The sequence below is a fragment of the Oncorhynchus mykiss genome, chromosome 5, assembly GCF_013265735.2.
Source record: "Oncorhynchus mykiss isolate Arlee chromosome 5, USDA_OmykA_1.1, whole genome shotgun sequence".
NCBI lineage: Eukaryota > Metazoa > Chordata > Actinopteri > Salmoniformes > Salmonidae > Oncorhynchus > Oncorhynchus mykiss.
Window position 1 is genome coordinate 72,021,114 of NC_048569.1, and position 114,035 is coordinate 72,135,148.

Below are 114,035 nucleotides of genomic sequence, written 5' to 3' on the forward strand. Positions count from 1 at the left end.
CACAAAGAACTACTGAATTATAGGTTATGGGAGCAGGCATGAAGGGGCAATTGAGAGTATCAGGAGTGAACCATTCATGAATCAATTGCCTTACGTGTCTGCTCACTTGGATACATTACATCAATTCATGAGATTGCTTGATGTCCTTTGTGGTAAGATCATGGCTTCTCTTTGGAGTCATTTAACTAAGTATTGAAGCAGACCTCTATTGTACCAAGTTCAAAATGGCTTTCCAACTTCACCACCAAAAACACACACCCCACAGTGGTCATTACAAACGTGTGTTTATTGGGGTAGTAAGGCACTGTACAATGATACGGACATTAAAGCCCTGCTCCACAGAAGAATGAATGAATGGATGCTTAGTCGAGATGTAAGTATTAGTGATTTTATTTGATTTTATTTGGATCTCTTTTTGTCCCCATTTGGACTAATCTTCCAAGAGTCCTTAAACATTAAAATACAATTTATAATACAAACACACTTTAAAAAAAATATTGATTCTTCATCTACTATAATCCCACAACATTTCTATAAATATATTTAAATTGTTTTCAAATAATGTTTAAATTTATACACTGAAAGGTTTCTAGTTTGCTCAGTTAATTTATTCAATTTCTGTATTGCTCTAAATCGAAATGTTCTTTTGCCTATTTCTCTTTTCTGTCTGGATAACGCATAGATGGTGGACAATCTATTCCTAGTATTTACGGAATGTCTGTCTCTTACCAACTGAATACCATTGTGAATAGAACTTGGCCGTTTTAAATTATGTATATTATAAAATAAAATAAGCATGTTTTTTTTCAATGACCTTGTCGATTGATGACCAACCAAGACCACTGCGCATGACTACAACAGAAGAACCATATCTCCCCCTTAAAACAATCCTTGCTGCTTTATTCTGTGCATTCTGCAGCCTCCTAACTTCACTTGATGATGTATTTCCCCAAACCACCGAACAGTAGTTCACCTGACTCTCAATTAATGCTTGTGTTATTTGCTGAATAATTTTTCCTGGTAAATATTTAGCTATCCTTCTGATTATGCATGCTGTTTTAATATATATTTTTTTACATAGATTAGTTATTTGAGACGACCATGATAAGCAGTTGTCTAGCTGAGACTCCCAATAGTTTGGTTTCTGCCACTTCTTCAATTTGTACTCCTCCCATACTTAATTGTATCCCATGCTGTTTTGGCCTTTTCCCAGTTGAACAGACCAACATAACTTTGGTTTTCTGGGTGTTTAAAACAAATTTGTTTTGGCAAACCCACTTCCTGATATTCTCCAAATCTCCTTGTAAAGCCTGCTGTACCTGTTGAACCGATTGTCTTGCTGCATAAATTGTAGTATCATCTGCAAATATAGTAAATTGTGTTTCAACCAAGGCATAGGGAAGGTCGTTGGTATATATTAAATAAAGAAGTGGCCCAAGGCAGCTGCCCTGCGGTATTCCACAGTTTAACACATTAGGGGAAGAAAATTAACCATTGATATAGGTGGACTGTTTCCTGTCAGTTAGATATGACTGTACCCAATTCAATGCTACCTCCTTAAAACCATAATAGTGAGATACTTTGGTTAGTGCATCTAAAACATACAAGATTGTCAACTATGAAAAGTCACAAAATAACTGGATAAGTAGCAGTGGATACTCTTGCAGTGGGCACCAGAAAGAGCGGGAATAACCATACACTTCTGACCAGGCTGAGCGCGACAAAAGGAGAAATATGAAGTAAAAACCTGTCACACCCTGGTCAAAGTATTTTGTGTTTATCTTTATTTATTTGGTCAGGCCAGGGTGTGGCATGGGTTTTGTATGTGGTGTGTATGTATGGGGATTGTAGCTAGTGGGGTGTTCTAGCTAAGTCTATGGCTGTCTGAAGTGGTTCTCAATCAGAGGCAGGTGTTTATCGTTGTCTCTGATTGGGAACCATATTTAGGCAGCCATATTCTTTGAGTTTGTCGTGGGTGATTGTCCTTAGTGTCCTGATGTCATTGTTCTGTGTTAGGTTACACAAGTATAGGCTGTTTCGGTTTTTGTTAAGTTTATTGTTTTGATAGTGTTTGTGTTTAGTGTGTTACTTCATTAAACATGGATTGCAATAGACACGCCGCATTTTGGTCCGACTCTCCTTCTCATCAAGAAAACCGTTACAGAATCACCCACCACAAAGGGACCAAGCAGCGTGTCAACAGGCAGGAACAGCCCAAAGTGGAGTACAGTATGGACTATACTTCTTGGGAGGAGATAGACAGGTGGGCGGTCGACCCAGGGAGAGTGCCGGAGCCCGCCTGGGATTCGATGGAGCAGTGCGCGGAAGGATATAGGAGAATGGAGTTTGCGAAGCAAGCAAGGCGGCGCGGACGGAGGCCCCAGAGTCAGCCCCAAAAATTTCTTGGGGGGGGGCTCAGGGAGAGTGTGGCAGAGTCAGGAGCCAGACCTGAGCCAACTCTCCCTGTTTATCGTGAGGAGCCAAGGAGGAGACCAGAACCAGAGCCGGTGTTGGAGGTGAGCGAAACAGAGACTGTGAAGGAGTTAATGGGGAAATTGGAGGAGAGAGAAATGAGGGAGTTGCTGTGTTGGTGTTTTAAACATGGAATTCGCCCGACGGAGCGTGTCGGGGATTTGATGGCACCTGGGTCAGCGCTCCATACTCGTCCTGAGGTGCGTGTTAGTCGGCTGGTGAAGATGGTGCCAGTCTCACGTACCAGGCCTCCTGTGCACCTCCCTAGCCTTGCACGTCCTGTGCCAGCACCGCTCTCAAGATCTCCAGTACGCCTTCACGGTCTAACCCATCCTGTGCCACCTCCACACCCCAGCCCTCCGGTAGCAGCTCCCCGCACCAGGCTTCCTGTGCGTGTCCTCGGCCCAGTACCACCAGTGCCAGCACCACGCATCAGGCCTACAGTGCGCCTCGCCTGTCCAGCGCTGTCGGAGCCCTCCTCCTCTCCAGCGCTGTCGGAGTCTCCCGCCTGTTTAGCGCTGTTAGAGCCTTCCTTCTCTACAGCGCTGCCGGAGTCTCCCGCCTGTTCAGAACTGCCAGTTTGCAAGGAGCTGCCAGTTAGCATAGAGCTGCCAGTTAGCATAGAGCTGCCAGTCTGCAAGGAGCTGCCAGTCTGCAAGGAGCTGCCAGTCTGCATAGAGCTGCCAGTCTGCAAGGAGCTGCCAGTCTGCAAGGAGCCGCCAGAGCTGCCTGTCTGCAGGATGCCGCCAAAGCTGCCAGTCTGCAAGGAGCCGCCAAAGCTGCCAGTCTGCAAGGAGCCGCCAGAGCTGCCAGTCTGCAAGGAGCCGCCAGAGCTGCCAGTCTGCAAGGAGCCGCCAGAGCTGCCAGTTAGCATGGAGCAGCCAGGGCCGCCAGTCAGTATGGAGCAGCCAGGGCCGCCAGTCAGTATGGAGCAGCCAGGGCCGCCAGTCAGCATGGAGCAGCCAGGGCCGCCAGTCAGCATGGAGCAGCCAGGGCCGCCAGTCAGCATGGAGCAGCCAGTCAGCATGGAGCAGCCAGAGCAGCCAGTCAGCATGGAGCAGCCAGAGCTGCCAGTCAGCATAGAGCAGCCAGTCAGCATGGAGCAGCCAGAGCTGCCAGTCAGCATAGAGCAGCCAGTCAGCATGGAGCAGCCAGAGGTGCCAGTCATCATGGAGCAGCCAGTCAGCATGGAGCAGCCAGAGCTGCCAGTCGACCAGACTCTTCCAGAGCTGCCAGTCGACCAGACTCTTCCAGAGCTGCCAGTCGACCAGACTCTTCCAGAGCTGCCAGTCGACCAGACTCTTCCAGATCTGCCAGTCGACCAGACTCTTCCAGATCTGCCAGTCGACCAGACTCTTCCAGATCTGCCAGTCGACCAGACTCTTCCAGATCTGCCAGTCGACCAGACTCTTCCAGATCTGCCAGTCAGCCAGGATCTGCCAGTCAGCCAGGATCTGGTAGATTCATCAACCTGCCTGAGCTTCCTCTCACTCCTGAGCTTCCTCTCACTCCTGAGCTTCCCCTCAGTTCCGAGCTGCCTCAGTCCCGAGCTGCCCCTCAGTCCCGATCTGCTCCTCAGTCCAGTGGGGTTCTGGGTGAGGACTACTAGGCCATGGTCGGTGGCGAGGGTGGACTATCCAGGGACGCGAGGAGAAGGGACTAAGACATTGATTGAGTGGGGTCCACGTCCCGCGCCGGAGCCGCCACCATGGACAGACGCCCACCCGGACCCTCCCTATTGTTTTGAGGTGCGTTCGGGAGTCCGCACCTTAGGGGGGGGGTTCTGTCACACCCTGGTCAAAGTATTTTGTGTTTATCTTTATTTATTTGGTCAGGCCAGGGTGTGGCATGGGTTTTGTATGTGGTGTGTATGTATGGAGATTGTAGCTAGTGGGGTGTTCTAGCTAAGTCTATGGCTGTCTGAAGTGGTTCTCAATCAGAGGCAGGTGTTTATCGTTGTCTCTGATTGGGAACCATATTTAGGCAGCCATATTCTTTGAGTTTGTCGTGGGTGATTGTCCTTAGTGTCCTGATGTCATTGTTCTGTGTTAGGTTACACAAGTATAGGCTGTTTCGGTTTTCGTTAAGTTTATTGTTTTGATAGTGTTTTGTGTTTAGTGTGTTACTTCATTAAACATGGATTGCAATAGACACGCCGCATTTTGGTCCGACTCTCCTTCTCATCAAGAAAACCGTTACAAAACCCAAGATGGCACCTATAAAGTTCACTTTTAAAAAATGTGTCATACCTTTTCAAGTTGACCAATATCGAAATGAGATCGAGTGTTTATCTTCCAGTCAACATGTGTACCTTCCAGTCAACAGGTGTGGCCAACTTCTCGAGAGCAGTGAGCTGCAGAGAGTCGATGACACGAAGCAGTTCGTCAAAGTTCCTACCAGTGGTGGCCGGGTACATGATGGACAGCTTCATCTTATCTGGACCAACCACAAACACCTGGGGGAGGGACCAAAGGGGAAGGGTCACAAACACCAATTGGACCTTCATTTTCTTCAGCAAAGATATGTTGCCCTTTACGTCTCATGGGTGTGTGTGTGACCTCACTTACACAGAGCGCGGTGAGGGGCATGCCATCCTTGTCAATCTCATCAGGGTCCAGCATGCCCAGCTGAACAGAGCTCCCTCATCATCAGCGATGATGGGGAAGGGCAGGGGAGAGCACCCACTCTCACTGTTAAACGGCATCACATCCTACAGACAGAGAGAGGTTAGAATTCAGGGGTCAGCAATGAGGGGGAAGGGCAGGGTATCACCTTTAGTGGCACCAATTTTGATCATTGAAATCTTTACAGACTACACCACTGCTAGTAGGGTAAAAGTGTCCTTTCTTTGCTCAGTAACTCACTCATGTAATCATGGTGTGAACTACAAACAGAAACTGACTGTATCTGTAGTATAATCTACAGAACTAGTCTGAAATGTAAACTATAGAACCTGACACTCTGCTCTTTCAGACACATCAACATTAGGGTGAGCAGGTTGTGGCCAGAGTGCATGTTTTTATTTTCAAGTGTTAAAATGGTGGAGAAAGTTCCTGTGTTCACAGCAGCAGTATAAATAGCAGTAGAATGGCTGGACTTCAGATGAAATTAATACTGTTCCTCATTGTGGGAAGGAAGGCTGCCATTAGTCACACGGTTACAGAAATGTATGTGTTGATAGAGGGGGTTGGGGCAAGTGGTTTTCACAGGACAGATTTTCACTACGTAGTTAGTTGACTTTTCTGCCCAAAAACTTGTTGTTGCAAACTTTGGAAGACGGGGGCGGTGTTGCTGTAACCTAGCAACCTATCCATATGGCCCATCACCAATACCCCAGTGTAAGATTTGATAACTTGGCAGGCCAGAGGAACCCTTTCCCTGTTGGACCTGAGAGAGGCTTTGGCGGGAGGAGGTAAAATGTTTAGGACCTTGCAGATAGAAATGTAATGAATAGAGCTAACTGTTCTACATGACAGACAAACATGTTCTACACAATATATTTTTTATAAGAAATGGCCATCTGTGAATGCAGTTGAGCCAGAGTAACAGCTGTGCAGACTAAACCAGTCTCAGGGGATTACACAGGGTTTGTGCATGTAATATTGATTTAGACATGGCTGACAGTGTTACAATATGGTAGTAAATCTGTGAGAGAGTGGCTGCCCATATTGTAGTTAGGCAATGTGCTCTACATTTTAACCACTTAGGCAATGGATGCAGAGAGACAGGTAGAGGCAAACCTTGCTCCAGGCAAGATGGTCAGCCACGCTGTCTATGGACAGAGCGATCATCTTGACGTTGCGTTTCTTAAACTCAAAGCTGATCTTGGCAGCACAGGCCAGTTCTGTGGTACACACTGGAGTAAAGTCCTGGGGATGGGAGAACAGGACTCCCCATCTGGAGGAGAGAAGCTATCAGTAGGTCTCAAAACAGAATAGAGGAAATACCAGTCCAAATGCTCTGCAGCCAGAGAGCAACAAGTGGGTAGGGGTGGGAACAGACTCAGGCCTAAAACATTACACAGTGTTTGTGTTTCACTTTAGCCGTTAACACATCGTACTACGTAAGGACGGGTGGATGGAAAGACTGAAAATTATGTGACCAGTCTTTGGAATATATGGTTGATCAATGATGCAGCAGTGTGTGGAGTGTGTAAGTGTGAAGAAAATAACAGGACAACTTGTGGTACTGGTAACAGATGCTTCATACAACCACACCTTTTTAGTATCATATTACATCAAAACAATAGACTGGGTCATGGGCTATTAAAGCAAGCTCTCTAAACATTGCTCTCCTCCCATCCCTTCACCACTCATTGTGTCAGACTGGGACAGTATGGAGTTTGGAAAAATTGTTCAAAGTAGTGTAACAGGTGTCATTTGGTAGGACAATACAGGTCAAGACAGTAATTGTGACCACTGTCTGATGTTTTTACTGAAGTACCACAATTTACACATCATTCTGTATTCAGTGTTGGAGAGTAGTGACCTACATGTAGTTTAACTAGTAATTGAATTACATTTTGAGGTAACTTGGTAGTTGAATTAAATTTTGGTAGTGTTTTCAGTAGTTAATTGCTTTTTTGCCATGTAGCAAATCAAGTGTTGTGTTGGAGCTAACGTCGTATCCCTCTGTTTGAGCCAAGTGTTTGAGTAACTAAACTAGCCAGCTGCATTTGCTAGCTAAGTAAGTGAAACTTAAAAAAACAAACAGAATATCTAGCTCCTCCTTCATTTTTTAAGAAATTAATACGTTAAAAACTGTTGTCTTTCTCTCTTTGAGTCAACTACTCAGCACATGTTATGCACTGCAGTGCTGGATAGCTGTAGTTTATGCTTTCAGTACTAGATTAATTATCTGATCCTTTGATTTCATGTTCATGGTGTAAGATCTCTGATAGGTTGGAGGACGTCCTGTGTAAGTCTATGGAAGGGGGTGAGAACCAAGAGCCTCCTAGGTTTTGTATTGAAGTCAATGTACCAAGAGGATGGAAGCTAGCTGACCTCCGGCTACATCATGCTGCAGAGTGTTGTTGAGGCTACTGCAGACCTTCATTGCAAAACAGTGTCTTTTAATAAATTATTTGGTGAATATATTTAGTCTAGTTTTCAATGTTTAACCATTTTTAATTTTAAGAAATTCAGTGAGGATGGTCCTCCCCTTCCTCTGAGAAGCCTCCACTGGCCTGTATCTATCCTCAGTATAACATCAAAGATCCTGGAAAGAGTTGACATGAGCAAATTTATGAATGTCAACAAAGTCTAATGTGTGATTTTCAGTCGGGTTTGTCTACTTTACGTGACTGACTTCATCAGGAAAGTGATTGATAAGGGAAATATCTGTGGAATGGTACTGCTTGACCTGCAGAAGGTTAACCACTGTCTCCCAATCTCCAAACTGGAAAGGGAAAGGGGGATAGCAAGTGGTAGAGGTTAATGGTTCATTGTCTAAGGCAAAACCAATGAGTTGTGGCATTCCACAGGGGAGCGTGGTTGGGTCTCTTCTGTTTTTACTGTATACTGTTTTCCTTTATGCAGATGACTCTACTCTTCTGGTGTCTCACAAAAGAAACTCTGTTGGAGAGCATACTTAGCACAGAGCTTACTAACATTAGCAAATGGCTTTGAGCTAATACGCCATCTCTGCACTTAGGTAAACCGGAGGCAATTATTTTTGGGTGTAGGTCCTCTGAAATCAGAGTGGAGTTAGGAGGTGAGCTGCGGACTACTAAAACCTCTGTTAGCTACCTTGTATGTATCCTCTATGGAAACTTGGGAGGTGTGAGCATGGCCACTAAAGTGCTAGGGAAGGTTAATACCAGGACTAAGTTTTGGTCTAGAAAGTCCAAGCTGCATGATAAGAACTCCATTAGAGCGCCAGCCACTGCCCCAATTCAATGCCATTTTGACTACTCTAGTACTTCCTGTTTTGGGGGCTTATCTAAGCTTCTGAAGGGGAAGCTCGAGCTAGCCCAGAATAAGCTGATCGGGGTAGTATTGAAGGTGAGTCTACGTACTCACATAGACAGGAGCTGCTTTCAGGAACTTAACTGGCTGCCTGTTGAGGATGTCTCAGATCTGACTGGGTTAGGTTTACAGGAGTATTTATGGTTCTGCACCGAGATATCTAAGTGATGACTTTCCCCATGCTAAAGATGCACACAATCACAGCACCTGATCAGGTGTTGCTAATGTGTGCTTATACAGTTTCAGGAGTAATGCTGGGAAGGTACTTTCTTGTATACTGGAGCCTCAGAGTGGAATGAGTTGCCTCTGCCCACAAAAACGACATCCTCTCTGCGAAGCGTTAAAAATAAAGTAAAAAAACTGCCCATATGAATGTACCCTACGATGTAACTGCAATGATGAGATAGTTGTTCTTTGTTTTTATGTTTTATTATCTCGCTGTCATACTGTGTTCAACAGTGTTCAATCTTGCCTAGCCATCTTGTTTCAAGAGGACCACATTGGAAATAAGTCCCAGACTTTGTCATATTGTTGATGACTTTGCTTAAGCTTTTTCAAGTTGTGTGTGCTTGTTTTTTTTTTTTTTTTTTAAATGGTCGGATTAATAAACTATACAAAAGAAAAGTACTTTGGATGGTCACCTGGCTCGGAGACAAAAGAGAATTGAAGCACTGAGCCACACACTCCTAAACAATGGCAACCTTGTCTGGTCAGTCACACACTCTCAGTGCAGGCTGGTTTAACACACTGGTGCTACTGTGTTCCTCTAAACGATTGACTGACATTTTAAAAGGGATTGAGGGACAACATCTTTTGCGTGACCTCTAGCCTCCACGGTTTTAGGATCTGATATGGGATCAGCGTTCTCCACTTTCCATATGACCCCGAACCACGGATTTACATGTTAAAAACTGATACTGGTCCTGGGCCGGTGCTTAGCGTCTATGATTAGGCTATCATGATATGACACTTGCTTCTGTGTATTACCAATTTCACACTGATGTCGTGGCAATGAGCATGTAGCCAAGTATATTTGTTTATTGTCTGTATGTCGAATGTTATACAAACGCACCATCAGTGAATTAGGCTACTGATAAAAAATAACAGTTCAAATCAAATCAAATCTATTTTAAAATGTATTTATTTTATTTCAGCCTCCAGTATTTATGCTGCAGTAGTTTGTGTCGGGGGGCTAGGGTCAGTTTGTTATATCTGGAGTACTTCTCCTGTCTTATCCGGTGTCCTGTGTGAATTTAAGTATGCTCTCTCTAATTCTCTCTTTCTCTCTTTGTCTAGGAGGACCTGAGCCCTAGGACCATGCCTCAGTACTACCTGGCATGATGACTCCTTGCTGTCCCCAGTCCACCTGGCCGTGCTGCTGCTCCAGTTTCAACTGTTCTGCCTGCGGCTATGGAACCTGTTCACCGGACGTGCTACCTGTCCCAGACCTGCTGTTTTCAACTCTCTAGAGACAGCAGGAGTGGTAGAGATACTCTTAATGATCGGCTATGAAAAGCCAACTGACATTTACTCCTGAGGTGCTGACTTGCTGTACCCTCGACAACTACTGTGAATATTATTATTTGACCATGCTGGTCATTTATGAACATTTGAACATCTTGGCCATATTCTGTTATAATCTCCACCCGGCACAGCCAGAAGAGGACTGGCCACCCCTCATTGCCTGGTTCCTCTCTAGGTTTCTTCCTAGGTTTTGGCCTTTCTAGGGAGTTTTTCCTAGCCATCGTGCTTCTACACCTGCATTGCTTGCTGTTTGGGGTTTTAGGCTGGGTTTCTGTACAGCACTTTGAGATATCAGCTGATGTACGAAGGGCTATATAAATACATTTGATTTGACAAAATAACAGTTGAGGTACAGGTAGGCTACCGCAGATCATCACACCGACTTGTTTAGCCTACAACAGGTAGCACTATCTAGTTTCCTAGGAAGTCATGGAATTTGATCTTCCCGATGGTTGTCTCGGCTTCGAAGTTGGGGAATTAGTCTCCTAACAGGAGACATAGCAGACATAAAATAGGCTCTGGCTCATATGTGCCATTTACAGCATCAGTGACTGCATGGGCAGCGCCAGTGAGGTAATATTTATTTTGAAGTAGTCTATTTTCTTCACGATTGGTTGATCCCTCCTGATGACCCAGTTGGACATGACTCCAACCAGGTCACTAGAAAGGATCAGTTAATGTTGGTTGGTAGTCCCACTCAGTTGACTACATAAAAATGGTGAAAGCCCTAAATGGCGATGCCGATGCTAATACAGCCTTTTGGCTCTATGTCTAGGCCAGGGTTTCCCAAACTCGGTCCTGGGGCTGCTCCTGGGAGCACGTTTTGTTTTTTGCCTGCGCACTACACCACTGATTCAAATAATTAAAATGAGTTGGTTATTGGAATCAGCTGTGTAGTGCTAGGGCAAAAACCAAAAACGTGCACCCAGGGGGATCCAGGACCGAGTTTGGGAAACCCTGACCTATACACATGGCCCAGAATGAATGGACAACAGAAGAGAGATTTACATGTAAAATCCCCCACCAATCAAAGCAGCGATCTCACTGAGGCAGAGGTGATTAGTGTAAAGTTTAAAATGCTTCCTTTTCATATATAAAGACAGTTTGATTAAGATTACTAGCTAGCCTTAATAGAAAAATGTATTGCAGTCAATGCACTCTAAGCTGAGCCCTTTGGTGTAAGGGTTTTCCTGTGGTGAAGGAGAGGCGGACCAAAATGCAGCGTGGTGGTTATTCATGTTCTTTAATAAAGGAACTATACATGAAATAACTAACAAAACAATAAATGTGCGAAAACCTAAACAGTCCTATCTGGTGCAAACACAGAGACAGGAACAATCACCCACAAAACCCAACACAAAACAGGCTACCTAAATATGGTTCCCAATCAGAGACAATGACTAACACCTGCCTCTGATTGAGAACCATATCAGGCCAAACATAGAAATAGACAAACCAGACACACAACATAGAATGCCCACCCAGCTCACGTCCTGACCAACACTAAAACAAGGAAAACACATACGAACGATGGTCAGAACGTGACATTTGGCATAGCCGTGGGAGGTAGGGGGGTTGCAGTACACCCTGAAAAATCATTTATTGTATCTAATTATAGATAAGTTGACTAACAAATATTCTACCAAAATGTCAGAAATTATAAACAGAAACGTATCTAAATTAAGTATAAAAAAATTAGCCCACACCACCTGTGCAGGATAATGTGCTGTCTCCATCTGTACAGAGCATTTTCTATTGGCCTATTTGCAGGTTAGGGTTGGGTGCAGGACTCAGTTTCACTTCATCACATAGTCAGGCGGTTGCGGATGTGTTATTAACAAATGTGTGTGAACAAACGGCTGACCCGCGCATCACTAGTAAACACGCACACACACTCTTCAGATGCTGGTGCCAGATTCTCTCACACACACACTTAAAACGCTGGTGCCAGATTCTCTCACACACACACTTACAATGCTGATGCTAGAAATACACATCCAGGGGGGATCAGGCAGAGTGTGCCATCTCTTGTCGTCTCAAGTCTTCCAACGCTATGAACAGTCAGACACTAGAAAAGACAGATAATGTCCCCTGTTGGTGTGTAGTGGTGGTGTGGTCCTGGGGTGAAAGAGTGTCTGAATGTCTGCCTGTCTCACAGACAGAAAAATAAACAGACAGAGAGTTACAGAGAGCGAGGGGTCCTCTGTGCAGTTTAAGTATTCACAAGGTTCAGCCTGAGCTAGAATCTACAGTACAGTAGCAGAGTGTGCCGGTACCACTCAGTCGGCAGAAGTCTGTTGCTGTGTGACATAAGCAGACGGGAGAGGCGGTCCCTGTTGTGTGACTGTGTGATGTAGCCAGAAGGGCTGGAGGAGCCAATGACAGCTGCTCCTTTACAGCCCAGATAAGGAGGAAAAGACTGCAGCTCTCTCTGTCTTTGTTTCTTTCTCTTTCCTCACACATCTTCTCTCTGGCAAAAGGCCAAAGCTGTTACTGAGCGCGTGTGTGTTTGTGTGGAGGTTCGGCTCAAACAGGCATAGAGTTTGTTGTCTCATATACTGTGATAACATTATACGTTTGTGTGGGTTTACTGACTGGTCTGTTTGCCAACCATGTAATTGCTCTCATCTCTTTCACCCTTTCTCTCATATCTCCCACCCCATTCTGCGTCTTCTCCCCTCAGCTCTCATTCTTGACCTGATCCTGGTTGGCATCGTGAAAGCGGTCGTCCGTCGGCGCCGCCCATCCCACAACCGCATGGACATGTTCGCCACCTTCTCCGTGGACCGCTACTCCAGCCATGTGTGCCCGTTTCCTGCTGGTCCACTTGGTGCTGGCCGCCCCCCTGCGGGTGCTTGTGTTCCTGTGCTCTGGTCTGGTGGGGCTGAGCCGGGTGCTGCTGGGAAGACACAACATGACCGAGGTGCTGTTTGGCTTCCTGATGGGCTACTGCCAGTACAACCTGGTGGAGATGCTCTGGGTATCATCGCTGGGCATGCAGGGGCTCCTGGGGCTCATCCAGGGGTGAGAGGAGAGGAGGGGATGGGAGGGTGTGGTAGGTGGGAGACAGACGCCCTGTCCCAATATGTATGAAACATTGACCGATCCTGTCCCATACTGACACTGTGGTCACTCATCATTGCCTGTTCAAGACAAACAACTACAACAAAGCCTACCACCAACCAACCATCCACCCATATGTAACTGCAATCAGAAGTACCTAGGAGCAGGGTGCTCTTCCATACTGCGATAAAAGAGAGAGGGAGTGAGAGAAAGTGTGTGTGGACACATCATGTATTGACTTATTTTAAACTTGTATGGTATAGAGCCTCACAGTGGAGGTGTCATAACAGCCATAGAACCTTACGGTCAAACAGGGAAATGGTTCCAATCATTTTTCCCATGGGGAATTTTAGAAACACTTCAAATAAGGGCTGTGTTTCAATCTCTCTAATTATTAACGTTTACATTTTGGGGGCTAAATACAAGGTGACTTTTATCAATGTATTCGGCTCTATTTGAAAATTTGACAATACTAATTAAATCAAATCAAAAATCAAATCAAATCAAATCAAATTGTATTTGTCACATACACATGGTTAGCAGATGTTAATGCGAGTGTAGCGAAATGCTTGTGATTCTAGTTCCGACAATGCAGTAATAATCAACAAGTAATCTAGCTAACAATTCCAAAACTACTACCTTATACACACAAGTGTAAAGGGATAAAGAATATGTACATAAAGATATATGAATGAGTGATGGTACAGAGCGGCATAGGCAAGATGCAGTAGATGGTATCGTGTACAGTATATACATATGAGATGAGTATGTAAACAAAGTGGCATAGTTTAAAGTGGCTAGTGATACATGTATTACATAAAGATGCAGTAGATGATATAGAGTACAGTATATACATATACATATGAGATGAATAATGTAGGGTATGTAAACATTATATTAAGTAGCATTGTTTAAAGTGGCTAGTGATATATTTTACATCAATTCCCATCAATTCCCATTATTAAAGTGGCTGGAGTTGAGTCAGTGTGTTTGTTGGCAGCAGCCACTCAATGTTAGTGGTGTCTGTTTAACAGTCTGATGGCCTTGAGATAGAAGCTGTTTTTCAGTCTCTCGGTCCCAGCTTTGATGCACCTGTACTGACCTCGCCTTCTGGATGATAGCGGGGTAAACAGGCAGTGGCTCGGGTGGTTGTTGTCCTTGATGATCTTTATGGCCTTCCTGGCCTTTATGGCCTTCCAATTTAAAACTTGCACAAGACCATTCACAGAATTGTCAATTTTAAAGAAATGTAGGCAATTTATTCATTACTATATTTAGCTAACATTAGATAGTTAGTTAATCTAGAGACTTACCTTTGCCTTGATTCGGCATTCTCATCCACATCATCATGGCGTTTGTAGTTCTTTAAGATAGTCACATTAGCAGCTAATTATTAACGTTTACATTTTGGGTGGTAAATACAGGCAAATATATTGATAAAAGTCACCTTGTCCTAGAGCGATTTACACGGTTATCAGAATGTCATGCCAAGGTAAGCCTACATGAAACACAGTGAAGTGTTTCTAAAATGTATGGTGGAAAAAGGTTTGGAACAATGAACTTGTTTGACCACTTGGTTTTACGGGTATTATGACTCATACTGTGCTACTCTATGTAAAGTTCACAAAATGAAATGGTTTGTCTTTTTTATTTCTCACTGAAATATAGTCACCCTGAATGTGTTATTGCAGATCTTGAGGAATAATACCAGTTGTCTACAGATGGGTGAATGCTAAAAAATAATTAACATTGATGATGTTTTAACCAGAGACAGGAGGCATGGTTTTCATTCCAAATTAGATTACCCAACAACTTTACAGCTACGCTGACATCAAACATGTAGTTCATTCATTTTATAACCTTTTAATGTGTTAAACGTGATCTCTCCTTATCTATGGCTCTGAGACCTGATCCTGAAGATGGTTCTCATCTTGTGGAGAGTTGATTCCTTATAGTAACTGTCTAAATAGTTTTGCAACAGGTTTGCAGTGGTTGCAGGGAAAACCGGAGAGGCCAGGGCAGGTTTTATAGTTCAGTCCCAGAGATGATAGAAGTAGAATAGCTTTTTGTCTTTCTGATAGCAAGGGAAGGCACCTAGTCAGCTGTACAACTGAATGCCTTCAACTGAAATGTGTCTTCCGCATTTGAGATCACAAGACGGTGAATGTCCAAGACTGGTTGCTCATTCCTGCTGTACTGTTTTGTTACAGGTGTAACTGACACACACACACATTGTAATGTCTGTGTGTAGGTGTAGACAAAGCACCCGTCTGAGGTGCATCATTTAATGTTTGTCCAGGTTAAACCCCTGTGTGACGCCTGCTGTTGTAGCGGTGTAACCTAACGTAGCAGGCGGGTCATTCCATGTCATTTCAGTGAGCCATGACACCCACCATCTCCAATTGTTCTGAAAATGTTTCTGTAGTTAGAAACTGATAAGATTTGCCTTATTGCAACATTATTTAGTTGAAATATAATTTCATCTCTGAGAAATTAAGCTAATTGATTGCACCCAAATTGGCCATTTTTAAATTATAGGATTCTAATATACTACATAACATCTGATTTGGACCCCCCAAAAAAAATTCAAACCATGAGTTAGACATGAGGATTCCAAAGAAATGGTGAAAAGCCACCCACAGACCACCACACCCCACGCCACTCTCAACCCAACAAATATACAGTACCAGTTTTATATGATTGACAAGTGGTATGAAGCTGCGGCTCGGAGTATTGTTTCTTCATCTTATGTAATGTATTCTCAGTGAATTTGGTGATGTTTTTATCCCCCTGTTCAGAGAGATTAGTCTTTGAAGTTGTAATACATTCTGATATTACCAGGTTCTGACCACTAAATAGTGCTGTTCCTGCTCTTGGGTATAAAATACAAATCCCCCTTCAATGTCAAAGGGATACATCTGGTTGTTGGCAACTCCGCTAAGGGTGGTAATGGTGTAACCATGGTGCGTGCCTTAGCTACTAGTTAGCTGTGGGCCGGATCTAGTGGCCAAGTGCTTTCCACCGTGTCCTTAACTGCCCTACTGTTAAACTGCTCTCTGCTCTGACTACTCATGGCCTCCCCTCTATTTGAATGTACATTCTCTGGTGCATGTGAGGCAGGAGTGAGAGACTCAGTCAGAGAGTTCTCAGGTGTCCTGGGTGTTTACAGACAGTGGTCATTTGGCTGTTGTCACATTGTGAAGATCCTGCACACACCCTAATCCTGGCAGACGGAACATTCTTTTGTTGACTCTGATGACTAATATTCCCTCTTCTATCCCCCAGCCACTTTTCTCTATCTCCTCTGAGACCAAAAACACTCTCTCTCCTATCCTCCTCTCAGCTGAGTGGATTCTGCTGTAACTGAGAGAAACCTGGAAGAGGTGTGTGTGAGTGAGGAGGCCACCCACTCAAACACATTCGCCGTGGTTAAATACGGAGGAGCAGCTTATTAGCCACGTCTCTCTCTCTCTCTCTCTCCCTCTCTCTCTTACCGTCTCTCACCCTCACTCTATTACAGCTGTATCTCTCTCTCTCTCTCTCTCCCTCTCTCCATCTCTCACCCTCACTCTATTACAGCTGTCTCTCCCTCTCTCGGCCCCCCATGTCTACTTCTGCTCAGAGAGAAGAGTCAGACTCCCTTAGCGCTCCATTCCTCAGCTGCTCTTCGCCATGCATCTTGTATTCCCCCCAGCTGAATCACTACTTTCCCTTGACTCCCCCTCACTTATCTACTGTTATGTTGCATCCAGCTCAAGTATGACTCCAAACTAAACATTAAGTATTTTGCTGAGAAATATTTTGATGGTGAAGATTTGGTATATGTTACAATGCAGTGAGTGCAGCTACACATGATGAGTTGGTCTTGATTAGTCTTCATGTACTGTTCCCTGAGAGATGGTCTACATCAGTAGGGTCTTTGTCTCTGACTGTTGTAAACAACAGTTTCTCTCTCTCTCAAATATATATATTCATACATGCATACATACAAGCTGTATTTTCTTAGCAATAATGCAGTAGTAGAAATTAGACCTAACCAGTGATTGGTCGAATTGTACCGATTCAAGAACCAATGACATGGCTTCCCCAGAAACTGCATTCTGTTATCTTCTCATGAGAAACAACCAACCAAAGCAGTCATGGTTCTCTTAACATTGCAATAAGGAAGAACGCATCTCATTCTGTTGTGTGTTGTCTATCTACTCACTAACGTATTTCTGAGAATATTATGCCCAATCAAATGTTATTTGTCACATGCTTCGTAATCAACAGGTGTAGACTAACAGTGAAATGCTTACTTATGGGCCCTAACCAACAATGCAAAAAAATATATAATAACACAAGGAATAAATACACAATGAGTAACGATAACTTGGCAGTATATACTGGGCACCTGTACCGAGTTGATGTGCAGGGTACGAGGTAATTGAGGTAGATACAGTGCCTTCAGAAAGTATTCACACCCCTTGATTTTTTCCCCCACATTTTGTTACAAAGTGGGATTAAAATGGTTTTAATTTTAATTTTTTGTCAACAATCTACACAAAATACTCTGTCAAAGTGGAAGAAAAGTTCTAACAATTGTAAAAAAAAAATTTAAAAAGTCATTAATTCAACACTAATATATTTTAATTTAGACAAGTATTCAACACTGAGTTAGAACCACCTTTCTGGGTAAGTCTCTTAAGGGCTTTCCACACCTAGATTGCGCAACATTTTATTATTTTGAAAAATGATTTAAGCTCTGTCAAATTGGTTGTTGATCATTGCTAGACAACCATTTTCAGGTCTTGTTATACATTTTCAAGCAGGTTTAAATCAAAACTGTAACTTGGCCACTCTGGAACATTTCACCGTCTTCTTGGTAAACTATTCCAGTGTAGATTTGGCCTTGTTTTAGGTTACTGTCCTGCTGAACGGTGAATTTATCTCCCAGAGTGTGTGGTGGAAAGCAGACTAAACCAGGTTTTCCTCTAGGATTTTGCCTGTGCTTAGCTCCAGAAACTACAATATTGTTCATCCATCCTCAGTTTTCTCCTATCACAGCCATTAAACTCTGTTTTAGTTACCACTTGCCTCATGGCCATGTGTTATTTCATAGTTTTGATGTATTCACCATTATTCTACAATGTAGAAAATAGTACAAATACAGGAAAATCCTGGAAAGAGTAAGTGTGTCCAAACTTTTGGAGTGGTTGGCTGAAACACAACCAGCCGTGATTGGGAGTCCCGTAGGGCGGTGCACAATGGGCCCAGCGTCGTCCAGGTTTGGTTGGTGTAGGCCGTCATTGTAAATAAGACTTTGTTCTTAACTGGCTTGCCTAGTTAAATAAAGGTTCAATTAAATAAATAAAAATACTGTAGTTAGGGATAAAGTGTCTAGGTGACAGGCTAGCTAAACAGTAGCAGCAGTGTATGTAATGAGTCAAAAGAGTTAGTCCGGGTAGTTATTTAACAAACTGTTCAGCAGTCTTATGGCTTGTGAGTAGGAGCTCCTTTTGGTTCCAGACTACATTGATACTGCTTGCAGAGAGAACTGTCTATGACTTGTGTGACTGGAGTTTTTGACAAATTTTAGTCCCAAACTACTTTTGGCCAGAACCCTATAGGCCCCGGACTTGGAGCTAGTAGTCTGTTTGGAACTGTGCGCTACCAGTTTGGCCATCTCAGCCTCTGTACAGTCAAACAAAGTTTGCTGACACAAACATTGTTATTTTGGGTTGACTTTATACTGTAGCAAATTTGACTTTATTCTATGGATTTTGGAAGCGTACTCCAGAATGATTGCATTAATTCTGTATATATATTTTTTAAATAAATGTGTCAAGTTGTGACATTGACTCATCATGTGGTTTATATTTAGTTATCTGGGACAAAATGACATCAGTTTTATCTTTTGTGGCTTAATAGAAGTAGCTGAAAACTAGAAATGACAAAGTGGAATGTTAAATGGAGCTTGACGCTGCAGAATTGTTTGTTTTAAATCTGATCTAGAATATGTAGTATGGTATAAATCTGATCTAGAATATGTAGTATGGTATAAATCTGATCTAGAATATGTAGTATGGTAGAAATCTGATCTAGAATATGTAGTATGGTATAAATCTGATCTAGAATATGTAGTATGGTAGAAATCTGATCTAGAATATGTAGTATGGTAGAAATCTGATCTAGAATATGTAGTATGGTAGAAATCTGATCTAGAATATGTAGTATGGTAGAAATCTGATCTAGAATATGTAGTATGGTAGAAATCTGATCTAGAATATGTAGTATGGTAGAAATCTGATCTAGAATATGTAGTATGGTAGAAATCTGATCTAGAATATGTAGTATGGTAGAAATCTGATCTAGAATATGTAGTATGGTAGAAATCTGATCTAGAATATGTAGTATGGTAGAAATCTGATCTAGAATATGTAGTATGGTAGAAATCTGATCTAGAATATGTAGTATGGTAGAAATCTGATCTAGAATATGTAGTATGGTAGAAAGCTGATCTAGAATATGTAGTATGGTAGAAATCTGATCTAGAATATGTAGTATGGTAGAAATCTGATCTAGAATATGTAGTATGGTAGAAATCTGATCTAGAATATGTAGTATGGTAGAAATCTGATCTAGAATATGTAGTATGGTAGAAATCTGATCTAGAATATGTAGTATGGTAGAAATCTGATCTAGAATATGTAGTATGGTAGAAATCTGATCTAGAATATGTAGTATGGTAGAAATCTGATCTAGAATATGTAGTATGGTAGAAATCTGATCTAGAATATGTAGTATGGTAGAAATCTGATCTAGAATATGTAGTATGGTAGAAATCTGATCTAGAATATGTAGTATGGTAGAAATCTGATCTAGAATATGTAGTATGGTAGAAATCTGCGTCATGGAAATGTACCAGATGTGGTGCAATGCCAGATATTTGTTTTGACTGTAATATCTAACCTCCACCAATATAACACAGGTCATTGCACTCCTGTCAATGTTAAACATGTTCACTTTGATCCAGGTCTTATTTTGTGATGATTAAAAAAACGTCACTGTGTTTGCTCGGCAATAAAGGCTGTGATGAGCTCTTCCCTTTTGACACACACACACACACAACCCTCACCTGCCGACACTCAACACAAAGGTAAGTCGCATTAGAGAAGACATTACTGCTAGAATCTATGTAGAAATGTCATGTGCTCTGTACACTATTATGCAGAATGTATACTGCAATTACAGTGGAATAAAGAATTCTGTAGATGTTCTGTTATATTTAAGCCTAATGTCTTAATGATGGAAAATCTTTTTGTCTAAATTGAAGTGTTAGAGGTAGGATTATCTTCACGAGGATTAGATTTCATATTTGAATTAAACAATGAATGTCTGTTGAAATCAAAACGTGGGTAAAAAGAGCCTTCAATTCTGTGGTGCATTAAAGAGTGACTGCCCCTAAAAAGCAACTCATCCTTTTCAAAACAGCCTATGTGACATTGATATGAGTCAGAAACATTTATTCTAGTGTTCTAATGTACGTGTAAATAGGATCATTTTAGTCATAAAGAAGGTTGGGTTTGGATTACAATGATGCCCTCTTTTGCCACGCTCCATTTGCAAATCACCCCTCCGCCCACTTCGCTTCCCTTCATTGAACAGGGCTCCATTATTTCTTTGCCCCCAAATGCGTTCAAAGGATCATGTGTCCTATAGCTACAGATTGGCCATGCCTCCACAGCCAAAGTTCTATGGTTTGCATACCCTGCCAAAGGACCCTAGTATGGAGTTCGTCGGTCCTCAAGTCTGGGGCGGCAGGTAGTGGTTAGAGCATTGGGCAAGTAAACAAAAGGTTACTAGATCAAATCCTTGAGCTGACAAGGTAAAAATCTGTTGTTCTGACCCTGAACAAGGCAGTTTACCCACTGTTCCTTGACTGTCTTTGTAAATAAGAATTTGTTCTTAACTGACTTGCCTAGTGAAATGAATGTTCCCTATGAAACTGACTCCTCACAAGTCCCCAACTGGCAGCTTCATTAAATAGTACCTGCAAAACACCGGTCTCAACGTCAACAGTGAAGAGGTGACTCGGATGCTGGCCTAGGCAGAGTTCCTCTGTCCAGTGTGTGTTCTTTTGCCCATCTTAATATTTTATTTTTATTGGCCAGACTGAGATAGGGCTTTTTCTTTGCAACTCTGCCTAGAAGGCCAGTATTCCAGAGTCACCTCTTCACTGTTGACGTTGAGACTGGTGTTTTTTGCGAGTACTACTTAATGAAGCTGCCAGTTGAGGACTTGTGAGGCGTCGGTTTCTCAAACTAGACACTCTAATGTACCTCTTTCTCAGTTGTGTACCGGGGCCTCCCAATTTTTCTATTCTGGTTAGAGACAGGTTGCGCTGTTCTGTCAAGGGAGTAGTACACAGCGTTGTATGAGATCTACAGTTTCTTGGCAATTTCTCACATGGAACAGCCTTCATTTATTAGAAAAATAATAGACTGACAAGTTTCAGAAGAAAGTCTTTGTTTCTGGCCATTTTGAGCCTGTAATCGAACCCACATGCTGATGCTCCACATACTCAACTCGTCTAAAGAAGGACAGTTTTATTGCTTCTTTAATCAAAACAACAGTTTTCAGCTGTGCTAACAATTGTAAAAAGGTTTTCTAATGATCAATTAGCCTTTAAAATTATCAACTTGGATTAGCTAACACAACTTTCCATTGGAACACATGATGGTTGCTGATAATGGACCTCTATACGCCTATGTAGATATTCCATAAAAAATCTGCCGTTTCTAGCTACAATAGTCATTTACAACATTAACAATGTCTATGCTGTATTTATGATCAATTTTATGTTATTTTAATGGAGATTTTTTTTTGCTTTTCATTCAAAAACACAGACATTTCTAAGTGACCCCAAACGTTTGAATGGTAGTGCGTATGTATATTTAAGATTCTTCAATATTCCACCTTCACCCCTCCACTCACCTCAAATTTCTCAGAATCATACTGGACAAAGTCTCCTTTCAGGCCTCCTGGCCTCTCTACAAACGCATTTCCCTCCCGCTATCCAATTACTTGTAATCTCCACACTGCACTAAAAGTCAGCGGCTTTCACTGCTGGGCCACCTGATCTCTGCCATCAGGATCACCCCTTAAGACAGTTCCGTCCTGTCCCACCTTCTCTCCCTGGCCACCTCCGTGCCTTTCCTGCTTCACGCCGTGGTCTTAGATCCCTCGTGCCTCTCGGAGCTCAGGCTTTGGCACCTTCTCCTCAGTCATTGGAACGGTATCACCTTTTTCTATGATGACTGTCTCTTCTCCTGAAGACTTACAGCTTTTCACTGCACTGCCTCTTCCATCGGGTACGGAAGTTTCTACAGAGGTCATTGGTTTGCTGCCGTAGCCGCTTTTCTCTGAGGAAATGAAGGGTCCAGAAGGGCCCTCATTAACCGGGGCCGTTCTGACTCCCTACCTATCATGAGCTTCCGAAGACAGCCAGGTTAGACGTCTGTCAGTTCCTTCTCAGAGCTGGACATGTACCCAGCCAATGTAACCGGCCAATGTTATCTGTCCCGTCTCCAATTTCAGAGATTACGGCACTTGGCCACAGATGCAGAACCCCTACAAACCCCAGTCCCTCCTTATTCCATGATGACCTTAAAAAATATAGAAATGCCTTATTTGCTTTAGTATTCAGACCCTTTGCTATGAGACTCAAAATTGAGCTCAGGAGCATCCTTTTCCATTGATCATCCTTGAGATGTTTCTACAACTTCATTGGAGTCCACCTGTGATAAATTCAATTGATTAGACATGATTTGGAAAGGCACACACCTGTCTATATAAGGTCCAACAGCTGACAATGCATGTCAGAGCAAAAACCAAGCCATGAGGTCGAAGGAATTGTCTGTAGAGCTCCAAGACAGGATTGTGTCGGGGGCACAGATCTTGGGAAGGGTACCAAAAAATGTCTGCAGCACTGTAGGTCCCCAGGAAAACAGTGGCTTCCATCATTCTTAAATGGAGGAAGTTTGAAACCACCAAGACTCTTCCTAGAGCTGGCCGCCTGGCCTAATTAAGCAATCGGGGGAGAAGGGCCTTGGTCAGGGAGGTGACCAAGAACTCTGTCACTCTGACAGAGCTCCAGAGTTCCTCTGTGGAGATGGGAGAAACTTCCGGAAGGACAACCATCTCTGCAGCACTCCACTAATCAGGCCTTTATGGTAGAGTGGCCAGACGGAAGCCACTTCTCAGTAAAAGACACATGACTGCTCTCTTGGAGCTTGCAAAAGGCACCTAAAGGAATCTCAGACCATGAGAAACAAGATTCTCTGGTCTGATGAAACTAAGATTCAACTCTTTGGCCTAGTGTCCCGTCTGGAGGAAACATGGCACCATCCCTACGGTGAGGCATGGTGGTGGCAGTATCATGCTGTGGGGATGTTTTTCAGTGGCAGGGCCTGGGGGACTAGTCAGGATAGAGGGAAAGATTAACAGCGCAAAGTACAGAGAGATCCTTAATGAAAACCTGCTCCAGAGCGCTCAGGACCCCAGACTGGGGCGAAGGTTCATCTTCCAACAGGAAAACGATCCTAATTACACAGCCAAAACAACGCAGGAGTGGCTTCGGGATAAGTCTCTGAATGTCCTTGAGTGGCCCAGCCAGAGCTTGGACTTGAACCCAATCAAACATCTCTGGAGAGACCCTGAAAATAGCTGTGCAGCGACGCTCCCCATCCAACCTGACACAGATTAAGAAGATCTACAGAGAAGAATGTGAGAAACTCCCCAATAAAGGTGTGCCAAGCTTGTAGCATCATACCCAAGAAGACTCAAGGCTGTAATCTCTGTCAAAGGTGCTTCAACAAAGTACTGAGTAAAGGGTCTGAATACTTATGTAAATGTAAATATTTGGCCTCCCGAGTGGTGCAGTGGTCTAAGGCACTGCATCACGGTGCTAGCTGTACCACTAGAGAATCTGGGTTCAAGTCCAGGCTCTGTCGCAGCTGGCCATGACCGGGATACCCATGGGGTGCACAATTGGCCCAGCGTCGTCCGGGTTAGGAGAGGGTTTGGCCAGCAGGGATGTCCTTCTCCCATCGTGCACTAGCAACTCCTGTGGCGGGCCAGATGCAGTGCACGCTGACACGGTCGCCAGGGGCACGGTGTTTCCTCTGACACATTAGTGTTGCTGGCTTCCTGGCATTGTGTCAAGAAACAGTGTGGCTTGGTTGAGTTGTGTTTCGGAGGACACACGGCTCTCGACATTGGCCTCTCCCCAGTCTGTATGGGAGTTGCAGCGGTGAGACAAGACTGTAACTACCAATTGGGGAGAATACGGGGTAAAAAAAAGTTAATAAATATTTGTATATTTTTTGCAAAAATGTCTGAAAAACCTCTTTTTGCTTTGTCATTATTATGTGTAGATAGATGAGGGGGGAAATTATTTAGTCAATTTTAGAATAAGGCTGTAGCGTAACAAAGTGGAAAAAGTCAAGGGGTCTAAATACTTTCCGAATGCCCTCTATCACCTGCCTTTTTCCTCCAACGACTTGGTCACCATGTTTGCCTTCTTCACCCATGCCAGCTCATCCCTCTTCATGCGGATATCATCCATCCGGATGTACCTGACCAGGATCAACATCTTTCTCAAGTTGCTTACTGGGTCTTCATGTTCCTCCTCTCACCTGCATGTCTCCCTTCTCCTCAAGGGCTTCCAACGCACAGAAGTCCCCCCCTCGACACCAGTCCATAACACTCGACATCCTGTCTGCCTGCATCCAGACGCTGCGGTCTGGTTACATCTCCATCACAGTCTCTTCCACACCATAATCAATGTGTCTTTTGGCATTTTTTGGGATTCCTGCAATGTTCAGAGTTTACATCCTCATCTACTATCTACAACCCTTCTCGACATCCTAGTGTGTCAGACGTTCCCATCCTCAATCAGTTTGGCAGGACCACACCAGTCTACCAGTTCCGGCTACCATCTACCCTCAGCCTCTGTGAACCACTTACCTACTTCCTGCAGCTCAGACAATCTCAACATGTCTCTCCATCCGACCCACTATTCAACACTGATTCTGCTTCCATCGCCTCTCGTCAATGATTCCATTCCCATCTGAGACAAATACTATCCCTGTCCGGTTATCTTGTTGACCAATTCTCTGGACACACCTGCCGCCTCCATTGCATCCCGACACAGCATCGCAGACCACACCGTACAACTCCTCGGCCACTGGTCCTCTCAAGTCTATCATTCCTACATCCGCTCTGACATAAACATCAGGACAGCCCACAACATGCTAATCTCGCAGAACCTGCATTAACTCAGTCTCAGTCCTCCAGTCTCCGCCTCATTTCACGGACACCATCTACTTCACGCACTGTATCCTGCCCAACCTGCAAAAATAGTATTTGTTCCCCAGCTGAGTCTGGTTCCTCAAGGTTTTTTTCATTCAAGGGAGTTTTTTCCTTAACACGGTTACTTCTGCTTGCTCTCCTGGGGTCTATGGTTAGTTTTCTCCATGGGCACCTAGTCCGTATGACTGTTCTACCTCCACTATATCGCCAATCATTCTGCACATGAAGTCCAGAACAGCTCACTTCCTATCCAGGGTCCAACTAACTTGGTGGTCTCTTATTGGGGATACTGCCTAACTACTGTACCACGACCTGACGGTGATGTTTACCTGAGGCTCCAAGCCAAACCCTACAGAGTCAACCCCTCCGGATGTTTGATCTGCAGCCCTTGGCTTCATCCGGTCCATTCTCATTTCCCTGCTGAATCCTCATTCTCGCATCCATTCCACCTCCTCAATAAATATTCTAAACCCATTTCATGTCTAGTCCTGACAGTAGTGAAATGGCGTTAAGGATTAAACAAATTCAGGAGAAGGGACCAGACTTGAATATAACACTTAACTAGTTGCCTAGCAACTCAACAAGCACCAGCTGTTAACCATTGCAAATCAGCCTATTTTTTGCAACACTTTACTAGTTTGCCTTGAATGTAACTCCTCCAGCTGCTACTAACTGCTAATCTCCACCCCTGTTTTCACTCTTTTTAATCACCACTACCCCCCTACTTAAACCTGACCAAACAGTAATTCCTCCTCTTTTTTTGTGTCACATGCCATTCCTTTAAAAAATATTCTAAACCCATTTCACGTCTGGTCATGTGAATTGAACTCAACCTGCAGGAAGTTTGTTTGTTGTGATTGAGTGGGGGGAAACGCCTGCTGGCAAGGTTCTGACAGATGGGTGTGTCATGGCTGCCAGCATTACATGAGGAGCAAGAACAGGCCAAATCAGAGTTCCTCTTTAAGATCACCAGCATGCAGCAGTTTGTTTTCTAATCAGCATGCAGTTTTTCTCCATGCACCTGGTATTACAATAGGCGTGCAAGTTTGGCCTATGCTTTTTCTAATGTTTAGCCTAATTTCAAACTGGTCAATGTTTGCAGGGTTTGGCATAGTTATCGCTCAAAAGTCAGATTATTACATTTAAATGTAACTAAACGACCTGGAGAGAAGCCATTGCTGTGACCTTATCTTCAGCATTCTATTTTTATCATAACACTAAAGAACATCTCTCCACTCTCCTGCCTGATATCATCTACACAGAGTGTACACCTTCCTGATATTGAGCTGCGCCCCCTTTTGCCCTCAGAACAGCCTCAATTTGTCGGGGGCATGGGCTGCACAATGTGTCGAAGGCGTTCCACTGCTGGCCCATGTTAACTCCAATGCTTCCCACAAGTTGGTTAGATGTCCTTTGGGTGGTGGAACATTCTTGATACACACTGGAAACTATTGAGCGTGGAAAAACCCAGCAGCACTTCTTGACACACTCAAACCTGTGCACCTGACACCCACTACCAAACCCTGTTCAAAGGCACTTACATATTTTGTATTGGCCATTCACCCTCTCCTCCACCTTAATCTACACTGATTGACGTGGATTTAAAAGGTGACATCAATAAGGGATCCTAGCTTTCACCTGGTCAGGATGTCATGGAAATATCAGGCATTCCTAATGTTGTGTACACTCAGTGTATGTAAGTTAAATTAGAGCAATTAAGGTTTGCACAACAAACTGCTGAGTTCTTCTGCCTACAATGAGTTCTTCTGCCTACAACCTCTGCTGTCTATCCTTCTCTCCTATACTCTCCCTCCCTCTTTCTCCTCTCCTACTCTTCCTCCCTCTCTCCTTTCCCTTGTCTGGGGGTAGGGGCTTGAAGTGTGTCTCTCCCTGTAGTACCATACTAACCATCACTCTCCCTACTCCTTGTAGTTCCAGCATGGTACTAACCTTCTCTCTCTCTCTCTGTAGTTCCATCATGGTGCGTACAGTAGCAGTGATTGGGGCGGGTCCCTCAGGTCTGACCAGCATCAAGAGCTGTCTGGACGAGGGTCTGGAGCCCACCTGCTTCGAGAGCAGTGATGACATCGGGGGGCTGTGGAAGTTCAAGGCAAGGCCTGGGACCAGGGACTGATGTACATTACATTTGGCAAACTTAGTTTGCAGATTTATTCAGGATGTTATAATGGTCGCCATGTTGGCACTAACAGTCCAAAGGTGGACAATATATACAAAAGTATGTAGTCATCAAATTAGTGGACTAACTATTTCAGCCACACCCGTTTGCTGACGGGTGTATAAAATCGAGCACACCGCCATGCAAGCTCCATAGACAAACATTGGCAATAGAATGGTCTTACTGAATCGCTCAGTGACTTTCAACATGGCACCGTCATAGGATGCCACCTTTCCAACAAGTCAGTTCGTCAAAAATGTTGCCTTGCTAGAACTGCCCCGGTCAACTGTAAGTGCCGTTATTGTAAAGTGGAAACGTCTAGGAGCAACAACAGCTCAGTTTGCGAAGTGGTAGGCCACGCAAGCTCACAGAATGGGACCGCCAAGTGCTGAAGCTCATAGTGCGTATAAATCGTCTGTCCTCGGTTGCAACACTCACTACAGAGTTCCAAACTGCCTCTGGAAGCAATGTTCGTCGGGAGCTTCATGAAATGGGTTTCCATGGCCGAGTAGCCACACACAAGCCTAAAATCAATGCCAAGTGTCGGCTGGAGTGGTTTAAAGCTCGCCATCATTGGACCCTGGAGCAGTGGAAACGCGTTCTCTGGATTTCATGACTCACGCTTCACCATCTGGCAGTCCGACGGACGAATCTGGGTTTGGTGGATACCAGGAGAATGCTACAGTACCTTCCCCAATGCATAGTGCCAACTGTAAAGTTGGGTGGACAAGGAATAATGTCTTGGGCTGTTTTTTATGGTTCGGGCTAGGCCCCTTAGTTCTGGTGAAGCATATAATGCCATTCTAGAGGATTCTGTGCTTCCAACTTTGTGGCAATAGTTTAGGGAAGGCCCTTTCCTGTTTCAGCATGACAATGCCCCGTGCACAAAGCGAAGTCCATACAGAAATGGTTTGTCAAGATCATTGTGGAAGAACTTGACTGGCCTGAACAGAGCTCTGATCTCAATCCCATCGAACACCTATGGAATGAATTGGAACGTCAACTGCAAGCCAGGCCTAATCGCCCAACATCAGAGCCCGACTTCACTAATGCTCTTGTGGCTGAATGGAAGCAAGTCCCCACGGCAATGTTCCAACATCTAGTGGAAAGCCTTTCCAGAAGAGTGGAGGGTGTTATAGAATCAAAGGGGAGGAGACCAAATCCATGTTATATATCTGTATGTATCAATCTACAGAATAGTTACCACACTGTTGTGCCTAGCGCAGCTAACATAATGTAATGATTTTAAATGGGTGAAACCGTTCCAAGTTTGAGTTGACCTAATATGCTCACAGAGTGAGATCTTATTTATTATGTAAGCACAAGGGAGCAGTCAGTTATCAGATGATAATATGGATATTGATGATCATAGCGCTATGATTTAAACATGTCTGCCTCCTTCCAGGAAGTTTCTGAGCCCAACAGAGCCAGTATCTACCGTTCCCTCACCATCAATATCTCCAAGGAGATGATGTGTTTCAGCGACTTCCCCATCCCAGCTGACTACCCCAACTACATGCACCACTCCCGTATCCTGCAGTACTTCAGGCTCTATGCTGAACACTTCAAACTGCTGCAGCACATCCACTTCCAGGTGACAGCAGTGACTTTACAAACCCAATTATGGGGAATAACGGGCTGGTTGGTGGGTTCAAGGTTGGTTAATTGTGTGTGTTTCAGACCAGTGTGCGGAGTGTGAGACAGAGGCCAGACTTCAGTCATTCAGGCCAGTGGGAGGTGGTGACAGAGAACAGGGAGGGACAGGAGGAGAGACACATGTTTGACTCTGTCATCGTCTGCTCTGGTCACTACTCCTACCCACACCTTCCACTTAAAGACTTCTCAGGTCAGCAGAATCAATCAACAAATAAAAATCATTTTTTTGTAAAAAAAGTGCTTTACAATAACCTGGCCCAGACCCCCAGAGTAAGCAGTTAGCACAATGGCAAGAAAAAACTCCTTGAACCATTATCAGAGCTGAGACTATCTTCTGACACACACATACTGTATATACTGAATATACACACACACAGTAGAGCATGCCAATCGAGTATTCTGTTGGTTTCAGGTATTGAGTCGTTTGAGGGGAAGTACTTCCACAGTTGGGATTATAAGGGTCCAGAGGACCTTCGTGGGAAGAGGGTGGTGGTGATCGGCATCGGCAACTCTGGAGGAGACATCGCTGTGGAGTCCAGCCGGGTGGCCGAGCAGGTAACTAACAACTGATACAGGGTCAGATTCAGAGCAGGTAACCACTAATACAGGGTCCGATTTTCAATTGGCATAGTTTCTGTGTTTATTTGTATGGGTTGTTTGTTTCTTATTGTCTGTTTTCTTGGTGTAAGTGTGAGCTGGGGGAAGAATGTTCTCTTATGTTCTCTCTTGATAAATGAATTATCCCATCCCTCCTATCTCCCGTTCTGCAGGTGTATCTGAGCACGCGTCGCGGTGCGTGGGTTATACGTGTGATGTCGGACAACGGCTTGCCCGTGGACATGAAGTATAACACACGCTTTGTCCACATCCTGTTCCAACTGCTGCCAGTTAACTGGCTCAGCTGGTTCGGAGAGAAGAAGCTCAACGCCATGTATGACCACACCATGTACGCCCTCAAACCCAAACACAGGTAGGTAGGTAGGTAGGTAGGGGTGTGTGTGTGTGTGTGTGTGTGTACACAATACATGTATACATCCTCTCTTTTCATCCCTTCCGCTCTCAACTAGGTTGTTCAGTACGATTCCAGTGATAAATGATGAGCTTCCCAATAAGATCTTGACTGGTGGAGTCATGGTCAAACCCAATGTCCAACAGATCAGAGGCTCCAGTGTGGTGTTTGAGGATGGGAGTGTGGTGGACAAGGTGGACACACAGCCAGACACAGATACACACACTGAAACATACATGCTCGCATTCACACACCCTATTAACGTTTAACGTGGCTAAGTGTGTTTCGTTTTCTAGGTGGATGTGATTGTGTTCGCTACGGGTTACAACTACGACTTTCCCTTCCTGCCTCCCAACGTAATGCATAAGTCTGGCCACCGGTTGGGGCTGTACAAGCATGTGTTTCCCCCCACCCTGGAGCACCCCACCATGGCCGTAGTAGGCTTCATCCATGCCCTGGGTGCCATCATGCCCCAGGCAGAGATGCAGTCCCGCTGGGTCACACGTGTCTTTAAAGGTCAGACTGAGTAATAGCCAGTAGAGAGGTATCAGGATCCATTACTGCACATCATTTGCTTCTACCCCCACCTGCTTCATGTGTAGTTCTGATCAGAGGAGTGGTCTTAGTTCTGTCTCGTGTTTCTCAGGTCATAAGAAGCTACCGTCCAACCGGGCCATGCTGAAGGCTGTGGAGTGCGACACCAAGGACATGGACAAGAAGTGAGATGGCTGTCCATCCCAAAGCCATTTAACATCTAAGCTTCATGCATACATGAATACAATGCATTCGGAAATTATTCAGACCCCTTGACTCTTTCCACATTTTGATACGTTACAGCTTTATTCTAAAATTGATTAAATAAAAATAATAAAAGCTGGGTATTACTAATCAATATCCTGAATAATTAATAACTGACGACTGTTGCTCTGTCCTGTCCACAGCTACATCGTATCCAAGCTGGTGCCGCTGCAGGTGGACTTTGTGTCCTACATGGATGACATCGCTGGAGAGGTGGGGGTCAGACCCAGCCTGGCCTGGCTGTTCTTCACTGACTACCCCCTATTCAAGAGGGTTCTGTGGGGTCCCGTCACTGCCTACCAATACCGTATCACCGGCCCAGGGAAATGGTCCGGGGCACGCAGAGCCATCTTCACCCAGTTTGAACGCATGTTCCAGCCCTTCAAGACCAGACAGGTGACATATTTATTATATATTCATACTGAAGATGCATCTAAGATATTTGTATTTAAGATGAATGTACATTGGTATCGAATAGGTTATTATAACATGATGTGTTCTTCATCCTTGTACCAGGTGGAGGAGAAGCAGGGATGTTCTGTGGCGGGCCGTCTGCTAAAGCTCAGCCTCACAGCGATGGTGGGAGGAGCAGCAGCCTACTACTTCCACCTCCAACCACCCTCCTCCCTCACCTACCTTCTCTCCAAACTCACACCTCAGAGAGCCTGAACACCATCTTCCTCCACCTCCCTCCTCTCCACCCTCAACCCCCAGAGAGCCTGAACACCATCTTCCTCCACCTCCCTCCTCTCCACCCTCAACCCCCAGAGAGCCTGAACACCATCTTCCTCCACCTCCCTCCTCTCCACCCTCAACCCCCAGAGAGCCTGAACACCATCTTCCTCCACCTCCCTCCTCTCCACCCTCAACCCCCAGAGAGTCTGAACACCATCTTCCTCCACCTCCCTCCTCTCCACCCTCAACCCCCAGAGAGTCTGAACACCATCTTCCTCCACCTCCCTCCTCTCCACCCTCAACCCCCAGAGAGCCTGAACACCACCCTCTTTTCATCCTAAACCACCTCTCTCCTCTCTTTTCTGAACACCACCCTCCTCTCCTCTCCTCATGTGATCTTCATGATTGTCAGAGCCATTCCTCTGCTGTGAAGTATATTATTAAATATTGGAACTGGACTGCTCTTTGTGTATAACTGGGTAGAAAAAAAAACTTCTGTTAAATTTAATACCCCATATTACATTTCATAAATATTGTTTTTCTTTCCAATGTTCAACCATTCCGCAACATAGCAAATGTTTAAGCGAACCAAATGCACATTTGCATTTGACATTTTCCAGTCAAAACTACTTCAGCTGAGAGAGAGCAAAGTATATCCCCTGACTGCATGACTGACATACGACTGGAGATACAAAACAATCTGGGTTTTGACTGAGAGTTTAGAGGTTTTCCACACCAGCGAACACAGCAGGCAACACACAGGCTTCTGGGTCCACTCACTGGACCAGGTGAGTACAGTCTACGGGTGACAGATTTAGATGGGTTTGCATTGTTATTCAGGTTTACAATAGATAATAAATAACTTGGTGGGTGATTATATTTATCCTGTTTCACGTGTACACGTACAAGAATGTATTATACCCATGTGTTAAATGGAAATGCGTTTTTGCATATCCCAACTTCCCCTGAGACACCCTTGGTGAATGGGGTCACAGCCAGGGTCAGCCATTATCAATGGCGGCACAGTAGCAATTAAGAGTTAATCAACAGATTTTTCACCTTGTCAGAGGTCAAGGAGTGTCAAATTTAGTCAGCATTCTTTGGGATCGCTAATTTGCTATGTGAGGCTTATTTGATCTATTAGATGTTTCATAATGGTTAGGTTGTTACGGACGCACTGATATAAGCCTTTACATGTGGCATTTCGGCAACTTTGAAAAAAATACAACTTTATATTGGATGTTGTTCACACACATCTGCCCTCTCATTGGCTAGAATGGTCCCACACGATATCGCCTCCTGCCTTCCATCAAAGACAGTAGAGCGCTTCCATCTATGAGGATATGTATTTCTATTGTTAGAGCGGTCACTCCACTATCTTGTCAATATAATAGATTGTCTAATAGATACTCTTTGTTTCCACCCCTGTGGGAGAATCTCAATTGCATACTCCCATCTCCTTGCCTCCTTCTCAAAACCCATTGGAGAAGGTCAGAAGGGAGAGACCTTGCTTTCTCATCCAATTGGTTTTGAGGAGGCGAGGAGGGAGGAAGCAAGGGGTAAACAATTGAGATTCTCCCTGTGTCCAATGGAATAGAGGTAAGCACAACTTCTTCAACGTCAAAGTTTACTGTTTGACAAATGTATTTGTGTTGTTCCATGATGTTTTCATGATTTTGAAGAAAGGTAATCAAACCAAAGCAATGTGTGAGCAACTCTCCCTTTAAAGGTGCAGTAGACAGCTTTTTGGGCGATCCAACCAAATCCAATAGAAACGGGAGTTATAGATAAGTCATTCTCAGTAACTAGGGTTTTCATCCAATTGGCGACAGATTTTCTTGCGAATATTCTACAATATTGTGTTTGGTGTTTCCGCCAAATAGACTTGTTGGGTCTAAAAATAAGAGCGTGATGACAGTGCACAAAAAAAATATTTTCCGCTTAAGTTTTCATGTACCGATTAAAGGTTGTGTTTCCATCGCATTTTCAACTACCTCACACAAAAACTGTTGCATTGGGCCTCCCGGGTGGCGCAGTGGTTAAGGGCACTGTACTGCAGCACCAGCTGTGCCACCAGAGACTCTGGGTTTGCGCCCAGGCTCTGTCGTAACCGGCCGCGACCGGGAGGTCCGTGGGGCGATGCACAATTGGCCTAGCGTCGTCCAGGTTAGGGAGGGTTTGGCCGGTAGGGATATCCTTGTCTCATCGCGCACCAGTGACTCCTGTGTCGTGCCGGGTGCAGTACACGCTAACCAAGGTTGCCAGGTGCACGGTGTTTCCTTCGACACATTGGTGCGGCTGGCTTCCGGGTTGGATGTGCGCTATGTTAAGAAGCAGTGCGGCTTGGTTTTGGTTGGGTTGTGTATCGGAGGACGCATGACTTTCAACCTTCGTCTGTCCCGAGCCCGTACGGGAGTTGTAGCGATGAGACAAGATAGTAGCTTCTAACAATTGGATACCACAAAATTGGGGAGAAAAATGGGTAAAAAAAATGTACAAACTTGCATTAAATAGCATGTGCCTTCTCTGGTCCTGGCACGTGCACTCTAGTCAACAGCTCGAATAAACAGTGCGAGTAGGTTGTGCGGGTAGGCTGGTCTGCACAAGATTATTCATATTTTTATTTGTCAAGCATCGACTATCATGTCACCAGAATAAGGCCCTCGATATGTATTGGAAATGAGCATCAATATTACTGTGCACTTTCACCACCCTGTGAAGTTTATATTAATTTATTCCATCTGTAGAGAACTTCTGTCTTGAATCCCGCTATATGACAAAAGCCAGTGAAGGTGCAGGGCGCCAAATTCAAAACAACAGAAATCGCATAATTAAAAATCCTCAAACATAGAAGTATTTTACACCATTTTAAAGATAAACTTGTTGTTAATCCCACCACAATGTGCGATTTCAAAAAGGCTTTACGACAAAAGCACACCAAACAATTATGTTAGGTCTGCACCTAGTCACAGAAAAACACAGCCATTTTTCCAACCAAAAAGAGGAGTCACAAAAAGCAGAAATAGAGAAAATGAATCGCTAACCTTTGATGACACTCATAGGACTTCATGTTACACAATACATGTATGTTTGGTTCGATAAAGTTCATATTTATATACAAACTATGGATGGAAATGTGGTCAATGAAAGCAAGCCTGAGAGGCCATAGATTTGTTCAATGTGGGATAATTCTATATTTGCCGTTCTTGTTTCGTTTTTGCTAAAATTAGGCCAATAACCTTTAGAATTTAAAGCAGCAATCCACAGGTCGTGGGCTGCACTATGCCGCCTCTCTTCTTGTGTCATGTTTTCACTGAGCCGCCTTGGGCTGGCCTTCTGGGTAAACTGTGTCTTTGCACCAATTCTGCCTACACGAATGACCCCTCTTCCCCAGAGCTGGAGAGGAAGTAAAATTCACTTGAAATTTAACATTACAGCTGCCAGAAACAATCAGAGCAGACGAAGTCAACATGCATCATCTCTGTTCTTGGATCTGAATCAATTCAAGTCAAAAGAGAAAAAAAAGTGAGGAAAAGATTGCTCATGACCAATCCAGGAACCGGGATAAACATAGGAATTAATTTTGAAAGGTGGAAGAGAAATGGCCACCATTCTCATGGACTGGTAACCTTAGGTAAGTGTTGGGTTGCATTTTTAGCCTCCTAACCTAAGTGGGTTCAATGTTCAAGTTAGCCATCATCTTCTGTATTCGGACTGTTTTGTACTCAAGGGAAATGAAATGATAGCATCAAGTAGCTACACTGCATAAACCCTACAAGATGCCAAATACCTTTATTTCAACTAGCTGACATTAGCTAGCTAAGGCTAGATATACAGATTATTGACATGATAGGATTTTGTTTAAATGGTAGTGCTAACTTAGTTAGCTAGGTGGTCAACATAATTTTGGGCCAAGGACCAACCCTAAAAATGCATCTAGCTATAACATTTGGCACAGTAACATCACACAAACATGTATTTCTCATGGAGATACTGGTGGAGACCTTTTCGAGGTAACCCGAGGCTGTACAAGTTTGGTTGTGCAAACCCCAAAACTGAAAGGGAGATAAGAAATGCTGTATGCATTTTCTGTTATGTTTTGTAATTCGACCAAAATAGTTAGCTATGTTTGCACATAGCTGTTCAGCACATTGCCTGCCTATATAAAGCATTGATTCCTACCGAGTGTGAACTACCCACCAGAATGACAATGAAAACCCAGTGTGGTCAGTAAACAATGGCTCATTGTTTCAGTATGATATGTTGGATAAATGAATAAAGACAGACACCAATGTCAAGTTCAATAGCCTTGTTCAAGCATTGTACAAATCCCTACATGCGGAGTCTGGCAGACATTCAGACAACCAATTGAGGCAGTGTAATTCACCACGAACGGTGAACACAGAGAGCCCCATAGCATGTAAATACTGTGGGAATACACACACAAAGAGCACTGCCCTGCCTACGGAAAACCATGCAGAGCTTGGGGAACTAATAATCACTTCGCAAAAGTGTGTCTCAAAAGCAAAAGAAGGGTGAGTGAGGGCAAGATTCACTGTGTTGATGATGTCACTCAATGTTCAGAACAGTGAAAGTGACATTTACGTGCATGAATCCATTGGGGTTGTACACAAGAGAGAAGAAATTGTTCGTGACACTACGATTACACTACAAGCAACAACAATGTCAACTGGATTCCGGTGCTACATGCAACGTAATGAGCTACAAAGACAAAATCAATCTGGCATCTGACACATCTATTGCCCAGCGACACTAGACTAAAGCTGTACTCAGGAGAACTAATGTGCTCTATGGGCATCTTTGAGACCAAATGTGTTATTCGGGGACGCAATCACAAGCTGAAGTTTGAGATTGTGAAAACCAGTTAACATCCTCTCCTCTCAGGCTCTACATGCGAACGTCTGTGACTGATGCAGTTCACCGTACCAAATGACCTGCACATTGTGGAGCATGTCCAGCATGGACCCCTGTCCAAAGAACAACTACTCAGCAGATATGACGATGTATTCAACAGGCCTGTGGTGGTACACTTTGAATTGGATGAGAGTGTCACTCCAGTCCAGTGTGCACCTCGCATTGTGCCCATTGCACTGAAAGTGGCTGTGAAGGCCCAGCTGGACAAGTATGAGGCCGATGGCCACATGACATCTGTGACTGAACCAGCAATATGGTCATAGTGAAAAAACAGAGAAGCTGAGGGTCTGCATCTGAACCAAGCACTGAAACGATCCCACTACATCATGCCAACACTAGAGGATGTCCTCTGTAAGCTTTCCAAGGCCAGGATTTTCACCTTGGTTGATGCCTGAGATGCATTCCTTCAATGCAAGCTGGATGAAGAAAGCAGCTTCATGACTACGTTCTGGACCCCCTGGGGTCGGAAACGTTGACTCAAGCTCCCATTTGGTGTCTCAGTGGCGCCTGAGGTATACCAACGCAAGCAGCACAAGTTACTGGCTGGGCTCAAGGGCATTGAACCCATCGCCGATGATGTCCTGATCGTAGGCTGTGGCGACACAGACGAAGAAGCAGAACGCGACCACGATGTGAAGCTCCTGGTACTGATGGAGCGCTGCAGATCAGTTAAGCTTCATCTTGGCCTGAAGAAGCTGCAGTTCAAGGAATAAAGACAGACACCAATGTCAAGTTCAATAGCCTTGATCAAGCATTGTACAAATCCCTACAAGCGGAGTCCGGAGAACAGTCCGGCTAGTCGATTACCTATCAACTAGACTCCGTAACACTCATCTGCACGACATATAGGTGGACTATGGGCCATCAAGTCATATGATGGTTATGTTCAAATTATACTGGTCATAGCACAACCCCAACTCCAATGTAACGTAACAGGTCAAGCATTTACAACAGTTCTTTTTAATATTTTTTTTACAAAAGATACCTAGAAAATGGTTGAAGCCCAAATGGCAACCTATTCCCTACATATTGAACTATGTTTGACACCCCCAGCCCCTGAGAAGCAGGGGGTCTCTATACGGTGACTTATGTACATTTTTAAATACTGTAGAGACATTTGTAAAGTTGTCCTTTTGGAATCAATCCATTCTCTCTTCACACAACAGGATATCATATAACTCAAATTACATAACTCTGAAAATCCAAAACACCCTAATAAATAAACTATTTTAAATAAACAATTTTTTTGTCTGGCACATGGTAATCTTAAGGGAAAAAACATGTAGTTCTGCTCATTTCCCAATGTCAACCTATAATGCACAGGATAGCTTAGACCTGTTGGACGGAGGAAAATGTCAGCCATAGACAGTGGTATAAAGTACTTTAGTAAAAATACTCAGACACAAATACTCAACGGCTCAGACACGAGACATATGTGGCAGGGTTTACTGGCAATCACGGACTACAAAAAGAAAACCACCCACGTCACGGACACCGACGTCTTGCTTCCAGACAAACAAAACACCTTCTTTGCCCACTTTGAGGATAATAGAGTGCCACCGACACAGCCCGCTACCAAGGACTGCGAACTCTCTTTCTCCGTGGCCGACATGAGTAAGACATTTAAAAGTATTAAACCTTGCAAGGCTGCCGGCCAAGACGGTATCTGGAGCATCAGTATTTGTGGGTTTGAATAGAGACTTAAAATGGCCAGAAACAAAGAACTTTCTTCTGAAACTCGTCAGTCTATTTTTGCTCTGAGAAATTAAGGCTATTCCATGCGAGAAATTGCCAAGAAACTGAAGATCTTGTACAATGCTGTGTACTACTCCCGTCACAGAACAGCGCAAACTGGCTCTAACCAGAATAGAAAGAGGAGTGGGAGGCCCCAGTGCACAACTGAGGATTTTTACACAAAAGATTTGTGATTCGTTTTTAAATGTTTTATTATGCCACAAGTAGTCCAAGTCATCCAAGGTTATGTTACTCCGGCAGTGTTGATGCTGAAGAGGGAGAAAATAATCACTGGAATGCATTGAAATCACAAATAAAGTATTGATTGTAACTCAATGTAATTGTATATTCATTTCTCAAGTTTCATCAGGAAAAGGTCAAATATTTGTAACAAGTGTAATATCTACCATTCTGTATGAACAAAAGTTTCTTACCAATCCCTTTGCACTGATGTTCCTGGCGAAAAGCTTGCTTGGTAGTGGGACGAGTCTGAGTCTTTGGAGATTGTTGGCACTGTGTGGGAAAACATTACACAAAATTGTTACTTCAATAGTACACAGTACAATGCAATGTCATATTCCCGTATACACCCCACTGTATCCTGTGCATATACCAAATAAACATTGATATGAGTAAATTAGTGATAACATACGCACTGTTTATGAATTTAACCAATTCACCATCAATTAATTTATGGTTGGTAACATACTGGCCATGGTCTCACCTGAGATAGAGCAAAGAGGTAGGTAATTTACTGGCCGTGGACTCACCTGAGAGAGAGCAAAGAGGTAGGTAATTTTCTGGCCATGGTCAGATGAGCGAGAAAAGTGAGGTAATATACTGGCCTTGGACTCACCTGAGAGAGAGCAAAGAGGTAGGTAATTTTCTGGCCATGGTCTCACCTGAGAGAGAGCAAAGAGGTAGGTAATTTTCTGGCCATGGTCTCACCTGAGAGAGAGCAAAGAGGTAGGTAATTTTCTGGCCATGGTCTCACCTGAGAGAGAGCAAAGAGGTAGGTCATTTTCTGGCCATGGTCTCACCTGAGAGAGAGCAAAGAGGTAGGTAATTTACTGGCCATGGTCTCACCTGAGAGAGAGCAAAGAGGTAGGTAATTTACTGGCCATGGTCTCACCTGAGAGAGAGCAAAGAGGTAGGTAATTTACTGGCCATGGTCTCACCTGAGAGAGAGCAAAGAGGTAGGTAATTTACTGGCCATGGTCTCAGATGAGCGAGAAAAGCGAGGTAATATACTGGCCTTGGACTCACCTGAGAGAGAGCAAAGAGGTAGGTAATTTTCTGGCCATGGTCTCACCTGAGAGAGAGCAAAGAGGTAGGTAATTTTCTGGCCATGGTCTCACCTGAGAGAGAGCAAAGAGGTAGGTAATTTTCTGGCCATGGTCTCACCTGAGAGAGATCAAAAAGGTAGGTGTAACGGTTTTCCGTATGAGAAGGAGAGTCGGACCAAAATGCAGCGTGTAGATTGCGATCCATGTTTTAATGAACAAACGTAAAACACGAATCAATGCAAACACTACAAAATAAAGAACGTGATGAACGTAACGAAAACCTAAAACAGCCTATCTGGTGAAAAACACATAGACAGGAACAATCACCCACAAACACACAGTGAAACCCAGGCTACCTAAATATGGTTCCCAATCAGAGACAATGACGAACACCTGCCTCTGATTGAGAACCATATCAGGCCGAACATAGAACTAGACAAACTAGACATGTAACATAGAATGCCCACTCAGATCACACCCTGACCAACCACAACATAGAAATATACAAAGTAAACTATGGTCAGGGTGTGACAGTACCCCCCCCCCAAGGTGCGGACTCCGGCCGCAAAACCTGAACCTATAGGGGAGGGTCTGGGTGGGCATCTGTCCGCGGTGGCGGCTCTGGCGCTGGACGTGGACCCCACTCCATAATCGTTTTAGTCCACCTCCCTTGCGTCCCTAGATAGGTTACCCTCCTTAATGACCGCTCGGGACAGAGGGACAGCTCGGGACAGAGGTAGCTCGGGACTGATGGGTAGCTCAGCACTGAAAGGACGCTCAGCACTGAGAGGAAGCTCAGCACTGAGAGGAAGCCCAGGCAGGTAGTAGGATCTAGCAGATCTGGAAGAGTCTGGTCGACTGGCAGATCTGGAAGAGTCTGGTCGACTGGCAGATCTGGAAGAGTCTGGTCGACTGGCAGATCTGGAAGAGTCTGGTCGACTGGCAGATCTGGAAGAGTCTGGTCGACTGGCAGATCTGGAAGAGTCTGGTCGACTGGCAGATCTGGAAGAGTCTGGTCGACTGGCAGATCTGGAAGAGTCTGGTCGACTGGCAGATCTGGGAGAGTCTGGTCGACTGGCAGATCTGGGAGAGTCTGGTCGACTGGCAGATCTGGGAGAGTCTGGTCGACTGGCAGATCTGGGAGAGTCTGGTCGACTGGCAGATCTGGGAGAGTCTGGTCGACTGGCAGATCTGGGAGAGTCTGGTCGACTGGCAGATCTGGGAGAGTCTGGTCGACTGGCAGATCTGGGAGAGTCTGGTCGACTGGCAGATCTGGGAGAGTCTGGTCGACTGGCAGATCTGGGAGAGTCTGGTCGACTGGCAGCTCTGGCTGCTCCATGCTGACTGGCGGCCCTGGCTGCTCCATGCTGACTGGCAGCTCTGGCGGCTCCTTGCAGACTGGCAGCTCTGGCGGCTCCTTGCAGACTGGCAGCTCTGGCGGCTCCTTGCAGACTGGCAGCTCTGGCGGCTCCTTGCAGACTGGCAGCTCTGGCGGCTCCTTGCAGACTGGCAGCTCTGGCGGCTCCTTGCAGACTGGCAGCTCTGGCGGCTCCTTGCAGACTGGCAGCTCTGGCGGCTCCTTGCAGACTGGCAGCTCTGGCGGCTCCTTGCAGACTGGCAGCTCTGGCGGCTCCTTGCAGACTGGCAGCTCTGGCGGCTCCTTGCAGACTGGCAGCTCTGGCGGCTCCTTGCAGACTGGCAGCTCTGGCGGCTCCTTGCAGACTGGCAGCTCTGGCGGCTCCTTGCAGACTGGCAGCTCTGGCGGCTCCTTGCAGACTGGCAGCTCTGGCGGCTCCTTGCAGACTGGCAGCTCTGGCGGCTCCTTGCAGACTGGCAGCTCTGGCGGCTCCTTGCAGACTGGCAGCTCTGGCGGCTCCTTGCAGACTGGCAGCTCTGGCGGCTCCTTGCAGACAGGCAGCTCTGGCGGCTCCTTGCAGACAGGCAGCTCTGGCGGCTCCTTGCAGACAGGCAGCTCCTTGCAGACTGGCAGCTCCTTGCAGACTGGCAGCTCCTTGCAGACTGGCAGCTCCTTGCAGACTGGCAGCTCCTTGCAGACTGGCAGCTCCTTGCAGACTGGCAGCTCCTTGCAGACTGGCAGCTCCTTGCAGACTGGCAGCTCCTTGCAGACTGGCAGCTCCTTGCAGACTGGCAGCTCCTTGCAGACTGGCAGCTCCTTGCAGACTGGCAGCTCCTTGCAGACTGGCAGCTCCTTGCAGACTGGCAGCTCCTTGCAGACTGGCAGCTCCTTGCAGACTGGCAGCTCCTTGCAGACTGGCAGCTCTATGCAGACTGGCAGCTCTATGCAGACTGGCAGCTCTATGCAGACTGGCAGCTCTATGCAGACTGGCAGCTCTATGCTAACTGGCAGCTCTATGCTAACTGGCAGCTCTATGCTAACTGGCAGCTCTATGCTAACTGGCAGTTCTGAACAGGCGGGAGACTCCGGCAGCGCTGTAGAGAAGGAAGGCTCTAACAGCGCTAAACAGGCGGGAGACTCCGACAGCGCTGGAGAGGAGGAGGGCTCCGACAGCGCTGGACAGGCGAGGCGCACTGTAGGCCTGATGCGTGGTGCTGGCACTGGTGGTACTGGGCCGAGGACACGCACAGGAAGCCTGGTGCGGGGAGCTGCTACCGGAGGGCTGGGGTGTGGAGGTGGTACTGGAAAAACCGGACCGTGCAGGTGCACTGGAGCTCTTGAGCACCGAGCCTGCCCAACCTTACCTGGTTGAATGCTCACGGTCGCCCTGCCAGTGCAGCGAGGTGGAATAGCCCGCACTGGGCTATGCAGGCGAACCGGAGACACCGAGCGCAAGGCTAGTGCCATGTAAGCCGGCCCAAGGAGACGCACTGGGGACCAGCTGCGTAGAGCCGGCTTCATGGCATTAGGCTCGACGCTCAATCTAGCCCGGCCGACACGCGGAGCTGGAATATACCGCACCGGGCTATGCACCCGCACTGGAGACACCGTGCGCACCACTGCATAACACGGTGCCTGTCCGGTCTCTCTAGCCCCCCGGTAAGCACAGGGAGTCTGCCCAGGTCTCCTACCTGGCGTAGCCATACTCCCTGTTAGCCCCCCCCCAATAAATTTTTGGGGCTGCCTCTCGGGCTTCCTTCCGCGCCGCCGTGCCTGCTTCGCCAACTCCATTCTCTGATAACCTTCCGCGCACTGCTCCATCGAATCCCAGGCGGGCTCCGGCACTCTCCCTGGGTCGGCCGCCCACCTGTCGATCTCCTCCCAAGTCGTATACTCCATACTGTACTCCTCTTTGGGCTGCTCCTGTTGTTTCTTCTCCCGCTGCACCTTTGGGCGGCTACACTCCCCTGGTTTAGCCCAGGGTCCTCTCCCGTCGAGGATTTCCTCCCATGTCCAGAAATCCTTATTGCGCGTCTCCTCGCGCTGCTCCTGCCTGTTGACACGCTGCTTGGTCCTTTTGTGGTGGGTGATTCTGTAACGGTTTTCCGTATGAGAAGGAGAGTCGGACCAAAATGCAGCGTGTAGATTGCGATCCATGTTTTAATGAACAAACGTAAAACACGAATCAATGCAAACACTACAAAATAAAGAACGTGATGAACGTAACGAAAACCTAAAACAGCCTATCTGGTGAAAAACACATAGACAGGAACAAACACACAGTGAAACCCAGGCTACCTAAATATGGTTCCCAATCAGAGACAATGACGAACACCTGCCTCTGATTGAGAACCATATCAGGCCGAACATAGAACTAGACAAACTAGACATGTAACATAGAATGCCCACTCAGATCACACCCTGACCAACCACAACATAGAAATATACAAAGTAAACTATGGTCAGGGTGTGACAGTAGGTTACCACCTGTGGTAAATTCAATTGATTAGACATGATTTGGAAAGGAAAACACCTGTCTATATAAGGTCCCACAGTTGAGAGTGCAAGTCAGAGCAAAAACCAAGCCACGAGGTTGAAGGAGTTGCCCGTAGAGCACAGAGACAATATTGTATTGAGGCACAGCTCTGGGGAATGGTACCAAAATATTTCTACAGCATTGAAGGTCTCCAAGAACACAGTGTTCTCCATCATTCTTAAATGGAAGAAGTTTGGAACCACCAAGACTCCTCCGAGAGCTGGCCGCCCAACCAAACTGAACAATCAGGGGAGAAGGGCCTTGGTCAGGGAGGTGACCATGAACCCAATGGTCACTGACAGAGCTCCAGAGTTCCTCTGTGGAGATGGGAGAACCTTCCAGAAGGACAACCATCTCTGCAGCACTCCAACAAACAGGCGTTTATGGCCTTTATGGTAGGGTGGCCAGACGGATGCCACTCCTCAGTAAAATGCACATGACAGCCCGCTTGGAGTTTGCCTAAACACTCTCTGACCAAAACAAAACAACGCAGGAGTGGCTTCGGGATAAGTCTCTGAATGTCCTTGAGTGGCCCAGCCAGAGCTTGGACTTGAACCCAATCAAACATCTCTGGAGAGACCCTGAAAATAGCTGTGCAGCGACGCTCCCCATCCAACCTGACAGAGCTTAAGAGGATCTGCAGAGAAGAGTGTAAGAAACTCCCCAATAAAGGTGTGCCAAGCTTGTAGCGTCATACCCAAGAAGACTCAGGGCTGTAATCGCTGCCAGAAGGTGCTTCAACAAAGTACTGAGTAAAAGGATCTGAATACCTATGTAAATGTAATATTTCAGTTTTTTAAATTTGGTAACATTTATAAAAGCCTTTTTTTGCTTTGTCATTATTGGGTACTGTGTGTAGATTGAGGGTGTAAAAACAATGTAATCAATTTTATAATTAGGCTGTAACATTTGGAAAAAGTCAAGGAGTCAGAATACTTTCCAAATTATAGGATGTGGTGGTGTAACATATCATGACTGTCATTCATATTCCATTCACTCAGCTTAATGTAACATTGATTGATGTAGTAGGCTAAACCTTACTCAAATTTGCCCTATACCCATCATGAGGTTGTTAGAACCTAGCCTACAAATTAAAGTTTAGTGTAGGTTTAGAGACAAATTGGAGTAATCAAGTTGACAGACAGTCAAACATGCACACACTTGCCTGTATCTAGCTGATCTAGAGTTTAGTTTAACTAAAACAAGTTTCTATTGGACAAATTCAGTTAGGTCCATCCCCGTTTCTATCCATTTGCTTCCGTTTAAGAAACTTTTTGCAACAGAATTGGTGGAATGAATACACCCCTGATCACCCGCACACACAGTTCACTTTCATAGTAGCCATACAAACAGCATCTACGCACTCCCCTCCTCTCACATTTTCCCTTCGCTTGTGGACTTCAGTGCACAACACAACAGCTGTCTGTGACCCGGCAAAAACAAACAAACATACCATAACCGATACACACAGCCTATATTGTTGTCACCATATTAGCTAACATCATAGTCAACATAGCTACTATAGTAACACTTTAGTAAACCCACAATCCAATCCATGGTGTAGAGTCATGCAGTACAGTGTACAGCAAGCAGTTTAGCAGTTACAATCGCAGGTCCCGTTGGCAATAAATTAATACAACCGAAAGCAAAGACTGTTGTATAGACTTAGCCAGCTAGCTAACATAAGTGTCATTCCTCTCTGTTTGACTCAGGTTGTTGAATAGGCTAAATTAACTGCATTAGCTAGCGTAAGTGAAAGTTTTAAAAAAAAAATACTACAAAATGTCTCTATCTGCTGCTTCACCTTAATTTAAGAAATGTGTTAAAAACTTTCACCTATTGTCTTTCTCTTTCATTGAGTCACCTACTCAACACATTTTATGCACTGCAGTGCTAGTTAGCTGTAGCTTATCCTTTCAGTACTAGATTCATTCTCTGATCCTTTGATTGGATTCACAATAGGTTGGAGGACATCTTCCGGTAGTCGTCATAATTACTGTGTAAGTCTATGGAAGGGGGTGAGAACCATGATCCTCCTAGGTTTTGTGTTGAAGTCAATGTACCCAGAAGAGGATGGAAAATAAATGTCCTCCGACTACACCCTGGTGCTACCCTACAGAGTGCTGTTGAGGCTACTATAGCCCTTTATTGCAAAACAGTGTTTTAATCAGTTATTTGATGACGTTAATTTATTTTGTATAGTTTTGTTTAAAAAGGATACTTTTTTGTGTTTCACTATTTTTATGAAGGTCCAGTTGTGTGTTTGCTAGGTGGATGTGATTGTGTTCACTACAGGCGCAACTACGACTTTCAATTCCTGCCTCCCAACTTAATGCATAAGTCTGGCCACCGGGTGGGGCTGTACAAGTATGTGTTCCCACCACCCTGACCATGGTGGGCTTCATCCATGCCCTGGGAGCCATCATGCCCCAGGCAGACATGCAGTCCCGCTTGGTCAGACTGGGAGACTGATGGCCATGGGGGCCCGGGCATCAATGTGTTCTAGCCAAGCTCTGTTGCTCTGTTAATCTGTCCTGTCCACAGCTACATCGTATCCAAGCTGGGTATTACTAATCAATATCCTGAATAATTAATAACTGACGACTGTTGCTCTGTCCTGTCCACAGCTACATCGTATCCAAGCTGGTGCCGCTGCAGGTGGACTTTGTGTCCTACATGGATGACATCGCTGGAGAGGTGGGGGTCAGACCCAGCCTGGCCTGGCTGTTCTTCACTGACTACCCCCTATTCAAGAGGGTTCTGTGGGGTCCCGTCACTGCCTACCAATACCGTATCACCGGCCCAGGGAAATGGTCCGGGGCACGCCGAGCCATCTTCACCCAGTTTGAACGCATGTTCCAGCCCTTCAAGACCAGACAGGTGACATATGTGTCCTACATGGATGACAATACGGGGAGGTGGGGGTCGGGCCCAGCCTGGCCTGGCTGTTCTTCACTGACTACCCCCTGTTCAAGAGGGTACTGTGGGGTCCTGTCACCGCCTACCAGTACAGTATCACCAGCCCAGGGCACGCCGCGCCATCTTCACCCAGTTTGAATGCATGTTCTAGCCCTTCAAGACCACACAGGTGACATGTACTTCAGAAATATTCACACTAACCATGCAGGTAACTGACAAAATAAAGGAAACACTATCATAAAATGTATTAATAGGGCTTGGGCCACCACAAGTGAGAACAGCTTTAATGCACCGTGGCATAGATTCAACAAGTGCTTATAATTCTATTGAAGGAATGCGACACCATTCTTCCACAAGAAATTCCATCATTTGGTGTTTTGTTGATGGTTTCTGTGTGAAAAGAAACATTTATAAAGACGTTATTATTCCTTGCTGTCAGTTTGGTCTGGACTTTATCTTACATGTCCACCCCTTCAAGAGGATTCTGTCAAAACTAGTTCATCATGTTTATGAGTTTCAGCTTCTTCCTATAGGTAGATGAAATAGAGTTATGTAGGCTAGTAGCAACCCTCAGGGTTATTTAAGTATGTCAGAAAAGGGTTAGCCTATAGCAGTAGTTCTCAAACCTCTCCTCCGGGATCCCAGCTGTTCCATGTGATCTATTCCAAAGCTAGCACAACTGATTCAACTTGGCAACTAATCATCAAGCCGTTGAATTAGGTGTTCACTTCCTGATTTGTGAAGTTTCTTTACTCTGCTAATATGCTGGTCAGAGTCTATGTGTGCAGGACAGGCCTCTTAGGGAAAAGTTAAAGTCCTCAAGGAATTAGACCTGAAAGAATGTCTCACTACAGCTTACAGATCCAGTTATTCCAAGAATGCATCCTGAAATCTAACATGGGGGAGCACCACAAGCACACTGTGGAGCGGCTCAGCCAGCCTCCCTTTCGGTTCTCAGCTGAAGGTATGGACCAGCTGGCTCCATGTGAACTTCTTTCCCGAAGCTGTGTTTTAACGTTTAGAAACATCAATGATACGGTTTTGGAAACCTTTGTATCTTAACTTTCATACCAGCAAGAAATAATCTTTCTCGTTCATATGAAAAGTTAAGTTGCAAATGTTTCCAAAACTGTTGTGTGAGAGGCATATTTGTGTCGGGACATTTCACTTACAAGGCTGCAGGGGACGTCCAATGACCCAATGTAATGGAATTGGAGTCATGATAAGGGCTATCTGTGGGGTACCAAACTATGACCTGCATCTGACAGAGTTTCAGTTAACAGGGAGCAAAGTCCTTCTCACTCACTCAGACTACATTACAGACTGGGGTTACACAAAAACCTGTGTTCTTTGAGTTTAGAAGTTTTCCACACCAGCTAGCACAGGTAATAAACAGGTAGTATATACAGGCAAGACACAGGTTTCTTGATCCACTCACTGGACCAGGTGAGTACAATCTATGGGTGACAGCCAACTGATTTTAGATTAGTTTGCATTGTTATTCAGGTTTATGAAATGATCTACATTTTCTGAGGTGTGATTCTGTTGGTAGAGTGAGTTGGACAGTTATTGGTATAAGCTGCCAGTAGAAACAGAGGAACGATAACGGATCTGTGTGGTGATGCAATTGTGTCTCTGTAGGCTCAGTGGAAACTGAACTAGAGTGTCTGTCATCTGCCTTCTATAGTGTTGTCCTATGTCTCCCACCCTCTACAGACAGACGGACGGTATGTCTAAGCGTGTGTGTGATTGGGGCAGGTTCCTCAGGTCTGACCAGCATCAAGAGCTTTCTGACTGAGGGTCTAGAGACCACCTGTTTCAGTGCAGTTGTGACATCGGGGGGCTGTGGAACAGACTATCCACTCCCACAATAATCAGCCTATGGCTGAATCTAGTTACTTACCCCTGGTCTAGACGATCCTCTCCGCCATTCAGGGCTGTGCGTGTAAATACTGTATACTACAATTTGTATCAACATGCCCACAGACTGAGCATTTCAAGGTCAAAAAGAGGCTCAGGGAAATACATTTGTTTTAATGAAATAGGCAACAGTGATGTATTGGACATGCAGTGATTTAAAAATACAATTAGAAAGACTGCATGGGGGCTTTAACATGGTAAACATTTGTGCCATAACTAGTTTTAAACACCAAACCAACTTTAAATGTGCAGACTGACTCAACGTACAGTGCATTCTGAAAGTATTCAGACCGCTTGACTTTTTCCACAATGACAGGTTTTTCAACATTTTTGCAAATGTATTAAAAAAATAAACTGATATTACAATTTACATAAGTATTCAGACCCTTTACTCAGTACTTTGTTGAAGCACCTTAGGCAGCGATTACAGCCTTGAGTCTTAGGTATGACGCTACAAGCACACCTGTATTTGGGGAGTTTCTCCCATTCTTCTCTGCAGATCCTCTCAAGCTTTGTCAGGTTGAATGGGGAGCGTCACTGCACAGCTATTTTCAGGTCTCTCCAGAAATGTTCAAGTCCGGGCTCTGGCTGGGCCACTCAAGGACATTCAGAGACTTCTCCCGAAGCCACTCCTGCAAAAATATTTGATCCATTTTAGAATAAGGCTGTAACGCAACAAAATGTGGAAAAAGTCAAGGGGTCTGAATACTTTCCAAATGCATTGTACATTGCTTGTCAAAATGCTTTTGATACTATTGAAAGCTTAGGGGGGAGAATTCTGTGTTAAAGGCGACAATTCAGATGAGTCATCAAGTTTCTGAAAATGTATTTAATGTCCCAACAGAGGCCTGATGCAATTTGTTAAGATGGCTGAGCCAAATGTCTCAAAGGCCCTATAGGCTCCAAGGCAAATGATTGTTCTGAGTCTCAGGGTTTATATGGTAATTTTGAATGACATGCAATATTACAGACTTTGGGTAATATGAGACTGATAAGTTTCAAAGGGAATATTCACAGAATGACATTGGATATAATGAGCTGGTGCCTGGAAGAGGCTCCATAAGCAACCAAACAAAATTATAATTTTAAAAACAAGTGTGCATTACCTGGCTAGTGTCCAGCAGAGAAAGGCTAACAAGCTATTTTATTATCTGAGTGGAAAAACACAGCTTAAACAGAATGGAAAATTTCAGGTTATACTGAACACGTCCTGATATGGCCTTATAAAGATCAATCAAGTGTGTCCTCAGCCAACCCTTCACTATCTATACATTTTGAACTATGACCATTACATTTGCATAAAAGCTCCATAGACTTCAAAGGCAACATTTGGATTTGCCACTGCTCATGATCCGTTTCAGCCTACTTCAAGACTACAACGCAAAAGCACACACATTTACTTCAGGAAATGTCATTTTCTAGTTTATAATTGTGTTTTGTATTTATAAAAAATGTGTGTTTCTTATTCTGCTTCCTTGATTGTAGTATCTGTGTCTAACATTTTTGTGTAATTGCTGCTGATCTCATCATGCAGTGCCCTCTTGAAAAAGAGACCTTGATCTCAATTGGACTCCCTGCTTAAATTGAATTAAACTATCCTTCATAACTGCCCACATGAAAAAATACTAAAGTTTACTATAGAATATTACAAGTACTTACTAAAGAATTAGGTTGTAAACTGTAATATACTGTAGAATACTATAGTAAATACTACAGTATTATCCATACAAAAAGCACTGTAGTAAATAATACAGATGTCCAAAAATACATGTCAATATTAGTTATTTTTTTAATGTAGCCTCTATCCTCTAGTTTGTACTCTTGTAGGCTATATCCAGCCTTTTTCTCCTCTCTTGATTTGAGTCACTCGGTTGATTAATCAGCCACAGTTGACCAATCATAATTGTTCCACAGACACACGGCTAGTGAAATGAACCAATCAGCGCTGGTTTCAGTGACAAGGGGCTGGAAGAATTGGGGGGAGGGGTGGAAGAGAGAAAGATCTCTGGGGTTTGTAGCTTGGGCTCATTTCAACCCGTGTCCACTGGAATAGGGAGGTAAGCACAACTTCCACATCATCATCAATGTTTACTGTTTGAAAACGTTTTTTTTGTGTGTGTGTGTTGATCGATGACGTATCATAGCCTCGCGAATCCACCAGATCCCACAAGCGGACATTAAACGGGAACAGGCTGCATGTTTCATGCTTTTTATGAAAAAACATCTAACCAGAACAATGGGTGAGCAACTCTCCCTTTTACATTTTCTGGGGAAACAAAAGCACGGTATTTATATTGCAAATCTTCCTGAGACACTTATTACGTCAAAGACTGATAAAATATGTTCATGGATCTCTGTGTTCCTTATTCACTGAAGAGGCAGATACTTTGTTTCTAGAGGTTCTTATTGTTCAGTTTGAAGTCAGGTATTTTTGATTACATGTATAATTTTCTATTTATACCTTTCGGTGTTCTTCTGATCGACTCAAGCACTCTTAAATAGATGTAGGTCTCAAAGTGAATCATTGCTTGACAATGGTGTATGGATTAAAAAGCCTATTAGTTAAGTTCTAAAGAAACAGTGCCTTCAGAGACATGCAAATTACTATTTTTTCAGTAAACATAGCCACTCCTGCAAGGTTAAAATAGGGTTTACATTCTCTCATCACCATCTCACTACTGCCCATCCCCCTATTCCGAGCCTATAGTCAAGGGGGCATAAACTTTTGCTCCTAGTTGGACATTTTGTGACCATCCCCTAGAAACAGTGGCACTAACCAATCAGAGGCACTGGTTTGGCTACGACCCTTAAAAGTAACATATTTGCGTAGCTCTTCCTTTTGCTCGATTTTTTTTTTTTAAATGTTTAAAAAAAAAATATATATATATTAAACTAGGCAAGTCAATTAAGAACAAATTCTTATTTACAATAAAGGCCTAACCCGGACGACGCTGGGCCAATTGTGTGCCGCCCTATGGGACTCCCATTCACGGCCGGTTATGATACAGCCCGGGATCGAATTCAGGTCGGTAGGGATGCCTCTAGCACTGCGATGAAGTGCCTTAGACCACTGAGCCACTCAGGATTCTGATACCTCCCAAGTGGGAAACACAGGATCATCTTTCTACAGCAAGTTAGCAAGTCAGAAATGTCAGTTTCCTAGTTCTGACTAGCATGTGAGCGTGGCATTAGTCATAGGTATTTGTAATATACTGTATTATTTTATGTTTATACCCTTCTGTGGCCTCCTGATTGACTCACTCATATGGGTAGTATAATTTTGTACATTTTATTTATTTTAAACTTTTTACATTGTCATAAAGAGCACATGCGCAACTTCATAACAAATGTTTTTCCATCTCCAGAGGCTAAATTAAGAAAAATGACCTATAATGGGTGACAATTAAAGTAGCATTTTAAAATTAGCCATACCGTCCCTTGTGACAGGGGGAATGGATGCTTGTTGTGTGCAAAAGGGAGGGGCAACAAAAAAATTGTAAAAAAATGTCTAGCCTTTCTATGTATGGGTAACAGGGTAACACTAATATTATCATTTTTAACATGGTTAACCTGTCTTGGGCAGGGGGTGGTATTTTCACCTCCGAATGAAAAGTGTGCCCAAATTAAACTGCCTGCTACTCAGACCCATAAGCTAGGAGATGCATATAATTAGTAGATTTGGATAGAAAACACTAAAGTTTCCAAAACTGTTAAAATAATGTTTGTGAGTATAACAGAACTGATATGGCAGGTGAAAATCCAACCAGGAAGTACTATTATTTTGAAAGGCTGTTTTTCCATTGAAAGCCTATCCACCATACAAAGACTTAGGACCCAGTTCACGATCTCTATGGCTTCCTCAACATGTGACCAGTCTTTAGGCATTGTTTCAGGCTTTTAGTCTGAAAAATGAGGGAGATACACCACTTTCAATGAGAGGACAGTGGAAATTTCCATCCATGAACCAAGCACATGATCGCGAGCGCACATTTCTTGTTTACCTTTTTCATTGACAAAGCTTTTGTCCGGTTGAAATATGTATTTATTATTTATGACAAAAACAACCTGAGGATTGATTTTAAACATTGTTTGACATGTTTCTACTATCATTTATTGTACTTTTGATTTTTCGTCTTGGGGAGCGCGCATTGTGCCTTTTTAGATTCCTGAACTAAATGCACCAACAAAACGGAGGTATTTGGACATAAAGATTAACTTTATCGAACAAAACAAACATTTGTTGTCTAACATGGAGAGCTGGAAGTGTATCTTGTATCAATGTTTATGATGAGTCTTTCTGTTATTTGATGTGGCTCTCTGCTCTTTCACCGGATGTTTGAGACAATGCATTTCTGAACATGACACAACAATTTCAAATTAGGTTTTTGGACATAAAGATTAACTTTATCGAACAAAACACACATTTATTGTGTAACATGAAGTCCTGTGAGTGCCATCTGATGAAGATCAAAGTTTAGTTATTAATTTAATCGCTATTTCTGACTTGTGAGCCCTAGCCTTGGCTGGAAAATGGCTGTAAGGTCAGCACCTAGTCACAGAAAACCAAACATAATCGTTTGTTGAGCTTTCGCGGTAAAGCCTATTTGAAATCGGACACTGTGGCTGGATTTACAAGAAGTGTATCTTTAAAATGGTGTAACATACTTGTATGTTTACAGAATTTTAATTATGGGATTTCTGTTTTGAATTTGGCGCCCTACAATTTCACTGGCTGTTGTCGAGGTGCTTGTACCAGAGAGGTTAAGTTAAAGCGTAGATGTACGTGATCCAGCTGTTAAATTGAGTGTAAAATAAAGGCACTCTTATTGTGGAACAACTCTTATCATGCTGTGTTACTGAGAGTTGAGCAGCTTTACAGCGATCGTTCCCATGCTCAATAGGATTTTCAGGAAATATGTGTTTTGGCTCTCTGCCATGTTCCGTTCTCTTTGGCTCACACCAACATTTTTGTTACCCTAGACCCTCCCTGTCCTTCTCTTCCCACTGGGCACAGAAGTCAATTCAATGTCTATTCCATTTTTCATTGAAATGACGTGGACACATTTATTCAACCAGCGTGTGTCCAGTGGGTTTCTCTCTCTCGCACTCTTTATTTCCCCTCTCTGTCTTGGCTATGTATGCATGTATGCATGTATGTACTTTAAAATCATACAATGTGATTTTCTGGATTTTTGTTTTAGATTCCGTCTCTCACAGTTGAAGTGTATCTATGATATAAATTACAGACCTCTACATGCTTTGTAAGTAGGAAAACCTGCAAAATCGGCAATGTATCAAATACTTGTTCTCCCCACTGTATGTCGGTTAAGGGTTATAGGGCCCTTCTGAATCTTTCTTTTAAATAGTGCCTGAGCATGTGTTTACCTCAGCGTTTAAATTTTACATCAAGAGTTTGAGTAATTGTAAACTCAGCAAAAAAAGAAACGTCGTCTCACTGTCAACTGCGTTTATTTTCAACAAACTTAACATGTGTAAATATTTGTATGAACATAACAAGATTCAACAACTGAGACATAAACTGAACAAGCTCCACAGACATGTGACTAACAGAAATTGAATAATGTGTCCCTGAACAAAGAGGGGTCAAAAGTAACAGTCAGTATCTGGTGTGGCCGCCAGCTGCATTAAGTACTGCAGCGCATCTCCTCCTCATGGACTGCACCAGATTTGCCAGTTCTTGCTGTTAGATGTTACCGACTCTTTCACCAAGGCACTTGCAAGTTCCCGGGCATTTCTGGGGGGAATAGCCCTAGCCCTCACCCTCCGATCCAACAGGTCCCAAATGTGCTCAATGGGATTGAGATCCGGGCTCTTTGCAACTTGTCACTGAAGAGCACTTTTTGCCAGTACTGTCTGGTCCAGCGACGGTGTGTTTGTGCCTATAGGCGACGTTGTTGCCGGTGATGTCTGGTGAGGACCTGCCTTAAAACAGGCCTTACAAGCCCTCAGTCCAGCCTCTCTCAGCCTATTGTGGACAGTCTGTGCACTGATGGAGGGATTGTGCGTTCCTGGTTGTTGTTGCCATCCTGTACCTGTCCCGCAGGTGTGATGTTCGGCTGTACCAATCCTGTGCATGTGTTGTTAAACATGGTGTGCCACTACGGGGGCAATCAGCTGTCCATTCTGTCTCCCTGTAGCGCTGTCTTCGGTGTCTCACAGTACGGACATTGCAACTTGTTGCCCTGGCCACATCTGCAGTCCTCATGCCTCCTTGCAGCATGCCTAACAGGCTGACTACACCACTTGTCGCGTGCGTGAGCGTTGAAAAATAAATGTAGAAATCTGTTATTCAGTTATTGCGCGCGTCAACGAGTGTCTGCGTTGCCTTGGGCTAAAATAGAAGTCAGTTCTATTTCTGACGCAGTTCGCGCTGCAAGTCCTGCCTCTCCCATCTCCTCATTGGTTTATAGAAGCAGGTACCCATGTGCCATCTCCTCATTGGTTATACCCACGTGGGTGACTGAAGATGAAACAGGTCAGTGGCGGTAATGCACCTCATTTATGAAAGTTGCCAATTGCAATATAAAGTCAAGAGAAGAAAAAGGCTGGAAGGATGAGAGATGACTAGAAATGATTTGGTTGGCTGTTTTTTGTGTGGATTAATTGGTGGAGTAGAGGACCTTGTGCATTTCAGGTAAAATAACAACTCCATGTTTATATCCCAGGACAAATTAGCTAGCAACAGCAAGCTAGCTAAATAGTACAAATTTGCTGGCAAGTGCAAGCTAAATTGCTATAAATGTTTAATGCTTTTCGACCTGTCTTCAAATTAATATAATTGGTTCAGAGTTTTTGATATTTTAACTTGCGTGTCGTGATCGGGTTTGGTGTGGGGGGACAAAATACATTTATGCATGATGGCGCACGCGCGCAGCCGGTTTGGGATCTGTGTAAGGCACGTTCACACAGATGAGCAGGGACCCTGGGCATCTTTCTTTTGGTGTTTTTCAGAGCCAGTAGAAAGGCCTCTTTAGTGTCCTAATTTTTCATAACTGCGACCTTAATTGCCTACTGTCTGTAAGCTGTTAGTGTCTTAGCGACCGTTGCACAGGTGCATGTTCATTAATTGATTATGGTTCATTGAACAAGCATGGTAAACAGTGTTTAAACCCTTTACAATGAAGATCTGTGAAGTTATTTGGATTTTTACGAAGATGTGAGAATGTTTTTAACTGTACCTACATGGGAATACAGTATTTGTGCACAGCAAATTGGCAAGTGTTACCAAGTGATGATTTTTCAGTGTAACATTTCTAGAGTTGATTCAGGAGTTAAATTAAGTGGTGTAAAATAACCCCAGTGTTGGTGTTAATACCCAGAGTTGAGTGTGATTGGGTCATTGTTACTCTGAGTATTTCTACGTGTGTTATTCTACACAAACACACCCATCATTATCATATTTCTGGAGGTTGATTTTGAATAATTTGTTTCAATATCTGTGCTTGACAGCTACATTGATGGATTCATCTTATGCTTCTCAAACAAACAATAACATGTTTCTAAACTATTCCTATCTGTGAGTAGTTGGATTTATTGCACCCTGTTACTGAGATGGTTGTTCCAGTTTAGATGGTTTAAGTAGTCTCATTTCTAAATCTTCCCTACCTTTGCAGTCATTTCAACTGCAGGTTGTGTGGGGCTTAAACGTTCCAATTGTTGGGTAACCTCGCTCTGGAATTCCAATAAGAAAAAAAACATCACTTGCAAGTGAGCATAATGTGACTTGCATGTCTGATGTGGCCTGCAAACCAGAGGTTTTGACCAGTGTGTTTGGGTAAAACTAGACCGTCAAAGTTAGGCATTATGATATATGTAATGTAATATCATAAAGAGTTTAACTTCTTATGGCTGGGGGCAGTATTGAGTAGCTTGGCTGAATAAGGTGCCCAGAGTAAACTGCCTGCTACTCAGTCCCAGTTGCTAATATATGCATATTTGGATAGAAAACACTCTGAAGTTTCTAAAACTGTTTGAATGATGTCTGTGTATAACATAACTCATATGGCCGGCAAAAACCTGAGAAAAAATCCAACCAGGAAGTGGGAAATCCGAGATGTAGATGTCAACAGTCTTTAGAACCTAGTTTGATGCTTCTACTGTAAAGTGGGGTGAATGAGAGGGGAGTCAGAGGTCTGGCAGAATGCTTTGAGCTCGTGACGCTCGTTCACGTGAGAGGTAGCTCGCGTTCCATTGCATTTCTACAGACAAAGGAGTTCTCCGGTTGGAACATTATTGAAGATTTATGTTAACGTCCTAAAGATTGATTCTATACATCGTTTGACATGTTTCTATGGACTGTAATGGAACTTTTTGATATTTTGTCTGCTCCTAGTGAACGCGCTTCGTGACTTAGTGCATTTTGTAAACAAATCCTAACAAAAGTAGCTATTTGGACATAAATGATGAATATTATCGAACAAAACAAACATTTATTGTGGAACTGGGATTCCTGGGAGTGCATTCTGATAAAGATCATCAAAGGTAAGTTAATATTTACAATGCTATTTCTGACTAATGTTGACTGCACAATATGGCGGATATATTTTTGGCTTGTTTGGTCTCTGAGCAACGTACTCAGATTATAGCATGGTTTGCTTTTTCTGTAAAGCTTTTTTTGAAATCTGACACAGCAGTTGCATTAAGGAGAAGTGTATCTAAAGTTCCATGCATAACACTTGTATTTTCATCAACATTTATAATTAGTATTTCTGTAAATTGGTGTGGCTCTCTGCAAAATCGACAGATGTTTTTGGAACTACTGAACATAACGTGCCAATGTATACGGTGATTTAAAAAAAATATAAATATGAACTTTATCGAACAAAACATGCATGTATTGTGTAACATGAAGTCCTATGGGTGTCATCTGATGATCATCAAAGGTTAGTGATTATCTCTATTTCTGATTTTTTGTGACTCCTCTGTTTGGCTGGAAAAATGGCTATGTTTTTCTGTGACTTGGCTCTGACCTAACATAAACATTTGTGGTGCTTTTGCCGTAAAGCCTATTTGAAATTGGACACTGTGGTGGGATTAACAAGAAGTGTATCTTAAATGGTGTGAAATACTTCTATGTTTGAGGAATTTTAATTATGGGATTTCTGGTTTTGAATTTGGCGCCCTGCACTTTCACTGGCTGTTGTCATGTCGATCCCGTTAGCAGGATCTCAGCCCTAAGAAGTTTTAATGACAATTCATTTAGGTTCTCACTTGGTGAAGGCCATTGAATGCAACAACCATGTCTCTGTCACCAACAAACACAGTAACTCTACAATTCACTCAAAGGTAAGTAAGTACCCTTGGCTTGTGCGAGCCCGGAACAGCTCATATGAGCAGGAGCCGATCTCCTGTTTCTGTAGCGTGATGCACACATACACCCCCTTGGCACAGGGCCTTACCCCCCCCAACCTATCTATAGCTAAGTGCCAAGCAGAGGGTCCCATTTTTACTGTCTTTGGTATGACTCAGTCAAGGATGGAACTCTGAACCTTCCAATCTCAGGGTGGACACTCTAACCACAAGTTAAGGCTTTGCACCCTTCATAGAGAGTTCAAGGAAGAACCTTTTTAGAGGATTAAAGCAAAGATTCCGATAACTAACCCTGATAAATGGGTTCTTCATAGAAAAAAGCCCTTTAAAGTATTCAGTAAAATGTACTGAATTGCCCCTTACCGTCCCCTGCTCTCCCACTGCCTCATGCCCTCAAGGAGTGGAGACCAGGACAGGAGCTGTAAAAACGTTTAACTAGACCAAAGTTCACATCCAAATAACTGCTGCTTCTCTCTGTAGATAGCATTTAGTTTGAGGTGTACATTCATTGTTGTAGGTTAAAGGGGGAGAATATATAGATTAATGTGAAGTTACAGTATAGACTGACTCACTCACTTACAGTGCATTCGGAAAGTATTGAAGCCTTTTTCCACAGTTTATTTTACAGCCTTATTAAAAAATGGATTGAATTGTTTTTTTCCCCCTCAATCTACTACACACACTACTTAAAAACAGGTTTTTAGAAATGTTTGCAAATTTATATCACATTTACATAACTATTCAGACCCTTTACTCAGTACTTTGTTAAAGCAGCTTTGACAGCGATTACAGCCGAGTCTTCTTGGGTATGACGCTACAAGCTTGGCACCCCTGTATTTGGGGAGTTTCTCCCATTTCTTCTCTGCAGATCCTCTCAAGCTCTGTCAGGTTGGATGGGGAGCGTTGGATCGGGTTCAAGTCCGGGCTCTGGCTGGGCCATTCAGAGACTTGTCCCGAAGCCACTCCTGCGTTGTCTTGGCTGTGTGCTTAGTGTCGTTGTCCTGTTGGAAGGAGAACCTTCCCCAGAGATCCTGAGCGCTCTGGAGCAGGTTTTCATCAAGGATCTCTCTGTACTTTGTTCCGGTCATCTTTGCCTCGATCCAGACTATTTTCCCATCCCTGCTGCTGAAAAACATCCCGACAGCATGATGCTGCCACCACCATGCCTCACCGTAGGGATGGTGCCATCCTCCAGATGTGACGCTTGGTATTCAGGCTAAAGAGTTCAATCATGGTCATGTTTCATGTTTCTCATGGTCTGAAATTCCTCTAGGGGCCTTTTGTAAACTCCAAGCAGGCTGTCATGTGCCTTTTACTGAGGAGTGACTTCCGTCTGGCCACTCTATCATAAAGGCCTGATTAGTGGAGTGCTGCATAGATGGTTGTCCTTCTGGAAGGTTCTCCCATCTCCACTGCAGAACTCTGGAGCTCTATCAGATTGACCATCATGTTCTTGGTCACCTCCCTGATCAGGGCCCTTCTCCCCCGATTGCTCAGTTTGGCCGGGTGGACAGCTCTAGGAAGAGTCTTGGTGGTTCCAAATTCTTCCAATTAAGAATGATGAAGGCCACTGTGGAAACAGGGTGCACCTGAGTTCAATTTCGAGTCTCATAGCAAAGGGTCTGAAACGTATATAAATGTGATATTTCAGCGAATGTATAAAAACCTGTTTTTGCTTTGTCATTATGGGGTATTATGTGCAGATTGAAGAAAAAACAATTTGATCCATTTTAGAATAAGGCTAATGTAACAAAATGTAGAAAAAAGAGAAGGGGTCTGAATACTTTCTGAATGCGTTGTAAATAGCTGTGAGTTGCTAAGCCAATCATTGATTGACAATGGTGTTTGGATTTAAAATCCAATCAATGAAGTTCTAAAGAAATAGTGCTTTCAGAGAAATGCAAAACATGGTTAAAATAACACTAACACGGTTCAAATAAAACAAATTAGAAAGAAAGCTTTGAATTCCCCATTTCACACCTCAGTCCATTTCCCATCCCCCCACCAGAAGTCACTCCACTGCCCCACCAGGGCCTATGGTCAAGGGGTCATAATCTTTGTCTCTTAGCTGGACATTTTTCGTGACCATCCAACAGTGCCATTCCCACTAACCAATCAGAGGCACTGATCTGGTCTGGCAATGACCCTCTCCTGCATGTGCAGGGTTCCTAGTGTCCAGGGGTGTAGTGCTGCGGGAGCCTGGGCTAGTGGTGCTCCCTCACTTTTTCGGAGCTGGTAAAACTATTTTTGGAAAATTTTATTTTGATAAATTCTAAATTATATTTAATTGCCAATAAAATCCCATGATGAATGGCAAACCAAATAAAAATGTATAGCAGCCTAAAGGTAGGTAAGTGGCAGTGTCTTTTCTCTGACAGTGGCGAGATTTATGAAAAACTGTAGGCTACAAGTTTGGCCAATAGGAATGTGGGGGGAAAATCTGCAGCTCGGCGGTGTGACGGGGTTTAAACAGATTAACTTTCTCACACCAACGGTATCTATGATCCAAATTCACTGTGTCTGCATTGATGTTCATACAACTCCACGGACCCCCTCTCGCGCAGTGAAACCCAGAACGATATGTGACACCATTCTGCCAAAGACCCCAAAACCAGAGTGGCCACTGAAAAGCCCAAGGAGCCTGACCGCCTCTGGAAGTTGCTGTAGCCCTGCTTGGGATATTTGCAGCAAAGTTAGTCACCAACGCTCTGGATAACATCCAAACAACATAACCAGCTTTGCTAGGGTAAGTAATGGTCAGAGTGGGGTGTTCTCTCATGTGTCTGGAAGTAGTTAGCAAGCTAGCCAATGTTGGCCAGTAAGCTTGGGTGTGGAAACAGAGCGAGGGGGGGGGCTCGGAAGCACCAAGGAACAATGCGCTGAACCACAAACTGAACTGAATCCCAAATTGACGGACCTCCACGTCTACAGACAGAAATAATATGTTTGTGAGATACTGAGATTTCTAAGTATACTTTTTTTTATTTTTACATGTCTTTGTTTATTACTGCCGAGGCCAGAACATTTGGATCAACCCTACTCATCGGCCAGAGTGTCCGGAGTGTGCGTTGAACTTTCCGAAAGCCACACGTTGTCAGTTCGTAATTCAAAATCTGACAGCACAGTTTTTGTCACCAACGCTCTAGATAACATAACAGCCTAACCAGCTTTGCTAGGACGAGTAATGTTCTGTCATTTGTGTCTGGAAGTAGCTAGCAAGTTCTGTTCGTACAGAACGCTCGGCTCAAACCCTTAGAGGTGGGCGGTGCTAAAGCTTAAGAGTGTGTGTGAACGATGCCGAATGATTGTAGGAGGCTCTTCAATAGTAGTACCAAAACATTTTTTTTTTAAGTTTACAAGTTTATCAACTTTCAAACCTTTCCCATTGTTCCTCAACTGTAGTGTATGATATAGCATTTTGGAGCTCTTAATCTCTACTTTTATCCAATTTAAAAGACCGGTCCAAATGTTTCTACATAAGACCGGTTTGGAGCCGGTCGGTCACATATGCTTTGATTGAAACAAAATACAAGAAAGACTAATAGTTTGTAATGCCATCTGCTCTAAATCGCTCACGAAAGAGTAATTCAAGAATAGCTAAATGCATATTCCCATCCATGAAACTGATTGAGATCAAATGAATGGCATGCAGATGCAGTTTGGACGTGAAGTCATCATTCATGATAATGAATTTTGAAATGAAGTATGCTTAACTTGGTGTTTGAGGCTATTCAATAAGCTACATCTGTCGGTACAAACTTTGAGGAAATTATGACGTGATTTACACCACTGTCAGTCTTTCACCAGGTGAGTGTGATATTGTAAATTAGTTGTAGTTATTCCAATGGTACCTCTCTCTCTCTCTGTCTGTAGTTTCATCATAATGGTGCGTACAGTAGCAGTGATCGGGGCAGGTCCCTCAGGTCTGACCAGCATCAAGAGCTGTCTGGATGAGGGTCTGGAGCCCACCTGCTTTGAGAGCAGTGAAGACATCGGAGGGCTGTGGAGGTTTAAGGTGAGTGGACTGGGTGAGGAACCTGATGCCTGATCAACACTAATCTACTCTGTGTGTGTGCTCTGTGTGTGTGTTGAGTGTGTGAAGTTTTGGGATTGCCCACTACTGCTGGAGATTTCAATATCCAATATAAATGACACTGGCTCTGTTTCAATATCTAAAGTGTATGCATTATAGATTACCCAGGCTTTGTTCCAATATCTAATGCATTGGACACATTATAAGGGGTATATTCACCTTATGATGCCCCGCTCACTTGACCCAGTTCCTGGGTTTCCACTAGTTATCACACCCACAAAGAAAACATGAATGAAAACAACTGTGCTTTCTGGTCATAATTTAAGGTTACGGTTAGGCTAAAGGTTAGCAGTGTGGTTAGTGTTACGGCGGTTAGGTTTAAAATACAATTTTAAGAAGAGAGATTGTAGAAATATGCAGGGTTTATGACTTTGTCATTGTGATAACTAGTGATGACACGTTCCTGATCGAACGTGATTGTTTTTCTACTTCCAGCCCATTCACAAACAAGCAAAACTTCATTAAATATGAATTAAATTGTTCAAAACTTGCACAGAATTTGAAAGATGTGTTTATTCTTTGTTTAGGAAAATGATTGAAAAAATGTGAGCGTTTGTTTTAACGTAATATAAGCACTCGGAAGCTGACGTTAGTTAGCATTCTCATAGAGAATGATTGACGGTGATAGCTAGTTAGCATATTAGACTGTATCAAATGGTCGTTATACTTAGAGGCTGTATCCTAATCAAAGATCAATGCTTGAATGGCAATGTTAGACACAGAATATCAATGAAGACTAAAACCATGTTCAAAATGTTTTCTGTGTAGATAACATTACGATATTTGCAATATTTTGTCACAAAGCTAGCTAGCTAACACCGCCAGTCATTCTCTATGAGAATACTAATGCTAAATAATGTCAGCTTCCGAGTGCTTATACTATGTGAAAACAAACCTTTATATTTTTAAAATAATTTTCCTTGACATAGAATTAACGTTTAATTAATAGTTTTGACAAAGGTAATTCATATTTAACAAAGTTTTGTTTGTTTAATGGGCCATAAGGAGGATAACAGTCGTAACAATTTGGATGCGCCCTTCAAATCAAACTTTGTCACATGCGCAGAATACAACAAGTGTTGACCTTACCGTGAACTGCTTACTTACAAGCCCTTAACCAACAGTGCAGTTCAAGAAGAGTTAAGAAAATATTTACCAAATAAACTTGCCAGGTGTTATAAGTTGTGTGTCTATTGGAGCATATCCTTAGTCGGTGTCCCTGTCCTTTAGGAGCATCCAGACCCAGGCAGGGCCAACATCTACCAGTCAGTCATCATCAACAGCTCCAAGGAAATGATGTCATACAGCGACTTCCCTCCTCCAGCTCACCTTCCCAACAACATGCACCACTCCCAGCTGCTGATCTACCTACGACTTTACGCTGAGACCTTTGACCTCTTCAAGCACATCGTCTTCCAGGTCAGGGGGCATGAAGGAAGGAAGTTGATGTTTATTCAGTCACATCTTATGTTATGATCCCTTTCAATGGTAAATAATGATTCATTTTGCGGTGTGTGCGTGCATGTCTGCCTGTCTACCTGTGTGTGTCAGACCACTGTGGTGAGTGTGCGACAGAGGCCAGATTTCCCAGTGTCGGGCCAGTGGGAGGTGGAGACAGAGAGGACAGAAGGTCAGAGGGAGTCTCAGGTCTTTGATGCTGTGATGGTCTGCACCGGTCACTTTACACAACCACACCTGCCTCTCAAAGACTTCCCAGGTAACTGTCAACTCTGTCGCTATCATAGTCCCCGGTGACATTGTGTATTGTCCATTTTATATGCTACTATCACTGGAGATATATAGACTCACATCCTTCTTACATACATCATGTGTATATCCCAGTCATAGCCCTCACAACTTATAATTCGAATAATATGCTCGATTTATCATCATTAATCAATTACCATGATAGTGTATCATTATTTATCATTTGTTTTTCTTATCCACGCAGGTATAGAGGAGTTTGAGGGCAGGTACTTACATAGTTGGGAATATCGCAGTGCTGAGGGGCTGCAGGGGAAGAGGGTGGTGGTGGTCGGGATCGGGAATTCTGGAGGTGACATCGCTGTGGATGCCAGCAGAGTAGCGGAGCAGGTGAGTGGGAAATCATCTGATTCTTCTGGAAGTATTTCTCTGCAAAACTCCTAGCTATCATGAACAGGAAGAGACTAAGCAATCTCTAGCACCATTCGTTCTCGCTGTCGGTTTCCCACAGTTCCACCATAATTTGCAAATAAATTCATTAAAAATCCTACAATGTGATTTTCTGGATTTGTTTCCCTCATTTTGTCTGTCATAGTTGAAGTGTACCTATGATGAAAATTACATGCCTCATCTTTTTAAGTGGGAGAACTTGCACAATTGGTGGCTGACTAAATACTTTTTTGCCCCACTATAGCTGATGCTTAAAGATAGTGAGGGAGATGAGTCTCCAGCTTCAGTGATTTTTGCAATTTGTTCCAGTCATTGGCAGCAGAGAACTGGAAGGAAAGGCGGCCTAAGGAGGAATTGGTTTTGGGGGTGACCAGTGAAATATACCTGCTGAAGCGAGTGCTATGGGTGGGTGCTGCTATGGTGACCAGTGAGCTGAGAAGGCGGGGCTTTACTTAGCAAAGAATTATAGATTCCCTGGAGCCAGTGGGTTTGGTGAGGAATATGAACCGAGGGCCAGCCAACGAGAGCATACAGGTTGCAGTGGTGGGTAGTATATGGGGCGTTGGTGACGAAACGGATGGCACTGTGATAGACTGCATCCAATTTGCTGAGTAGTGTGTTGGAGGCTATTTTGTAAATGACATCACCGAAGTCAAGGATCGGTAGGATAGTCAGTTTTACGATGGTATGTTTGGATGCTTTGTTGCGCAACAGGAAGACGATTCTAGATTTAATATTGGATTGGAGATGCTTGAGTCTGGAAGGAGAGTTTAGTCCAACCAGACACCTAGGTATTTGTAGTTGTCCACATATTCTAAGTCCGAACCGTCCAGAGTAGTGATGCTAGGCGGGCGGGCAGGTAGCGATCAGTTGAAGAGCATGCATTTAGTTTTACTTGCATTTAAGAGCAGTTGGAGACGACGGAAGGAGAGTTGTAGGGTTTGTTAACATTGTCCAAATAAGGGCCAGAAGTATACAGAATGGTGTCTGCATAGAAGTGGATCAGAGAATCACCAGCTGCAAGAGCGACATCATTGATGTATACAGAGAAAAGAGTCAACCTGAGAATTGAACCCTGTGGCACCCCCATAGACTGCCAGAGGTCCGGACAACAGGCCCTCCGATTTGACACACTGAACTCTATCTGAGAACTAGTTGGTGAACCAGGCGAGGCAGTCATTTGAGAAACCAAGGCTGTTGAGTCTGCTGATAAGTTCCTAACTTCCCTGAAAGGTTGAATATCGCCGGGGCTATGCAATGCTAATGCAGTACACCACAGGATGTTTTTGTGCTGGTCAAGGGCAGTCAGGTCTGGAGTGAACCAAGGGCTATATCTAAAATGTTTGAATGGGGCATGCTTATTTAAAAGATGGTGAGGAAAGCACTTTTAAAGAATAACCTGGCAACCTCTACTGACGGAATGAGGTCAATATCTTTCCAGGATACCTGGGACAGGTCGATTTAGAAAGGCCTGCTCGCTGAAGTGTTTTAGGGAGCGTTTGACTATGATGAGGTTTGGTCGTTTGACTGTGGACCCATTACGGATGCAGGCAATGAGGCAGTGATGGCTGAGATCCTGGTTGAAGACAGTAGAGGTGTATTTAGAGGGCAGGTTGGTCAGGATGATATCTATGAGGGTGCCCAAGTTTACGGATTTGGGGTTGAACCTGGTAGGTTCCATGATAATTTGGGTGAGATTGAGGGCATCTAGCTTAGATTGTAGGACGGCCGGGGTGTTAAGCATATCCAAGTTTAGGTCACCTAACATTACAAACTCTGAAGATAAATGGGGGGCAATTAATTCACATATGGTGTGCCGAGTGCGAAGCTGGGGGCTGAGGGGGGGCTGTAAACAAGCGGCAACCGTGAGACTTATTTCTGGAAAGGTGGATTTTTAAAAGTAGAAGCTCACTGTTTGGGCTCAGACCTGGATAGCATAATAGAACTCTGTAGTAGATTGCAACTCCACCCCCTTTGGCAGTTCTGTCTTGGCGGAAAATGTATTCACATACATAAAGGCATTATTCAGCTCTGATTTTACCACTCAGAATCCAGAATGGATATGACAATGGGGCCCACACAGGATGTAATACACCCTTACAACAATCTACTTTCTGATCTTCTTGACTTGTTATCTGGTAAACTGCTACTATGTAGAAAAGAAAAGAGCCCCAATTAGGGGTTAGTGTACTCCAGTGAAAAAGGGCTGGTTTAGATGAAAAACTATTGCCCTGTGTCCCTGTTCATAGGGGCATGAGAGACTGGTAGAATTGAGTTGGCACTTTATTGGCCAAAACACCCATAGACTCACAAGGTTGAGGTTACTCATGGACAGTAATTAGTAATACTTCTAACTGTCCAAGAATAGGATCCAAAGTGTTATGAAATATTTGCTCCCATAAATACAAAGGAGGATGTCTCTCATCATACCTCTGGCACTTTAGTCAGTTCACCACAGAGCCAATCAGGAGAGAATACATACAGGTCAAGGGGTGTGTCTGTGCCTTTTGGATTACTCTCTTTACAGAGAACCCCTGTGGTTCAAGTCATGAGCTACCCTTCCCCTTTCAGTCTGCTCTGCGCATGTCTGAAAGTGACAGAGCCAGCAGCCAAGCGAGTTTTTCACAGTATGTCATAAAAAAGTATTACACTTATCAATGTATGTCAAATGCTAATATGTATTAGATCCAGTACAATGGAATAACTAAGACCTGAATTTGAATGCAGCCTGTTCCGATTCCCCCTCTTTCTGTCCAGCAGGGTCAACCAAAAACACTTGGCCTGATGGTTCATGCAGATACTGGGGAAGCAATATAGAAATGTATTGATCCCTTAAAATATTTTACTATTAAATGACCCATATCACAACCCTCATACCTCTTCACAAAAATGTACCTAAATTAATTTGGGAAAAGGATTTTACTTACAAAAGACGTAGGAATTTATTTTTCCAGTTAGAAATAGTAGGCTGTGCATCAAATAATTATTTTCATCAGAAAAAACAACTCTCAAATGCACTATTGCATTGTGTATGTTGTCTGCAGGTGGCTTGTTGTGAATGCACTCAAATATCAAGTCATTATCAGGTTATGTAAATTGCGTTCAACGTAGAAGGATTTGTTGTCTTAATGTACAGTATATGAAAGTGGTGCTATGAAAATGATTATTTCGCCTTATCAAGCTCACTCTGACTGACATCACTGCCTATTACTGTGATTAAAAAGAGCAAATGAAACATTGTTTTTCATGAGGCCTGCCTGTGTGCCTTCCTTTAAGCACCTATGTTTGAACACCTCTCCTGTCCTTGATCCATTCCACATACAGCCATTTGTGGGTCTTTTCAGTGTCCATGTTAAAGATAGTTATTGCGAGGCTGGAACATTTGTTAACTTAAAAAAAGAAGTTTAACACCCATGTGAAATGAAGGCCTGCAAAGCTTACATATTTAAATCAAATCAAATTTTATCAAAGTCAAAGTCTAATAGCATGAGATGAAAGTAGACACATCAGAGTGTGCAATATGAAGGCGTAGTCAGTAGACATTCTGAACCTTGGTCACATGACCAAGGAGCTATTGAAATTTTACATTTGGAAAAATTCATGTATAATCTTGTGAGATGAAAATGGACAAACTTAAGGGTGTGCAATATAGAAGGGTAGTCAGTGGATATTCTGGACTTTGTTTGAGTCAAGTTTAATTAGCTATTGAAATTCGATAGTAAAAAAACAAAGTTTACTTTGTTTACACTCCCTAACTAATTCAGCTAGGAATACAAAATGCTGCTCACATTTCCACATGTTTATTAGCTTAGGAAAGTGAATTAATGTCCAAATCGTGAAAATAAGACCTGTGCAATGTTGTGCGCAATTTCTTCCAACATAATGACACTTATTTGGAGTCTGTGGTTTGAAAGCTATTGAGGTTTGAAAGCGCGAATATCTGTCGATAATCCAACTTGAAACTGCCTTTACCTCAGCCTGTTAGCTGAGGTATTCAATGAATATTTGCGCTTTCAAACCACTTGAGCCACAGACTCCAAATAAGTGTCATTATGTTGGAAAAATTACGCACAACATTGCACAGGTCTTATTTTTACGATTTTGACATTAATTCGCTTTCCTAAGCTAACAGACACATATAATGGTACAGTACAACAGTGGTATGCAGAACGGCATCTCGAGGATGCACAACTCGTCAATCCATGTCATGGATGGATTATTGCAGCGGACGACAACACCGGGATCCACTCCTATCAGCTAAAAACAAGAAGCAGCATTTCCAGTGTGCATACAATCACCAACACTGGACAATTGAAGAGTTGAAAAACATTGCCTGGTCTGACGAATCCCGGTTCCTGTTGCATCACGCTGATGGCAGAGTCAGGATTTGGCGTAAACAGCATGAGTCGATGGACCCAGCCTGCCTGGAAATACAATTTTAAAGTTTAGTACGGCTAGTCCTCCTACGTCTTTCCCTTTTTGTAAGTTTGTTAATTTTAACCCGGGATCGCTTACCTTGTCATGTACATTTAGAAACCCACTATGCATTATTTTCCCCCAATAGCCAGAAGGGGGAGAGAAGGGAAGCATTTGAACAACAGTACCTTCAGAAAGTATCCATGCCCCTTTACTTATCCCACATTTTTGGGGTGTTACAGCCTAAATTCAAAATTGATTAAATATATGTTTTTTTCTCACCAATCTACACACAATACCCCATAATGACAAAGGGAACCATGTTTACAATTTCTGTCTGCACATTTATTGAAATGTCTTTCTGGGAAAGTCTCTTAAGAGCTTTCCACACCTGGATTGTGTGACATTTGACCATTTATTATTTAAAACATTCTTCAAGCTCTGTTGAATTGATTGTTGATCATTACTAGACAACCATTTTCAGGTCTTGACATAGATTTTCAAGTAGATTTAAGTCAAAGCTGTAACTCTGAAATTTAGGAACCTTCAATGTTTTCTTGGTAAGCAACTCCAGTGTATATTTGGCCTTGTGTTTTAAGTTATTGTTGTGCTGAAAGGTGAATTCATCTCGCTGGGTTGTGTGGAAAGCAGACCAAACTAGGTTTTTCTCTAGAATTTTGACTCTGCTTAGCTCCATTCAATTTCTGCTTTATCCTGAAACTCCCCAGTCCTTAACTATTACAAGCATACCCATAACATGATGCAACCACCACTATGCTTGAAAATATGGAGAATGGTACTTAGTAATGTGTTGCATTGGACTCGCCCCAAACATAACACTTTGTATTCAGGACAAAAAGTGAATTGCTTTTCCACATTTCTTGCACTATTACTTTAGTGCCTTGTTGCAAACAGGATGCATGGTTTGGAATATGTTTTATTTTGTACTGGCTTCTTTTACATTCTGTTAATTAGGTTAGTATTGTGGAGTAACAATGTTTTCTTCTATCACAGCCATTTAAAATTGAACTGTTTTAAATTCACCATTGGCCTCCTGGTGAAATCCCTGTGCGATTTCTTTGCATTTTACATTTACAATTTAGTCATTTAGCAGACACTCTTATCCAGAGTGACTAACAGTTAGTGCATTCATCTTCAGATATCTAGGTGGGACAACCACATATCACAGGCATAGAAAGTACATTTTTCCTCAATGTGGCTGTCAGTAGAGTCAGCGCTAGAAGGGGTCGAGGTGAGGAGGAGGATTATTTAACATACTTTTTGAAGAGGTAAGGTTTCAGATGTTTTCGGAAGATGGTCAGGGACTCTGCTGTTCTAGCTTCAGGGGGAGGCTGGTTCCACCATTGGGGTGGGACTGGGATGAGCGGGAACTGCCCTCCCGTAGGGATGGGAGGGTCAATAGACTAGAGGTGGCAGAACGGAGTGCTCGGGGTAGGGTGTAGGGTTAGAGCAACCTTCCCCTCTTGCTGTTCCATAGGTGAGCTCCATGGTCTTGTAGTGGATGCAAGCTTCAACTGTAAGCCAGTGGAATGTGCAGAGGAGCTGAGTGACATGATAGAACTTGGGAAGGTTGAAAACCAGGCTGGCTGCTGCGTTCTGGATAAGTTACAGGGGTTTGATGGCACAAGCAGGGAGCCCAGCCAACAGCGAGTTGCAGTATTTCAGACGGAAGAGTACAAGTGTCTGGATTAGGACCTGTGCCGCTTCCTGTGTGAGGAAAGGTTGTACTCTATGGATATTGTAGAGAATGAACCTGCAGGAGCGGGTCGTTGCTTTTGATGTGTGCAGAGAACGACAGGGTCACACCAAGATTCTCTGCACTATGGGAGGGCGACACTCTTTTCAACCATGATGGGGAGATCTTTGAGTAGGAAGGCCTTTGCTGGGAGGAAGAGCAGTTCAGTCTTGCTGAGCTTGAGGTGTTGGGCCGACATCATCCAAGTTGAGATATCTGCCAGGCACGGAGGTATGCGTGTTAACACCTGGGTGCCAGAAGGGGGAAGGAAAAAGTAGTTGAGTGTCATCCGCATAGCAATGACAGGGGATACCATGACAGAGCCGAGTGAGGATATGACGGAACCGAGTGACTTGGTGTGTAGAGAGAAGAGGAGAGGGCCTAGAACAGAGCCCCGGAGGACACAAGTAGTGAGTGTATGTGTTGCAGACGTAGATCCTCTCCACGTCACCTGGTAGGAGTGGCCTGCTGGGTAGGATACAAGAGTGTGCAGAGCCTGAGAGGGTGGAGAGGAGGATCTGATAGTTCATGGTGTCAAAGGCAGCATATAGATCTAGGAGGATGAGAACAGAGGAGAGTCAGCTTTGGCAGTGCAGAGAGCCTCTGACACAGAGAAGAACAGTCTTGGTTGAGTGAACCACCTTGAAGCCCTGACTGGTTAGGGCCAAGAACGTTGTGAGGCATTGGAAAACCTCTGGTCTTTGTGATTGAATCTGTGGTTGAAATTCACTGCTTGACTGAGGGACCTTACAAATATTTGTATGTGTGGGGTACAAAGATGAGGTAGTCATTTAAAAATCATGTTAAACACTATTGCACACACAATGAGTTCATGCAACTTATGTGACTTGTTAAGCAACTTTTTACTCCTGAACTTATTTAAGCTTGCCATAACAAAGGGATTGAATACTTATTGACTCAAGAGACATTTCAGCTTTTTATTTAATTAGAATTTCCACTTTGACATTATGGGGTATTGTGTGTAGGCCAGTGACAACACCTCAATTTAATACATTTTAAATTCAGGCTGTAACAACAAAATGTGGAAAAAGTCAGGGGGTGTGAATACTTTCTGAAGGCACTGCACAGAAATTCATCAGTGGCAATTAACGCAACTGGGATGTTAGTCTATCTACTGAGGTCGTATTGACTTGATTGTTCTGTTGAAGTTTCTAGAAATGGTTTTATCTATGGAAGGAAATATATTTATTCCTAAATATTAAAATGGAAAACTATTGTGATTCCAATAGTAGAGATGGAGTCCTCCATCGGGGTCTTGAGAGGCAGTAGGGCAGATTTGGTTAGATTTATTTTATAATTTGAGATGGTGCTGAATCTGTCTATGATCTTCAAAGCGTTTGGGAGGTATTGAGATACTTTATCTAAACAATGTAAGATATCGTCGGTGTATAATGAAACTAGGCCACCTCTGACAAAGATCATTAACCCTTCCTCTCCTGGTCTACAGGTGTACCTCAGCACACGGAAGGGGGCATGGGTGGTCAGCAGGGTGGGGGCAGGGGGCTTGCCAGGTGACCTGGTGGGCACTTCACGATTGGACAAGCTGCTGCAGAAGCTCTTCCCCTCCTGGATTACCTGGATGATGGAGAAGAATCTGAACCAGAGCTTTGACCACAGACTGTACGGCCTACAGCCAAAACACGGGTATGCTCTATACATATCTGACTGACTGGCTAGCTGGCTGGCTGGCTGACCGATCCATCTATTTCAGGTTCTTTGCCCAGATCCCGGTGGTGAATGATGACCTGCCTGGTCGAATCATCTCTGGTCGTGTTCTGATCAAACCTAACATCAGGGAGATCAGAGGCTCCAGTGTGGCGTTTGAGGACGGCAGTGTTGTGGACAAGGTACAGACACACACACACACACACACACACACACACAACGGATGTGAACGGCTAGCTTAGTTAGCGGTGGTGCGCGCTAAATAGCGTTTCAATCGGTGACGTCACTTGCTCTGAGACCTTGAAGTAGTAGTTCCCCTTGCTCTGCAAGAGCCGCGGCTTTTGTGGAGCGATGGGTAACGATGCTTCGTGGGTGTCAGTTGTTGATGTGTGCAGAGGGTCCCTGGTTCGCGCCCGGGTATGGGCGAGGGGACGGTCTAAAGTTATACTGTTACACACACACACACACACACACACACTCTCACCTCCTCCCTTCTCACCTACCTTACCTCACCTTCCTAGGTGGATGTTGTGGTGTTTGCCACCGGCTACAACTATGACTTTCCCTTCCTGCCTTCGGGTCTGCTGGCTAATAGCAGTCACCGCCTGTCTCTGTACCGTAATGTGTTCCCCCCTGGGCTTGCCCGGCCCAGTCTGGCTGTAGTGGGCTTCGTCTGTAACCTGGGAGCCATCAACCCTCTGGCTGAGATGCAGGCCCGCTGGGCCACCCGGGTCTTTAAAGGTAAAAACTAACTAACTCATTAACTCCCCTTTTCCTGAATTGTCCAGCTCTGTGTCTGAAGTTGTTGGGTAGGCTAGTGTATTTGAATGTGAGTGATTGAAGCTTTGAGGTTGTTGTCATTATTAATGTGTGAATACATCATTTCTTGCTCCAGGGTTACTAACTCTGCCCTCTGAAGAAGCCATGCTGCAGGACATAAAGAGAGACACCAGCACCTTGCAAAACAGGTGGGACAACAACCATGCGTTATTACACTCCCATCATTATTTTGCTAATAGGTAACAAACTATTCACCTGTGTACATCTCCCTCTCCCTCCAGGTTTGCCTGTTTGGAGCGTCACCCTCTCCAGGTGGACCATATCCCCTACCTGGACTCCATGGCAGAGGAGTTAGGGGTTCGACCCAACCTCCTAGGGCTGCTGCTGAGGGAGCCTGGTGTGGGGCTTCGTGTGCTGCTGGGGCCCTGCACTCCGTACCAGTACCGTCTGAGAGGGCCAGGGCAGTGGGACGGGGCCCGCCAGGCTATCCTCACCCAGTGGGAGCGAGTAGCCCAGCCATTCAGGACCAGGATGGCTGCACAACCAGAGAGCAGAACCAGAGCCTCCTGTAGTCTGAGACTGACATTGACCCTGTCTGGCGCTGTTCTCCTACTAACCCTCTATACTAGACACAGTCTCTCATCACTCCTCTCACATCCCACAGGCCTCCTCTATAAGCTGTACAGTCCATCTGAGACCATGTGGGGGTGGAAATGAACACTATGGGTCTATTGCAACCACTGTTGGCCACCATTTTATCTCCAGGTGATCTCTGGTTAAACCATCAATACACGTTAACATCACCCGTACAGATGATCTCAATTGCTTCCAAATTTGCCGCTCCCAAAAAGCAGAGCTACGTGTGAGGTTGGTGTTAAGTTAGTCCTGTTTTCTCCCAACATGTTCACACTCTGCAGGGTATTATCTTTGGTAGAAATAAAACCTGGTAATCGGCTGACTAAGGGGTGATTTAACTATTTGATAATCATTCAGTACAACTACAATAGTAATTTCTTGTTTAAGACCGCAATTATACTGTGGCAATATAGGTTATATGAAGGGGAAACTCATGTTGGTGCACTCATTACTTATTAATTTACAAATGTAATTCATGAATTATTACTTGTGTAATTAAGTATGGCTAAAATATCCCTAAACTGTTCACATCTAAAATGTGTAACAAAATCAAGCCAATCATGATTGAGTTAATATAATCTGTATTCAATTATAGTCTAATCAAGGTTTTTCAGATGACACAAATTATATTCTAGTTATATTGGTATGTTTATATGAATATATAATACTTTATTCTTTAGGGCTGTAAGAGTTATTCAGTTAACTCAAATTACGTTTTTGTAATTTTAGTGCTCACATTTATTTTTATCGTGGTTAATCGAATTGTTTAAAAGCGCACAAAATACACTGAAAACAATCTATACAGCTAAAAACAACAATGCGATGTCAAAACAAGATGAAATTGAGGTTAAAGAAAGTGTGCTTTATCAATCTACCCGATTTTGCTAACCGTTACTTTTGAATAAAACATCTTAAATCACAGCTTAATTTGAGCAATTTCTGAATTTTCCATTAATCGTGATTAATCATAGGAAATCTTGCGATTAACTCAATTACATGTTTTTATAGTTTGGCAGCCCTAATATTCTTACAATATGCATTTTACATTATTTACCAGCCTTCTGATTAGGAATGATCCTTATAGTTTGAGACTTCGTTGGGGGGGGGGAGTAGATGTTTGGTATCAGACTTGTTTGACACGGTAACAACACGAGATCAACTGATCTGTGGGTTTATTCTTGTGGGTTTTTGGTTGAAAGCAAGTTTGTCTTAACACTTAGGTGCATGTAATTTCCCATTTAGTAGCATCAAGTGCTAACATACAACTGCGTGTTAAGTTCTGCCTGTTGGTTGCAATGGGCCCATAAGTGCAGGGGGTAGGCTAAGTGTGTGAAAGACAACTACTGTAGACTAAGACCATTGTGCTGTCTTATTAGAGAAAATGTACAAGAGAATGCAATAAAGCAAGGCTATCAAACCCTGTTTCTGGAGAGCTGCCCTCGTATGTTTTCGCACCAACCCCAGTTGTAACTAACCTGATGCTGCGTTCATGACCAAGTGGGAAGGTGGTAATATTTACCACAAACAACTGGGAAGAATCCAGTTGAATGGCCCTCCAACTGGTAATTAGTAGTGGGAAACTTGTCTCATTACTGTGCTCTGAGTTTCCCACTTGCACCTCTGACATCACTGTCAACAAAAAGACTACAAGCCTGGCGGCATCTTCAGCAGTTGTTGTTCATGATAAGAACTAAATACAAATTGTTGATACAAAATTCATTCTGTTATTTTTTTTTATTTAGAAAGTGAAAGCAGCTCTGCATATACTTTTTATGGGCAGAAACTGACTGTTTTGCTCAATCACAAGCCTTCTAAAGACGTACATGTTTATTTCCCAGTTCAAAGCGTAAATGTACCCACCTCATATTTACGACTTTACAACGGGTAATTACCACCTTCCCACTTGGTTATGAAAGCAGCATGGTTCAGTTTATCAACCAGCTAATTAAATCTGGTGTGCTACATTAAAAGTTGGAGTGAGAACCTACAGGATGGTAGCCCTCCATGAACAGGGATATGCCCTGCAATAGAGCTTGCCTTGGCCCCTGCAAGTAAAGTAGGCCTGGCAGGAGTTGAAAATAAGTATTTGTCAATGAATGGAGATGATTTTATATGAATATTTTATAATCTATTAAATAGTTTGATTAATACAGTTATTGAAACGCATTGAAATGCATTGATTGGGGCAGTTTGTTGGATTAATTACCGAGACACATTACCCACCAGCTTTTATCAATTGGCCTACATTAAAATGTTTGTTACTGCGTATGTTACTGTAACTATAGATTCCCAGTCTTTGGCTAACGCTGGTTGGCATTGGCTTGTGAAACTACCTCTAACTTCCTTCACACTGCATGTAGAGCTATAAACATGGTATTTATAAGTTCATCTGACTCTTGAGTAGGTAGAAAAACAGCTTAAAGTGTGACTACCATTTAAAAAGCAACAAATCCCTTCAAAACTTCCTATGTGGCATCGATATGAGTCAAACATTTATTCTAGTGTCAAAATTGACTATAAAGTGTAAAAAGGATAATTTTTCATAGTCAATCTCATCTAAAATGGAGTTTGGAACAGCTGTGTGTGTCAAATGAAGGTTGGGTTTTGATTTGATGTCCATTTGCCCACTAACATGGGGTGAACAGCTGCGGTGATTACTCTCTCGAATAGCATAGACAGTGAGAAAGACCTACCCAGTGTCACACATTTTCTACTTGAGAAATACTGCACCAAAACACCTTAAATGTAAAAGTATGCAAATAAAACATCCTCTACAAAAACATACATTAATTACAGATTTCTTGAGTCATCTTAGATTCATTCTGGGGATTTTGAGGAAGTGAAATAGGCTTCCATGTCTGTAGTTTCTCATGGGGGACAATCATTATTAACCAATGCGGAATCGGCCAGGAAACAACTCCAAGACTGAAATCTTGTTTTTCTAATGAGCAACAGAAAAACGCACATGCCAATCTGCGTGTTCAATGGCTCTTTCATTCCCAAAATCCCTGATTACAGTATCCCTTTTAATAGAGGCAAATTCAAATAAAGACAGACAGGCCGCCTCAGTCAGTCCACCCTATACGCGCCATGCAAGTGGTGTCTGGAGAAGTGGGTATACTGTAATTTTGCTTAACATTTCCCAAACGGCCTGCCCGGCAAAGGAAAGGAGCCCCGTGTGGGAAAATTATACGAGAAACAGTAACATGTACTCTGAATGACCTAAAATTATAAATATCATATTGTTTTTTCACAGTCAGGCCAACCCAAACTGTACTGTGCATGTAGGCTAATAGTAGGCCTATTGAACTAGATAAAAGAGTCATCAATTCACAGGTTTCTGCTCTCAAAGTCACACTTTTAATAGAACATTCAATTAATAGAACTATTAAACCACATCAGGAGACCACTTTTGAGGTCTGGGATAAATAAATATATATATATTTATGTAGTTACCGTTTAATTCAAGTACACAGGCAGCTAGCACTGTTCTTTGGTTACCTCTCTTTCTGTGAATCAAATCAAATTTTATTGGTCACATACACATGGTTAGCAGATGTTATTGCGAGTGTAGCGAAATGCTTGTACATTTTGTAAGAAATTTTACATTAAAAAACAAAATACTGCAAAGTTTCCTAAGGACTAGAAGCGAGGCAGCTAAACAAACGTATATTTAGGGTTCTGATGGGGTAGGACAGTTGGCTTTATAAATGATATAATTCAAGAATCAATGGTTACATTGATACCTACATGGACATATTACCTTGAATAACCTGTGCCCCCGCACATTGACTCTGAACAGGTATCCCCTGTATATAGCCTAGTTACTGTTATTTTATTGTTGCTCTTTAATTATTTGTTATTTTTCTATTATTTCTGTATTTTTTACATCAGTTTATTTTAGTAAACACTTTCTTAATTATTTTTCTTATCTGCATTGTTTGTTAAGGGCTTGTAAGTACACGTTTCACTGTAAGGTCTACTACACCTGTTGTATTCAGCGCATGTGACAAATAGAATTGTATTCGATTTGATACATATAATTAATTTATAAATCCAAAATTGGATGTAGCAACTGCTGATTGTCCCTTTACCATGTTACATTTCAACTTCAATGTGGTAGGGACCTTTACACAAGTAGTCACTCCGCCAATTAATTATATAAACGCCATAAGACTCTGCCTTCAACATTAGATATTGTAATGAAACAGCAGGGAGCAGGTCTTGAACCCTCGACCTTCGAGCCCGAGGTCCGTCGCGCTATCAACTGTGCTACAAAAGCATGCTCGCGCGGCAGAATCGATTTCCGCGCTTATAAACCAAGGGTCGTTAAATTACTCCCTCCTTTCAAAGAGTGCGTCCTCGTGCTAGCTTGCGGCTCTACGTCTTACAGGAACGCGCTCGCCGGCCAAGCACACGCACTGTCGTGGATGCAAGGTCCGATCACTTCTGACACCAATGTAATGAAACAGCAGGGAGCAGATCTCGAACCCTCGACCTTCGAGCCCGAGGTCCGGCGCGCTATCGACTGTGACGCAAAAGCATGTTCGCGCGGCAAAACCGATTTCCGCGGTTATAAACCCAGGGTCGTCACACTATTGACGATTTGTGTTGTAACAAGCAAGTTTCCTGAGCTTCTATTTGCAGATTTTTTTTCGGGATAATACGAGGTAAGACCACGGTTTTATTCGAAGTCATACATAATAGAACAATGTAAATATAACAGTGTCTTGTTATGCGTTATAACGTTAACGATAACTTTGCAAGGAGGTTCTTGGAAAATAGACAGCAAAAACTAGCTATTCCAAAGATTGTTTATTATATTAACAAGATAGTCGAGTGACCGCTCTAACAATGGAAATACATGTCCTCAACTATGGAAGGCAGGCAGGAGGCGAGATCAGGAGGGGTCAGCGCTATGAATGCAAGAGTTGACCATCCATGATGTAAAAATGATAGTTTGAGGCTTTTACATGTTCTTTGTTTACAGACATTGGAGTAATACAATATTATATGTAGGGTTCTGATGTGGTTGGACAGTGAGGCATAAGTTATATTATTCAAGAATCAATGGTTATATTGATACCTACATGTACATATTACCTCGACTAACTTGTGCCCCCGCACATTGACTCTGAACCGGTATCCCCTGTATATATAGCCTCGCTACTGTTATTTTATTATTGCTCTTTAATTATTTGTTATTTTTCTATTATTTCTTTATTTTTTTACATCAGTTTATTTTAGTACACTTATTTTTCTTAACTGCATTGTTGGTTAAGGGCTTGTAAGTACACGTTTCACTGTACGGTCTACTACACCTGTTGTATTCAGCGCATGTGACAAATACAATTGTATTCGATTTGATACATATAATTAATATAATAGGTCCAAAAAATGTAGCAACTGCCATGTTACATTTCAACTTCAATGTGGTTTGGGACTTCCCAAGAATCCCGGAGAGCAAGGACCTTATAACACAAGCAGGCACCCCGCCAATGATTATATAAACGCCATTAGACTCTGCCCTCAACTTTATACATTTGACGATTTGTGTTTCAACAAGCAAGTTACCTGAACTTCTATTTGCAGTTTTTTTTCGGGATAATACGAGGTAAGACCACGGTTTTATTCGAAGTCGTACTTTAATCGTAGAACAATGTAAATATACAGTATCTTATTTTGCGTTATAACGTTAACAATAACTTCGCAAACAGGTTCTTGGAAAATAGACAGCAAAATCTAGCTATTCCAATTATTTATTATATTGACAAGATAGTCGAGTGACCCCTCTAACAATGGAAATACATGTCCTCAACTATGGAAGGCAGGCAGGAGGCGAGATCAGGGTGGGATATTCTAGCCAATGAGAGCGGGCGAATAAGCGTGTGAAGAACAGGCACAAAACAACTGAAGCGAAAACTGGTGGAGATCGTTTTGCATGGCCAGGTGCCTCGGGTAAGCGGAGTTTTGGGTTTTAGACCATTCCATTGGTCCTTAAGTGAATTTCCACCCAACCGATACACCGGGCCTTGCAAAACGAACTCCACTCTCCAGAAGCGGGCGGGCAAGCAGAGCAAGGCGGGTGGAAAGGAGGAGACAGGCAGAGTAGTGGACTGTATGCTAGCAGGATAGTCCATATCTCAAAAAAGTAGATTGTGCTGATTTATTGAACCATAGTTTAAAAAGTCTGGATAGTGCTCAAACGATGACGTCATATCTTAATTGTACTATCTTTATGCATATTTGCCATTCAGCAGGCGAAGGTCCGCCCCCATTATTTTTTAACATGTGCACACGGAGGAATGTGCAGGGGATTGTGGGAAGGGAACGGCGAGAATCTTGCTAGCGGAGCGATTTTTTTGGTAATGCAAATTTCAAGTGAAGTGAAGCATGTCAAGAGTAGGCGCATCCTCTGGTCAAAAACTCTACTGTAATAATTGAGAGGTGTCAAACTAGACAACCCGCCCGCCCAGCTTGCTTTGGTTGGGCCATTATAATTCAAAACAATACCTTCTAAAATAAGTCACTCGCCTTTGGAGTGGGACTTCTGACTTTCTCATCCAATGGGATTTGAGAAGGAAGCGAGGCGGGAGGATGAGACATACATTAGACGCTCTTATCTGAGCATCTGCGCCTGCAACGCTGTCATTTTATTTATTTATTTATTTCACCTTTATTTAACCAGGTAGGCTAGTTGAGAACAAGACTGTGACCTGGCCAAGATAAAGCAAAGCAGTGCGAAACAAACAACAACAGAGTTACACATGGAATAAACAAACATACAGTCAATAATACAATAGAAAAAAAGTTTATTGTCCTGTCTTGCCACAGTACTGTGAACCTCTGCACATTGAAGCATGTGATCGGTCTAGTTTATGTAAGGGATCAAGGGGATTGGATGCATGTTTTAAAGACACGCCCCTCAAGATTAGAGCTGAGCAGAATGGAGCGAGAGAATGTTCTCTGCTGAGTTTAGAAAAATAAAAAGTGTAGCGCTGTTTTATTTATGCTTAGTGACGACCCGTCATTCAGGACAGGTGTTTTGAGCCCCACCTGTTTAGGCAACTCCAAAATGCAGGTGTTTCAGCCTAGCTCACTGCTTTCTGTGGAGGAGGGGCAGCCAGCAGAAAATACAGAGTGTAGGCTTTGGTAATCTTCTCTATTTGAGCCGTGATTGGCTCAGTGTTCTGTTACCATAGCTTTGATTGGACTGATACATCATACTTTCAATCTTAGCTAAAATATATATATGTATATTAAAAAAGCTTAGACAAGCAGTCATCCTCATGAATCACGTCGACAATCTACTGGCAAATCCTTTTCAATCCTTCTCATATAAAGAGAAATTATAGATAAAACCAAATAGGAAATTGCGAATTCAACAACGAGTGGTTTTGAATGAATCAGTGGCAAACTGCAAACGTTGCAAAGCAATCCCTGTTTTGCTTCCCCTGCCTGCTATTCGGTGGAGAGGGTGTGTGGTCCAAGTCTGGGTTCAAGGATTTAAAACACCTATCTGAAAGGGTCTCTTTTCCAAGCTTATAAGGATAAACATTAACATGCAACACCATGAGACAGAAAAGGTTGAATACATTGGCCATGCTGTCATTCCAGCATGACTTCTGCCGTGTTCAAAATAACTGGAAACTCGGAACTGGGAAATCTCAGACTTCAGTGAGTTCAAGACAACTGGGAACTCTGGGGGGAAAAATAGCTCCGACTAGGAAAATAAGTTTTGAAAAGGTTGAATACTCAGAATTCCAAGTCGGGAACTTGGGCCTCTTTCTAGAGCCCCAACCTGAACATCACTGATGTCATGATTCAACCTTGTTTTGTTTTTAGTTCCCAGTTGTCTTGAAAGCATCATACATCCAGGGAAGGCCAGACTTTGATGACGAAGTTTGATGACAAAATTTGCCCACAAGAAAGACCTCCACTCCATCTTCCTGTTCAAGTGAGCACAGCACAACAAGTCCAAAACTGTATTGTATGCTGCTGCATAAATTATGTAATATGCCAGGGAGATATGTATACTATAGCTAAGAAAGTAAGTGTATGTTGTGTAGTAAGCTGTTAATAGCCCATGTGCCTCACCCTAATCATTTGATTCATTTCCCCTCAGAACTTAGCCTACTGCTTTGACTTGGTGGTGCACATGTAGCCTATAGCCTGAATTAGAGAAATGTCATTATCCAATATTGTAAGAGCTTTCTCTGTCTGTCTATATGCCCCCTTTATTTATCCTTTGGTTCTGACTTGGTGTACAGGGAGAATACTGTAAGAAGAGCCCATGTTCTCAATTCTGTCGCTGTACATTTCAAAAGTGCTGAACAAATAGTTATATTGACCACGTCCATCTGATCTCATTCATTAATGTCTTAATCGAAATTAGGGATAGCCTCTTATCCACTCATCGTTCCCTTATGCCATAGTTTGTGCATCTCACTTGTTATAGGCATATTGTTATATAGGTCTATTTCATTAGTGTCTTCCTGATTTTAGGCAAAGTTGGAAGGATTTCATAGTTTTGCTTACTTTGTGTATTATAATTAGCTTGTGCATTTCTTTACGAGGAGGAGATACTATATAATGTTGTTGGGTCTGTAGCCATGTTTGCCAGTGACAGTCTCTTTAAATTCAAATATTTGTTTTCAACAAAAAGTACAGTAATAGACCCATGTAATTCCAGTTGATATTGCGAGGGTTGTTTTGTTTGCGCAATGTGTGGTCTGTGTGTCGGTATATTGTATATAAAAGTGGATCCTCATGATTGCATTTTCCTTCCTAAAATACTTCAAATGGTAGGCTAACCAAGTGTCTCTCTCTCTCTCTCTCTCTCTCTCTCTCTCTCTCTCTCTCTCTCTGTGTGTGTGGTGACTTAAAGAGGAGTCAAGGCCTCATGTTGCTGAATTTATCTGAACTAACATCTGTCTCAATTTCTGTCTGTAGTGATGAATGAATAGGCCTACCTCGTCGCAGCTCGTTTGCTTGCACTTGCTTATACTTAATGCTACGTGTTAATGATATAAGAATAAACATGAATTTACTGAACATACATGTAATAATGTTTGTGTATGGTTCAAAAGTCAAAACTCATTATGCTGTTTGTTATTATTGAAGGAGAATGCGGTTCTTATCAACTTACTCAAATCCACAAGGAGTCCAGAGTAACCACATTTGTTTAAGCAAGTTAGCCATATCAGCAATTGTCACGTTCTGACCTTTATTTCCGTTGTTTTGTATTTATTTAGTATGGTCAGGGCGTGAGTTGGGTGGGCAGTCTATGTATGTTTTTCTATGTTTTGGGGCATTTCTATGTTTTCGGCCTAGTATGGTTCTCAATCAGAGGCAGGTGTCATTATTTGTCTCTGATTGAGAATCATACTTCGGTAGCCTGGGTTGCACTGTTTGTTTGTGGGTGATTGTCTATGTTGATGGCTTGTTTCAGCACAGTCCATATGATTAGCTTCACGGTTGTTATTTTGTTTACTGGTTTTGTATAGTTTTCAGTGTTCACGACTTTCTTTATTAAAGATTGACCATGGACACTTACCACGCCGCGTATTGGTCCTCAGATCCATCTCGCCTCTCCTCTTCAGATGAAGAGGAGGACGGCCGTGACAGAATCACCCACCAACCAAGGACCAAGCGGCGTGGTATAAAACAGCGACGGCAGCAGCAGCAACAACAGCGGCCGGTATCACAGGACTCCTGAACATGGGAGGAGATACTGAACGGAGAGGGACCCTGGGCACAGGCTGGGGAATATCGCCGCCCCAAAGCAGAGCTGGAGGCAGCGAAAGCTGAGCGGCGGCGATATGAGGAGGCAGCACGGCAGTGCGACAGGTACGAGAGACAGCCCCAAAAATGTTTTTTTTGGGGGGGGGGGGCACACGAGGGGTGGAGCTAAGCCAGGTAGCAGAAAAAAGCGCACGGTGTCGCCAGTACGTGGCCATAGCCCGGTGCGCTATAGGACAGCCCCCCGAGAGTGTCATGCGAGTGCGGGCATCGAGCCAGGGCGTATGGTGCCTGCTCAGCGGGTCTGGTCGCCGGTACGCAGTTTTGGTCCAGGATATCCTGCGCCGGCTCTGCGTGCTGTGTCTCCGGGGCGCTGGGAGGGTGCAGTGCGTCCTCTGCCTGCGCTCCGCTCGTGCCGGGCGAATGTGGGAGTGGAGCCTAAGGGAGAGGTGCGTGTAGTAAGCACTAGATTTCCCGTGCTTACCCACAGCCCGGTTCAACCTGTGCATGCACTCTGGAGGGTCCGGGCTAGAGTGGTTATCCAGCCTGGGGAGGTGGTGCCAAGGTTGCGCACCAGAGCTCCAGTGCTCCCCCACAGCCCGGTCCTTCAGGTGCCTCCTCCTAACCCCAAGCCTCCTGAAGGGCTCCCCAGCCTGGTGGTTCCTGTGGCAGCCCCACGCACCAGGCTGTCTCTCTGTCTCCTCCCTGCAGGTGGTCCTGTCTGGATGGCGCCGGTGCCGGAGTCTCCCGCCTGTCCGGCGCCGGTGCCGGAGTCTCCCGCCTGTCCGGCGCCTGTGCCGGAGTCTCCCGCCTGTCCGGTGCCGGAGCCTCCCGCCTGTCCGGCGCCGGTGCCGGAGCCTCCCGCCTGTCCGGCGCCGCTGCCGGAGCCTCCCGCCTGTCCGGCGCCGCTGCCGGAGCCTCCCGCCTGTCCGGCGCCGCTGCCGGAGCCTCCCGCCTGTCCGGCGCCGCTGCCGGAGCCTCCCGCCTGTCCGGCGCCTCTGCCGGAGCCTCCCGCCTGTCCGGCGCCTCTGCCGGAGCCTCCCGCCTGTCCGGCGCCGCTGCCGGAGCCTCCCGCCTGTCCGGCGCCTCTGCCGGAGCCTCCCGCCTGTCCGGCGCCTCTGCCGGAGCCTCCCGCCTGTCCGGCGCCTCTGCCGGAGCCTCCCGCCTGTCCGGCGCCTCTGCCGGAGCCTCCCGCCTGTCCGGCGCCTCTGCCGGAGCCTCCCGCCTGTCCAGCGCCTCTGCCGGAGCCTCCCGCCTCCCCTCTGTCCCGAGCAGCTGTCCCTCTGTCCCGAGCAGCTGCCCCCCCTCTGTCCCGAGCTGCCCCTCTGTCCCGAGCTGCCCCTCTGTCCCAAACAGCCCCTCTGTCCAGTGGGGTCATTGAGAAGGGTGGCCATGGTGAGAAAGCCACGGAGGCGGACAATAAGGCGGACTAAGACAATGGTGAAGTGGGGTCCGCGTCCCGCGCCAGAGCCGCCACCGCGGACAGACGCCCACCCAGACCCTCCCCTATAGGTCAAGGTTTTGCGGCCGGAGTCCGCACCTTTGGGGGGGGGGGGTACTGTCACGTTCTGACCTTTATTTCCGTTGTTTTGTATTTATTTAGTATGGTCAGGGCGTGAGTTGGGTGGGCAGTCTATGTATGTTTTTCTATGTTTTGGGGCATTTCTATGTTTTCGGCCTAGTATGGTTCTCAATCAGAGGCAGGTGTCATTATTTGTCTCTGATTGAGAATCATACTTAGGTAGCCTGGGTTGCACTGTTTGTTTGTGGGTGATTGTCTATGTTGATGGCTTGTTTCAGCACAGTCCATATGATTAGCTTCACGGTTGTTATTTTGTTTACTGGTTTTGTATAGTTTTCAGTGTTCACTACTTTCTTTATTAAAGATTGACCATGGACACTTACCACGCCGCGTATTGGTCCTCAGATCCATCTCGCCTCTCCTCTTCAGATGAAGAGGAGGACGGCCGTGACAGCAATGGCTTTTAAAAAGGCAGTAAATGAGGCTGAATGAACTGTTTCGCTAACATACAAGACTCAGCTGATATCCAGGTGTAGCGGTGGTAAAGATTCACTCCATGGTGCTGAAGGAAAGCTCTGCTGTTGGGACAGCTTTATGCAGCCCCTAATAGTTTGTGGCACAGTTTGTCACCGTTATAGTGCAATTAATGTATTGTTTAGTGTTGTCTTGTGTAGTAGCTTTGCTGGCAACTAAAAAAACAAATGGTTTGTTTGCCCCACCAAGATTTATATGCTAAAAAAGGCCGCTGTGTATACTGAACAAAAATATAAACAACATGCAACCATTTCAATGATTTTACTGAGTTAGAGTTCATATAAGGAAATCAGTCACTTGAAATAAATTCATTAGACCCTAAACTATGGATTTCACATGACTGGGCAGGGGTACAGCCATGGGTGGGCCTGGGAGGCATAGGCCCACCCACTTGGCAGCCAGGCCCATCCATAGGGGAACCAGGCTCAGCCAATCAGAATTAGTTAAAAGGGCTTTATTACAGACAAATACTCCTCTTTTTCATCAGCTGTCCGGGTAACTGTTCTCAGATGATCCTGCAGGTGAAGAAGACGGATGTGGATGTCCTGGGCTGGCGTGGTTACATGTGGTCTGTGGTTGTGAGGCTGGTTGGATGTACTGCCAAATTCTTTAAAATGACACAGGCAGCTTATGGTATAGAAATGAACAACATTTTCTGGCAACAGCTCTAGTGGACATTCCTGCAGTCAGCATGCCAATTGCACGCTTCCACAGAACTTGAGACATCTGTGGCATTGTGTCCTGTGACAAAACTGCATATTTAGTGGCCTTTTATTGTCCCCAGCACAAGGTGCACCTGCATAATGATCATGCTGTTTAATCAACTTCTTGATATGCCACACCTGTCAGGTGGATGGATTATCTTGGCAAAGGAGAAACGCTCACTAACAGGGATGTAAACAAATGTATGCACAAATTTAGAGAAAAATACGATTTTTGTGCATATGGAAAACTTTACATGTTGCGTTTATATTTTTGTTCAGTGTAAAATGTAAACAATTTGGTTGCTGTTACTTACAGTCCCTATTGCAGAATGCAGCCTTTTGACAGCATGTACTAAAGTTGATATAATCCACTTGCATTAGTCCCCTCATTTGGTGATTGGCATTTAGGCTGTGACAATGAAAAGGCAGCAGACAGACCTACATACAGCACGTTTTAGCAGGGAAATTTGGTAGAGTGACCTGATTTGTAACTATGAAATTTTTTGTCTAACTGATTGTGAACTGAAAAGTGTAAGTTTGATTCTAGAGGAGGGACAATTAATAGAAAAATAATTTGGTTAGGGTGTAAGGGCAGATTTGTAATTACCAAAGACTTGATTATCTATTTACTTTATTTAGTCTGAGCAGTGGAACAATTCTCATTCTTAATGGGCTAAAATATAGGGTAATTACTGTTCTTGTCAGCAAGAACACTTATTTCCCACACTTATTTTATTATTCCTTTTCTTCCCAATTTTGCCAGTGTAATCACATATTTGAAATCTAATATGCCTACTTGTGTCTTTGAAAATTAATTATATGAAGCTATGAATTATTGCAGCCATTCATGGCCAGTTTTGAACATGTCATACAAATAAGCTTTGTATATTAAATGGTCCGGGAATCAAATATAATTGTTTACATTTTGTATTGTGCACATGCTAGGCAGAGATGATAGTTCACCCAAATTACAAAATGTTTGTGTCCTTACCTTTAAAGCAGTCTATGAACAAGTAGACTGCAATCTATGATTTCATTGCCCACTGCCATCAACCATTAATCTGATGATTTCCTGTGTAGAGCCTTGGTGTAGTGGTAACACTCCTGGCACGTGTCACATGAGAACATGGATCAGTCCCTGCTTCCAACCTTCCCACTATTTCTAGCATTTGCCTGTCTCCCTATCTCATTTGTCTGAATAAACTGTCAAACCACCTAAAAAAATATATTTAAACAAATATTAGCATTCTTTAAATTTCATCCCCCCCAAATCTCAAAGTAACAAAGTAATTTAATTGGGTGTTAATTTAATGCTCAAAAACCCCTGAATACACCTGGCCTCTGTTTTAATTTAATTTAATTTTTTTAAATTTCCACCATGTTCATACGCCTAGGCCATGTTAAAATACGTAGAATTGCAGGAAATTAGCTTTAAAACAGTCACATTTTCCATTTAGGGGTTGTACCAGGGGGCAATGAAATTCACATAGCAAATCTCAATCCAAGCTTTCTTCAAAAAGTTGGCAGCCATGCATCTGTTAGTGGATTTATCAAAGGCCTTTTGGGAAATAGGATGCAACCAGCAAAGTTACATCTATATGCAGATGATACAGTTATAGACTGCTCAAAAAAATAAAGGGAACACTAAAATAACACATCCTAGATCTGAATGAATGAAATATTCTTATTAAATACTTTTTTCTTTACATAGTTGAATGTGCTGACAACAAAATCACACAAATTATCAATGGAAATCAAATTTATCAACCCATGGAGGTCTGGATTTGGAGGTACACTCAAAATTAAAGTGGAAAACCACACTACAGGCTGATCCAACTTTGATGTAATGTCCTTAAAACAAGTCAAAATGAGGCTCAGTAGTGTGGGTGGCCTCCACCTGCCTGTATGACCTCCCTACAATGTCTGGGCATGCTCCTGATGAGGTGGCGGATGGTCTCCTGAGGGATCTCCTCCCAGACCTGGACTAAAGCATCCGCCAACTCCTGGACAGTCTGTGGTGGATGGAGCGAGACATGATGTCCCAGATGTGCTCAATTGGATTCAGGTCTGGGGAACGGGCGGGCCAGTCCATAGCATCAATGCCTTCCTCTTGCAGGAACTGCTGACACACTCCAGCCACATGAGGTCTAGCATTGTCTTGCATTAGGAGGAACCCAGAGCCAACCGCACCAGCATATGGTCTCACAAGGGGTCTGAGGATCTCATCTCGGTACCTAATGGCAGTCAGGCTACCTCTGGCGAGCACATGGAGGGCTGTGCGGCCCCCCAAAGAAATGCCACACCATGACTGACCCACCACCAAACCGGTCATGCTGGAGGATGTTTCAGGCAGCAGAACGTTCTCCACGGCGTCTCCAGACTGTCACGTCTGTTACATGTGCTCAGTGTGAACCTGCTTTCATCTGTGAAGAGCACAGGGCGCCAGTGGCGAATTTGCCAATCTTGGTGTTCTCTGGCAAATGCCAAACGTCCTGCACGGTGTTGGGCTATAAGCCCAACCCCCACCTGTGGACGTCGGGCCCTCATACCACCATCATGGAGTCTGTTTCTGACCGTTTGAGCAGACAAATGCACATTTGTGGCCTGCTGGAGGTCATTTTGCAGGGCTCTGGCAGTGCTCCTCCTGCTCCTCCTTGCACAAAGGTGGAGGTAGCGGTCCTGCTGCTGGGTTGTTGCCCTCCTACAGCCTCATCCACGTCTCCTGATGTACTGGCCTGTCTCCTGGTAGCGCCTCCATGCTCTGGACACTACGCTGACAGACACAGCAAACCTTCTTGCCACAGCTCGCATTGATGTTCCATCCTGGATGAGCTGCACTACCTGAGCCACTTGTGTGGGTTGTAGACTCTGTCTCATGCTACCACTGGAGTGAAAGCACCGCCAGCATTCAAAAGTGACCAAAACATCAGCCAGGAAGCATAGGAACTGAGAAGTGGTCTGTGGTTATCACCTGCAGAACCACTCCTTTATTGGGGGTGTCTTGCTAATTGCCTATAATTTCCACCTGTTGTCTATTCCATTTGCACAACAGCGTGTGAAATGTATTGTCAATCAGTGTTGCTTCCTAAGTGGACAGTTTGATTTCACAGATGTGTGATTGACTTGGAGTTACATTGTGTTGTTTAAGTGTTCCCTTTATTTTTTTGAGCAGTGTATATTCATGTGCTCCTTCTCTGGTTCAGGCTGTTGAAGAGCTCCAGACTGCTTTTCAGTCACAGCCGGCCTACCTTTATGGTCTCAAACTGGTCTTGAATCTACAAAAAACTAAATTCCTGACCAGAGCTAGAACTCTGCCAGAGAACGTTAGCATTGTCACATCTGGTGGCTTATCCATTGAAAAAAGTGTCATCCTACAAATACCTAGGTATTTGGTTGGATGACAAGTTGTCCTTTAAAGTTCATGTCGATAATCTTGTTACAAAGCTTAAATTGAAATTGGATTTTTATTTTTGTAATAAGGCTTGCTTCCCGCTTATGGCTAGAAAGAAGCTTGTTCAGGCCACTTTTCTCTCTGTAAATATTATGGTGACTTGTTGTATATGCATGCAACCTCCTCCATCTTACAGAGACTGGACTCTGTTTATCATGCATCCTTTCACTTTGTTACAAATGCCAAGTCACTCACCCACCATTGCACATTGTACCATATGGTAGTTTGGACCTCACTTTATATGCGCAGAAAAGATACAAATGTATGTGTTCATCTACAAAGCCCTAAACTCCCTCTTTACCTCTGTAGTCTGGTCTCCTTCACCAACAGCAGTTACCATACCCTGTCTACTAGCTGGTTGCTACTTAAAGTCCCCAGGACATTCACAGTATTAGGCAAGACTGCCTTCTCTTCTTGTGCACCAGACGCATGGAATAATCTACAATCCATGCTTCATCTAGATATGTTAGTGCCACTGGTTGAATTTAAAATATTGATGGGAGACTGTTACAGAGGAGTGTAAATGCTTTTTTTTAAGGCTGGATCATGTTATTGTATTGTTATATGTTTTAATTATGTAATGTATTGATTGTTGCTGCCTTCTTGGCCAGGTCTCCCTTGAGAAAGAGTCTCTGGGTCTCAGTGGGCTTTTCCTGGTTAAATAAAGGTTAAATAAAAAATTAAGAAATGGCATTTGGATTGGAACCGGTACTATGGTCAGATCACATGAAAATAGCCACGCACACACCAGTGGTGGGTTAGTATAAAATAATATAATTCCCCCCCCCCAAAATGTGCATCATAGCTCAGTATTTGTATTATATATTTTATGCAGTCTTTTTTGCTCATCTTTATCAAGGGTGCCAATAATTTAGGTCCTGACTGTACTCTGTCTCTACTGAGTTGAGTTACGATGAGTGTCGGCAGAGTGTACCACTGTCAATTTCATTCGAGCTGCTATCAGTTGATACTTGTAAAAATGTCCATTATTTAATGCGTATAGCCTACCTTGTACCTATGTTTGTCCTGTGCAACTATGGGCATTTCTTTGGTTGCTGAAATCATTTTATGTGACGTCTGTCAAATTGCACCCCGTAATTCACTGTTTCCAATGGAGTACGAAGTTACGACTTCAAATGTGCTCTACCACTTGATACTTTTATAAAAATATCCATTCTTTAGTGCTTACTGTGTACCTGTGCTTGTCCTGATTGATATAGTGTTGTGTCAGTTGACATTGGAATCCCTAATTTTTTAATCTGCTGTGCAATGACAGGCTGCTCCTTCTTTGTTAAACAAACAAAAAAATTATACTTTTATAAAAAATTACAGATTTCAGCACCCTAAGAAAAGCTCAGTTACATAGGAACAAGATAGGCATTCAATAATTGACATTTTTACAAGAAGGGCAATTCTACGATAACCGAATGATGCTGATGCCATGTTCACATCGTGATATAATTCCTTACGCCGTACCTCATCTTCAAGGAGTCTTGCCCCGCTACTGAACGGACAAGTGTAGTGTTTGTAACACAGAGCCAGTCTCTTGTCAGAGATTGCATTTATTTTGGGAGATTTCAAATTATTTTAATTCGAGACAGGATTGTGTTGTTATGTGTTAATAACATTTAGACTACGTTACCCAGCAGGCTAGGCGGATGGTTAAAGAATGCCTTGCATGGCTAAACATGGAGTTCTAGCTGAAGTATATGTTCATTAAAAGTAGTTAAACCTACACCCCAGTTTGTCATTATATAAGGAACAAAAATAACATGGTGTCAGATTGGTAGTCGCTATGACAAGACAGACAAAAGAAAGGAGTAACTCTGCAAATTTCCGCGACGAAAATTAAACATTCTACCACAAGTCAAGTGACATGAGTAGTCGAAGATGCTACCGTGCAAGAGTGAGGACAATGAGCCGCAGCAGCGAGAGTGACAGCAGCGAGAGCGAGGCTGCATCGGAATCTTGACGAGCATGTTGATGAGCAACATACTGAAGTAAGAGAAATTGACACTGTTCCTATTCTCCGTCATGGATAGGCTTAGTCCTCCTACCCCTATGCAGTTAACAGGCAATTTAGCTGACAATTGTTAACGTTTCAAGCAGAGATCCAATATCTACCTAGCAGCCAGTGGTGCAGGGTAGATGATGACAAATTGAAAGCGTCCATTTTTCTGCATGTTATTGGAGAGGATGCATTGGACATTTACAATAGCTTTCAGCAAGACGAGGCAAACTTGACATTGACTGTGCTAATGGCTAAATTTGAGGAGTACTTTGTACCAAGCCAGAACGTCACGTTTGAGAGATACAAGTTTCTCTCTCATGATCAGAAACGGAGTCAGTTTTGACCAGTATTTGGCTGAGCTGAACACACTGAGCAAAACATGTGAATTTGAAAATCTGAAAGACTCACTAGTGAAAGACAGTATAGTCTGTGACATACTTGATAATGGACTCAAGGAGAGATTGCTGCGTGAGCAAGATTTAACTTTTGATAAAGCAGTGAATGTGTCGATCAGCTGAAACCACCAGAACACAAGCTAAAGAGCTGTGCAGGGATGAGACGTCTGTACATGCAATAAAAAGAGAGGAGCAATACACAACGCCTTACAAAACAAAAACAAGCAAAAGAGAGAAATCAAAACACTACATGTGGAAAATGTGGATTTATCCACAAGCCAAAAAAAATGCCCTGCATATGGCAAATCATGTAACAACTGTAACCTCTTGAAGCTAGGGGGCACTATTTTTATGTTTGGAAAAATAACGTTCCCAAAGTAAACGGCCTATTTCTCAGGACCAGATGCTAGAATATGCATATAATTGACAGATTATGATAGAAAACACTCTAAAGTTTCCAAAACTGTCAAAATATTGTCTGTGAGTATAACAGAACTGATATTGCAGGCAAAACCCTGAGGAAAATCCAATCAGGAAGTGCCTCTTATTTTGAAACCCTTCTGTTCCTATGCATGCCTATCCTCCATTTAAAGGGATATCAACCAGATTATCAACCAGCTTCCCTAAGGTGTCAGTCTTTAGACATAGTTTCAGGCTTTTAGTTTGAAAAATTAAGTGGATAGGTGGGGGCTCTCAGAGTGAGTTTTTGCTCTACAGAGTAAAGCCACCATTGTTCCTCCCGCTGTTATTGAAAAACCTACACACACGGTTGATATATTATCGAATATATATTTTAAAAACTACCTGAGGAATGATTATAAAAAACGTTTGACATGTTTCTGTGGACATTATGAAGACTATTTGGAATTTCCGTCTGCGTTGTCGTGACCGCTCTTTCCTGTGGATTTCTGAACATAACGCGACAAACGGAGGTATTTTGGATATAAAAATCATCTTTATGGAACAAAAGGAACATTTGTTGTGTAACTGGGAGTCTCGTGAGTGAAAACATCCAAAGATCAAAGGTAAACGGTTAATTTGATTGCTTTTCTGATTTTCGTGACCAAGCTTCCTGATGCTAAGTGTACATAATGCTATGCTAGGCTATCGATAAACTTACACAAACGCTTGGATTGCTTTTGCTGTAAAGCATAATTTCAAAATCTGAGACGACAGGTGGATTAACAAAAGGCTAAGCTGTGTTTTGCAATATTGCACTTGTGATTTCATGAATATGAATATTTTTTAGTAATATTATTTGACTGTTGCGCTATGCTATTCAGCGGTTGCTGACGAAAATGATCCCGCGACTGATGGGTAGCGTCAAGAAGTTAAGGGTTGCGTCAATCGAATCTGGTATCAGGATAAATATGACACAGTCACCGATTGTATACTATGTACTTTTTATTAGCTAAGCAATAAGTGGTAAATGCAATTTTCGTATATACGGGTTCGCTGTAACACCACGCAGGGTAGAACAGAGAACTGACTTGTTCCTGACAAAGTTATTATAATATACTCTGACAGAAGTAGTTCCTGCTTCCGAGCCGGCCTGTCACAGAGTATGGACTGGGCATGATTTAAACTCACCCAGCCTATCGTTGATTGTTGGCGCACAAACTGGTCCCAGCCCCCTAGGTGCTTCAGCGGACAGGCGTTGTTATGTAGAATATCTGTGTGCTCATACTCTCGATACAGTTATCACACACCTGGCTCCTGTTATCTAACAAAAGACCATTTGTTCTCTACACTACGTTCTGTATGTGTCTACGTTCTGTATGTGTCCACCGCAACTCATTGCACAGTCCCTGTTTTTATGTTATTCTGTATTTTTCCATCACGTGAAAGGCCCATGGCCCTGAAACTGTAAACAATGTCTCAAGTCAGCTATGTTGCATAACACATACACCCACACAAGCCAACAGCAGATACCATATCATATGTGATTGAATAGTAACAGGCTATCAGCAAAGCTGAGGCTACAAAGAAAAAGGTTCACACAGTCGAGGAGATGGAAGAATTCTTTGTTGATTCTGTGGAAATATGCAATGCAGTAAATGCTGAATGGATTGTGCCATTGAAGGTGAATGAAACTATAATACCATTCAAGCTTGATACTGGAGCACAGGTAAACCTGTTGTCGCTGGATGACGACAAAACACTGAAGGTGAAGAGCAAAATACACCCGGTGAAAATGAAGGTTACTGGTTATACTGGAGAGAACGTACCAGTCAAAAGATAGCTGCATAGTAACTTTACAGCACAAAGGAATACAGTTCAGAGCACAGCTGCTGATTGTGGAAAAGAGTGTACAACCTATTCTAGGAATCAATGCATGTGAAAATCTACATTTCTTGAAAAAAGTGTATGTAGTGACCTCACAGACTGAAAATGACCAAGAATCAATACTGGCTGAGTATGAGGATGTGTTTGAGGGTCTTGGATGTTTACCAGGAGAACACAAAATATGTACTGATGACAAAATGACTCCAGTTGTGCATGCATGCAGAAAAGTTCCATTTGCACTGAGGAAAAAGCTCAAAGAGGAATTCTGACGCATGGAAAAGATGGACGTCATCACAAAAATTGATGAACTGGGTAAGCTCACTGGTTATTGTGGTGAAAAAGAACGGCGATCTCTCAAAATGCTCTCTCTTGATTGCTTTGTTAAGTTGCCAACCAGAGAAGGGATAATGTCGCAGTTTGCTGGAGCAAAGTGGTTCAGTAAGCTTGATGCCTCATCAGGATTCTGGTAAATGAAGCTAGATGATGCAAGCTCAAGGCTATGCACATTCAACACAGGGCAGGTACAGATTTCTTCGTCTACCATATGGGATTCTCTCAGTGCCAGAGGTCTACCACAAGACAATCTACATGATCTTCGAGCACATTCCAGGAGACTATGATGGATGACATCATTGTCCTGGGGTCCACAAAAGAAGAACACGACGCGAGAGTGAGACAAGTGCTGGACCTGACACGGAAAATCAACCTAAAACTAAACAAGGACAAATGAGAGTTTGGTGTAAAAACACTTACCTTCGTGGGAGACGTACTTTCAGAGGACGGAGTCAAACCAGACCCGAGGAAAACATCAGCCATCAACAACATGGAGCGCCCGAAGAACAAGGACAATGTGAAACGCTTCATAGGCATGATCACCTACCTTGCAAAGTTCATACCTCAACTGTCAGCACAGTCCGCTCCACTCAGATGTCTTCTGGAACAGAAAAGGGAATGGGAATGGTCCCATGAACAGGAAAACTGTTTCAAAAACCTAAATAAGACAATCACAGAAGAGCCAGTGCTCAGGTTCTATGATCCAGAGAAAAGCACAAGGGTTTCTGCAGACGCATCACAGTTTGGCCTGGGAGCAGTTCTTCTGCAACAGCATGACGACACATGGCAACCTGTCGCATATGCGTCCAGAGCCTTGACAGGCGCAGAGATGAGGTATGCACAAATAGAGAAAGAACTACTGGCAAGCACATACACTTGCGAAAGGTTTCACCAATACATCTACGGACGAGACTTCGAAGTAGAAACCGACCACAAACCATTGGTGTCAATCATGTCTAAGCCACTGAATGATTGTCCAATGAGAATCCAGAGAATGTTGATCAGACTGCAAAAGTATGATGTGAAGATGATCTATACCCCGGGAAAGTTTGTTCGCGGCTGACACTCTTTCTCGAGCAGTCAACAAGGAGAGCTTCGACACACAGAAAAATACTGAGATTCAGGCCTACGTCGACATGATTGTAGCATCACTTCCTGTGTCTTCTGAGAGAATGGAGCAGATCAAAAGAGAGACCGCAGCTGACCAAACAAACAATGACAGAAACAACACTGATAGGATGGCCCTCACAGAAAAACAACTGTCCAAGGGGAATATCGGATTACTGGATGTGCAGAGCAAAGCTCACCGTTGTGGATGACATAGTGTTCAAAGGCAACAAGATTGTCATTCCCATGACACTACGCAAAGAAATGCTACAGAAAATACACGAGGGCCACTTGGGTGAGGAAAAATGCAAACGACGAGCATAAGAAGTAATGTACTGGCCAAGAATGAACCAGGAAATCAGCCAGACCACTGCTTCATGTGAACTGTGTTTGACCTACAGGCCAAAGCAGCAAGCAGAGCCGCTAATGCCTCATCCAGTACCCAACAGACCCTACTACAAAATTGTCAAAGGTCTGATGAAAAAGGCACACGATGGAAAGGAGGATTTCCTAAAAAATCTGATCTACTGCAGCGCAGCGCTGCAGAACGGACTTTCACCTGCACAAATGTTGATGGGACGTCGTGTCAGAACCAACCTACCCATCCATGAGGACTTGCTAACACCCAGAGGTGCTCACAAAGTCAAACTCGCAAAGAAAAAATAGAAAGACAAACAAAAACAGCGACACAAAAGTGCAAGACACTTGAACTGAAACCTGGAGATCATGTACGACTCCGAGACGTCACTACAGGAACCTGGATGCAGCAAGGGTGTGTGCAGAGAGAAGTTGCACCGCGATCCTATGAGATCCAAACGGAGCATGGATCACAACTGAGACGAAGTGGATCTAAGGATCGAAGGCGTGGATCTAAGGAGTGGATCTTAGGCTTCAGCCATTGTCAAGGGACTGAGGATTATCAAGAGGATACTGCTGAAGCGTCAAATGCCTTTAGAAATTGACAATTCAGTCAGAACAACCTGACTGACAATGAACGCTGTCAAACTGTTTCAGGAAGCACTTCAGCAGAACTACCAAAAAGGACTGTGAGATCCCCTGAAAGGCGTATTGAGAACTGCTAAAAAAATACAAAAAAGGGGCACCTGGACTGAATGTTTTGTTAACGTGAAAAGAAATAGAGCCACAATAGAGTATTGTTGGACAGACTATATTTAAAAAATATTCAATTTTTCAAGAAAAACAATTTGGGGAAAGAAATGTGTTATTGAAAATTGCATGTTATGCAGGTTGAGTAAACAAATTTGATGTGACATGTGTAGTTACATAGAAAAGTAGTTTTCTTTTAAAGGAAAGAAGATGTGTTGTTATGTGTTAATAACATTTAGACTACGTTACCCAGCAGGCTAGGCGGATGGGTTAAAGAACGCCTTGCATGGCTAAACATGGAGTTTTCTAGCTGAAGTATATGTTCATTAAAAGTAGTTAAACCTATGCCCCAGTTTGTCATTATATGAAAGGAACAAACATAACAAGGATAAATATATTGTTTAGTTACTTTTTCCTCAAGTTGTTTCTCTAACTTTATTGCAAGCAAAGATTATGGATATACTGACAAGATACTTGTCTCTCCGACATTAAAAAAGGGGAGTCGTCGTCGTCCACAAAGCGGCACGGCGGGCTGTCTAGCTCCCCCTATCCTTTCTTTGGATTGGAGAATAAGTCTCATTATGTTGACATCAACCGTCTGTATTCAATGAAGAGAGATTCTATGCTACAAGCCTCATACCATGGACATGCATAGCCATCTTGAGACAACTATAAAGTGTTTTTTCTCAGTTGCCAGGATGTCACATGGCCTACTTATATTAGTACACTTGTAACAACCTAAGCATTAAGAATCTTCTATTCGATCAAATAAACCTCACGTAGCAAATAAGCCATTCATTGTTTTGTTGACCAAATTCGACATCCTCTTATTGATCTCTACACAAAAGCTCCTTGCTTGGTGGGCTAAACAATAAACAAACGCACTGCAGAGCAACTATAGTTAGCGAGCTAAATCTAGGCTAGGTTGAAGATACCATTGTAGCTAGCGACCTCATCCTAACAGTTATTATCGAAAACAGACATCATTACCATCACAAAATTACACGGGCAACAGTCTCATATAATATAATTGGCTTAACAGCCAATGTGTATTATTTAACATTACTATTAAAATAGTACTTGCATATAGGAATTGTTTACAAATTGCTAGCTATCCCATAAAGCCAACACTGAAAAACACGTTTTCATCTTCTCTGTTTTGGTAACTTCCTGTTCTTCGATGGACTCTGGCTGGACTGAAGACAATGCAAAGTTAGAAAAATGTCAAGGTATGCAGTGTCCGTCTCGCAACGGAGCCTTGAACCACAAGTGGGAGTTGCGTTTTCACTCCGTTGTGGACGTCGCCATTGAAATGCATGACTTTTGGCGTTACGTAACCAAGTGCTTATAGGTAATGGGAATGAGGCTTGAGAATGAATGTTAATCAAAAAACACTTTGAAATGTACCGTGCATTTAGAAAGAATTCAGACCCCTCCCCTTTTCCACATTATGTTACGTTAGACTTATTTTTAACTGGATTAAATTATTTTTTTCCCTCAATCTGCACAAAATATCCCATAATGACAAAGCAAAAACAGGTTTAGAATTTTTAGCAAATGTATTAAAAATAAAAAACAGAAATACCTTGTTTATATAAGTTTTCAGACCCTTTGCTATGAAACTCGAAATTAAGCTCGGGTGCATCCTGTTTCCATAGATCATCCTTGAGATGTTTATACAAATTGATTGGAGGCCACCTGTAGTAAATTCAATTGATTGGACATGATTTGAAAAGGCACACACCTGTCTATATAAAGGTCCCACAGTTGACAATGCATGTCAGAGCAAAAACCAAGCCATGAAGTCGAAGGAATTGTCCGTAGAGCTCAGAGACAGGATTGTGTCAAGGCACAGATCTGGGGAAGGATACCAAAAAATGTCTGCAGCATTGAAGGTGCCCAAGAACACAGTGGCCCCATCATTCTTAAATGGAAGAAGTTTTGAACCACCAAGACTCTTCCTAGACCTGGCCAAACTGAGCAATTGGGGGAGAAGGGTCTTGGTCAGGGAGGTGACCAAGAATATGATGGTCACTCTGACAGAGCTCCAGAGTTCCTCTATGGAGATGGGAGAACCTCTGCAGCACTCCACCAATCAGTCCTTTATGGTAGCGTGGCCAGACAGAAGCCAGTCCTCAGTAAAAGACACATGACAGCCCGCTTGGAGTTTGCCAAAAGACACCTAAAGGACTTTCAGACCATGAGAAACAAGATTCTCTGGTCTGATGAAACCAAGATTGAACTCTTTGGCCTGAATGCCAAGCATCACATCTGGAGGAAACAAGGCACCTTTCATCACCTGGCCAATACCATCCCTACAGTGAAGCAAGTTGGTGGCAACATCATGCTTTTGGGGATTTTTTTCAGTGTCAGGGACTGGGAGACAGACCTGAAACTAGCTGTGCAGCGACGCTCCCCATCCAACCTGACCGTGCTTCTACAAATACTGAGTAAAAGGTCTGAATACTTATGTATGAAATGACGTGGAAACAATGTTGATTCAAGCAGTGTGTGCCCAGTTGGAAAGCATACAACTTTATGAACAAGGACTACTTTGATCAATTTCCACAGAACATTTTACTTTAAGAACAGTGCAGATACAAAATTTGGTAAAAGAATGACAGCACAAACTGTAATTTTGTTACCAAGCTTGGCATCTGCACTGTTCTTCAAGTAAATGTGTACATTGTTACAAGTAGTCCTTGTACATAGAGTTGTATGGTTTGTTTAACTTTTAAATCATTGGTTTTGTTTGTTGAAGTGAAAAGTCTCAGCATCATTCTGATTCCGTGGAATTGCCCAGTGTCGACTGATAGCAACTCCATGTAGTTTGTGGTAGACTCCGCCTACACAAATCGCAGGTCAACTCAGTATAGATGTATATATGGACCAGAGGAGGCTGGTGGAATTAGCTATAGGCAGATGGGCTCATTGTAATGGCTGGAATGTCAAATGTGGTTTCCATATGTTTGATACCGCTCCATTGATTCCATTCTAGCCATTACAATGAGCCCGTCCTCCTATAGCTCCTGCCAGCAGCCTCTTTTGATATGGACGGAGTTGAGATCCTCAGCTACAGTAGCCTGGGCTGCATGACGGGTAAACAAGCAGCTCTCCAGCGGCCACACCCACCCCACTGATTGGAGAGTTTGGATAGATTTACAGTGCCTTGCGAAAGTATTCGGCCCCCTTGAACTTTGCGACCTTTTGCCACATTTCAGGCTTCAAACATAAAGATATAAAACTGTATTTTTTTGTGAAGAATCAACAACAAGTGGGACACAATCACGAAGTGGAATGACATTTATTGGATATTTCAAACTTTTTTAACAAATCAAAAACAGAAAAATTGGGAGTGCAAAATTATTCAGCCCCCTTAAACCTGTTAAGGATATGGCAGACATACGCCCCCTTTGGAGAGATTGGGTACCCCTAGTAAACTGGAAAAAAAATCTGTCAAAAATTGCTAATATATGCAAATAAAAATTATTATTGGATAGAAAACACTCTAAAGATTCTAAAACCGTTGGAATTATGTCTGTAAGTATAGCAGAACTCACAGGGCAGGCATTCTTCCAAACTAGTTTTTGTGGCCATGAAAGTTGGAGCAACTTTGACGTCATGGCCCCCACCCTTCCCAACCAGTTATGATTCTGGGGACACTTTCTATCTCTTCCGCTAGATGTCCTCTTTCAGTAGAGCTGACCGAGAATTGACCCTATGGGAGTGAAATTAGTGCGTGCCACGAGAGAATAGGCTGTGCGTATGGGCGCGAATTGGTCCCAGCCATTCCTTTGTTCCAGCACTCAGGAGAAGGGCAGACGATGGCCGATTGAATTGAAGTTTGTTTTGCGTGTCTAAAACATCATAAAGCTTGCTTCTGCACTTAGTTTGACCTGTTTAGTCGACATATAATATGTAATTTTGAAGTTTTGATGCGCAACTTTTCCGGACCAGAGGACGTTTTGGGTGCATTTCAGCTGATGTTATTAGCAGTAGCTAATACAAAGACGCAAGACTTGAAACCAAACGATGTATTGGGTAAGTATGAAGCCTTCCAGAACATTCTGAACGAAGACCATCGAAGGTAAGGGAATATTTATGCTTAAATCTGTGTTTCTGTTGACTCCAACATTACGTAGAAATGTAGCTTGGAACTGAGCGCTGTCTCAGCATATGGAATAGTGTGCGATTTCTGTAACGTTAAAAATAAATCTAACACAGCGGTTGCATAAAGAAGCAGTGTATCTTTCTAACTATATGTAGAACATGTATATTTAGTCAAAGTTTATGATGTCTATTTACGTTATCTTGCCGCGCTACATAGATTTCCTGCGGGCATTTTTGAGTAATTTCTGAACGTGAACTCACTGTAAATGGACATTTATGGATATAAATGGCATATTATTGAAAAAAAGAAATATGTACTGTGTAACATGTCATATTACTGTCATCTGATGAAGATTTTCAAAAGGTTAGTGAGCGATTTATTTTTTAATCCTGCGTTTGTTGATTGCATGTTTTGGCTATTCAAATGAGCTGTGTCTGGTGGTGGTTTTACATATATATGTGCTATGTTTTCGCCGTAAAACATTTTAGAAATCTGACTTGCTGGCTAGATGAACAAGGTGTTTATCTTTCATTTGAGCTATTGGACTTGTTAATGTGTGGAGGTTAAATATTTTTAAGAATATTTTTGCGTTCCATGTGCCACCGTTTCAGCTGAACGTGGGAGGGTTGATTCCCAATTGGGAACCAGTATCGTAGACAGGTTAAGTTAATACTTTGTGGTGCCACCTTTTGCTGCGATTACAGCTGTAAGTCGCTTGGGGTATGTCTCTATCAGTTTTGCACATCGAGAGACTGACATTTTTTCCCATTCCTCCTTGCAAAACAACTCGAGCTCAGTGAGGTTGGATGGAGAGCATTTGTGAACAGCAGTTTTCAGTTCTTTCCACAGATTCTCGATTGGATTCAGGTCTGGACTTTGACTTGGCCATTCTAACACCTGGATATGTTTATTTTTGAACCATTCCATTGTAGATTTTGCTTTATGTTTTGGATCATTGTCTTGTTGGAAGACAAATCTCCGTCCCAGTCTCAGGTCTTTTGCAGACTCCATCAGGTTTTCTTCCAGAATGGTCCTGTATTTGGCTCCATCCATCTTCCCATCCATTTTAACCATCTTCCCTGTCCCTGCTGAAGAAAAGCAGGCCCAAACCATGATGCTGCCACCACCATGTTTGACAGTGGGGATGGTGTGTTCAGGGTGATGAGCTGTGTTGCTTTTACGCCAAACATAACGTCTTGCATTGTTGCCAAAAAGTTCAATTTTGGTTTCATCTGACCAGAGCACCTTCTTCCACATGTTTGGTGTGTCTCCCAGGTGGCTTGTGGCAAACTTTAAACAACACTTTTTATGGATATCTTTAAGAAATGGCTTTCTTCTTGCCACTCTTCCATAAAGGCCAGATTTGTGCAATATACGACTGATTGTTGTCCTATGGACAGAGTCTCCCACCTCAGCTGTAGATCTCTGCAGTTCATCCAGAGTGATCATGGGCCTCTTGGCTGCATCTCTGATCAGTCTTCTCCTTGTATGAGCTGAAAGTTTAGAGGGACGGCCAGGTCTTGGTAGATTTGCAGTGGTCTGATACTCCTTCCATTTCAATATCATCGCTTGCACAGTGCTCCTTGGGATGTTTAAAGCTTGGGAAATCTTTTTGTATCCAAATCCGGCTTTAAACTTCTTCACAACAGTATCTCGGACTTGCCTGGTGTGTTCCTTGTTCTTCATGATGCTCTCTGCGCTTTTAACGGACCTCTGAGACTATCACAGTGCAGGTGCATTTATACGGAGACTTGATTACACACAGATGGATTGTATTTATCATCATTAGTCATTTAGGTCAACATTGGATCATTCAGAGATCCTCACTGAACTTCTGTAGAGAGTTTGCTGCACTGAAAGTAAAGGGGCTGAAAAATTTTGCACGCCCAATTTTTCAGTTTTTGATTTGTTAAAAAAGTTTGAAATATCCAATAAATGTCGTTCCACTTCATGATTGTGTCCCACTTGTTGTTGATTCTTCACAAAAAAATACAGTTTTATATCTTTATGTTTGAAGCCTGAAATGTGGCAAAAGGTCGCAAAGTTCAAGGGGGCCGAATACTTTCGCAAGGCACTGTAGATCTTGTCTGTATACAGTATATCTACTTCCATTTATCCTCCATGAGTTACTGAATCTCCTCTCTACTTCTTTCCTTCCTGTGGAGATGGACAGCATGTATTTTTTTTGGAGGCTACTAACCCTAATGTTTTGCGTTATACTGTGTCTTTCCCTGCCTCTGCAGACAGACAGACAGACGGTATGTCACGGCGCGTGTGTGTGATTGGAGGGGGAAGTTCAGGTCTGACCAGCATCAAGTGCTGTCTGGACGAGGGTCTGGAGCCCACCTGCTTCGAGAGCAGTGATGACATCGGGGGACTGTGGAGGTTCAAGGTAAGACAGACTGCTGCATCTCAGTGTTAATTTCGTCAACATTGACTATGACGAAAAATATTTGTATTCCTATTTTCCCTGACGAAAACGAATGATGACAATGAGACGGGATGCCATGAATAAAACGATGGCTGTAACAAATTAGTTTTCATTTTAGTTAACGGAAAAAAATTGTGACGATGAGAATTACAAGTGTGACTAATGGACATTCAATATGACATCTGTTTTGTCCAGCCTTTGTAGAATATTTAATGTAATCCTCTCATTGGCAGAATGAATGTCTTTCAGTTGCGTGGTCTGTAAGTTGATCTGCCCTGACTCACACAGCTCCCGGGCGGTCACTTCAGTCACTCGTCAGTCTTTTGAACTGATGCGCAGTGAGGACAAGACACTTAAATTGTAACTAACCTAAACTAGAAACAATAATGTTTACTCTCTCTTACTTTCATGTAGGCTATTTTAGCTTTAATCACATCAGAAGCTCTATTTTCCCATATGCGCTGTTATTCGTCTGTGTTGCCGCTATCACGGTCCGCAAATGCGAGTGCAGTTGTTTTTTTCATGCTATTTGCTGAATATTAGGATTATAGTCAGTGCTCTAAATTAACATTTTTAATTGGTAGCATTGCTGCTACTAACTTCAAAAAGAAAGGAGCACCAGACAAAATGTACTGCAAATGACTGTCCTATCATATTGTTACCTTGATGTTGTAGAACACATCACTAGAGTGGGAAAGACATTACAATAAAAAAATACTTTCAATCATTTTATTCAAAAGTACAACTGCAAACATATTTGCATAGGTGACTAGTTTTGGACAAAGTAATACACAAAACAAACATTGACAAACATTGACAAACATTGACATTGATTCAAAAGTGCAACAGCAAAGAAATGTATATAGATGATATATACAAGATAGACAATCTTTTTTGTATTTAAAAGTGCAACTGCAAACTGAACTGTTATCCATAACTGCGTTCAGCTAACAGAATAATAATAATACAAAACTATGTAGCTAATAATATTTATGTTGTTACAAAGCAACATGCTGACTATGAGCTGATACTTGGATAATGAAATAAATATTTAGTCGCCTCTCACAATAACAAATCAATTTCTTTGATCGAGAATCTAGCTATTAAATCAACTTGCTTTTAGGGTTAAGGCTTAGGGTAGATACATCCCAAGGATCTCGGGTAATACTAACCCTCTTCCCGGATAGTGTTCTCGATGGTGCCAATAATGTTTGCGCAGGACACCTCGTTTCCATATGTCGGGTAGATTTGTAATCCATTATTTTCTGGGAGAGTAACATGGGTCTGAATTTGGTAAAGGCCATCTCCTCTTTGGCAATGTAGTAAGCAGTGTTAAATTCAATCTCTAACTCAGTTAGTGATGTTGCGCTCTCCCCTGCCCCGATGCACTTGTCCCTGAACTTGATGTGCTTTTGACTTAAGTTATATTTTAGCAATGACTCGTGTTTTTGGTTGCTGGACTCAGTAGCAAAATAAGTCTTCCCTGCTACTATTAAAAGGTATTTTAGTCATAAAGGCTAACACTAAAACAATATCTAAAATAGCTGCCAAAATTAACACTGCTCTAGATACAGTGGCCTCATCTTCTCTCCATCTCCATAGGCTAAAGTGGTTTCATCTCCTTGTCTGAATCGCTCATAAAAAGTGTGGGAAAATCATTTTCTGACCTTTTACACCTATTCTTCTCTCCATCCTTAGGAGAACCCGGAGGCTGACAGGGCCAGTATCTACCACTCTGTCATCATCAACACCTCCAAGGAGATGATGTGTTTCTCTGACTTTCCCATCCCAGCCCACTTCCCCAACTACATGCACAACTCCCTCATCATGGACTACTTCCGCATGTACGCCGAACACTTCCAACTCACCAAGCACATACGCTTCCAGGTAGGAGCTCAGTTCCTGGTCACAGTAATCATTTATACAGTTTCAAGGTTGTACTCAGGGAGGTGAGGCATTTAGAACATTGCATATGTTACACAACACTGATACGTGTGTGTGTGTGTGTGATAGATCAGAGTCCTCCAGGTGAAGCCAAGACCCGACTTCTCTCGTTCAGGCCAGTGGGATGTGGAGACAGAGAACAAGAAGGGAGAGAAGGAGAAACATATCTTTGATGCTGTGATGATCTGCATAGGACACCACTGTCACCCCAACCTGCCTCTACACGATTTCCCAGGTAGCCTACAACACAGTGACCTCAGATACTGGGCCAATCTCAAATGACACCCACCCAAAGGTATGTCATTTTAGATGCAGCGCCCCTAAGGAATAGGGTTTTATTTTAGATGCAGCACCCCTAAGGAATAGGGTTTTATTTTAGATGCAGCACCCCAAGGAATAGGGTTTTATTTTAGATGCAGCACCCCTAAGGAATAGGGTTTTATTTTAGATGCAGCACCCCTAAGGAATAGGGTTTTATTTTAGATGCAGCACCCCTAAGGAATAGGGTTTTATTTTAGATGCAGCACCCCAAGGAATAGGGTTTTATTTTAGATGCAGCACCCCTAAGGAATAGGGTTTTATTTTAGATGCAGCACCCCTAAGGAATAGGGTTTTATTTTAGACGCAGCACCCCTAAGGAATAGGGTTTTATTTTAGACGTTGGCACAATCCAGAGTGACCTTGAACTGTGTCCTGTAGATACAATACATGACCAAAAGTATTTATGAACATCTCATTCCAAAATCATGGCCATTAATATGGAGTTGGCCCCCCCTTTGCTGAATCGTCTAGAACGTCATTGTATACTGTAGCATTAAGATTTCCCTTCACTAGAACTAAGGGACCTAACCCGGACCATGAAAAACAGCCCCAGACCATTATGCCTCCTCCACCAAACTTTACAGTTGGCACGATGCATTGGGGCAGGCAGCGTTCTCTTGGCATCTGCCAAACCCGTATTCGTCCGTTGGACTGCCAGATGGTGAAGTGTGATTCATCACTCCAGAAAACGTGTTTCCACTGCTCCAGAGTCCGATGGCAACGAGCTTTACACCACTCCAGCAGACGCTTGACATTGCGTATAGTGATCTTACGCTTGTGTGCAGCTGCTTGGCCATGGAAAATAATTCCATGAAGCTCCCGACGAACAGTTCTTATGCTGACACTGCTTCCAGAGGCAGTTTCGAACTCGCTAGTGAGTTTTGCAACTAAGATCAGACAATTTTTACACGCTTCAGCACTTGGCTGTTCCATTCTGTGAGCTTGTATGGCCTAACACTTCAGCTGAGCCGTTGTTGCTCCTAGACGTTTATTCTTCACAATAACAGCACTTACAGTTGACCGGCGCAGCTCAACCAGGGCAGAAATTTGACTAACTGACTTGTCTCATTTCAGCCACAGTCTTATCTCTCTTACTGTGCTCTTACTACCCCTAGTAGTACTGTGCGGGGTGGTCAGTCAGTCAGTGACTCAGGCCTGTCTTCCAGGTATCGACAAATTCAAGGGCCAGTACTTCCACAGTCGGGACTATAAGACGGCAGAGGAGTGGCGGGGGAAGAGGGTGGTGGTAATCGGCATCGGCAACTCTGGAGGAGACATCGCTGTGGAACTCAGCAGGGTCACCAAACAGGTACAGTAGAACAGCAGGGAGTTAGAATCCTAACAGGTACAATGACCAAGCAAAAACATTTTTACGAGCCACCAAGTAGGCCCCAGTCAAATAGGGCATTTTGTAACAATCAGTTCATATTCCTATCAAACGTCTTCCTAGAAATGATCAAAACCATTTGAACACACTCACAAAATGTAGCCCAATTTGCTGTGTGTAGTGAGGTGGGGCCAATATTGTCATATGCTCAGAGGTACTGAGATAAGATTGCAAACTTGGGCAGAAGTCTGAAACAGTAAAACAAGGCAAGTCTGTCTATCCAAGTACCATTTTATTATGTCAAAACATCCTCAGACCTCTCTGCCTGTCTTCGCCTCGTCCTCTTCCCTAATCTCTCCCATGCTCTTCCCCCCCACTCTCCCATCTCTCTCTCCAGGTATTCCTCAGTACCAGGCGTGGGGCATGGATCCTCAACCGTGTGGGTCAACAAGGGGTGCCCATGGACTTTCAATTGAACAGGTAGATTGTCTGGAAATCACCTTTTTGCGCCTTACACTTTAAAAACATTACAAATGCAAACGGTCTTCCTCCATCATTACTGATAAGAAATGATTGGACAGATGAAAGGAAGTGCTTGGTCGTAGATGTCACCTGTTTCAGAAACATGCCTGATCAATGGATTCCACTTGAAGGAGGTTGCGTTCCATCAGTAACATACACTGAGTATACCAAACATTAGGAACACCTTCCTAATATTTGAGTTGCACCCCCCTTGCCCTCAGAACAGACTCAATTTGTTGGGGCATGGACTCTACAAGGTGTCGAAAGTGTTCCACAGGGATGCTGGCCCATGTTGACTCCAACACTTCCCACAGTTGTCAAGTTGGCTGGATGTCCTTTGTGTGGTGGACTATTCTTGATACACAGGGGAAACTGTTGAGCGTGAAAAACACAGTAGTTTCGCAGTTCTTGACACAAACCAGTGCGTCTGGTACCTACTACCATACCCCGTTCAAAGGCACTTACATTTTTTGTCTTACCCATTCACCCTCTGAATGGCACACATACACAATCCATATCTCAATTGTCTCAAGGCTTAAAAATCCTTCTTTAACCAGTCTCCTCCCTTTCACCTACACTGATTGAAGTGGATTTAACATGACATCAATAAGGGATCATAGCGTTTCCCTTTATTCACCTGGTCAGTCTACGTCATCGAAAGAGCAGGTGTTCTTCATGTTTTGTATACTCAGTGTAATCAGTGGTTCTATTTAGAAGGGTGTTAAAGATGGCCCAGTCTGTACTGCCCTTTGGCCTGGTCTGCAGACTGGGAGAGAACAAAATCAACCAGAGATTCAACCACAGCCTCTACTCTCTACAGCCCAAACACAGGTAAGAGCACACACACAAAGAAAGAAGAAAGAAAGAGAACGGAATATATTTTAAACCTGTTGTGTATGTCTCAGGCTGTTCAGCCAGCACCCTACAGTGAATGATGAGCTGCCCAACCGGATCCTGTCTGGCACAGTGCAGGTCAAACCCAACATCCGCAGGCTCCAGGGGTCCAGCATTGAGTTTGACGACGGAACCGTGGAGGACAACATAGACTTGGTGGTGCGTAAACAGACATAGTCATATATACGCACACCCAAACTCACGCACAGTTGCCACCTTTCACCTGTCCATTACCTCATTTCCAGGTGTTTGCCACTGGCTACAACTTCTCCTTCCCCTTCCTACCGTCCAATATGCTGCCGGTTTCCGGGAACAAGGCCAATCTGTATAAGTACATGTTCCCTCCGGGGTTAGAGCGTCCCACACTGGTCGTTATAGGGCTGGTGCAGCCGCTTGGAGCCATCATGCCCATCTCTGAAATGCAGGCCCGATGGGCCACCAGGGTCTTCAAAGGTACGTCACTGTTATTTTACCAGACATTGGCCCACTTGTTTAACTTCCCGCATTCGCTTTCTCTCTTTGTCTTGTTCCCACAAGCATACCTCTGTTCAGAAGGCACTTACAGTTCTTTAAAAAAACGAACAAAATTACCCAACAGTCCCTTTGGTGCACTTATTTTGTCCAGAGCCATGCTGTATATCAGTTGGATTATCTGTTTCACCCACAGGGCTGAATAAGCTTCCCTCAATGGACTGCATGTTGAAGGACATTAAACACAAGGAGGAGACAATTGCCAAGAGGTACTGAGATTGATTTAGTAGATTTGAGGGGACAGGATAAGTTTAAGCAATATAATGATGGCTCCACCTACCTTTCTAATTGGATTTAGGGAAGTTACCACCATATTGCTTAATAATGGCACCGGTGGGGATGGTTGCCGTTTTACTGGCTCCTAACCAACTGTGCTATTTCATCCCTTTTTTCTCCCCAATTTCATGGTATCCAATTGGTACAGTTGCTGCAACTCCCATAATGACTCGGGAGAAGCAAAGCCACACATCCTCCGAAACACAACCCAACCAAGCCGCACTGCTTCTTGACTCAATTGCCCATCCAACCCGGAAGCCAGCCGCACCAATGTGTCGGGGGAAACACCGTACACCTGGCGACCGTGTCAGCGTGCACTGTGCCTGGCTCTCCACAGGGGTCGCTGCCGCCCGAACCCTCCCTTAACCCGGACGATACTGGGCCAATTGTGCGCCGCCGGCTGCGACAGAGCCTGGACTCGAACCCAGAATCTCCAGTGGCACGGATAGCACTGCAATGCAGTGCCTTAGACCACTGTGCCACTTGGGAGGCCCCAACTGTGCTATTTTGTTTGTTTTTTAGCATTGTTTAACTTATTTTGTACATAATGTTGCTGCTACCGTATCTTATGACCGTAAAGAGCTTCTGGACATTAGAACAGCAATCACTCACCTCGAACTGGACAAAGATTTTTTCTTTAACGAGTCCGATGCAAAGGATATACTGCTTTGTCAAGACAAGGCACAAATCCCCGTCATCAGCGTGAAGAAAAGACAGAGACAAAAGGGGGAGGATGGCGGGGTGCATAGTAAGAATTTGCTGACGAGTAGGTAAACCACTACTACTCCCTGTATTATTGACCAACGTGCAATCATTGAAAAACAAACTGGACGATCAAGACTATTCTACCAATGCGACATTAATAACTGTAATATCTTATGTTTCATTGAGAAGTGTCTGAACGACAACACGGATAATATAGTGCTGGCTGGCTTCTCCGTGCATCGGCAGGACAGAGCAGTTATGTCAAGACGAGGGTGTGTGTTTATTTGTCAATAACTGCTGGTGCTCGATGTCTAATATTAAAGAAGTCTTGATGTATTGCTCACCTAAGGTAGAATACCTCATGATAAGCTGTGGACCACACTATCTACCAAGAGTTCTCATCTATATTATTCATAGCCGTCTGTTTACCACCACAGACCGATGCTGGCACTAAGACAGGACTCAGCGAGCTGTATAAGGCCATAAGAAAACAAGAAAATGTTCATCCACAAGCGGCACTCCTAGTGGCGGGGGACTTTAATGCAGACAAACGTAAATCCATTTTACCTCATTTCTACCGGCATGTCACATGTGCAACCAGAGGGGGAAAAAAAAAACTCTAGACCACCTTTACTCCACACACAGAGATGCATACAATGCTCTCCCTCGCCCTCCATTTGGCAAATCTGACCATAATTCTATCCTCCTGCTTACAAGCAAAAACTAAAGCGGGAAGTACCAGTGACGAGCTCAGTACGGAAGTGGTCAGATGACGCGGATGCTACGCTACAGGACTGTTTTGCTAGCACAGACTGGAATATATTCAGGGATTCATCCTGCTATGCCCTCCAACAAACCATCAAACAGGCAGTGTCAATACAAGACTAAGATTGAATCCTATTACACCGGCTCTGACGCTCGTCGGATGTGTCAGGGCTTGAAATATTACGGAAAAACAAAGGGAAACCCAGCCACGAGCTGCCCTGTGATGCGAGCCTACCAGACAAGCTAAATGCCTTTTAGGCTCCGAGGCAAGCAACACTGAAGCATACATGAGAGCACCAGCTGTTCCGGACGATTGTGTGATCACTCTATATTTTTAATTTATTTTGCCTTTATTTAACTAGGCAAGTCAGTTAAGAACAAATTCTTATTTTCAATGACGGCCTAGGAACAGTGGGTTAACTGCCTTGTTCAGGAGCAGAATGACAGATTTTTACATTACCTTGTCAGTTCGGGGATTCAATCTTGCAACCTTCCGGTTACTAGCCCAACGCTCTAACCACTAGACTACCTGCAGCCACAGCCGCTCTCTGTAGCCAATGTGAGCAAGACAACATTCACAAAGCCGCGAGGCCAGAGGGATTACCAGGACGTGTACTCAAAGCATGCACGGGCCAACTGGCAAGTGTCTTCACTGACATTTTCAACCTCTCCCTGACCGAGTCTGTACATATTTCAAACAGACCACCATAGTCCCTATCCCCAAGAAAGCGAAGGTAACCTGCCTAAATGATTACCGCCCCATAGCACTCACATCGATAGCCATGAAGTGCTTTCAAAGGCTGGTCATGACTCACATCAACACCATCATGCCGGAAACCCTAGACCCACTTGTTCTGTCTGCTACTGCATGGCAAGCAGTACCGGAGCACCAAGTCTAGGACCAAAAAGCTCCTCAACAGCTTATATCCCCAAACCATAAGACTGTTAAAGTTAATCAAATGGCCACCCTGACCATTTACATTGTTTTTACACTTCTGCTACTCGCTGTCTATCTAAAATTTGATTTGATTAGATATCCTGCTCCTTCAGATCTGCAAAACACAGAGGGGGGCCTATGGGTTGTTTTTGGGCAGGGCCTAACTCTCCTGTCTCAGGTATGTGACCTCCCAGAGACACACCATCCAGGTGGAATACATTGACTACATGGACCAGATAGCTTACCAGGTGGGGGCGCGTCCCAGCCTCCTAGGGCTGTTTCTACGAGATCCTGGTGTGTGGCTGTGTGTGCTGCTGGGGCCATGCACCCCGTACCAGTACCGTCTGAGAGGGCCGGGACAGTGGGACGGGGCCCGACAGGTAGGGATGGGCCTACAGTGTATTAATACAAAAATATACTGCTGATAATGTTGTGTTTTCTGGTATCGATACAATCACTAAAATAAAGCTGAGATTGAAATTCAGAACTAACTATTAATGTGTATTAATTCTCCCCATTTAAATTAATTGTCTTCGATACTGGCCTAAGTATTACTTGGGACATTAGAGAAACTGAAACATCTACCTCTCCCCCCAGGCCATCCTGACTACATGGGATCGGATGGCAGGAGCCCTGAAGACCAGGCCCTCGGACATCCCTGAGCCCAAGCAGAGTTCCTTACTCCTGACCCTAACCGTGGGGGCTGCTGCCCTGGCTCTGGGGTACTACTGGAACATACACAACCACCCATCCCTCCTCATCGCCCTGGACCCCACCACCTGGCAGGACAAGATCAAACCATACCTGCCAGTGTTGTGGTAACCCACCAGGAATCAAACCCAGGCTGTGACTGGGTGGCTAACACAGTCATGTTAGCTCACTATGCTAAAGCCTAGCCCTCAGCCATTCCACCTATTTATTCAATTCCAGTACAAGTACACAACCAGCTGTACTAGTGGTGGTATAGAACAAATATGTTTAAGGACTGAGGGTCCCAGAGTACTAGGTATTGTAAGACTGGTTTGGTTGACTAATGCCCATTAGCCCACTGAGCTAAAGCCAAGGAGGTCACCTCCGTTACACCAGGACAGTGACCTGAAACAACCTCATAATCCAGATGAGCTATTAACCAGAAATACAGAAATGCAATAGCAGGCAGCAATCACTAACCTTACTGTCTGTTAATTAATCTGCCAGGTCATCTTTGTGAAAGATGAGAGCTCTACCAACTAATCAGGGATCACCAATAATTCACAGAATGGATGCACAGAATTGGAAATAATACACTAATATTGCACTATGCATTATCCACAGCCTGTTCTCATAATTGTTGGGATTCAATTTTACTTGATGCCACAGTGCCTTAGACTGATCAGATATATTATAATGTAATTTATTTTGTTCTATAATCTTATTTTCTAAATAGCTAAATGATTTTAGGAGAGTGTAGTGTAATACATTTTTGCCTTCATGTTTGGATTGGCTTTGAGTGTTACAAGTCTGTAATTCACTAATCTAGTCAAATGTATGCACACACTAACCTCTACCTTCTCCCTCCTTACGATGTACTGGTGACCATGATAAATGTCACCACTAAGTGCCTACTCCAGGAACATCTTTGCTATAAACCACTAAAGTGTGGCCCAGAGACAACCCCCCCTAGCCTCTATGCACTTGTATGTGAATGGATATATGGCATTTTTGCCATCCTTGTCGGTCATCCCTTTCAGATCTATACAGGTGCCTAGGGTGGTAGGAGACAGGAGGTAGTTGCTAGGCATGGTGTCTGGATGTTTAAAGAGCCACTGAACACGCCGATTGGCACGTGTTCTTCTGATGCACATTATAAAATGTTGATTTCTGGATCGATTGGGCGTTTGGTTAATTATGTTTGTCCCCCATGAGACACTGTAGATGCGGAAGCCTGTTTCACTTCCTCAAAATCCCCAGAATAAATAACTCAAGAAATCTGTAATTCATTTTGACATTTTTGATGAGGATGTTTCGCAATTTTACATCTAACTAAAGGTGTTTGGTGCAGTATTTCTCAAGTTTAAAAAATGTGCAATGTGTTGTCTTATGTAAGCAAAGTTAGAGCTGCTGGGCAGGTCTGTCTCACTGTCAATGCTATTGGAGAGTGAGCAATCCACACAGCTGTTCACCCCATGTTAGTTGGCAAATGGACATCAAATCAAAACCCAAACTTAATTTACCCGTTGTGACGCACAGATGGTCCAAACTCTGTTTTAGATGAGATGACTTTATGACAAATTATTTTACACTATATAGTCAATTTTGACACTAGATTAACTGTATCTTGCTAATTTGTTGTCACATAGGCTGTTTTCAAAGGGATTTGTTGCTTTTTAAAGGCAGTCGCACTTTAAAGCTAGAATCCTTAGTTGCTACATCCTATTTTTGACTAATTAAATGTACCCATTATATTCAAGAATAAACTTAGAAATGCCTCTCGCTTACTTCAAATGTCGTACCCAATCCGAACCCAAAATACAAGCTAATTTTACTCAAATTTTGTAAACAATGCATATTTAAACAAACACTGTGTAGCCTCAACATTTTTAAAACTTTAATTTTGATTTCATGGATGTTCAGTCTATGCATCCTCTGTCTATGATTTGAGTGGTTACATTTCTCTGGGCCCATCCCTCAGGTTTTTTCCAAAACTGAAGCAGGGTGCTGACTTTGCTATTGTTTCAATTAAGGATTCTAGGTTTAATTTCTTTGTAATGTTGTATGTTTTTTAGCCCAGCAACATTTACTTTTGTTGGGCTTAATAACATTTTAATGTAATACTATGGGATGAAAACAAGTTATGAATTTGAAACATT

At 43.5% G+C, this 114,035-nt stretch overlaps 4 protein-coding genes, 1 long non-coding RNA gene and 1 pseudogene across 16 annotated transcripts; 4 read left to right on the forward strand and 2 right to left on the reverse strand.

Annotated features, from left to right (window-relative positions):
• Positions 1–1,612: 1,612 nt before the first annotated feature.
• prdx6 (peroxiredoxin 6) lies at positions 1,613–10,934 on the reverse strand. The gene is given in 7 exon segments (XM_036979055.1): positions 1,613–1,711; positions 4,784–4,927; positions 5,040–5,104; positions 5,107–5,182; positions 6,213–6,383; positions 10,371–10,513; positions 10,925–10,934. Coding segments are annotated over 7 exon segments (708 nt in total).
• A 1,081-nt stretch (positions 10,935–12,015) lies between these two features.
• Positions 12,016–12,990, forward strand: LOC110522995 (annotated as a pseudogene).
• Positions 12,991–20,034: 7,044 nt separating this feature from the next.
• On the forward strand, positions 20,035–32,151 carry LOC100136696 (flavin-containing monooxygenase FMO1). 4 transcript variants are annotated; one of them, XM_036976503.1, is made up of 12 exons: positions 20,076–20,163; positions 21,914–21,951; positions 27,351–27,489; positions 28,961–29,149; positions 29,236–29,401; positions 29,624–29,766; positions 29,982–30,181; positions 30,279–30,414; positions 30,517–30,736; positions 30,867–30,939; positions 31,162–31,414; positions 31,535–32,151. In XM_036976503.1, exons 3-12 carry the CDS (start codon positions 27,358–27,360, stop codon positions 31,685–31,687), a joined length of 1,665 nt encoding a protein of 554 aa, XP_036832398.1. In that variant the 5' UTR covers positions 20,076–20,163; positions 21,914–21,951; positions 27,351–27,357; the 3' UTR covers positions 31,688–32,151.
• Positions 32,152–38,457: 6,306 nt separating this feature from the next.
• LOC110524500 lies at positions 38,458–39,301 on the reverse strand. The gene is made up of 3 exons (XR_005051589.1): positions 39,087–39,301; positions 38,797–38,875; positions 38,458–38,631 (listed from the first exon to the last, which is right to left on the reverse strand). It is a non-coding gene; the product is annotated as an uncharacterized LOC110524500 (long non-coding RNA).
• An 8,454-nt stretch (positions 39,302–47,755) lies between these two features.
• LOC110524501 (flavin-containing monooxygenase 5) lies at positions 47,756–76,013 on the forward strand. Of its 4 annotated transcripts, none has more exons than XM_021604214.2 (10): positions 47,756–47,906; positions 61,584–61,725; positions 63,034–63,222; positions 63,355–63,520; positions 63,755–63,897; positions 71,598–71,794; positions 71,862–71,997; positions 72,337–72,556; positions 72,711–72,783; positions 72,877–76,013. In XM_021604214.2, the coding sequence occupies exons 2-10, from the start codon at positions 61,594–61,596 to the stop codon at positions 73,310–73,312; spliced, it is 1,692 nt and encodes a 563-aa protein (XP_021459889.1). In that variant the 5' UTR covers positions 47,756–47,906; positions 61,584–61,593; the 3' UTR covers positions 73,313–76,013. The 4 variants fall into 4 exon arrangements, with proteins under 4 accessions (XP_021459889.1, XP_021459890.1, XP_021459888.1 ...); XM_021604215.2 differs by lacking the exon at positions 47,756–47,906 and adding an exon at positions 50,326–50,437; XM_021604213.2 differs by lacking the exon at positions 47,756–47,906 and adding an exon at positions 50,479–50,620.
• Positions 76,014–77,644: 1,631 nt separating this feature from the next.
• LOC110524502 (flavin-containing monooxygenase 5) lies at positions 77,645–113,161 on the forward strand. 6 transcript variants are annotated; one of them, XM_036978295.1, is made up of 12 exons: positions 77,645–77,901; positions 102,777–102,925; positions 104,663–104,851; positions 104,978–105,143; positions 106,396–106,538; positions 106,954–107,036; positions 107,793–107,909; positions 107,984–108,131; positions 108,218–108,425; positions 108,640–108,712; positions 111,365–111,566; positions 111,784–113,161. In XM_036978295.1, the coding sequence occupies exons 2-12, from the start codon at positions 102,794–102,796 to the stop codon at positions 112,006–112,008; spliced, it is 1,686 nt and encodes a 561-aa protein (XP_036834190.1). In that variant the 5' UTR covers positions 77,645–77,901; positions 102,777–102,793; the 3' UTR covers positions 112,009–113,161. The 6 variants fall into 6 exon arrangements, with proteins under 6 accessions (XP_036834190.1, XP_036834191.1, XP_036834192.1 ...); XM_036978296.1 differs by having other exon boundaries at positions 77,649–77,901; positions 102,781–102,925; XM_036978297.1 differs by lacking the exon at positions 77,645–77,901 and adding an exon at positions 78,689–78,845.
• The last annotated feature ends 874 nt before the right edge of the window (positions 113,162–114,035 follow it).

Excerpts from the sequence above, each read along its gene's own strand:
- LOC100136696 (XM_036976502.1), top strand. The coding sequence starts at position 20,054 with ATGATTAAAAAAACGTCACTGTGTTTGCTCGGCAATAAAGGCTGTGAT. Across the intron at positions 27,490-28,960 it reads GGGGGCTGTGGAAGTTCAAG|GAAGTTTCTGAGCCCAACAG; the intron begins GCAAGGCCTGGG and ends GCCTCCTTCCAG. Across the intron at positions 30,182-30,278 it reads GCCCTCAAACCCAAACACAG|GTTGTTCAGTACGATTCCAG; the intron begins GTAGGTAGGTAG and ends GCTCTCAACTAG.
- LOC110524501 (XM_021604213.2), top strand. The coding sequence starts at position 50,577 with ATGTTTCATGCTTTTTATGAAAAAACATCTAACCAGAACAATGG. Across the intron at positions 63,898-71,597 it reads CCAGCAGAGTAGCGGAGCAG|GTGTACCTCAGCACACGGAA; the intron begins GTGAGTGGGAAA and ends CCTGGTCTACAG. Across the intron at positions 71,795-71,861 it reads GGCCTACAGCCAAAACACGG|GTTCTTTGCCCAGATCCCGG; the intron begins GTATGCTCTATA and ends CATCTATTTCAG.
- LOC110524502 (XM_036978295.1), top strand. The coding sequence starts at position 102,794 with ATGTCACGGCGCGTGTGTGTGATTGGAGGGGGAAGTTCAGGTCTGACC. Across the intron at positions 108,132-108,217 it reads AGGACAACATAGACTTGGTG|GTGTTTGCCACTGGCTACAA; the intron begins GTGCGTAAACAG and ends CCTCATTTCCAG. Across the intron at positions 108,713-111,364 it reads GAGGAGACAATTGCCAAGAG|GTATGTGACCTCCCAGAGAC; the intron begins GTACTGAGATTG and ends CTCCTGTCTCAG.